The sequence below is a fragment of the Rutidosis leptorrhynchoides genome, chromosome 11 (assembly GCF_046630445.1).
Source record: "Rutidosis leptorrhynchoides isolate AG116_Rl617_1_P2 chromosome 11, CSIRO_AGI_Rlap_v1, whole genome shotgun sequence".
NCBI classification, from domain to species: Eukaryota; Viridiplantae; Streptophyta; class Magnoliopsida; order Asterales; family Asteraceae; genus Rutidosis; species Rutidosis leptorrhynchoides.
In genome coordinates this window covers 21,952,673-22,096,851 of record NC_092343.1, presented here as the reverse complement: position 1 = coordinate 22,096,851, position 144,179 = coordinate 21,952,673, and the positions used below count along the sequence as shown (strand labels likewise).

The following is a 144,179-nucleotide window of genomic DNA, read 5'->3' as shown; positions in this document are numbered from 1 at the left end:
CTTTGAATAAACAGACGAGCCTTGTAGTTGATCAAATAAGTCATCGATTCTCGGTAGTGGGTAGCGGTTCTTGATGGTAAGTTTGTTCAACTCTCGGTAGTCGATACACAACCTGAATGTACCATCTTTCTTTTTGACAAACAAAACAGGAGCTCCCCACGGTGATGTGCTTGGTCGAATGAAACCACGCTCTAAAAGTTCTTGTAATTGGCTTTGCTTTGCAGTTCTTTCATCTCGCTGGGTGCGAGTCTGTAAGGTGCACGAGCTATTGGTGCAGCTCCTGGTACAAGATCTATTTGAAATTCAACGGATCGATGTGGGGGTAATCCCGGTAATTCTTTCAGAAATACCTCGGGAAATTCTTTTGCAATGGGAACATCATTGATGCTCTTTTCTTCAGTTTGTACTTTCTCGACGTGTGCTAGAACAGCATAGCAACCTTTTCTTATTAGTTTTTGTGCCTTCAAATTACTAATAAGATGTAGCTTCGTGTTGCCCTTTTCTCCATACACCATTAAGGGTTTTCCTTTTTCTTGTATAATGCGAATTGCACTTTTGTAACAAACGATCTCTGCTTTCACTTCTTTCAACCAGTCCATACCGATTATCACATCAAAACTCCCTAACTCTACTGGTATCAAATCAATCTTAAATTTTTCACTAACCAGTTTAATTTCTCGATTCCGACATATATTATCTGCTGAAATTAATTTACCATTTGCTAATTCGAGTAAAAATTTACTATCCAAATGCGTCAATGGACAACTTAATTTAGCACAAAAATCTCTACTCATATAGCTTCTATCCGCACCGGAATCAAATAAAACGTAAGCAGATTTATTGTCAATAAGAAACGTACCCGTAACAAGCTCCAGGTCTTCCTGTGCCTCTGCCGCATTAATATTGAAAACTCTTCTGCGGCCTTGTCCATTCGTGTTCTCCTGGTTTGGGCAATTTCTAATAATGTGGCCCGGTTTTCCACATTTATAACAAACTACATTGGCATAACTTGCTCCGACACTACTTGCTCTGCCATTACTCGTTCCGACACCATTTGTTCCTTTCGTTCTATTAACCCCTGGTCCGTAGACCTCACACTTCGCCGCGCTATGACCATTTCTTTTACACTTGTTGCAAAATTTGGTGCAGAACCCCGAGTGATACTTTTCACACCTTTGGCATAGCTGCTTCTGATTGTTGTTGTTGTTGCGGTTATTATTGTTGTTGGGATGATTGTTGTAGTTGCTGTTGTTGTTGTTGTTGTTGTTGTTGTTGTTGTTGTTGTTGTTGTTGTTGTTGTTGTTGTTGTTGTTATTGTTGTTGTTTTTGTTGTTGTTGTTGTTGTTGTTGTTGTTGGGCCGTTTGTTGTAGTTGCGATTGATGTTGCGATTGTTGGAATAATTGTTGCGATTATTGTTGTAATTGCTGTTGTTGTTGTATTGGTGATTCTTATCACCGTTTTCCTCCCACTTTCTTTTGACTTGCTTCACATTGGCCTCTTCAGCAGTCTGTTCTTTAATTCTTTCTTCAATCTGGTTCACTAGTTTGTGAGCCATTCTACATGCATGTTGTATGGAGGCGGGCTCGTGTGAACTTATATCTTCTTGGATTCTTTCCGGTAATCCTTTCACAAACGCGTCGATCTTCTCTTCCTCATCTTCGAATGCTCCCGGACACAATAGGCACAATTCTGTGAATTGTCTTTCGTACGTGGTAATATCAAATCCTTGGGTTCGTAACCCTCTAAGTTCTGTCTTGAGCTTATTGACCTCGGTTCTGGGACGGTACTTCTCGTTCATCAAGTGCTTGAATGCTGACCACGGTAGTGCGTACGCATCGTCTTGTCCCACTTGCTCTAGATAGGTATTCCACCATGTTAACGCAGAACCTGTGAAGGTATGCGTAGCGTACTTCACTTTGTCCTCTTCAGTACACTTACTTATGGAAAACACCGATTCGACCTTCTCGGTCCACCGTTTCAATCTGATCGGTCCTTCGGTTCCATCAAATTCCAAAGGTTTGCAGGCAGTGAATTCTTTGTAGGTGCATCCTACACGATTTCCTGTACTGCTAGATCCAAGGTTATTGTTGGTATGTAGCGCAGCCTATACTGCGGCTATGTTTGGAGCTAGAAAAGTACGGAATTCCTCTTCATTCATATTCACGGTGTGTCGAGTGGTCGGTGCCATTTCCTTCAAAATAGTCAAATGGAACAAGTTAATCATATAGAATATTAAGAGTAGTTAATAGTATTTCGTAGCATAATATGAACTCATTTATAAAAGCTTTTTCTTCATATTAGCGTTTTATAAGTTTAAATTCGGGTAGTACCTACCCGTTAAGTTCATACTTAGTAGCTAATATACAATTCAACTACTACAATTCTATATGAAAAACTGATTATAATAATATTTCGCGTTCAAACTTTTACACAATATTTTACAAACTTACAATACCGCTTATTTTACATATAGCATGAAATATAGCACACAATAAATTTGATACAAGATGGTTGTGAAGATAATTCTAGCTAGTACACAAGTCGTTCAGCAAAGGCAATAAAGACACGTAATTCATACGTCCAGAAACAAGTCATGCATTCTGGTTTTACTAGGATTACTTCCCATCCTTGGTCTTATGGAACATAACCGTTATGGCCGTTAATAAGACAGCGTGTTGTAACGTCGTCAAAGGGACGAGGGTTACGTAATGTCCAACAGTCCTGTAACAATCTAAAAACCTCATTTCTTACCCCAATTACCGACTCCATCACTTGTGGGAACGTTTTGTTTAATAGTTGTAGCCCAATGTTCTTGTTCTCACTTTGGTGAGAAGCGAACATTAATAATCTGTAAGCATAACATGCTTTTTTATGTTGCATGTTAGCTGCTTTTTCTAAATCACGAAGTCCAATATTCGGATATATTGAGTCAAAATAATTTCTTAACCCATTGCGTAAAATAGCATTTGGGTTCCCCGCAATATATGCGTCAAAGTAAACACATCGTAACTTATGGATTTCCCAATGTGATATCCCCCATCTTTCGAATGAAAGCCTTTTATAAACCAAGGCATTCTTGGAACGTTCTTCGAATGTCTTACAAACTGATCTCGCCTTAAATAGTTGTGCCGAAGAATTCTGACCGACTCTAGACAAGATTTCATCAATCATGTCTCCGGGTAGGTCTCTTAAAATATTGGGTTGTCTATCCATTTTGTGTTTTTATACTGTAAAATAGACAAGAGTTAGATTCATAAAAAAAATACTTATTAATACAAGCAATTTTTTACATATATCATAAAGCATAAGCACACTATATTACATATATTACACCACACGAATACAACTATCTTATTCCGACTCGCTTGTTTCTTCTTCTTCAGTTTTGGTTCGTTTTGCCAAGTTTCTAGGGATATATGATGTTCCCCTAATACGAGCCGTCGTTTTCCACATTGGTTTAGAAAAACCTGGTGGTTTAGAGGTTCCCGGGTCATTGTTACAACTTAAGGACTTCGGGGGTTGACGATACATATAAAGTTCATCGGGTTTGGAATTAGATTTCTCTATTTTCATGCCCTTTCCCTTATTATTTTCTTTTGCCTTTTTAAATTCAGTTGGGGTAATTTCTATAACATCATCGGAATTCTCGTCGGAATTCGATTCATCGGAGAATTGGTAATCCTCCCAATATTTTACTTCCTTGGCGGAAACACCATTGACCATAATTAACCTTGGTCGGTTGGTTGAGGATTTTCTTTTACTTAACCGTTTTATTATTTCCCCCACCGGTTCTATTTCTTCATCCGGTTCTGATTCTTCTTCCGGTTCCGATTCTTCTTCCGGTTCCGACTCTTCTTCCGGTTCCTCTTCGGGAACTTGTGAATCAGTCCACGAATCATTCCAATTTACATTTGACTCTTCATTATTATTAGGTGAGTCAATGGGACTTGTTCTAGAGGTAGACATCTATCACATAATATCAAACGCATTAAGAGATTAATATATCACATAATATTCACATGTTAAAAATATATAGTTTCCAACAAAATTTGTTAAGCAATCATTTTTCAAGTAAACACGGTCGAAGTCCAGACTCACTAATGCATCCTAACAAACTCGATAAGACACACTAATGTAAAATTCTGGTTCTCTAAGACCAACGCTCGGATACCAACTGAAATGTCCCGTTCTTATTGATTAAAAACGTTCCATATTAATTGATTTTGTTGCGAGGTTTTGACCTCTATATGAGACGTTTTTCAAAGACTGCATTCATTTTAAAACAAACCATAACCTTTATTTCATCAATAAAGGTTTAAAAAACTTTACGTAGATTATCAAATAATGATAATCTAAAATATCCTGTTTATACACGACCATTACATAATGGTTTACAATACAAATATGTTACAACAAAATAAGTTTCTTGAATGCAGTTTTTACACAATATCATACAAGCATGGACTCCAAATCTTGTCCTTATTTAAGTATGCGACAGCGGAAGCTCTTAATAATCACCTGAGAATAAACATGCTTAAAACGTCAACAAAAATGTTGGTGAGTTATAGGTTTAACCTATATATATCAAATCATAATAATAGACCACAAGATTTCATATTTCAATACACATCCCATACATAGAGATAAAAATCATTCATATGGTGAACACCTGGTAACCGACATTAACAAGATGCTTATATAAGAATATCCCCATCCTTCCGGGACACCCTTTGGATATGATATAAATTTCGAAGTACTAAAGCATCCGGTACTTTGGATGGGGTTTGTTAGGCCCAATAGATCTATCTTTAGGATTCGAGTCAATTAGGGTGTCTGTTCCCTAATTCTTAGATTACCAGACTTAATAAAAAGGGGCATATTCTATTTCGATAATTCAACCATAGAATGTAGTTTCACGTACTTGTGTCTATTTTGTAAATCATTTATAAAACCTGCATGTATTCTCATTCCAAAAATATTAGATTTTAAAAGTGGGACTATAACTCACTTTCACAGATTTTTACTTCGTTGGGAAGTAAGACTTGGCCACTGGTTGATTCACGAACCTATAACAATATATACATATATATCAAAGTATGTTCAAAATATATTTACAACACTTTTAATATATTTTGATGTTTTAAGTTTATTAAGTCAGCTGTCCTCGTTAGTAACCTACAACTAGTTGTCCACAGTTAGATGTACAGAAATAAATCGATAAATATTATCTTGAATCAATCCACGACCCAGTGTATACGTATCTCAGTATTGATCACAACTCAAACTATATATATTTTGGAATCAACCTTAACCCTGTATAGCTAACTCCAACATTCACATATAGAGTGTCTATGGTTGTTCCGAAATATATATAGATGTGTCGACATGATAGGTCGAAACATTGTATACGTGTCTATCGTATCTCAAGATTACATAATATACAATACAAGTTGATTAAGTTATTGTTGGAATAGATTTGTTACCAATTTTCACGTAGCTAAAATGAGAAAAATTATCCAATCTTGTTTTACCCATAACTTCTTCATTTTAAATCCGTTTTGAGTGAATCAAATTGCTATGGTTTCATATTGAACTCTATTTTATGAATCTAAACAGAAAAAGTATAGGTTTATAGTCAGAAAAATAAGTTACAAGTCGTTTTTGTAAAGGTAGTCATTTCAGTCGAAAGAACGACGTCTAGATGACCATTTTAGAAAACATACTTCCACTTTGAGTTTAACCATAATTTTTGGATATAGTTTCATGTTCATAATAAAAATAATTTTCTCAGAATAACAACTTTTGAATCAAAGTTTATCATAGTTTTTAATTAACTAACCCAAAACAGCCCGCGGTGTTACTACGACGGCGTAAATCCGGTTTTACGGTGTTTTTCGTGTTTCCAGGTTTTAAATCATTAAGTTAGCATATCATATAGATATAGAACATGTGTTTAGTTGATTTTAAAAGTCAAGTTAGAAGGATTAACTTTTGTTTGCGAACAAGTTTAGAATTAACTAAACTATGTTCTAGTGATTACAAGTTTAAACCTTCGAATAAGATAGCTTTATATGTATGAATCGAATGATGTTATGAACATCATTACTACCTTAAGTTCCTTGGATAAACCTACTGGAAAAGAGAAAAATGGATCTAGCTTCAACGGATCCTTGGATGGCTCGAAGTTCTTGAAGCAGAATCATGACATGAAAACAAGTTCAAGTAAGATCATCACTTGAAATAAGATTGTTATAGTTATAGAAATTGAACCAAAGTTTGAATATGATTATTAACTTGTATTAGAATGATAACCTACTGTAAGAAACAAAGATTTCTTGAGGTTGGATGATCACCTTACAAGATTGGAAGTGAGCTAGCAAACTTGAAAGTATTCTTGATTTTATGTAACTAGAACTTGTAGAATTTATGAAGAACACTTAGAACTTGAAGATAGAACTTGAGAGAGATCAATTAGATGAAGAAAATTGAAGAATGAAAGTGTTTGTAGGTGTTTTTGGTCGTTGGTGTATGGATTAGATATAAAGGATATGTAATTTTGTTTTCATGTAAATAAGTCATGAATGATTACTCATATTTTTGTAATTTTATGAGATATTTCATGCTAGTTGCCAAATGATGGTTCCCACATGTGTTAGGTGACTCACATGGGCTGCTAAGAGCTAATCATTGGAGTGTATATACCAATAGTACATACATCTAAAAGTTTTGTATTGCACGAGTACGAATACGGGTGCATACGAGTAGAATTGTTGATGAAACTGAACGAGGATGTAATTATAAGCATTTTTGTTAAGTAGAAGTATTTTGATAAGTGTATTGAAGTCTTTCAAAAGTGTATAAATACATATTAAAACACTACATATATATACATTTTAACTGAGTCGTTAAGTCATCGTTAGTCGTAACATGTAAGTGTTGTTTTGAAACCTTTAGGTTAACGATCTTGTTAAATGTTGTTAACCCAATGTTTATAATATCAAATGAGATTTTAAATTATTATATTATCATGATATTATCATGTATGAATATCTCTTAATATGATATATATATACATTAAATGTCTTTACAACGATAATCGTTACATATATGTCTCGTTTAAAAATCATTAAGTTAGTAGTCTTGTTTTTACATATGTAGTTCATTGTTAATATACTTAATGATATGTTTACTTATCATAGTATCATGTTAACTATATATATATCCATATATATGTCATCATATAGTTTTTACAAGTTTTAACGTTCGTGAATCACCGGTCAACTTGGGTGGTCAATTGTCTATATGAAACATATTTCAATTAATCAAGTCTTAAAAAGTTTGATTGCTTAACATGTTGGAAACACTTAATCATGTAAATAACAAATTCATTTAATATATATATAAACATGGAAAAGTTCGGGTCACTACATAACTATATTCATTAAGTCATTGAGAAGAATGTTATTAGTATTCTTAAGGTTCAGACAGGTGATATCGTGGCTGAACCGTTCACGAAGCCCTTAATGCACAACTAGCATGATGATCATGCTAGTAATATTGGACTTCGTTAAGCTACTAATCTTTTTCATTTGTAATTTAGTATTTGGATATCTCTGGAACATTAAACAGTCTTATCTAAATGAATTGAGATACTCGGTATGGTCGTTTTCATTTATATCATTGTGTTCTATATTAGCATATTTAATCCATGAATAATTGTTGATTATTCTAAATCTCCATAATCGGTCATGTTATGGGAGTAACATGAATTAAGATTATTATGAAATTTGGTTTTATTCACTGATGGTGAATAGTTAACTAGCTGAGGCCAAAATTCATATATATTCATTGATGATGAATATTGGAATGATCCAATCATGAGATGTCACTACATGGATCGTCGTCAATAGTGAATCTCATAATGGTTATGTCTTTGTGTCCTTAGACCTGAGATGTATATGTTGGTTTTTGATTGTATGACATATTATACTTTGATATGGTTAAACGATATACTGAACAAGGTAGTTATAAAGGCCATCATTGGGTACACTACTACAAAAATCGCCATTAAAACGTGTTAAAAAATCTTTTTAGACGTGTTTTCCAACACGTCTAGATGTGACAGCACTAAATGGTCAAGATCAATAAAAGCGGTTCAAGGAACCGGTCTTAAAACTCTCAATTAGACGTGGTGAATTCTAGCCAGGGAGACGCCAAGTTTATTTGCAATTAGACGTGTTCCGTTAGCTCATTTAGACGTGTTCCGTTAATTGCAATTAGACGTGTTCCATATCTATTAGACGTGTTTTGATATCAAAAGTAGACGTGTTCAGTTAGTATCAATTAGACGTGTTCCATTAGTGATTAACCCTGGTTAAAATCTCAAATATTTCAAATAATAACCCCCAAATATTTTGCTTGTGCCAAATATATATACCAAAATCAATAAAACAAATCAAATTTATTATAAAACCAAACTATATATATGTATATCTTTAAAGTATTTACATTAAAAATCATAAATCTAATTTACATTTACATGCACATAACGGGAAACTCTAAACTAAAAAACTAATATAAGCTGGTTCTTGGGAGTACCTAAAGGAACAGCAGGTACACCAAAATCAGTAGGAACAGCAAGTACACCAAAATCAGTAGACACTTGGGAAGTCTGATCTCCTTGAAGATTATTACGATATCATAGAATATTTCTAACCACAGCCAGTCTAAAAGAGATAACCAGCATGCTGAGCATTTATTTGTACCTGATATGTAGATATATATTATTTCATAAGAAAATGAGTATTTAATCAGCATTCTTGTGATAAGATATATAATATTAGATTTGAGTAACATATAACAACAAATCCCTATATCAAGTGAAGGGAAAAATCTGACCTGTTCGATTTCAGAAAATGGTAAAAGAAATTGTCGTTCATCAGGCTTGCGGGTAAATAAAAACGCCATTTTAAAATACACAAAATAAAGTGCCTACAACTAAGAGAAGGACACAAAAGCATCAATGATAAACAGATCATCTCAGAGGCAACAATAAAAACTAAAAAAAAGCATGAAAAAAATAACGAATAAGAAACATACCATCACCAACCGAAAATGCATTCGTACACCAACATATATGCTACATGTGAAATCAAAATCGATGACACTACAAACATATGCGTCTAATTCGAACATCAAACTTAAAAGACAACATAAATAAAATAAAACGTTACTTGAAAATAAAAAAGACAACCAATTATGTTGACTTTCGCAAGTGTAGTAGCCAATGCCCGAAGCAAAGTGGAAATCTAACGTCCAGTTTTAAAATCTAACAAAAGACACCAGTCAGCATTCAACATAAGCTAAACCCAAACAAATAATAATGGTGTAACACCTGTACAAATAGGGTTGATGGTGGATCCAATAAAACCTGCAAATGATGAACATGAACCGTATTTACTACTGAAAGTACATGAGACACCTACCTATTGCTTATCTAAAAAATGAGTTTCGGTAAGGTATGTATCAGTTAACCCACTATTATTATCTACTCACAGCTAATCGATTTGATATCGATACGAAGTAGCAAACTTCTCCCTGATGTTGATATAAGCCGTTTGATAATCAAATCCTAAACACGTTTAATAGTTTAAGTGATAAATAACTAATCACCCATTTGTACAATAGATATTCAATCATAATACTTATAACTACTGTTGCAAACTTATCATAACATGTATTGATTATTGTCATAACAAAGACAACAGAAAGAACTTAAAATGATTAACATATAGTAAACACTAAAACCCAAATCAATGCCTTTAAATTCAACCAATTGACTAAAACCAAATGATAAACCACAAACCTTTTCGGATGACCACACCATTCTCAAAAAACTTTTCAACAGCTATCCATCTACTACTCTGCAGCCTGCCCGTATAAACAACATTTGGAGGTTATGCAAAACAGAATAAATCAATCTTTATGATCAACAATGTTCTCGGATTCCGACTACGTTTCGATAAATGTTAAATTAGCCATTTGAACCTTATATAAAAAAACATTCAATTTAAACCATGTAATGCTTTCTGAAACCCTAATTAAAATCTGAATATTCAATACATTAGCAGTAATGAATATTGATTAAATTGAAGCGGCGTACTTTTTTTTGCATATATTGATTTGAATTGAGACAATCAGGTGGTAGATGGGTATTGAAATCAGATCGATTTCTATACACGTTCTGAATCGATTAATTGTCATTGCCGGAACGATCCATTGATTCGCCGTTGGGAGATCCAAACATATTACAACGTAAAACAACCAAAATGGATTTAACCTAGAAACTTATATTTAGCTAGATTGATTTCCACGTGTTATGAATCGATTCGATTTCACTGCATAATCGATTACATATTTGCAGATGAGTTTTTTCAAATAAAAGGAAAGAATATGTTTGGATTTCAATTTTGGACGGTATGTAAAAAGGGGAATCGGGGACGTAAATTGAATTTGAAGTAAGTTAATATTGTTTAACTTTTATCTAAATTACTTATTCTGCTAATGAAAACTAAGTTGCTAATCACTCATGTTTATATAAAGATATAGAAGATAATTATCTTTTCAGACGGCGGTTAGTGTTAAAATTTAATTAGACGTGTTTGGTTAATTAGACGTGTTCACGGAAACTTATTAGACGTGTTTGGTTAATTAGACGTGTTCATGGTAACTTATTTAGACGTGTTCCAATTAGACATGTTACTCCAACTAATTGGACGTGTCTTGTAAATTTATTAGACGTGTTCTTGGTAACTTATTAGACGTGTTGTCAATTAGACGTATTCCTGGTAAAACTTATTAGACGTGGTTATCAATTAGAGGTGTTATACTGATTTAGACGTGTTGTAAATTTATAATTAGACGCGTTCCCATTATTATTTAGACGTGTTCCGGCTTTTTTTTATGAGAATTTTAATTAGACGTGTTCCTTTAGTATACTTAGACGTGTTATTTTATTAACACGCCTAAATGGGGGGCTCTAAATGAGCATAAATGTAGTAGTGGTATGATGTGAAGTACAACACGAACGCATATAATCAAAATGGAATTTATTCCTCTATGCGAGAGTATGATACCACTGGGCCCCTCGATGAAAATGAATGGATATTTACACGACCGTGTCCAAGCTATATTGATTGTTGTTCAATTCTAACTTGGTGATCACATTCAAATTTTCAAGATCGAGAAACAGAATTGGTTGACAAATGAGAATGACTATATCCATGTCTCATGTCAACTCGGTATTGGTAATAAAGGGACGATAGACACTCAATCATTAAATCATTTTAATAATAATGATAGTTCATTTAGCTGAAACAAACACTTGTATATTTTCGGGGGCATTGACGTGTTGCTAGACGCCAATATATGTCTGTATAGTTTTCTAGATGTTATGACATACACAAATGGGAGTTTGTTGGTTTAATGTGTACGTCATAACATAAATCTATACTACCGCTTATATACAAGCCTATGGGGTCACACACAATAAGCACTTAGACACCAATTATTATATATATTGTTGATATATAATTATAACATATGTTCGAAAAGTATAGTTTAATTAAATATGATTTGATTAAATATAAATTGCTCATGGACCATTTGATTACTAAATATTAAATGGGATCATTTTGTTTTTAAGTTAAATAAAATAAACATATATTTGCATATGTCGGCCATATGTAAATGATCAATTCTCGAAATAAAATGGGCCCGACTTCTTTTGTAATTTTCATGTTGGACACCAGGGTAAAAGAATAAAAGGGGTATTCATTTATTCGTAAGTAGAGACAGACAATACTATTCCCATGTGATCCTACTCACCCATTGCTTTATATCCCATCACCCTTTGTCTCTATCTCTATATGTTTGTTTTTCATTCTAAAACCAATATATATTATCTTCACCACTCAGTTTGAAATTCGACTCATTAAAAAGAAAAGAAAGAAAGGAGGTCAACTAATATAACACTAATTGGTGTTTGTAGAGTACGACTGTAAAAGAGGAGAAAAGGAATTTTTAGTCTTTAATTCTTTCTTCATTATATTTGAAGATTTAAAGATTTTCTTTGATTGTCAAATATAACTCGTCAGAATTATTGGGTCGAATTTGAGCATTCAACTTTGTTTAATTAATTAATCAAAGTGTTTGATTAATTATTACTTTGGGTTATACGGACTAGCATCCGATTGGTGTTGCTTGACGTGCTGTGTGGATCAACCATAGAGATATTCATACACTTTGAATATATGTTTCATCCTAGACATGGAGAGTTCTTTCTACCGTTCTTGCATCGCTCACTAAAGGTACATCTAAACTCATCTTTGTGAATTTATTAGTTGACAATTATTAGTGGTGTAATTGGATCTTGTTGGGGTCGTTAATCGTGTGAATTTTTAATTAAAAGTTTATAATAAAATAAATGATGTTTATTTTAATATTAATAAAAGATGTTTATTAATGAATGAAAATATATTTATTTTTCATGTTCCGTTGCGTTTATAAATTTAAAATGTTCACATGGTTATCCATCAAAATTAAGAAGCCATAGAGATTTAAGTTTATAAACCTTGTTCCATCAGCACTATATGTCATTGTAGTGGATGTTTGACCAGGGGCATCATAGTCAACTCTTGAACTCATATTGTCAAATAACCACACCTTAATTTTCCCATCAGTTGCGGTCAAGAAAATAAACTGGTACAACAATTATAAGAAAACCATTAGAAACTTCTATGTAGCGCAAATTTAGTACCATTTACTAAACACAATAGCATAGTAATTAAAACATCATAAAAAGGATTAAAATATACTATGATAACTTCATTGACCGTCACTTCTTATTATATCTGTATATTTTCCCATTGTCACACCTTAATAAACACAAAAGAAACAATGATTAAAGATGGTAACATAAAAGGTTCAAAACCAAAAGTTGTTAATATCTAAAACTGTAATAGTTGACAATACACTAAGTCGTTGACAATATACTGTAATAAGGTAATCACAATTTGGACCCTGATAAATTTGTCACTGATGAAAACCAAGTACAATAAAGATCTTTGATAAGTCGTTTCCACTATAAAGTCAGATAAGCAACAAATATGTTCCTTTGCACTAAGAAACGGTTTGTTCATTTAGTTATCATCAGTTGACAATACAAAAAGAAACAGAACACCAAAAGCCATCATATAAAATACAAAATTTGAATAACACAAAAAAAGTAGAACTTAAAGTACGTATCAGATATTATTATTATTATTATCAGAATCAGAATGAAAACACAAAGCCAGGCTGGTCTTTATACCTCAGTGTTGATATGCAAGGTAAGTCAGTGAAGGCAGGAGACTGATCTCGTAAACTTCGATTGTCGGCTTGAAACTTTCTACAATCCAAACACAAACAAACAGCCATACGAACAAAGGCAACATAAATTATTGAAAGAAAACATAAAGTAGAACAAATTGTAGCTAAATTGTTAAAACCTTCTAATTGTTCCTTTACACAATTTATAATCTTAAAATATTTGTAAATTACAAATAATGGAAACTGATGTTTTGTGAGGTTCAGGATGCCACAACCAATTCCCAAACTCGCCTGACCCGTCCATTTTACCACCCTTACTAAATATCGAACACATTGCAAGTATCAAGAAATTGGTAAATACCGAGTAAGCAGTAGTGTACCGGCAACTCCTGAAGATAAACGGATAATGTAACAAACATATGGTGAATCCGCTTAAGGTGTACGAGTATGTTAGCCAGAGGGGAACAAACAACATATATGCGTAAAAATTCTTCCTTCTCAAAACCGCAACTTCAATTAAAATCTAGGTGATTTCTACAAAAAACAAACTCGAAAAACAAAAAAAAATTCACCAATTTACTTGCTACCAGTTTTAGTTTGCCCCGCCAACATACAAAACTTTTTTTTTTCCATTGCTCGACCATGCTCAATCTTATTCATCATCACAGCCTCTTTATTAAACTTTTTTTTATGATGCTTACTCAAAAAATGTTGGGAGCTGTAAGTAGTATCAAATACAATCGTTACAAAAATACAAAGACTATTTGGTCAAAATGAACAAACCCATGTTTAGTTTTAGAATATATGTGTAATGTCAACCCAGCAGTATTGTTGGTAATCTTGGCAAGGTACTATCTATTTGCTTCAATCATTTAGCAACTAAGATGGATATCATGTTCAAGAACTGGACCTGAATCCGAAAAAAAAAAAAATTAAACAGGAACAACCATTAGTATGTTAGTATTACTATTAATATTAATATTAATATTAATATTAAATATTAATGTTCAAGTAAAAGTGTGAAACAATCAAGTTAAAACCACCGCCATCGATTTTCATGTTAACTTTGTTGGTTGATCGAAAAGAAACCATCGCCATCGCCAACCGTCAGGTTAAACATGGAAATGGTTAAAACCATCGAGATTCATGAATCATGATTAATACTCAATGTGATTCAGTAAGATGTGTATTATATGGAGTGTCAAGGAACTTTATAAAACCAAATATCAAGCAATGCCCACGAATTTGATTTGTATAACTATTAATATTAACAATATACATCTATCTATATTGATGTAACATATTAACATGTACAATTACATTAATCAATGATGATAACATACATAGTTTGTTCAAAACTGTTGCTGTCACTGAAGTGGTGAACAAATAGTCAATACAATTACAATAATCAATGATGGAAACATACATAATCTGTTTTTAAATGTCGCTGCATAATACTTAGTGGGTGAATTTGTACCATCACCAAGCTTTAACCTACCATTAATACATTCAAATGAACATGTTTAACCCTATAAAATTATGAATTAGCATCATTTTATCAAATTCCATCTTTTACATAATCAAAGTCACGAACCAATTTTACCCTTCTTGTACAAGTCGTTCCCTAAATCAAAATGATCGATTCTATCACAAGAACATAAATCATGATTTATTTGTCCAAATCCATTAACTGAATCCAAGATACTGAAAACCTTCATTTTTAGGAAAATATATCAGGAAGAAAGGATTACCTTAAGAATATGATAGCAGCGGCGATCCGGTGGTAACGGAAGCGAAAACGATGGCGTGCGATATAACAGGGGCGGCGTTGTGGGGTTCCTGGTAATTACTGACAGACCTTCCGATCGTCGGAGTTTTTAGTGGCGGCGACAGTTCCGGCCGTTTTTATTTAACCGGAGATATTATACAAAATCTATACCATTAGGTGCATAAAATGGTAACGGATAAGTTAGTTGTAGTGGCGTGCTCGATTACGGCAGTCGGCGGCCATAATTTCTGTCATAAAGGTTTTGGGTTTAAGAATTTAGGAGAGAGAGGGGCACTGTGATTACAAGAGAGAAGAAAGGGGGTGGGCAGTTAGACTGTTAGATTTGTTATTTTTGACCAAAAAGTGCATTTGCCTTTGACATGACAGTGTCAGATTTTGACCCTCAATAACCCTAAATGTCAAATAGAAGTGTCAAATTTAGTAGGGTCCATCAATTTTTTTTAAATGAATTAAAATGATAAATAAATACAACAAAATAAAATAAATTACATATTAAATAAAAAAAAGACATAAATTAATTTTTGATAAGAAATTAAAAATACATAAATTAACGATTACATAGATTTAATAAAAAAAACTAATTCGCATTGCGAAAAGTTGTTGGAAGGTTCCAGATATGCTCGAATCCATTTATAAAATAGTAAAGTTTTATAAAAAAAGATATGAAAAGAAAAAGAGTAAGAATGAAAGGTGTAAAAATGATATGATGTTTGGTGTTTATATAGGAGTAAAAAACAATTTAAAAAAAAATATAGAAAAAACACCGTTGGGTAATGGATACAATTCCCCAACCAGTCAAAGGCTGACACGCGTACCTTGAACCCCCGTTTTTTCAGTCAAATTACCAACTGACCCCCCCCCCCCCCCCTCGCGCCCCGCGCCCCGCGTCAGTTATTGACGCCGCGTTATAGGCTAGATGTGTCCAGCTCGTCTGACGCGTACCTTTCTGATGCCACGTTAAAAACAGTCTTATAATTAAGTCGTGTGTTTAATGTGGGTTAGTGCCAAGATGTGGTTTTATTGGTCCACATGTAATTTTCTAGTAATTAAGTTAATTAAGCATCGTTAATAAATGGATTTACATGTGGAATTAAATCCCTGATTTTAGTGGCAGCTTTACACGTCAGCATCGAACCCACATGCTTTGTTATATTCACTAGCTTTTAAGAGCATGTGCGTTGCACGACGACTCTTAATCAAAGAAACTGTAAATGTAAAAATGTTATGTCACTTCAAAGTCAAACACAAAATATGAAATTGTTCAAAAACATATATATATATATATATATATATATATATATATATATATATATATATATATATATATATATATATATATATATATATATATATATATATATATATAAATGGGTCAAAATTGACACCTCTAATCTAGACAATAAACAAATAGTCCTGAGGTTACTTGTTAAAGATGCTTTCTAGAGCGATCCTGAAAGCCACCATGCCAAGACGTTCAGAAGGAAATACAACCTGCATTAAACAGGTTCTAATTATTAACTCAGAAAATGAAAAAAAAAATGAAAAAAGAAGTTAAACCACATTAAATATAATAAATTTTAAGAGCCCGTACGTTGCACGACAACTTAAAAAAATAATTTTCTTAATCGTTTCTATTTGTACAACATTATTTGTTGTTGATACCAATTGAATGACGAAATACTTTAGTAGTCTAATAAGCATGTGTGTTGTACAAAGTAGGATATGGTTTACAACATAAGTGTTGGTGCAAAGCCCACTTCCAGTGAGCTTCAAAAGTAATATCAGCCTGCAATGTAAGAAATAAACACTTTTAAAATGCCACACAGCCGTTCATAAGTGATTCATAAATCCAAAAACATTCATTTAATCCATGTAATATATATATATATATATATATATATATATATATATATATATATATATATCAAATGAGAACCATTTTGAGAATGAGAACTCTGAGAACTAAGGTATTCGAGCAAAAAAAAAATGCGGCCGAACAAATGTAGGCTTGGTCGAACATTTTTACATTTTCATGCATTAGGCTTGGTTCTACATTTTTGTAGAAAAGGATGTAGAACAACATGTAGAACATGCTGTTCTACACTTGTTCTACATCAATTTTCATCAAATTAAGTTAGAGTTTAGAACGTGTAAAAATAAATAAAAAGTTGATTTTGATGTAGAACGTGTGAAATTCGAAAGCAATATTACTATCCAAAAGCACGCTCCAGGACAAGCATACATGAAACTAAGTATAGATTCATTGAAAACGAGCTTTTGGATAGTAATATTGCTTGTCCTACAGCGTGCTTTTGGATCTTTAGGATGGAACTAAGTATAGATTCATTGAAAACGCGCTAGGAATTAAAGTTGACTAATAACATGAGAGTGTAAAGAGTAGGGGTGTGCATTAAACGGTTTCGATCACAAAACCGACTAAACCAAATTGATTTAATTAAAGTGGGTTGACTTATTTGGTTTTGATTTAGTTTATTGGTTATACCCAAAAATATTTATGGTTTTCAGTTTGGATTTGGTTTGTAAAATTAACATTTGATTTCAAACCGAAAAACCGAAATATACTTTTATTTATGATACACACACACACACACACACACACAGATATATATATATATATATATATATATATATATATATATATATATATATATATATATATATCTGTGTGTGTGTGTGTGTGTGTGTATCATATATATATATATATATATATATATATATATATATATATATATATTAAATATTTGTTTTATTTTTTTTTGAATTTTAAGTATGAGTAATCTTTTATTTGTTCTTATTTGAGTTTAATGTTATTATTGGTTTAGTTCAACTTTATCAATTGAATTTGTTATCAATTATTCCGTATTATGAATTTTTTATACCTGAAAACTTAATTGCCGCTAGTTTCGTTTTTATTTTTGTGCTACTCAGTTCATTGATATAGTTTTAGATTGTATATATGGGTTGTATACTCATGGGTTGCTTCTCATATTGCATACTTAGAAGAAAATATTTTAATTGTATACTTATAGTTTAATCAATAAAATATGTTTGCTTTTTTTTAAAAAAATAATACACTTTTTATCTAAAAGCGTTAATTTGGTTTAACCAAAACCAATCCATGTAAACCGATTTCTTATTTGGTTGGATTGGTTTGGTTTTGTCAAATATGATTCGGTTATTGGTTCACAAAAATATTCAAGAAAACCGAAATAAACCACGTAAACCATAAACCGAACGAACCGAGGGCGGGGTAAAACGGGGTTTGCTTTTCTTGTTTTTGAATTACTATTGGCTATTGAAGGTATATTACTCTGTTTTTAAGTTACTCTCTACCCGCTTTAATAAATATGTAAAACTAAGGTCATGTATAACATTACAAACTGCTTGTTGCAGAACTATCATGCAAGGAGCATTGGATCTCATCTGGATTAAACCAAACTGACTAGCTAGCCGTTCTAACACTTCAGCAAACCAGTCAAGTTAACGATTTCACAAAGTATGACCCACCAAGTTGAACCATATTGAACCCGTCAAAAGCAATAAAATAACTTGAAAATAGGACCTTTCCAAATTGTGAAGCTGCAGAATTCAGTTTATGAACATTGTAAACCAAATCTCAATTCTTGCCAGTAATGGACTTTATCAAAGATTATTATATACGGAGAACTAGAAAATCAGAAAATGGAAAACGATCATCCAAATTTATATATTAATTGTTATATCCCACTTAATGCAAAACATGGGAAACGGTAACTAATAATATGCATATAATTAGAAACGATAAGTAAAATTATTAATGATTTGTGGTTACGGATCCAGGTAGACAAGTTCTGCTTTCGAGGAACCTCGTGGAAGCCGCATAACATCGCCCTCAGTGAAGTTGTACTTTTCATGAGCATCAGCAGTTACATGTGTTCGGATTGATACTTTTTCAAGATTGGGAGAATGATTAAGTAAAATCTTTATAAAGAGCAACAAGGTGTTAAGGCTAGACCTGCCTTTGATCAGAGTAACAACCCTAATTGATTAGCAATCACAAACAAGCAACCGAATAATAAACACAGAATAAAAGAACACGAGATTTATAGTGGTTCAGTTTCGATGTGAAACCTACATCCACTTTGGAACTAGAGAGTATATTATTAATTTGGAGGTGATACATTACAAGTACATATGAGAGAGTATTTATAGACAAGGATTAAGCATAACCCTAATCTATGTAAACCTTAAAATCGTCCCATTTAAATTAGGGTTGGCCGAACCCTAACTTAACCACCAAGTAATTCTCCTGCCATTTTACTTGGCTTAACTGCTAAGCATACCGAAGCCTACATACATTAACAATCTCCCACTTGGAGGCTTCGAATACCATCGATTTGCAGTCTTGTACTTCTGCAATGCAAGACTTAGCTCGTCTTCTCTCTCTAGTTCCTGCCTTCTTGATACTCCTCCTGTGATCTGGCCAAAACCGACTGTTTTTATTCGCGCGGTGTCGTCGGGCCGCGGCTCGCCAGGATCAGCCACTCGTGGGAGGAGGGTACTGTTTTAAATTTATATTTAGCGGGGCGTAAATCTTACTACTCCTTATAAGTAAGGGAAGTATGACCTAGGGTCGTATTTTTGAGATATCAGTAGAATCGAACCTATATTTTAGCCTATGATAGTTAGGGAGTAGTGAATATTTATTTTGGGATTTTCTGATTTATAAGACAGATAAAGTAAATGCGATAAAATTTGTAATTCAGATAAGGTTAAAGTAAGTGCATACTATGACTTTATCAGTTATTCTGCCGAGATTATGGAATGCTGGCTCATGAATAGGCAGAGGCCTTGTATTCATTACACTGTTCCTAAACGCCCCTGTCATAAGACATGTCACTGGGTACTGTGTTAGGCTTGAAGATTCTGAATAGACAGCAATGTCCCTTACCCCCGACGCCCGTGTAGTCTGACTACAGGCATACTCGTTCAGACGGCTCATCCAATTGAGCGACTCGGTTGGGTGACGTATTAACATTCCAAAATGGTCTAAACTTTCTTAGGCGTAATAGAATACATGGTTTACCATATCCGAGAGACGTGATGTGCTTCAATGCTTTCGTTAATGATTGGTAAAAGATAGTTAGGCCCTTAAAAAGAGTTCAACCATAAAGACCACCATGGCCAAGTCAAGCTGACTTCCATGAACACGTTCGGTTATCCTAACGGTCCAATCCTTTATGTGTCTAAACAAACAGTTCCTTAATTAACTAAGAATCCCTCAAGCGGGGTGTAATGCTTGAGACCGCGTTATGGTGCAGTGTACTGGTCAACACTAGCCGTGTTCCATGGCCTTACTTAGCAGAGGTACAGCTTACAACATAACCGCTGTGCTTCAGCGTGCACGTACGAAGTTTATATGCTTGGTGACTACACTAGAATGGTCTAGGACCGACAATGTACTAAGGGTCTAGTCAGATGTTTCACTACGAAAGAGTCCTCAGTCGGAATCCAAAGCTTGATAGACTTACTACAACTGGTGTGCCTCAGTCGATCTTACGTTGTATCCGATAGACTTCTCTTACCAAGGGGTGACACAGATAGTGTACTCTGAATCGGGGTTCGCGACTTCCCAATAACAGAGCCTATAACTACGTTCTATTAGTTGGAAAAGCGATTGAGTTTAAAGCATAATCGGAAAGCATTTCGACAGCATACACAAACCATAATATTATTTCAGCATTATAACTGCTTACATCATAGCATACACTAAAGATAACTACTCGCTAATCATGGCAACAATATCGTAAAACATTATATAAGATAAAGGATAGAAGTACCAGTAGATTAAATGAGTTCTGAATGCAAAAGTGACAACTTCAAGACTCCAGACCGCTCCTAATACAATCTTCAGCGTTCTTCTCCGGGTACTAGGTTTCCCGCACGGAGTCGCAGGCCTTGAGAGTATGACTAATATTGTACAAGAGAGAGAAAGAAGTGAATTGAAGTGTGTGTTGAAATGAATGACAAAGACCCTTTAAATAGACTTGGATTTTGCCAAAATACGGCCGGCAGGCCGTTTAGCAGGCCGGATGGTGGGCCGTATTTGGCAGCCTGTTTTGCTGGCAGGCCGTATCTCGAGAGCGTTTGTTGGGCCGTGTGGCAGGCCGTATCCCATACAGGCAGGCCGTATGGCAGCCTGTATGGCAGGCCGTATGGGGTGCTGGTCAGCCTTGATTCCCTGGATCGTAACTTGATTTCTTGTCTTTCACCGTTTTTGCTCTAGAATCTTCGTTTTAGCTCTGATTCTCTTGATTCTTTTTGCACCACATTCGTAATTACTTGTTCTTCAATTCTAACCGACTTAGTGGGTATTTTGCTAACAAAGTTCGAATCTTTCTTGTTTTTGGGCCTTAATACCGGGGTGAAAATGTGACTTTTTAGCCGATATCAAATATCCCACACTTAGACTTTGCTTGTCCTCAAGCAAACTCTCATTCTTTAAGAATCTTTTCGGTGTTTATTTTCTAATAGCCTAAGCGGTTTGCTTTTATTATAAGAGCAAAAGATAAGGTGAGTTATCTATGTTAAGATTGAAATTATCTCTGCAAGCATGCGAGGAGGTTACATGACATAGGCTAGCTTTCACGGGTCACTCAAATCACTCAAGTGTTTAGGGTTCCCTATAGATCTAAGAAATGAATACACTCATAGCCAGTCATGCTGCACCCATCGTCATAGGCTTGATAAAGACTCAAATCCTTGCTGCTAATGCGAGAACGGTAGTAATCTCAGCTTTATAGGTCATTTGTCAATGATGGAGAGGGAATTTTGAAGTGGTAGTGAAGTTTTTTTTAGGGGTGAGATAAAAGGGTAATGTAGTCTCTATACAGACTTTTATTCGGATAGATAGGAGTGCTGAAGTATTTTGAGAAGCACTTTTGAACTTTTCTTTATTTGATAATCATTTTCGGTCGAGTTCTCTTCAGCATTTCTCTTTTTTAGTTCTGCTCCTTTTCTCAGAACTTGAAAATCATATATTTTTTTTTTTTTTTTTTTTGGAGACTTCATCTCGAGAAACTTTTTGCCGGTAAACTTTTTCAAGACCTTTGCTATGATACTTGAGAGGTTTATAACATCGGGTTTTCGGAAGGAATCTCATTTTCTGGATTTTTCGAGAAATAGTAAAGGTGATATGGATGTGGTGGTGGAGTAGAAGTAGTGGAGGTGCAGAAGGTTTTTGTCTGACAAATGGCTAGCTATTTTGATTACAATCGAATCACGCTTCGCTGCTTGGAGATGTAGATCTAAAGCAAGTTCTGATTCTGAGCACAGACATCGGCACTCTCAAAGGAAAATAGTGAAGCATTAAAGATGAATGCTGGTCTTATTTGGGGTGCCTCACCATAATCAATTTAAGTCGATAATGCCTTAGTCATGCAATGCTCTATTAGAGATTTCAATCTAACAAGAATTCCACCTTACTTAAGCATTATTTTTATTGACAAACGTTTTAGGTTTTCAAAAATACTCTTTCGAAAAGGGTTTCTTTTGCAAAAATTTTGAAATTTGGCTTAAGGACTTGAAATCTTCGTAATGGTTTATTATAATACAGAATAAAAAGATACCAATATCCCACACTTAGACGAACATTGTCCTCAATGTTCCTAGTGTATCCTACACTTGGGAGTTTTAGTTAAAGATTTGGGAGTATTTGTCTAGTGTTTATATTGGGTGTTATCCCACACTTAGTGATAAGCTAGGATGTGGCATAGTTTGAATCTTGAGCTAGTAGCAAAAAGAAAGAAATACCCCTAGTAGATGTGGCTGGTTTCCTTGCTTCTTTATCGGCTCATTTGTCATCCTTTATTCTTCTACTCTACTTTACTGCACGGGTTGCCTCCCGAGAAGCGCTTTTGTTTAAGGTCGTTGGCTCGACCGTAGTGATGCTTCAAAAAGCAAACATTCCTCGCTGATGGTTGTGATCTTGGTCTTCTCGAGGGAATGTGAGTCTTGGTGGATAAATCCTGAGAAAGTGTCGGACCAATAGTGGTAACAGATCCGGTACTTCTCTTGAAGATCTTCTGAAAGATAAGTAGTGTGCAGTTTTGGCTCTTGATAAGTCTTGAAGTCCGATGAGAATATGATCCACAGCCCTGCTGGTTGACCCATGAATGTCAATCATAGAAGCAGTGCTTGTGTTGATTATTTCTTTGACGGGATGCTAATTTCGGAGGTCTTCAAATAATGTCAGAAACTGTATCGTTAGAATTTCGAAGTCTTCGGAGCGGTGATCTCCACAGTAGGAGTCTGTAGCTTTGCATAGATTAGTTAAGAGACGAAGCTGGAAAGAAGTGAACAGCAATCCTGATCCGAGTATTAATTTCACTTCTTTGAGTATATCTCCCGACATCCAGCTTTAAATGTGAAACTAGGATATATGGACTCGTGGAAGATACTGCTTTGTAACATAGGTGGCAATGTTGACTCGATCTGGTTCAAGATGAGAGAACGGATTGTTTTGCCTTGCTTCCTCCATAACAGCGTCTTGTAACTCTTTGATAATCAGATCAGCGTGGTGATCAATTGTTACGTAAATCACTAGTCTGTCTGGTGTGCTTTCGAAATTATCTCTATCCAAAAGAGCGAAAAAACTGTGAATATCCTCGATCATTTGTAAATCAGAGTGATAAGTCGGGCGTCCGGTGGAAAGATCCATATGCTTCCGGATGAGAGTCAGTAGTACTCGTTGGTTTCGTGAGAACGGAAGTGCAGATCCGACTAAGGCGTTATAAACCCTAGAGTAATTGATCTTATGATCTCGACATAATCTTGTTTCGAGAATAGTGCGAACCACTGAATTATGCTCTCGTTGCCTTTCTTCGTGATAGATATGATCGTGAAGAGAATTGATAAAGTCTTGAATGCGTTCTTCTAGGATTTCAACATCATTGTCTTCTCTTCGGAGATAGAGGTGGTGTTCTTCTCTGATAGCCATGATTCGTTCTGTTAAGCGTAGCGAAAAATCAATGGTTGATTTCCGGATGGCTTCGAGAATATCTTCAAAATCATCGGTATCATTGATGAAGGTTATCATGTCTGCATGTGTGGATATAACCGGAACTCGATCTGAAGAAGAGTCTGGCTCCCCTTGATCTGGTTCGGTTGGAGAGTGTGAGTTATTCAGAATATCTTCATGATGCTCTTTCTCGTCATCATCGGTATCTTGTTCCTCTGAGGATGCCTCTGATGAACGGGTTTCTTCAGTATTCTGATTCTCCACTTTGATACTTACAGGATCAATTTCTATATCCTTAACCTCAGCCTTGTCGGTCTTCTTCTTGAAGCGAATGATTAAACTGTGATCTCCCGTCTCAAGCCTCATTATTTCTTTGTGATGCTCAGTGCTTGGAACGGGTGCGGTCGCAGTTTCTTTTACGTCTTCCATTTCCTCTTCCTCTTCAGATTCCTCCTCTTCCTCTATTTCTTCACTGAGATCCTCTTCTTCCATTTCTGGATCGTCTACAGACTGTGATTCGACACCCATCTCGACATCATTGTCTGGTGGTGAAGACTCGTCATCGGAAGTGATCCGTCTGGTGGAAATAACAAACATCTCTGCCTGTCCAGAAAGATCGGTTGGTCGGTCAATTTTGAAGGTAACGCTCTCCCCATGTGATCGTAAGATCAAGGTTTGATTGTACACATCAATGACAGTCCTAGCCGTACTCATGAAAGGTCTCCCTAACACTACTGGGTGTGCAGGTCTTCCTTGATATCCATTACTACGAAATCTGTAGGGTACAAGAATTTGTCGACTTTCACCAAGACGTTCTCAACTTTGCCCTTAGGATATCGAATTATATGATCGGCAAGTTGGATTGTCATTTTGGTTGGTGACAAGTCACCTAACTCTAATCTCTTGTAAAGAGAATAGGGGATTAGGTTGATACTTACTCCTAAATCTGCTAGCGCATGAATGGTTCCAGATTGGTAGATTGAACACGGGAAAACGAATCGGCCCGTATCTCCTAGCTTTGGTGGTAGAGAGTTTCTGAGTAATGCAGAGCATTCTTCACTCAGTGGAATTTTGTTAGAGTCTGGTATCCACTCCTTTGTAGAAAGAAGCCTTCGGATGTATCTCTTCTGGTTGGGAACTTTAGACATGGTATCCAGGAATCTTCCATCAAGTTTGAAGGAATAAAGCTTTGATGGTTCTTCTTGTAGCCTTCCAGGGTAAGGTACGCGAACTGGAGTTTTAGGGGTCAGCTTCTGAGTATATGTTGATTTGTTGTTGAGCCTAGCTGATCTTTTCCGTGGTTCTTCCGCTGGGATTGCTGAATCCATTTGCTTTGCTTCTTCTATGTGGGGAATTTAGATAGTATTACTTGGCAATCTTCCCTGCGATCGGGTTTCAAGGCGTTGTGATAACTGTCCGAGCTGCATTTCCAAACTTTTAAGCAGAGCCAATTGATTTCACATTAGTATCTCCGTCTGATCTTGTCTGGCTGCAGTTCTCTAATTTAGCTGTTGTTGTCCTTGAATGAACTGAGTTAACTGATCGTCAGCTCCGAGAGTGGGGTTAGCTGCTTTTGTAATCTGGGTGGTAGGGGAATTCTCCTCAACTGGGGGACCAGTGAGTGGAAGTGGTTGATCGTAGGTCAATTGAGATTGTTGAGCTGGATAAGGTGGATAGCGATAGCAGAAAGGTTGATTGCTTCGCTGAAACTGATTAACCCTAGGTGGTTGATTGAATCCGGGATTTGGTGGACGAGCAGGGTATTGGACGTAACAGACTGAACCGTCAGGGTTTTCGTGCTCAACTTGGTATTCTTCAGTGGGTTGTGGGTTGGTACAATTAACACAATCCTGAGCTTGGTTAACCTGCTGCGGCTGCGTCTTCAATTCTCCTAGTTGTTTAGCAAGAGATTTCATCTTATCTTTGATGGATTTGATGGCCTCCGTTTGATTGTTAAGTGCAGAGAGTGGGGCAGATGATGAAGTTGTTTCACCACTGTTCCAGTCATGATGATGCATCGTCATGTTCTCGAGCAATTCCCATGCTTCGTCTGCAGTTTGGTTCATCAGATTCTCTTGAGCTGCTGCATCGATCGTCGTCCTATGATTTACCGTAAGACCATTGTATAAGGTACAAATTTGGGCTGACCGTTCTAGCTGGTGATTAGGGCATTTCTTCAGCAGGGTTTTGAATCGCTCCCATGCAGTGTAAAGAGATTCATCATAACTTTGTTTGAAGTTAATGATGTCATTCTTCAGTTTGGTTTGTTTAGAAGGAGGGAAATATTTGGTTAGGAATTTAGTAGCCATCTCCGTCCATGACGTGATGGAATCTTTTTCCAATCCTTCAAACCAGGTTTGAGTATGATGAGTGAGAGAATAGGGGAACAAGTATAGCCGGACTATATCTTGTCCTATCCCTGGCTATTTGTAGGAGTTCGAAAGAGATATGAATTTATCAAGGTGAGAATTAGGATCGTCATTCGGTAATCCATGAAACTGGCAGCTATTCTGGATGAGCTGGATGATGTGATGTTTTAACTCGAACGAGTGTCCTTGAATCTCTGGAAATCTGATTGGTCCTCCTCGACCTTCAATCAAGGGTTTGGTATTTTCTGCTAAAGTAACGCGTAACCCCATTTGACTTCTGATTCGTGCTTCCTTGCGTGCTTTAGAGATTATTGCGTCTGGATTAGGTACGAATAACAACGACCCTGGTCTAGATCGGGTTTGGGTCATACACTGGGTATGCTTTTTGTTTTTAATTTTTCGCAAATAAACTAAATTATAATAAGCTAAACTAAACTAATTTATTCTAGGATAATCGAATTCTAAGGTAATCTAATTTAATCTAATTGTAACCTAAGTTAATCTAAGGTAATCTAATCTAAGGTAGTCTAAGGTAATCTAAAGTAATCTAATTAACTAACTATCCTACGGTTGAATATGTTTTTGGTTCTGGCTACTGATTCCCTGGTATTTCGGTAACAGAGCCCCCCACGAACTATTCAACAAACCAAGTGGCCAGGCCGACTACGGAGAGGCAGGATCCTTTTGGTCCCAATATAATTGGCGACTGTTCGGAATATCCAATAACCAAGTCTGTGTATAATTGTCTTTCTTAGACATCACTAAATGCTTGTGAATAAGTTTGATAGAGAGCAGTATTGCCTGATACCAGTTCCCCGGCAGCGGCGCCAAAAACTTGATACTCCTCCCGTGATCTGGCCAAAATAGACGGTTTTTATTCGCGCGGTGTCGTCGGGCCACGGCTCGCCAGGATCAGCCACTCGTGGGAGGAGGGTACTATTTTAAATTTATATTTAGAGGGGCCTAAATCTTACTACTCCTTATAAGTAAGGGAAGTATGACCTAGGGTCGTATTTTTGAGATATCAGTAGAATCGAACCTATATTTTAGCCTAAGATAGTTAGGGAGTAGTGAATATTTATTTTGGGATTTTCTGATTTATAAGACAGATAAAGTAAATGCGATAAAATTTGTAATTCAGATAAGGTTAAAGTAAGTGCATACTATGACTTTATCAGTTATTCTGCCGAGATTATGGAATGCTGGCTCATGAATAGGCAGAGGCCTTGTATTCATTACACTGTTCCTAAACGCCCCTGTCATAAGACATGTCACTGGGTACTGTGTTAGGCTTGAAGATTCTGAATAGACAGCAATGTCCCTTACCCCCGACGCCCGTGCAGTCTGACTACAGGCATACTCGTTCAGACGGTTCATCCAATTGAGCGACTCGGTTGGGTGACGTATTAACATTCCAAAATGGTCTAAACTTTCTTAGGCGTAATAGAATACATGGTTTACCATATCCGAGAGACGTGATGTGCTTCAATGCTTTCGTTAATGATTGGTAAAAGATAGTTAGACCCTTAAAAAGAGTTCAACCATAAAGAACACCATGGCCAAGTCAAGCTGACTTCCATGAACACGTTCGGTTATCCTAACGGTCCAATCCTTTATGTGTCTAAACAAACAGTTCCTTAATTAACTAAGAATCCCTCAAGCGGGGTGTAATGCTTGAGACCGCGTTATGGTGCAGTGTACTGGTCAACACTAGCCGTGTTCCATGGCCTTACTTAGCAGAGGTACAGCTTACAACATAACCGCTGTGCTTCAGCGTGCACGTACGAAGTTTATATGCTTGGTGACTACACTAGAATGGTCTAGGACCGACAATGTACTAAGGGTCTAGTCAGATGTTTCACTACGAAAGAGTCCTCAGTCGGAATCCAAAGCTCGATAGACTTACTACAACTGGTGTGCCTCAGTCGATCTTACGTTGTATCCGATAGACTTCTCTTACCAAGGGGTGACACAGATAGTGTATTCTGAATTGGGGTTCGTGACTTCCCAATAACATATCCTATAACTACGTTCTATTAGTTGGAAAAGCGATTGAGTTTAAAGCATAATCGGAAAGCATTTCGACAGCATACACAAACCATAATATTATTTCGGCATTATAACTGCTTACATCATAGCATACACTAAAGATAACTACTCGCTAATCATGGCAACAATATCATAAAACATTATATAAGATAAAGTATAGAAGTACCAGTAGATTAAACGAGTTCTGAATACAAAAGTGACAACTTCAAGACTCCAGACCGCTCCTAATACAATCTTCAGCGTTCTTCTCTGGGTACTAGGTTTCTCGCACGGAGTCGAAGGCCTTGAGAGTATGACTAATATTGTACAATAGAGAGAAAGAAGTGAATTGAAGTGTGTGTTGAAATGAATGACAAAGACCCTTTAAATAGACTTGGATTTTGCCAAAATTCGGCCGGCAGGCCGTTTTGCAGGCCGGATGGTGGGCCGTATTTGGCAGCCCGTTTTGCTGGCAGGCCGTATCTCGAGGGCGTTTGTTGGGCCATGTGGCAGGCCGTATCCCATACAGGCAGGCCGTATGGCAGCCCGTATGACAGGCCGTATGGGGTGCTGGTCAGCCTTGATTCCCTGGATCGTAACTTGATTTCTTATCTTTCACCGTTTTTGCTCTAGAATCTTAGTTTTAGCTCCGATTCTCTTGATTCTTTTTGCACCGCCTTTGTAATTACTTGTTCTTCAATTCTAACCGACGAAGTGGGTATTTTGCCGACAAATTTCGAATCTTTCTTGTTTTTGGGCCTTAATACCAGGGTGAAAACGTGACTTTTTAGCCGATATCACTTCTCTTCAATGTTCCTGAAGGCCAGTTGAAGCTATGCACAGCTTCAACTTATCTAGCGTTACTGGTTTGGTGAACATATCCGCTGGATTCTTTGAACCTGGAATGCTCTCCAGATTGAATGTTCCATTGCTTATCCGTTCTCTGATAAAGTGATACTTCATGCCAATGTGCTTCGTCTTAGCATGATAGACTGGATTCTTCGCTAATTTAACTGCGCTCTCATTATCACAATATAAGACATATTCTATCTGTTTGCTACCAAGTTCTTTCATGAATGTCTTCAACCATACTAGTTCTTTACTGGCTTCAGTCAAGGCCATGTATTCTGCTTCAATAATAGATAGAGCTACGCTCTTTTGAAGCCTAGACATCCAACTCACTGCCGTTCCTCCTATAGTGAATACATACCCGGTGATGCTCTTAAAGGTATTATTTCATCTACCAGATCTGCATCAGAATAACCCCTGAAAGTAGTATCCATGACCTTGAAACATAACCCAACTTTGGAAGTACCCCTTATATACCGCAGTATCCACTTCACTGCTTCCCAATATTCTTTCCCCGGAGCTAACATAAAGCGACTAACCATCCCAACTGCATGTGCTATATCAGGTCTTGTACACACCATAGCGTACATTAAACTACCCACGACGGATGCATAAGGAACCTTAGCCATTTCTACTTTTTCTACTTCAGTTTTGGGAGATTGGTGTTTAGAAAGCTTTAGATGACTTCCCAACGGTGTGTTTCTTGGCTTTGTAGACTCACCATTCATTCTGAACTTTTCAAGAACCTTGCAAATATACTTTTCTTGAGATAAATAAACTGACCCATCTTTATTCCTGCATATACTCATACCAAGAATCTACTTAGCTGGCCCGAGATCCTTCATTTCAAATTCTTTGCGTATTTCAACCATATCAGAACCTGCAATTAACATATCATCGACATAAAGAAGCAATATAATATAGGAGCTCTTGAACTTCTTCAAATAACAACAATGATCTGTAGAACTTCTCACGAATCCCGTCTTCTCCATGAAATTATCAAATTTCAAGTACCACTGTCTGGGAGCTTGTTTCAAACCATACAAGCTTCTCTTTAGATTACACACAAGACTCTCCTTTCCTTTGACACAAAACACCTATGGTTGAAACATATAAATTTCTTCTTCAATGTCGCCATGCAGAAAGGCTGTTTTAACATCCAACTGTTCTAAGTGTAACTTCTCGGTTGCCACCATACTTAGAACTAATCTGATAGTCGTCATCTTCACTACTGGGGAAAAGATTTCAGCATAGTCGACTCCTTTCTTTTGTTGAAATCCTTTGACTACTAATCTTGCTTTGTATCTTTTAGAACCATCCGCTACATCTTTGACTCTGAAAACCCATTTATTCCGTGTGACCCTTTTTCCTGGGGGTAACTTGGTCAACTTCCAAGTTTGATTTTTCAATAAAGATTCCATCTCGCTTTTCATAGCCTGCTCCTACTGGAACGAATCTTTCACCTTCATTGCCTCAGAATAACTTTCTGGTTCCCCATTTTCTATCAAAAAAAGATAGTTAACTGTTGTACTAAACCTATCTGGCTGTCTTGTGACTCGTGTAGATCTCTTGACCTAATTAGACTGGTCAGGTTGTGGTGGGGGCTGCTCATCATCAGAATCTGAGCTCCCACTATCAGAAAACTGCTCGTGATCAAAATCCGAGCTTTAACTGTTAGGAACTCCCACTGGAACTTCAGTTTCATACTCTGGAGTTCCCCTTTCATCCTCTCTTGTTGTCTCCGTGTCAACCTCAAATTCAACTGATTCTTTTTCTTTTGGTGTTGAGTTAAAATCCTTGTACAATTCCGCTTCATTGAAGGTGGCATGTTTACTTCTGATAACATGTTTTCCCTTGTTATCCCATAACCTGTAACCCATGTCACTTCCCCCGTAACTAATGAACACGTACTTCTTTGCTTTTACATCAAGTTTGTCACCATCTTTATTAATATCATATGCACTGCACCCAAAGTTTTTTAGATGCTCGTAACTGATTGCTTTACCTCTCCATTCTTCTTCAGATATTTTGAAATCAAGTGGAGCTGATGGAGAACGGTTGATCAAATAAGCGACAGTGCTTACTGCATCAGCCCATAGAGTCTTTGGTAGCCCACAATTAAGTCTCATGCTACGTGCTCTCTCATTTAAAGTATGATTCATCCTTTTAGCAACTTCGTTTTACTGTGGAGTACCTGGAACCGTTTTGATCATCTGAATGCCATGATCAGCACAATAGTTAACGAATTCGGTGCTGATGTATTCTCCTCCATTATCCGACTTCAAGCATTTTACCTTCAAATTAGAAGATAATTCAATAGCATATTTTCATTTCTTAAAAGCTTCAAATACATCAGATTTATTATTAAGAAAGTAAACCCATACCTTGTTGAATCATCGATGAAAGTAACATAATAGCGTGCTCCTCCCAATGAAGAAGCAGGACTAGGCCCGAACACATCCGTGTGTACTAGCTCCAATTTTCGAGCCTTTAAAGTTCTATCTGCTTTTGCAAAGGTGACCTTCTTCTTCTTTCCTAGAACGCATGACTTGCAAAAGTCTGATTCAACTCTCTTCAGACCAGGAATTTTACCATTAGACACTAGCATTTTCATTCCTTTGTCACTCATGGGACCTAAACGTTGGTGCCACTGACTGGTTAAGCTTCGATCATTGAAAACTGCATTTACTTCATTAGCTGGAACTTCTACCATATAAAGAGTGCCTCTCTTCTTACCCTTGGCTATTACTAAGTTCCTCTTTATTACTTTCCACTGACCCTCACCAAATAGTACACTATATTTTTTATCATCAAGCTGTCCAACAGAGATTAGTTTCTTCTTTAGGCCAGGAATAACTCAGACATTTTCCAAGGTCCAATTAGTGCCCAAAGAGGTCTTCAGCTCTAAGTCTCCAATTCCTGTAATGTCAAGACAATGATCATTAGCCAAACAAACTTTACCAAGATTACCTGTTCGTAGATTCTTCATCAAGTGTGGACTTGGAGTAGCATGAAACGATGCTCCCGAGTCCATAACCCAAGCATCAATTGTATTCTCAATGCAACAAACAAGGACATTATCATAGTCATCTGTTGCAGCTACTACATTAACTTCCCTTCCCTTTGATGATGTTGATGGCTTAGTGCACTGGTTTCAGAAATGCCCAGTCTCCTAACAATTCTAACATTTAATATCATTCCTTGTTCTCGACACACTCCTTCTTCTTGACTTTGACCTGCCCCTAATGTTACTTCTGCCTTTTCTCCTACCCCTCTCTTCTGTGCTCAGCAAGTTTCCTGATGGTTCTCCTGAGCTCTTCCTCCTTATGTCCTCACCAAGAATAAAATCACGAATGCCCTCAAACTTGAGCTTTGAGGACTCTGTGGATCAACTGATAGTTGTGACTGATCCTGACTAGCTTTCAGGTAACGAGGATAATAACAAGAGAGCTTTAACTTCGTCATCGAACTTGATATCAACAGACAATAACCGAGAGATAATATTGTTGAAGTTATTGTTATGTTTGTTACCGAAGCACCTTCTTTCAACCTGGTGTTTACCAACTGTCTGATCAAAAACACCTTGTTAGAAGCAGACGGCTTCTCATACATATTTTATAAGGTCTTCATCAAACCATGTGTCGTGGTTTCATTCACAATATTGAAGACAACACTTTTTGTCAATGTGAACTGCTAGGGCTTTCCTGTCAAGTGTCTTCCACTCGTCAACTTTCAATCTTTCTGGTTTATTCTCATTCAAGGCATCGATCAAATCTTTCTGACATAACAGATCTTCAACCTGCATCTTCCACCACCCAAAATCTTGCCCATCAAACTTGTCAATTTTAATCCTTCCTTCTTCAGCCATTGAAAAAAATTTATATCAGATCTTAGTTGTAACAGTAGCAGGTTTACGATCAGCTGCAAAGGTTGATATGTTTGATAGCTAGGGTTAGAACCTGATGCTTGATGGCTAGGGTTAAGAACCTAATGCTAGACAACAGATGTAAACAATCAGAGAAGGGTGATGGCTGCACCTATGATTGAAAAACAGCTACGGATCTGTTCTGACTTCTTAAAAAAAACAGCAGCAGCAGTAAACGTGGTCTGTAAACTGCAGCAGCAGACCTCATCCATAACAGCAGCAACTATGATTGACGGCTAAGGTTTAGCTCCTGCAATCTGGAACAGCAGCTGCAATCTGATCTGATTTTTTTTTTTTTTTTTTTTTTTTGCAATCGACTGGTAGTTGTTAAGGCTAGACCTGCCTTTGATCAGAGTAACAACCCTAATTGATTAGCAATCACAGACAAGCAACCGAATAATAAGCACGGAATAAAAGAACACGAGAATTATAGTGGTTCAGTTTCGATGTGAAACCTACATCCACTTTGGAACTAGAGAGTATATTATTAATTTGGAGGTGATACATTACAAGTACATATGAGAGAGTATTTATAGACAAGGATTAAGCATAACCCTAATCTATGTAAACCCTAAAACCGGCCCATTTAAATTAGGGTTGGCCAAACCCTAACTTAACCACCAAGTAATTCTCCTGCCATTTTACTTAGCTTAACTGCTAAGCATACCGAAGCCTACATTCATTAACACAAGGGTCTTGATCTTTCTACATGCTTGATATTTATAGTCTTTAATCGGTTCAATGTTTGGTCCAAACAATCAGAAGCTTCCAAATAAGTTAATGCTGGTTTCACATCCAAATACATGTTCTCAAGAGCAGCCTACAAATACATTAAAAGTGAGACTGTGTATATTCAAAGAACCTAGAAATACATCCAAATACGTTAACTTACTATAAAAGCACACACAACAGGCAACACAAAAACACAAGAGAAAACGTTTATTACTCTTTACCTGATTACCAAAAAAATCGAGTTGTTCTAAGTTAGGCGAGTTCCGAAGAATGCATAAAACACCTTGGAGTTGAAAAACATCACCAAATTGGAAGTCATGTAAGGAGAGATACACTAAACAATTAGTTGGGTGTGGAAGCCACTAGGGAATCTTTTCTTCAATATAAAACTATGAGGGTGAAGAAACTAAGATTTTAAGTTACCAAAGAAGATATAGCATATGATACGAAAGCATATATGAGAACTAACTCAAAAGGCAAAATATGATTAAAATCAAAAATTAAATATTAGAATTTTAAATTCAAATCATACCTGGAGAAAATATCCGTCGATAGCTAGCTAAACGCACAAGACATGGCATATTAGTTAACAAGCTAGCCAAATTAACTCTTTCAACCCCTTGAATGGGTTTACCGAAAACTAAACCAACCAACTCAAGACATTTACTATGCTAATACTGAAGCAAAGTTGCATCAGGGCAATATAAGACCACTAACCGAAACAACTTTGTAGACCTGATCTTGAAATTGTAAACATTGGTGCATGAAACCAGTTTCAACGTCTTAAGTTGTGGTAAGTTGATGATAGTTCCATGCAAGTTAACCCCAAATTCAATGTTCCTGAGCGAGAGATTTTCGAGATATTGAAATCCTTGAAACTCAAGTGGTGGCTTAATGATACAGTTTTCAAGTACTAGCAATCTCAATTCTAGACAATGACAAAGATAACATGGAAGAAGATAACGTTGGTTTGAATTTATAAAAACGAGTTCCCTAATAACACCGTTTCTTTTCTTGACAAGGATAAAATCCACTGATCGACTTCTTGGAAACTATCAAGAGAAATGTTTGGTATGTGGAGATGTAACTTTAAGATAGGACCCTTGAGAAATTTAAAGATTTGGTTTGTGATCGTAATAAACCCATTATAACATAACTAAGTGGTGGAGCCAAGTAGTTAGTAATACAAGTGTACTTAAGAATATGATGGTCAAAATATAAGCAATGAAATATTGAAGAGAAAGATAGAGATATCAACAGACATCTCAAAGATAGAAAAGGTTGAGTAGTCAAGCAAGAAGGTTCAAAAGGTTGTTAAGGGTAAGAATGAGGTCTACGAAATCTTAAATGGTTGTAATAGTGTCTAGTCTAAAGCAATATTACCATTCAAAACCAAACTGTAGGTCAAGCATAAATTTGAAACTAGGTACATGGTAAAAATGGGGAGTTAAAGTTGACCAATAACAGGAAGATTTCATTTATACCTACACAGTTATAACTAGTGCCAACAATTAATTATCACTATTTTATCAGTTATTCATGTTTAAATAACTGGTTCTACATAGCTTTGTCTTTTATCAATTTTCAACACAGTTTAGCTTTCACCATGTCACATCTTTTAATCCTAGACCAGCTTAATTGATGTATATAATCAGTATAGACAAAAAAATTGTAAATAATGATACGCATACCCGATCAACTCGTGTAGCGCATCAAACAGAATCACCACTAGTTGCTGTTATGTCGCGCCAGGCCCAAGAAGCGCCATATTATCACCACCGCGCTGGACCTATATGCGCGCATAGACAGCGTTAACGTGACGTGTGATGCTGTAGCTGACAGAGGACACCTGGCAGACAAGAGTCAGGGCTGACAAGAACATTTTTTACTTTTGTCGGGTAAGCCTGCCTGAAGGCGTATGATAATGCTAAAAACGAACATATATTTCATAGCATTATTCCTCAAGAAAGACAAGCTTTTAGTTGCAATTGTTCTATTTACAAGTGATATTCGTTTAAATAATAAAAGGTGAAGACAAAAGACAGATTCGAAGAATTGAAGACGCAAACGACCAAAAAGCTCAAAAGTACAAAAGACAATAAAAAAGGTTCCAATTATTGATAAGAAACGTCTCGAAATTACAAGAGTACAAGATTCAAAACGCAAAGTACAAGATATTAAATTGTACGCAAGGACGTTCGAAAATCCGGAACCGGGACCAGAGTCAACTCTTAACGCTCGACGCAACGGACTAAAAATTACAAGTTAACTATGTATATAAATATAATATAATATATAATTAATTATATTAATTATATATATATTATATTTATAAATAAAAAAACGTCGGCAGAGAAAGACTCCAAGGGACTGAGCTGTAATTTCATTCTCCGCGACTCGCGGAGTTTGAAGGCAAAAATGCCGCGAGTCGCGGAGCCCCAAAAGTCGACTTTTCCTATAAAAGCAACCGAATTCTGATCATTTTCATCATCTTTTTCTTCTTCTTATCATACGTAAATTATATATATATATATATATATATATATATATATATATATTTATAATTTATATTTTAATTTTAATTATAATTCTAATAATAAGGGTATGTTAGCGAATATTGTAAGGGTGTAAGTCGAAATTCTGTCCGTGTAACGCTACGCTATTTTTAATCATTGTAAGTTATGTTCAACCTTTTTGCATTAATGTCTCATAGCTAAGTTATTATTATGCTTATTTAAAACGAAGTAATCATGATGTTGGGCTAATTACTAAAATTGGATAATTGAGCTTTGTACCATAATTGGGGTTTGGACAAAAGAACGACACTTGTGGAAATTAGACTATGGGCTATTAATGGGCTTTATATTTGTTTAACTAAATGATAGTTTGTTAATGTTAATATAAAGATTTACAATTGGGCGTCCCTATAAATTACCATATACACTCAATCGGACATGATGGGCGGGGTATTTATATGTACGAATAATCGTTCATTTAACCGGACACGGGAATGGATTAATAGCCACTAGAATAATTAAAACAGGGGTGAAATTACATTCAAGGGTAATTGGTGTAATTGTTAACAAAGTAGTAAAACCTTGGTTTACACGCAGTCGATAAACTGGTGTATTCATTAAACAAAGTATTAAAACCTTGTTACAATTCGAATCCCCAATTAGTTGGAATATTTAACTTCGGGTATAAGGATAATTTGACGAGGATACTCGCTCTTTATATTTATGACTGATGGACTGTTATGGACAAAAACCAGACGGACATATTAAATAATCCAGGACAAGGGACAATTAACCCATGGGCATAAAACTAAAATCAACACGTCGAACATCATGATTACGGAAGTTTAAATAAGCATAATTCTTTTATTTCATATTTAATTTCCTTTATTTTATATTTAATTGCACTTTTAATTATCGCACTTTTATTTATTGTTATTTAATTGCACTTTTAATTATCGTCCTTTTTAATTATCGCAAGTTTATTTTATCGCACTTTTATTATTCGCAATTTCATTATCGTTATTTACTTTACGCTTTAATTTAAGTCTTGTATTTATTTTATATTTTACATTAGGTTTTAACTGCGACTAAAGTCTTAAAATCGACAAACCGGTCATTAAACGGTAAAAACCCCCCTTTATAATAATAATATTACTTATATATATGTTTGTATTTTTATAAAAGTAAATTAATATAGCGTTTAGCTTTGTTTAAAAAAAGATTCCCTGTGGAACGAACCGGACTTACTAAAAACTACACTACTGTACGATTAGGTACACTGCCTATAAGTGTTGTAGCAAGGTTTAAGTATATCCATTCTATAAATAAATAAATATCTTGTGTAAAATTGTATCGTATTTAATAATGTTTCGTTGTAAACTTCAATAGTATTTTATATCTCTTAGCTTTGACATCAAGTATTTTTGGCGCCGCTGCCGGGGAACTATCTTAAAAGCCGGAAGCGCAACGCTAATATAAAAAATAAAGATTTTTTATTTACTTTTATTAAAATTCGCTTTTGTAAAAATACGTTTTAATTATTCAAAAATATAAAAAGAAAAACAAAAATATAAGTATTTTTAAGATTTTGTTAAATATTTAAGTTTTATAAGTTTCTTTATTTTTATTTTAGTTTATAAAAATATAAGTTTTATTTAAATATCTTTTATTTATATAAAAACAGAAAACAGAAAATAAAAAAAAATAAATAAAGAAAAACGCGTCGAATTTAATAAGCTGTCATCTGAATTTCTGAACCCCGCGACTCGCGGGGTTTTCTTTATAAATTACCGCAACTCGCGGAGTTTCTCTGACATCGACAGAAACCCTAAACTGCATTTATTACGGATTATTATTAATTATAATTATTATTAACCCTAATTATTATTAATATTATAATTAAGTTTTATTTTAATTAAAGTTTTATTTAATTTATATTTTAGTTTATTAAGTTTAATTAAATTGTAAAATTAATAGTTTAATAAAATAAATAATATAAAAATAATATTTTTATAAAAATTGTAATTTTTACAACTTTTTGTATATTTTTATAGTTTGTCCTTTTTTAATCGTTGTAGCGTAATATTTGTATTTTTCGCTCATATTTAATTTTAAACTTAGTTTTTGCCATAGTCATTTTTACTCCTAGATTTTTAGGCTTTGCCGTAGAATTCCTTAAGTGCTTTTTCTTTAGACTAAGATTTAGGTGCTTTAGAATTTTGCGACGCCTTTTTAAGTTTTAGTTTCTTTTTAAGTTATTTCCATTTGGGATTTAGTTTTTCCTGTAAGCTTTAATATTTTTAGACACTTTTTACTATGTATCAATTATCATTCCAATTAGTAATATCAATTTGCGATTATAATTTTAAGTTAGTTGTAGTAATAAGGTTAGGTTAGTCAAGTATTTTTAAGTTTTTATAAGTTTCTTTTATTTTTCCGTCACCTTTTATTTTTCAACCATTTTTTCTTTTTCGACCTTTTTCGACGAACTCTTTTTCTTTCTTATTTCTCGCTATTCTAGTTTTTAGGACATAGATTTTTATTCTACTTCTTATCTAAATTTCTTAAAATTACGAAAATTTATTTTAAGTGGTTAAATTGATAGACATCAAAATTTTCTGGTTCGTAGTAATAGTTGGATTTGTACGTGGACCGGGTTATTGGAGCCAAACAGTCCTCAATTATATTGAGACCAAACGAATCCTGCCCCTCTGCTGCATCTTTTGGCTATTCGAAACGTGGGCAAAATCAGAAAAGTCTATTGATTGGATAACTTATTATAATTTTTCTTCCTTTTTAAAACTAATAGGATATTCAGTAAATTCACCGAGCAAGACGTTCACCACCTTTTGTACGTTCACCACCTGTAACTCGATCAAGACATTTAGCAAATATAACCGCCGTTAATTTTTCTTTAGAATCGTCATCCAGTCGACCAAGTACTTCAGTTCAAATTTCCGATAATCCATTTTTTGAACCCGACCTCACAATTGAGAATCCGGAGAATATTCAGGAACGGTTCGTAGATCCTGAACCATTAAACTTTCCTCCGGAGCCACCAATTATTCAAACAGAGATTGTTGAGGAACGAACCATTAAATCAGAATCATCTAGTGATTCCGATTCAACAAATTCAATTATGGAGAATCTGGAACCTTTAAGTATGGAAGACCGAATGAGAGCTAAACGCACTGGCCAAGGTCACGCAATTACTCATCCAGACATTAATGCGCCAGATTATGAAATCAAAGGACAAATTCTACACATGGTGACTAATCAATGCCAATTTAGTGGTGCGCCGAAGGAAGATCCAAATGAACATCTACGTACCTTTAATAGGATCTGCACACTATTTAAAATCCGAGAAGTAGAGGATGAACAGATATATCTCATGTTATTTCCCTGGACTTTAAAGGGAGAAGCCAAAGATTGGTTGGAATCGTTACCTGAAGGGGCGATTGATACATGGGATGTTTTAGTTGACAAATTTCTTAAACAATTCTTTCCTGCATCTAAAGCCGTAAGACTCCAAGCAGAAATTGTTACGTTTACACAGAAGCCAAATGAAACTCTATATGAGGCATGGACAAGATATGGAAAGTTGTTAAGAGGATGTCCGCAACATGGTTTAGACACCTGTCAAATAGTACAAATATTCTACCAAGGATGCGACATCACTACAAGAAAAGACATAGATATAGCAGCTGGTGGTTCTATTATGAAGAAAACCGAAACTGATGCTTACAAAATTATTGATAACACTGCTTCCCACTCACATGAGTGGCACCAAGAAAAAGATATCATTAGATCATCTAAAGCAGCTAGAGCCGATTCTAGCCATGACTTAGATTCCATTTCCGCAAAGATAGATGCTGTGGAACGACGAATGGAAAAGATGACTAAAGATATTCACTCAATACGAATTAGTTGTGAGCAGTGTGGAGGACCACATTTGACAAAAGATTGTCTCAGTATTGAATTAACAATGGAACAAAGAGAGAATATTTCATACATAAACCAAAGGCCTGGAAATAATTATCAGAATAATTATCAACCGCCAAGACCGATTTACAATCAAAACCAGAATTATAACCGAAATATTCCATACAACAACCAACAAGGTCCTAGCAATCAACAAGTATCAAATAATACTTATAATCAGCAAAGACCTAATTTTCAAAACAAACCACCACAACAAACCGATGATAAAAAGCCGAATTTAGAAGATATGATGACGAAGCTAGTTGAAACTCAAACGCAGTTTTTCACATCTCAGAAACAAACCAATGAACAAAATGCTCAAGCATTTAGAAATCAACAAGCTTCTATTCAAAATCTGGAACAAGAAGTAAGTAACCTAGCAAGGTTAATAGGTGAAAGAAAACCGGGAAGTTTACCGAGCGATACAAATGCTAACCCCCGGAATGAAACAGCTAAAGCCATTACCACAAGAAGTGGTACAACACTTAAACCACCTGAAATACCTGTAACTTCTGATGAAACCATTCCTACTCCACAAGAACCACAACCTGATCAAGATAAGGAAAAAGAACCGGTAGTTGAGAAGGTTAATGAAGATAACACAGTTAAGGATAAACCTTATGTTAAACTATACCAACCACCACTTCCTTACCCAAGTAAAATGAAGAAAGAAAAACTTGAAGCCGAGCAATCCAAATTCTTGGATATGTTTAAACAGATAAATGTAAATCTTCCTTTCATTGATGTGATTTCAGGAATGCCTAGATATGCTAAATTCTTGAAAGATCTAATCTCAAATAGAAAGAAAATGGAAGAACTTTCGGCTGTTACTATGAATGCTAATTGTTCAGCAGTGCTGTTGAATAAGATACCAGAAAAATTATCTGATCCAGGAAGTTTCACAATTCCATGTTTTCTGGGTAGTCTTAGTTCAATAGAAGCATTGGCAGACTTAGGTGCTAGTATAAATCTAATGCCGTATTCACTATACACTAAACTAGACCTTGGAGAATTGAAACCAACAAGAATAAGCATACAACTAGCCGATAGATCAATAAAATATCCTAGAGGGATAATGGACAACATGCTAGTTAAAGTTGGTACTTTAGTATTTCCAGTAGATTTTGTTGTTCTGGACATGGAAGAAGATTCTCAAGTTCCTCTCATATTAGGAAGACCATTCTTAAACACGGCTAAAGCAATGATAGACGTGTTCGGTAAGAAACTGACCCTAAGTATAGAGGATGAGAGTGTTACCTTTTCAGTTGATAGAGCAATGCAACAACCACAATCTGCAGATGATACATGTTATTATATTCAAACTATAGATGCACATGCAGAATTATTAGAAGAATTTCCAGAATTACAAGGAACAGGAGAATGTTCTTTAGGAGAAGGTAATGAACCAATTGATGAAGCTGAAATGTTAGCTACACTTATAGCTAATGGATATGAACCAACAACAGAAGAAATTCAAATGCTAAAAGAAGAAGACAGATATCGATATAAATCATCGATAGAAGAACCTCCGAAATTAGAGTTAAAGCCACTTCCAAACCATTTGGAATACGCTTATTTACATGGTGAATCTGAATTACCTGTAATAATATCATCTTCTCTTACTGAAAATGAGAAATCACAACTCATTTCTGTGTTGAAAGCTCATAAACCCGCCATTGCATGGAAGATTCATGATATTAAAGGAATAAGTCCTTCGTATTGCACACATAAAATCCTTATGGAAGAAGGTCATAAAACGTATGTGCAACGCCAAAGAAGACTAAATCCTAATATGCAAGATGTAGTTAAGAAAGAGATTATTAAACTGCTAGATGCAGGTTTGATATATCCAATTTCTGATAGTCCATGGGTAAGCCCAGTTCAATGCGTGCCGAAGAAGGGTGGCATGACTGTCATCACAAATGAGAAAAATGAGCTTATTCCTACTAGGACTGTAACAGGATGGTGTGTATGTATTGATTACAGAAAATTAAATGACGCCACCAGAAAAGATCACTTTCCCTTACCTTTCATAGATCAAATGTTGGAAAGATTAGCCAGAAATAGTTACTATTGTTTTCTAGATGGATTTTCCGGATATTTTCAAATTCCAATAGCACCCGAGGACCAAGAGAAAACCACATTCACGTGCCCTTATGGTACTTTTGCTTACAAACGCATGCCATTTGGACTTTGCAACGCCCCTGCAACCTTTCAAAGGTGTATGATGGATTTTTCACGACATGATAGAAGAAAGCATGGAAGTATTCATGGATGACTTTTCAGTCTTCGGTGATACATTTAAATCATGTCTAGTTAATCTGGAACGAATGCTAATTAGATGCGAAAAATCAAATCTAGTACTTAATTGGGAGAAATGCCATTTCATGGTTAAAGAAGGCATCGTTCTTGGACATAAAATTTCAAAAGAAGGAATTGAAGTGGATAGAGCTAAAGTAGATGTAATTGCTAAACTTCCACATCCCACAAATGTTAGAGGAGTTAGGAGTTTTCTAGGGCATGCCGGTTTTTACCGACGTTTCATAAAAGATTTTTCTAAAATTGCCACTCCTATGAATAAACTCCTAGAAAAGGATGCTCCATTCATCTTTTCAGATGAGTGTATCAAATCTTTTAATATTCTTAAAGAGAAACTCACTAATGCGCCGATCATGATAACACCAAATTGGAATCTACCATTTGAACTAATGTGCGATGCAAGTGATTTTGCAATGGGAGCCGTTTTAGGACAAAGGATTGAAAAACGATTTCAACCTATTTATTACGCTAGTAAGACATTACAAGGAGCACAGACGAATTACACAACTACTGAAAAAGAACTCCTTGCTATTGTCTTTGCTTTTGACAAATTTCGTTCATATCTCGTTCTATCTAAAACGATAGTCTATACCGACCATTCTGCTCTTAGATACCTATTTTCAAAACAAGATGCTAAACCAAGATTAATCCGTTGGATCTTACTCTTACAAGAGTTTGATATTGAAATCCGAGATAAAAGAGGAGCAGAAAATCTCGCCGCTGATCATCTTTCTCGTCTTGAAAATCCCAAATTAGAAGTTCTAAATGAATCGGCCATACAAGACAACTTTCCTGATGAATATCCGTTGAAGATAGATTATAATGAAATCCCATGGTTTGCAGACTATGCAAACTACTTAGTTTGTGGATTCCTTGAAAAAGGATTATCGTACCAAAAATGAAAGAAATTCTTCAGTGATATAAAACACTATTTTTGGGAAGATCCACATCTGTTTAAAAGTTGTCCCGATGGAATAATACGCCGATGTGTATTTGGAGATGAAGCTAGTAAAATATTAAACCATTGTCACACAGGACCAACAGGAGGGCATTATGGGCCTCAACTAACAGCAAGAAAAGTTTATGAAGCTGGATTCTATTGGCCTACAATTTATAAAGACGCACACCTTCTTTGCAAATCCTGTGATGCATGTCAAAGGGCCGGAAAAATAAGTCAACGTGATGAAATGCCACAAAATGTCATCCAAGTATGTGAAGTATTTGACATTTGGGGTATTGACTTTATGGGTCCATTTCCAAAATCTCATAATAATCTATATATACTCGTAGCCATTGATTATGTATCTAAATGGGCGGAAGCACAAGCTCTCCCAACTAACGATGCACGAGTTGTAGTCAACTTTTTAAAACGTCTTTTTGCAAGGTTTGGAACACCGAAAGCTTTAATAAGTGATCGGGGTACTCATTTCTGTAATAATCAACTTGAGAAAGTTCTTAAAAGATATGGAGTAACTCATAAAATCTCCACCGCATATCATCCACAAACAAGTGGACAAGTTGAAAATACCAACCGAGCTTTAAAACGTATTCTAGAGAAAACCGTAAGATCAAATCCGAAGGAATGTTCCATTAAATTGGAGGATGCACTCTGGGCTTTTAGAACAGCCTACAAAACTCCAATTGGAACCACACCTTTTAGACTTGTTTATGGAAAAGCATGTCATCTTCCAGTAGAAATTGAACACAAAGCATTTTGGGCTTTGAAAACATGTAATCTTGATTTACATGAAGCTGGACGTCTACGATTAAGTCAACTAAACGAATTAGAAGAATTAAGACATGAAGCATACGAAAATTCGTTAATCTATAAAGAAAGAACGAAGAAATGGCATGATAAAAGAATCAGAAGTTCAAAAGAATTTAAAGAAGGAGACAGAGTTCTTCTTTTCAATTCACGATTCAAGCTATTTCCTGGAAAATTGAAATCAAGATGGTCTGGACCATTCATAGTCAAAAGAGTTTTCCCATACGGAACGATAGAATTGATAAATTCAAATAGGATGGAATTTAAAGTTAATGGTCACAGAGTTAAACATTACATACATGGTCCGATGGAAGTCGACAACGAAGTTAATCACAATTTCGACACCACAGCTAACTAAGTGTGGGGAGAATCAAGTCTTTAAAGGATAATATGTATTTCTGTTAGAGTTAGATTGTCTGTTTTCGTGTAGTTCTCGAAAATGGAACCCGAATGGTTTTTCCCTAGCAGACCCTAAAGAACTAGTCTTCTCCCCCCATTCTGAATTTTTATTTTTTTTAGGTTTTTACAAAATGAAGACTGCCTGTGAGCTAAACCATGGTCTAATGCTACACGCTTTGATCACTAAACGAAATAATGACATACTACCGAGTGAATTAGTATCAGTAATCAGAGAAAGAATGGACGGAGTTAGAAAAGAATCCAGATGCAAAGATAATAAGTTACAATTTGGTAAAGGAAAATCAAAATCCGCAGCGAAAAGAAGAGCACGACACCTAGAAAGATGTCACAAATGCGGAAAATGGTCACATGGAGGTAAATGTTCAAATAATCAAACCTATTCAAATACCGAATTTGTTACTTTATGCAGAGACGGACCGTTCATTTGTTTAGAAGAAAAGACACTGAATGCTCGAGGTTACGCCTATGTAGCCATGGAAAATCAATTAAACCGACTATCTTATGAATGGGATAGATCATATAACTAAGAAATCTATTTCACAGGTATGTCTGTACAGTTTTTATTTTTATTTTTATTTTTAACCTTTTGATAATAAACGCTAATTTGTTCGCTGAAAAGTATTAAATTGGTATTGAATAAAATTAGGTTTGGCGACCGAAATTATTGATATCATTCAAAAATTTATTACATCACTGCGAAATTTAACGTTTATTCTTAAGGTATAAATATCTTTAATCAATCAACCCAAAATATTTCAAAAATTCGTCATGAGTTAAATTAGGTCTTGGAACCGAAATTACTTTACCGAAAAGAGGGGCGCATATTTTTGATAATATTTGATTGATTAAAGTGGGATAAAAAGCCAAAAAGATTTTTAATTTTATTTTTATCATGTTTTTAAATTAATATTTAAATCTTAAATTAATATTGTAAACTTTGTAAAAACAATATTTTTAAAATTGTAAATATTTGAAAAATTAATATAAGTTTGGTGTGACTTTATAATATGAATTTTTAAATTAAGTTTGGTGTGAATTTTTAATTTTTAAAATATGAATTTTTAATTTTATGCATTTTAAATTGTAAGTTTGGTGTGAATTTTTAATAATAGTTTTGAATTTTATATTTAAGTTGTGTGAATTTAAAAACAAAAATTTACTTTATCTCATTAAGTTAAGAATATGATTTTTAAAATTCGTCGTAAGTTGAAGACTAGGTCTTTAAACCGAAATTGCTTTACCCGAGGGAGGGACGAGAACTTTTATTATCATTATTTTTAATCTTATTGAATTAAAGTATGCCAAAAACATTGAAAAAACCCAAAAATCTTAGCTTTTAAAACAATCGCTACAAAAAGACAAATTTTAAAATTTTGTCGAGGGACGGACTAGGACATCGATCCGAAACGACCTCGTCCTAAATAACAAGGGAAACAAAATTTTAAAATTAATTACTTAATTGTTTTAATAAGTTAAAGTTAAAAAAAAAAAAAAAAAATTACCAAACTCCGCGACTCGCGGAGTTTGGAGGGTTAATCCCCGCGACTCGCGGAGGGACCGAAAATCAGAAAAAAAAAATAAAAAGAGCTGAACGATCAGTTTCAGTCCACACAACCCAAAACTCAAAAACACAGCGAAATACTGCGTGAAAATACACCAAAAACACCCCCAAAATCACAATTTTTAACCGTTAATCACCAAATCTTTTGCTAAAATCATGTTGAGAAGGATGCTATCTAAGAATTACTCAAGAAAAACGGTAAATTTCTACACCTAAACACCATTTAATCCGAAATTTGGTGTTCTTGAGTCATTTTTTTTCCAATTTGATTTTGATGCTTTTTAGTGTAATTAGGCTTAAATTGTTTATGTATTATGCTTGTATAACCTAGATTGATGCTGTTTAACATGATTAGAAGCCTTAAACTTCAAATTTTGAATAATCTAGGGTTTGTGTTCTTGAGCAAATTTGGAGCTTTTTGATATAAACAGGTTATGGCCGATTTTTGTCATGAATTGTTGCTAAAATAAGTAATGTAACATGTTTAGGTAGTTAAATGATCCAAACTTTGAGCCTAAATATGATTTTTGAGAATTAAAGTGGACTTTTTCAAGTCTAAAATTCATGAACTTGATTTTTGAAAGATAATGCCATTTGAAACTTGTTTGATTGCTAGTAATGATTATTTTGACATGTTGTTTGAGTTGAATGCTTATGAACTTGGCAAACATTTTCGTATACGCTTATTTGAAAAAGTGTAGATTTGATGAAAATATGAAAATGAGCTTAAGTTTGATATAAATTGATAATGTCATTGTAATTATTTTGATTGATGATTTTGCTGACATTAATGCATATTTGTATGCACAAAATTTGTGTTTGATGTGTTTTACAGACTGAAAGGGGTGAATCTTCATCCCAAGCCCGCAATGCTCCTGCTGAGAATTTGGAACAACAGGAGGTGGATAACTACTACAAGCAGGATATACCTCATCCAGTCATGACCTTTTCTGATATGCACTTGGAAGAGTTGCACCCGAACTTGAGATTTGACAGACTTTGGATAGATTATCCAAAATATCAAATGGGTTTGCATACTCTTCATTCTAAGGTTGTTGAGGTACCGAGGGTCATAGAATGGGGACCCTTAGAAGCTGTAGAATTGGCCGGGCCAATTAGGGAATTACTTGTACAGAGGTATGGTAATTCTTCTTTTAATGACTGGGTACGTTTATTCACCATGCGTAGACCTGTATATAAAGTATGGTGTGAAGAATTGTTATGTAGTATAGAGTTGAATGATCGGGTAGCTAGTTTAACCGATCGTTCTTTTATTAGATTTTTGTTAGGCGGTTCGATGCGCCACATGTCTTTACTGGACATGGCTCAGGCTTTACGTATATATACGCCTGAGGAGTTAGCGTCTGCCGATTGTAGAGGATTGATACTAAACGGTAGAAAGATAGATGAAAATTTTGATACACACGGTGTGTGGAGTCAAATGACAAGCCATCACCGTTTCAAAGGGGGAAATTACTCTTATTTGGATATAGATAGAGCCGAATTAAGAGTGATACATAGGTTTTTAGCTAATTCGATTACACAAAGGGGTAAGAACAAGGAAAAAGTAAATGAACAGGATTTGTTTTACCATATGTGTATTCGAGACCCACAAAGCGCTGTAAGTATACCATATTGTGTGGGTTATTATTTATCAGCTATGGTTCGAGGTATGAGACCGCATAGCATAATAGGAGGTGGTATTTTTATTACTTTGATTGGTGAATATCTCGGTGTGGATATAAGTCGGGGGGATTATTAGTAGAAGAACCAGAACCCCGCGATACTATAGGTTTAAATGTATACCATGGTGCGAAAGTTTTGAAGAGGCGAAATAACGCCGCAGTACGATACCATGGTAGACATCCACAGGTGGAGAGAAACCAACAGCAAGGTAATGTAGGAGGGGGGAATGAAATGCAAGAAATGCAAAGGTTTATAGCTTCTCAGGAATACGAAAATGCTAGACAGAGAGCATTTGAAGATTGGCAAGTTCATCAGAACCAAATCATAGCTCATTACCAACATATAGGTAGAAACTATATTCCTACACCGAAACCCATCTTCCCTCCTTGGTCTATAGAGATGCAGCCACCATATCCTACGTATGACCCTGCCGAAGCATTCTATAGCACCTATGGTTATGCCTGGAACCCCTATTGGTACCAGTATCATCCCTAGTATATTTATTTATTTTGTAATTTGTAATTATTGATATGTTTAATACTTTTGTTAATATTGTAATCATTTTTATAATTATCTAACTTTTATTCTTAGATTTTAATAATTTTTGAATGTGGGGTAATATGCCAAACTTCAAAAATATGTATATATGGTTGCAGTTTATTTTATGTACACAACAGGGTAAAACAACGCATTTTCAAAGACTGGCATTAAGTTCAGCAAAAGCAACTAATTTTGACGACAAGATGCAAAATATATGTGAAATAACAACAAGACGGAATGAACAAATGATGTGCACCATTTATCATTCAGCAAACAAACGCCAATATATTTGGAAACTTTGGTAAAAATTTAATCATTTTCACACAAATCACCCTCAATAATTTAAATTGTTACTGATTTCTTGCAAATGAGGGCATTGCAAGATCTTAAGTGTGGGAAGGGGTTAAATTCTTTCGGATTTTAAAATTTTTATCTTAAACACTTGGTTACCATTAAAAATACTAGTAAAGCAGTAGTTGTATTAGAATCTAGTGCTCTCTGATAAAAAAGAACAGCCCTAGTCTTATATACTGACTACCCAATTCTAGTAAAATTTTTCAAAATTTTCAATTAAATGAATTCAAAATCATGTTTATACATATTTATGAACGATAAAACTAGGTTTTAACACCGAAATTATTGTTACCTCGGAAAGGACATAAATTGAGAAACAAACCAAAATGTTAAAATTCATTTAAAATGGAATAGAGGACGATAAAAAGGAAAATAAAAGCCAAGTGTGGGAAAATTTACCAAATTATCTTAAACATATGTCACATATATCTGTAACAAATAACTGAAAATACTTTTGCTTTGGACTAAACTAAACTGTTTTACCCGATGAAAGAAAAGAAGAGATGGATCTACACGATGAATCAATTCCATCATTAAAAGGAAGTAAAGTCTTCCGAAAAAGACACGCGCTTCTTGATTTAGGTCAAGAAGTTGTCGTCCAGACCAGCTGTAGGTTGACGAAAAATCTAGAAAAGTCATCACTAAAATCGGTTGGAAATCCACGGACCTCAGCATAAAACAGGGTCGCCAAGTGGTCAGATTTATCCTAACCATGAGAAGGATTTATCTCATACAATGGGGGGCACCATGCAAATTAGCTGGATAAGACTAATGAATCAGATCCCCGGAAAGGATAATCTCCTTAAAGATTAAAAATCAGCTTTTAAGACTGATATTACTCAATCCTAGAGATTGACCTTAAAGATTGAGAATTCAAACTCATGGAATTCAATGATATCTAAACTCGAGCTTGAACGAGAAAATATTTTGATCAAAATTATAAACCGATTTGTTTTCTGAAAACCCATTTTCAATGCGTTCATTACCATTGAACGTAAAATCCTAGGAATTCACCTGGAATTCATTAGGTCACCTGAACTAAATTGGGTGTCAACCGTAAGAACGGTGGTTGCATAGTGGTCAAAGACAGGACCTTGTGCCATACCGAAAAATTATAAGGGTGAGCTTTACTATTGCTCCTACCAAGGATAGTAATTGCGTCCGACACGTTATAGACCATAATTAAAAGCATGTCAGGGGACATTGCCTTAACAGTTGCTTGTTCAACGCTTTCCTTTCAACCGGACGGTAGTTTACCGAAAGGTAATATACGGGACAAGTAAACTGGACGTGTTGATTTCCAAATACAAGGTTAGCAAGTGGGTGACACAAAACCGCAAGTTTTGAGCTAAAATTTTCAAATCTGAAACCCACCAAACCCACAAAAATATTTTGCAAACACCGGTAAAGGGTTATCCCGGAAAACTTATCTAGGGTAAAAACTAGATTTAATTTTCAAAAGATCAAATGTTTTCATAAAGATCCAATTTCCTTAATGGATCTAAATTTTTATAGTCATGTGGGACTGTAAACCATATCGTTACTACCATTGTTTATACCGCCGTATAGAAATCACTGATGTACAAAGTGTGAAGAATAAAGAAGTGATTCTAGTATTTCAAGACGATATTGCTTGAGGACAAGCAACGCTCAAGTGTGGGAATATTTGATAATGCTAAAAACGAACATATATTTCATAGCATTATTCCTCAAGAAAGACAAGCTTTTAGTTGCAATTGTTCTATTTACAAGTGATATTCGTTTAAATAATAAAAGGTGAAGACAAAAGACAGATTCGAAGAATTGAAGACGCAAACGACCAAAAAGCTCAAAAGTACAAAAGACAATCAAAAAGGTTCCAATTATTGATAAGAAACGTCTCGAAATTACAAGAGTACAAGATTCAAAACGCAAAGTACAAGATATTAAATTGTACGCAAGGACGTTCGAAAATCCGGAACCGGGACCAGAGTCAACTCTTAACGCTCGACGCAACGGACTAAAAATTACAAGTTAACTATGTATATAAATATAATATAATATATAATTAATTATATTAATTATATATATATTATATTTATAAATAAAAAAACATCGGCAGAGAAAGACTCCAAGGGACTGAGCTGTAATTTCATTCTCCGCGACTCGCGGAGTTTGAAGGCAAAAATGCCGCGAGTCGCCGAGCCCCAAAAGTCGACTTTTCCTATAAAAGCAACCGAATTCTGATCATTTTCATCATCTTTTTCTTCTTCTTATCATACGTAAATTATATATATATATATTTATAATTTATATTTTAATTTTAATTATAATTCTAATAATAAGGGTATGTTAGCGAATATTGTAAGGGTGTAAGTCGAAATTCTGTCCGTGTAACGCTACGCTATTTTTAATCATTGTAAGTTATGTTCAACCTTTTTACATTAATGTCTCATAGCTAAGTTATTATTATGCTTATTTAAAACGAAGTAATCATGATGTTGGGCTAATTACTAAAATTGGGTAATTGAGCTTTGTACCATAATTGGGGTTTGGACAAAAGAACGACACTTGTGGAAATTAGACTATGGGCTATTAATGGGCTTTATATTTGTTTAACTAAATGATAGTTTGTTAATGTTAATATAAAGATTTACAATTGGGCGTCCCTATAAATTACCATATACACTCAATCGAACACGATGGGCGGGGTATTTATATGTACGAATAATCGTTCATTTAACCGGACACGGGAATGGATTAATAGCCACTAGAATAATTAAAACAGGGGTAAAATTACATTCAAGGGTAATTGGTGTAATTGTTAACAAAGTAGTAAAACCTTGGTTTACACGCAGTCGATAACCTGGTGTATTCATTAAACAAAGTATTAAAACCTTGTTACAATTCGAATCCCCAATTAGTTGGAATATTTAACTTCGGGTATAAGGATAATTTGACGAGGATACTCGCTCTTTATATTTATGACTGATGGACTGTTATGGACAAAAACCAGACGGACATATTAAATAATCCAGGACAAGGGACAATTAACCCATGGCCATAAAACTAAAATCAACACGTCGAACATCATGATTACGGAAGTTTAAATAAGCATAATTCTTTTATTTCATATTTAATTTCCTTTATTTTATATTTAATTGCACTTCTAATTATCGCACTTTTATTTATTGTTATTTAATTGCACTTTTAATTATCGTCCTTTTTAATTATCGCAAGTTTATTTTATCGCACTTTTATTATTCGCAATTTCATTATCGTTATTTACTTTACGCTTTAATTTAAGTCTTGTATTTATTTTATATTTTACATTAGGTTTTAACTGCGACTAAAGTCTTAAAATCGACAAACCGGTCATTAAACGGTAAAAACCCCCCTTTATAATAATAATATTACTTATATATATGTTTGTATTTTTATAAAAGTAAATTAATATAGCGTTGAGCTTTGTTTAAAAAAAGATTCCCTGTGGAACGAACCGGACTTACTAAAAACTACACTACTGTACGATTAGATACACTGCCTATAAGTGTTGTAGCAAGGTTTAAGTATATCCATTCTATAAATAAATAAATATCTTGTGTAAAATTGTATCGTATTTAATAATGTTTCGTTGTAAACTTCAATAGTATTTTATATCCCTTAGCTTTGACATCAGCGTACTATTTGCAGGCCACGATCTTTTAACCTCATTACGTGGCGGTAAAAGACAAGAAAGGCAATCCTATAAATATGAGGCTTCATCCTCAGAACAAAGGATCTGGAATCTCACTTCCACACACACACATATATTAAGGAGAACAATAGCGCATAGAGCAAGTAAACCCGCGCTACCGGACTTATAGCTTTTCACTAGATTCCTTGATATACAGGTAACGTTCCATAAACATAAATCCTACCCTACTTGGCAAGCCATCAATGACCGGACTACCCGCCGATGGTGGTCTAATGTCTAGCCACCCCTGTTGAGATCATCATCTCGTAAGGGTTTATTCACGGTACTCCGGACCGGAGTGTAAGACTCAATTGACCCTTAAATCCCCCCTTATTGATGTCAAGCATGGACCGAACCCGACCCGATTATTCTATGCTTGATCATTTGGCGCCATCCGTGGGACATCAAGTTAAAAGATTTTTATTTAATCTTTTTTCTATATGTCCACTAACATCGCGCTTGTTTTCCCTTGATATACAGTGACAGGTATTGAGATGGCAAGCAAGCAAGAAGTACCAAAGCCCGCTCAAGCACGAGCTACCGCGCCTACAGGACCTAAGCCTGCCGCCAAGGGGTCGACGGGAACCTCTGATAGCGCACCACAAAGGGGCACGCAGATGCCTCCTCCTGGCGCATCCGCATCGTCCTTTAAGACTCCAGAGGCAATTGGGCCGATACCATGGGCCTCGAACACCGCAAGCACGGGATTCGTTCCCATCTATCCAAGCACTGAATCCGCACGCAACAGTCCTAGCCACACGAGCAGCCCCGCTGGCCCTCAGGGCGCACGACCTTCACCATCGCCTCGCAGAGATGCCTCCCCAAACACACCAAGGGTCTAGCGCGACTACCTTCGCGCAGGGAGCCTCGTTTGCAGGAAGAAGGACGTCCACTGAATCACCGGCCAGGACACGCGAGCAACGCGCACAAAGCCAAGCTGACTTGATCAATGCTTTAATGAATGCTGCGCCAGATGATATGGCGCATGAGTTTGAGCAGCCAGGGAAGGCTGAGTTGATGATTAAAAACCTATACGTGGGAATGAAGGGAGTGTCTGTTAAACCCTCTTTTGAAACAGCGCCAACTGGAGAAAAATTCTCGGCGCACATCCTCAACTACGTTTCTACAGTACTGCCAGTAATACCGCTAACGTTAGGGTACTATGACGGATTCTCAGACCCACCCAGATGACTTCTTGCAAAAGTATGAAGGCATAGCGCGAAACCAGCGTTGGGCCGATGAGACGAAATGCATGGAGTTCCCGCCACTACTTGAAGGCGTGGCGCGACAGTGGTTCAACAATCTGCCAGCGCCAGCCATAAGCTGTTATGATGACCTCCGGACGCGCTTCTTGCTCAACTTCCATAACATGCGCGCGACTAGAAGGACGCATGTCGAGTGTCACGACATCAAGCATGAGAGAGGGGAGTCCTTGGGACAGTTTATCGACAGGTATTTCCAAGAGGTGGCTAGAATCCCCAACTGTGCGGAGTCATTAAAAGTGTCTGGCTTCATTCATGGGATCTGCCGGGAGCGCCACCTGACGTTGTGGCAAAGGTTGAGAAAGCATCCTCCAGAAACATTGGCAGAGGCGTTAAGAGAGGCACACGAACATATGCGCGCTGAAGAAGACACCACGAGGTACTCAAGCTATAGGAATTCTGGCAACGGTCAGCATGACGTCTATGACTCGCCCAGGGGTGGATGCCAGTCGGGCGGTTTCGGGAGAAATCAGCATGACTCTAGCCCCTACCGCCACCACAGTAGCAACCATCACAATGACAGGAAGCACCAGCGGAACCACCAAGGGAGCAACAGCAATCAACAACATCAGCGAAGCAGAGATAACGATACCAGAGACAACAAACAAGCACTGATCAGGAGCCTTACCAAAAGCCTGAAAGAGATCTACGTAACGGAGCCAATCTCCAAGACGTTTGAGAAGCCCGCGCGAATGTCCGAGTACGCGCGACGTGACAAGTCCAAATTTTGCGACTTCCACGATGACTTCGGACATGAAACCAATCGCTGCAAGGCGTTGGTTGACAAAGTGGTCGCGTGCCTCAAGCGCGGAGAATTGAAACACTTGAAGCCAAGTAAAGACGAATCGGGAGGATACAAGAAGGAGAATGAAGGGGTGGAGAAGGATAAGGTTATTTATGTTTTTACAAGGGAGAAGAGAGAGGTTAAGAAGGAGCCACTGCTGTCGTATGAGGAATTGAAGGCGCACCTCCCACGTGAACCCATTTTCGAAAGAAATTGCGCTCCTCTAGTGGTCGAGGGTTACCTGCCTGAATGCACCCAGCACATCGACAAGATCCTTATCGACACTGGCAACTGTGTTAATGTTTTATTTTACCATTGCTTTGAGAACCTGAAAGATCCCGTAAAACGCCACTTGAGGAGGGTGAAACAACAGTTCAGGGGAATTAGTAGAGATCCCACGTGGTCCAAGGGGATACTAGGGGCAGCGCTCACTTTGTGCGATGATGAGCGCAAGGACAGGGCGCATACTATAGTGGCGGATTTCAGGGTGATACACGTCGAGTCTGAGTACGATGCTATCCTTGGGCAACCGGCGCTCTCACAATTCGCCATAGCACCTGCCTCTACCGAGGGATCATCACGCTGCCTACCCCACGCGGAGAAGCCACCCTCAAGTCCAAAGTCACTGCAGAAGACTTTCGAATTTGACAGGTATGCGCTAACGCACTTAACCAATCATTTTTGAAATTAGACACAGGTGGCACACGGCCGCTTAAGGCAAAAATAACGCTTGCATACTTCGCTGGATATATTGCTATAAACGTGCAACCAGTCTGCACGCTTACCGCATTAAAATGAGCACAATCTTACACAATCCGAAACATAAGACGCATATTAGAGTGCGCTAGCACACATACTCGCGCTTTCGTCGATTTGTAACACTATTTGACTGGTATCTACAGATCCGAAGTTATCAAGCCGAAGCAAGGGGGAAGAAAGATGGGGCTAGCTCTTCTGGAGCTGGATTTGACGAGGGAGACGAGATTGCCGGCGTGGATTATGAGTTCGAAGAGTATCGGGATGAGCACTGGAGAGAGAGCAGAGCGTGTCACAACAATGACTTTTGGTTTGATGAGCCTTAAGATTTGTAAGCGCCTAATGTTTTGAGCGCATGATCGAATGTCTGTAATAACAATCTCTAAGCGCTTTACGCGCATATTTATGAATGTTTGTTTAAATTGCCCCCAAGTTATTGACTGCAATAATCTTTGTACCATTGTATGTAAAGTAGCTCAGTAACTTGAAAACGGTGCGCACAATACGGTTGGGCAGCGCACTCCTGCCTTTGAAGGGTCGCTTTCTCCGGCACCCGTACGGCAGAAGCTTGTTTGGCGACGAGCTAGTTTATTATAACCGGACGGTTAAGCGTCATTGGTTTGACCTAACCAACCCGCGCAGAACTCGAGATCTGCAAGTCATGACTATAAACGACGACGTTGGTCGCGCCTGACCTCAATCCTAAGTGTTGGCGCACTTAGAAGACTCCCGATGCGCACACACGGATACCTAACTTAAGCATATATTGTGTGCACAACAATATATGTGATAAGTTAAGTGTTGGCATGCCTCGAGTACAATTACGATTAAATAAACAAACACTTAGCCAAACAATTTTAATGAACGATCTAATGCGCATGATCATACGATAATCGTGAATATAAACCCAAGTACTTGGTCACACTGGCTTAACCATTATAACTCGGAAAAGTTTTAGCAAAGGACATATTCGTGCCTAGCGCGTATACGCATCATTTGGCTAACAATGCAACTTGCTGAAAGTACAAGTCGTTGGCACACATACATAAAGTATTAACTCATTATAACAAGCAGTTTACGCGCAACATGAACAAGTAAATAAAGTGAAATTTCATTATCATTCAAAAGGTGATTACATGATCAAAAGAAAATTACAAATTTACAAAGGATGTTTCAATATGCGATCAGCGTCAGCAGTAGGATCTTCAGATAGCGCCACTAGCGAAGGAACCTTGATACTGCTCAGCGTCGGCACCATGGCCCGACTCTTCTCCACCGCAAGGGGTCCACCTCTTTGGCAATAAGAGCCTCCAAGGCCTCAGAAGGCTGAGCATGGGGCTGAACCTTCCTCCAAAAGAGAAGCCTTTCCTCCGCTTTGAAAGCGAGAACGGCATTGCAGAAAAGGTCGCCAACATATTTTGAGTCGATGGCGTGACCAACAAGATCAGGAAGCCCCCTCTTTAGGATATCAAATTGACACTTAGCCGTGTCACGATCAACCTTAAAAGAAGTCACGCGGTCAACCAACTCCTCGCTCCTTCACCCACGCGCTTTTCTCCAACTCAAGAGACCTGACCTTCTCAGCCAACTCATCAACCTTAGACACCAAGGATGCCTTTTCCGAGGCTAGCGCCGATGAAGCAGTGATCGCCTCGTTGCGAACCTTCTCCGAGCGCTCAAGATCAGAACTCAATTGTACGATGCGGTGATGCATCTCATCAGCAGTCAGCGCACCCGTTGCTGAAGACCCGACACCATCTAAACGAGCCTTAGACTGCCTAAGACAGCTCTTAGCGCGCATTAAGTTCAGCATTGCCAGCTGAACATCGAAGCGCCATGCTGCCACTGGCGACAAGTGCCCAAAGTAGTTGGGAAGCTTGATCTCATCCAAGTACTCGTATTGGCAGGCCGCTGTACCCTCAGGAATGGACAACAGATCATTCATGCCATGGAACTGCAAGAGAGCTGTCACAAATAAGAAAGCAACCGGTTAGCGACAAGAACAAGACAGAGTATCCCAACACTTAAGGAAAGAAGGATTACCATTTCCTTTCCTCACACGCCTGCGCTTGCCCCCACTCCTAGGTGGTGGCTCATCGACTCTGCCCCCTTCGGCGCCAGTCTGTTGGGAGTCCTCGTCTGCTGGACTCCCGTGTTGAACGACGCTACCAGATCCACTGGTGCCAACATTGTTACCACCTTGTGCCTGTCCGTCAACATCCATCTCCTGGTGACCTTGATCCTCACCCTCAGGTGTCTCTGTGTGAACGCCCTCGATGTTGCGCGACTCGAGAAGCCTGTCTAGACGCATCTCTGCAAACAAAATGACAAGTTAGATACAAACGATGAAAAAGGAAAATAAAATACATAAATAACGCCTATCTGCCACCTACCGTTACCATCAGCGTCTAAGATAACCGGCATGGCAGGCGGATAGGAACACATGTTAGCAACTCGTAATATATGGGAGCTACACGAACGAATAGGGAGTTCACGATTATAAAAACGAACGAGTCTTTGTTGCTCAATTGGAGAAAGGGGAGGTCGAATGTTTAAATCCGCGCTAAAACCGGCAGTATTCCATGCACGTATATTTCTATATGCGAGCGGAATGAACGAATCATCGATGAAGAAAAAGGAATTCTTCCATTTCCTACGCACCCCGGCCTTTGTGCGCCCTATAAAATTAATCCTATCGTTGAAAGAGTACCAACTTTGTTGATTCTTGCGACAGGAAAATGCATTCTTAAACAAGTTAAGTGAGGGAGGAAACTGATAATGCTGGCAAAGCATCTCGAAAAGAATAAGGCAGCACACGCTATAAGGGTGCAATTGTCCTATGCCAATGCTGAAATGGCTAAGAACCTCCATAAAGAAAGAAGTGGGAGGGTAGCGCACATTTCCCTCCACCATAACCTGTCTATACACGGTTACTTTTCCATCTATGGCATCGTTAGCGCGCTGATCGGCCTGGGGCGCTACAGGATTCAAACTAGCCAACGGTGGATACCATTCCACTAATTGATCGATCTTGCGCCGAGTCATAGCAGATCTGATCACCTCGCAATTCGGAGGCTCGGAAGTAGAAGAAGAAGACGCCATCTATTAATAAACAAATCAAAAGAATCTTAAGAAGAAAGACTAAGTAGGCGCTAACCTGAAAAAGCTAAAGACGAGGTTGAAGTAATAAGCTGATAAAGATTGCACGAGAGTGAAGAGCACAGATGAAGTAAAAAATCGAGAGAGGTGATTATGAAGTATTTATAGGAGAGTAAAAACATGGAGGAAACCTTAAGGGAGGTTGAAAGTTGGCGGTTAAAATATCAACGGCGGAGATCGAGCCACGTGTCGGATGATGAAGAGAGAGAAGTACGAGGAAACCAAAGGCGGAGAATTCGGCGGAATGACAATTGTAGCGACTGACAAACCGTCACTTCGGTTCCCTGCATTAAATGCAACAGGACAAAATCTTTTTTTAATATAAAAAGGTGGAAAATGATGGTGCGCAATAAACAGCTGTTAAAACGATGGTTACGAATTCGAGTCTAGCGCCACGCGACCTGCGCGCACCATTGAACGATAGCTGAAGGTTCGAGTTTAGCGCCACTCGACATACCTGCGCGCACAATCAAACGATAGCTGAAGGTTTGGGTTCAATGCCACGCGACATACCTGCACGCACCATTGACCGATAGCTGAAGGTTCGAGTTTAGCGCCACGCGACATACCTGCGCGCACCATTGAACGATACCTGAAGGTTTGAGTTTAGCGCCACGCGACATACCTACGCGCACCATTGAACGATAGCTGAAGGTTCGAGTTCAACGCCACGCGACATACCTGCGCGCACCACTAAAAGATAGTTATAAGTTGAGTTCAACGCTATGCACCATATTGGCGCATACCATTAAACTGGGGGACTTAATGATACGCATACCCGATCAACTCGTGTAGCGCATCAAACAGCATCACCACTGGTTGCTGTTATGTCGCGCCAGGCCCAAGAAGCGCCATATTATCGCCATCGCGCTGGACCTATATGCGTGCATAGATAGCGTTAACGTGACGTGTGATGCTGTAGCTGACAGAGGACACCTGGCAGACAAGAGTCAGGGCCGACAAGAACACTTTTTACTTTTGTCGGGTAAGCCTGCCTGAAGGCGTACTATTTGCAGGCCACGATCTTTTAACCTCATTACGTGGTGGTAAAAGACAAGAAAGGCAATCCTATAAATATGAGGCTTCATCCACAGAACAAAGGATCTGGAATCTCACTTCCACACACACACATATATTAAGGAGAACAATAGCGCATAGCGCAAGTAAACCCGCGCTACCGAACTTATAGCTTTTCACTAGATTTCTTGATATACAGGTAACGTTCCATGAACATAAATCCTACCCTACTTGGCGAGCCATCAATGATCGGACTACCCGCCGATGGTGGGTCTAATGTCTAGCCACCCCTGTTGAGATCATCACCTCGCAAGGGGTTATTCACGGTACTCCGGACCGGAGTGTAAGACTCAATTGACCCTTAAATCCCCCCTTATTGATGTCAAGCATGGACCGAACCCGACCCGATTATTCTATGCTTGATCAGTAAACATTGTATAATAATTATAATAAAACCTAAAGCAAAACATTCATACTTGAAGCTTTATTGTTTAGGGCTTCTAATAATATCTAGGTTAAAAATTCGGTCTCTAGACTATGTTTTGAATAAACCGCTAACTAAGTTATGAAAATGATAATTATCGAATTATTAAACCAAAATCTACTAATTCAACTGGAAAAAAGAATGTATGTATTTTAGAATTATATTAAGGGTTAAAGCTAAAAATAGGCTACAAACTTACACCAATGTACCGATGTTGCCCACAAACTCATTTTCGTCCTGTCGCCTACCAACTTTCGAAAAATGTGCTAATATCAACATTTTATATTTTTGACCCGTTGAATACTAAATTTGACCTGATAAATTTAAAAAAAAAAAAAAATTGATCCAATTCACGAACGACACGTGTTGATTTGATATCATTTTTAACGGGTTTAGCCGGTAGCAAGTCATTTTTGTTTACATTGGTACACTTTTTGAAAGTTTTTGTTTACATCGGTACACTTTTTGAAAGTTTGTAGGCGACAGTAGGACAGAAATGAGTTTGTGGGCGACATCGGTACATTTTTGTAAGTTTGTAGCCTATTTTTCACTTTAACCCTTATATTAAAGAGAAATATAAGTCGAATAGAGATTACAACAGGAATCAAGTTTTTTCATATACATATACACAAGTACGTTATATGATCAGATCAGATTAAATCAAATTTTGAGGTAAAATTAACTTACCGATATTCAAAATTAAGGAAGAATCCATCGGATCGGAGTACCGATTAAAGTAAAGCGCCCAAATTACAATGCCTTTTTGTTCCAAGTTTTTCACAGTAAGGTTTTTATGCTTTGTTCCAGAGTTATGTTTTAGAGAGAAAAGAATAGAAGTGAAAGGTAAATAAAAATAATTGGTGTTATAGAGTTCTAATAGAGATGAAGGGAAAGGAAGCTGATAGATTATTATGGTCTATTTTCCTTTCAATCTTTCCTTTCAAATTGGAAAGATCCAACTCCCTCCTCTTTCATTCCCTTTCACTTCATTTCCTTTCCTTTATAGTTAAACTAGGGAACACAGCCTTAAGGTTTAGGTCAACGTAGTTTATAATAAATTACAGAACACACCCCTTACCTTTTATTTTGTGTGTATGTTCCAAAATCAAAACCTTTATTTACAAAATAGGTCCCTGCTAAACTATAGTTAACAAAGTACTCTTTATCTATAAATTGTGATCGGTTTTCTCATTGATAATGTTGGAAAATCGTGTGTACTTTTAACAATTCAGAATAATGCAGCGGATAGTTAAAATAATAATATTTTTATTATTTCATAAAACATTTACAAGATTAAATATTCGTATATTTAATGAAACATGCACACGATTAATCATTTCCAATGATCCAATTTCACCATAATAATTGTCATGAATATAAAACAAAAGAGGAGTTAACGATATACCTTTCTTGGAGAAATTGATGAGACGGAGAGAAACTTACAATCAAAAGTATGACCGTTTCTTTGGATAGTCCACACTACACTTCAAACGACTGTCAATGGATGCTAGTCCAAACCTAAGTTACTTATTAATATAATCAAATTATATTAATATTCAATGAAACAAATAATATGATAATACTCCGTATATGGCATTGTGTTTTTACAAAGTTGAAAAGAAACAGAATAATAGTTTTTCTTTATTTGTCTTCTATGACAAAAAACATGAGAGTAATTATTGTGTTTTCTTTTCTCTGCTCCCAGCACACTAATCCTTTCTTGAATATATATAGTATTTTTGAGAAAAAACCCGTGAACCTTTTTATTGAATTATATTCACTATATTAACCCGTGAATCTTTTACTTTTAGAAAGAATGAAAGATAGGATATTGTTTTCGATTTCTATGTCGGATGTAATATCATAAAGTCGTATTTCTTAAATACTTTGGGGTTATGTTATGTAACTTATGATTAATAATTTCTATCATATCGCTTTCATGTAAATAGTAAATTAATTAATTTCGTTTCATTTACTATTCATATGAATAGTAAATGAATTAATTCCGATTTACTATTTTGTTACTTGAGTAATATATATACATCATATACATATATTTTATTTGATGTCTCAGTGTATATGTGTGTGACCCCGAAGGCTCAAATGAAGTTGGCCATATAGTTATATGTTGTACCTTGCACATTAATCCTACAGACTCCCACTTATGCATGACACAACACCAAGTAACTATACAAACAATGGTAAGCGTCTAGCAACACGTCATTGTCCCTAAATTCATGTGAGGGTAGTTTTTCGAAACTGTTTATGGTAAGTTTTAAATGTCATTTGTCCTTTTGTTACAGATACTTTATTTAAACTTGAGATATGGATCATCGATCATTCTCATTTGTTTAACAATTTTGTTTCTCGATCTTAGAACTGAATTAGATCACCAAATTAATTAAGTATCATCTTAATTACATCTAGGTGCGGCCACACAAATATCTTATTCATTCATCGAGGAGCTTAATAAGTATCTAACTCCAAACTTTTTGGAGGAACAAATCCTATCTTGATTATAAGCGTTCATCACGTATTTCATATCATACCCAATGATGGCCTTTATAACTTCCTTATTCAGGAAAGCGTTTAACCATATCAAAATATAATATGTCATACAATCAACAACTAACATATAGATCTCAAGTCTAAGGACACAAAGACATAATCACTAAAAGATTCACTACTGACTACGATCCATGTAGTGACATCTCATGGTTGGGTCATTCCAATATTCATCATCAATGATACATATGAATTTTGGTCTCAACAAGTTAACTATTCATCATCAATGAATATAACCAAAATTTCACATTAATCTTAATTCATGTTATTCCCATAACATGAACGATTATGGATATTTTGAATAATCAACAATTATTCATGGATTAAACATGCTAATATAGAACACAGTGATATAAATGAAAATGATCATATCAACTATATATCAATTCATTAATATAAAACTGTTTAATGTTCCAAAAATATCCAAATACTAAATTACAAATGAAAAAGATCAGCAGCATAACGAAGTCCAGTATTACTAGAATGATCATCATGCTTGTTGTGCATCATGGGCTTCATGAACGGGTCAGCCACGTTATCATTTGTATGAACCTTTAAGAATACTAATATCATTCCTCTTAATGACTTAATGAATGTAGTCAAACTTTTGAATGTGCCAGATACTTTTATGTACATGTGATTCTTTCAAAAGTATATTAACACTCGAACTATCACAGTACATATTATAGAAGATTAAATGTTGTGTACTATTCTGAGTATTACAACATACTTCATTATCCAGACAGCTTTCTGAGCAGCTTCTCAGTCAACAATGTATTATGCTTTTGTTGTAGATTGTTCAATAGTGCTCTACCTAGAGCTCTTCCAATCAACTGTCTTGTCCATCATGACAAAGATAAAACCTGATTGGGATTGAGAATCATCTCGAACAGTTTGGAAAACAACATCTGTATTATATTTAATACTAAAAACTTCTTCCAAACCACCGTAAACCAAGAACGTATCATTAGTACTCTACAAATACTAAAGAATATTCTTAACAATAATCCAAGGTACTTCACCTGGATTAAGTTGACAATGACTCGTCAAACTCAAAACTAACAAAACATCGAGTATAGTACATATCATGGCATACATAATGGATCATATAGCCGAAGCATATGTGATACATTTCATTTGTCTCATCTCATCTGTTGTGATAGGACTTTTGAGATTTTCTCACGGTTATGCCCTTTTGCATTGGCAATACTCCGCGCTTGGAGTTTTGCATGTTAAATCTTCGTAAGATTTTGTCAATGTATGTACTTTGACTCAAACCAATAAGCCTTTTGGATCTATTTCTATAGATCCCGATTCCTAGAATATACTTAGCTTCTCCAAGATCTTTCATGGCAAAACATTTTCCAAGCCAAGATTTGACATCTTGCAAAGTTGGAATGTCATTTCCAATAAGTAGTATGTCATCAACATACAAGATCAAGAAGACAATTTTGCTCCCACTAACTCTAATGTAAATACAGGGATCATCTTGGTTTTGTGAAAAACCAAACTCTTTGATTTTCTGATCAAACTTAAGATTCCAGCTTTTGGATGCTTGCTTTAATCAATAAATGGATTTTAGAAGCTTGCAAACTTTAGTAGGATGTTTTGGATTTACAAACCCTTCTGGCTGAACTATATATACGTCCTCGCTTAGGTCGCCATTTAGGAAGGCGGTTTTGACATCCATTTGCCATATTTCATAATCATGAAAAGCAGCTATGGCAATAAGTATCCTAATTGATTTAATGCTAGCGACTGGTGAAAAACTTTCGTCATAACCTTTTGTCACCAATCGAGCTTTAAAAGTGTTTACATTACCGTCATTTTGCAAATTTGTTTGAAAAACGATGGGGACGACCAGTTGCTGCCTATCATGTCATTTTGTGCTTAGAATTGACGATAGCAAAGACGCTACCGTTGGTTGTGGTTTTAAGTGAATGTTTCGGGGCTGAATGTTGAACATTCAACATTCAGCGCGGTTGTTCTTTCCATAGATAATATACATATTAAAACATGATATTACAAACACTGTCATCTACATTTACAGCACATTATTTAATACATATATAAACAAAACAGATCGGAATCGATTAAACGACCTGTAAAGGCGTAAGAGCGGAAAAGAATCCACCAAAAGCAGAAGCCGAGGGCCAAACATCCGCCACAGCAATAAGAATTGTTATGACCTTCAACAAACAGCCGTTTATACGACTGTATATACAAAAATATAAGCAGATCATATACATTCACACCAACAGAATCAACCTCATCAGCTTTCCCAGCAACAAGCGGATCAGAATCTGACAGACGAAATCATATCAATCAGAAGGCGCGCGTGTTCAGGTGAAATTGTTAAGGTTTTGGTAAGGATAATGGAGTTAATTTGGTCACTTGGAGGATGTAATTGAAGTAATTTGTCACCAACTGAAGTTAGGATTTGTAAACCATTAGTAAAAATGAGTTAGTGTAAGGGAATTAGGCCGTATTCGAATGGTTCACGGTGAGGGTGTATGTATAGGTTTGGGGGTTGCGATGGTGTTGACAGTTCTTCCGGAGGTGGCTGTGTGTCAGTCATGGTGGTAAATTTGGGCAAATGATTGAATTGAATTGCTAGTAAAATTAGTGAATTTGGGGACGGAGTGGCGCGGCAAAATGGGAGATGGCTAAAAGGAAAACTTTTAATTATTTGTATTTTTTATCTTATGACTAGTTTTTTTTTTTTTCCGAAAAACATAAACTAAAATTGATAAACACTAATACAAAACACATACAACAAACCAACTATTCGTACAAGCCGGCGCAAACAAACAAAACAACCATTGAGGCCAAAAATTACGCGTTTATTGAATTTTTGTTTTTCTGTATGCTGAGAGGTTCTATCCTGCAATAGGTAGGCTCTCGTTCAGTATACATAAAGGTCCAAGTTAAGTAACATATCATAAAAATGACAGCTTATGTTAGGATATTAGGACCCAAACAACGCAAGTAATTCTACAAGATTACTTGCCGAGTAGTGATACTATCAAGATCACTCAACCCACTTAATGAATGAAAGAATATAAATGCGAAAATGTAAATCGACACAAGAGATAACGTGGTTATATACAATCGTTGTGATTTCTTTAGTCCACGGACCAACTATAGAATGTATTTCAGTAATTTTGTGGTGTGTTACAATATGATACAATGAGTTCAATTTATAGAAAAACAAGAACTCTTAAGAAACTAGCAAGGAATCTTCATTAGGCTATGTAATCATCATACTAACCAACTAGCCAAGCTTTACACCTACTAATGGCATGATCACAACCACAATTGGTGGTGTAAAGCAACCCACTAAGCACCTAAAGTGCTAATTGACTCAATCAAGTTCGGATCCCATGTGTGCAAGTTGACAACTTGCTGCCAGACAGGAGATGCGCCTCATCTCCTTTTGATGCGCCGCATCGGTTAGCTTTGATGCGCCGTATCCCTTTGAAACGCCGCATCCAAAACCTTCGAACTATTTTTGCTGCATGGATGTGCTGAATCCTTAGAGTGATGCGCCGCATTGCTCTGTTTCACGCTTACTGAAATCTGCAAAATCCGTGCAACACCTTAACTCACCTTTTGTGGCACTTTTTCCTACTTTGTTTAAATTTCTCCATACTCCAACAATCTCCCACTTGGAGACTTTGAACAAATTCCATTCATATCAATGATTTTAACCAAGAACATTAAACTACCTTCGATTACCACCAAATAACATTTGGAACACGCACGCTCAACACATACTTAGGATGAGTAGACTTTCGATAAAAGGTCTTCAATACTACTTGTTAAACTTGTAACACTTACAATCTCTAGTTGTGGTCTTCTCTCATCAAGTCATGAGAAGACCAATTGAGGTAATGCAAAACCTCAATTTCTCCGTCGTAACCACCTTAGTAAACATATGGGCAGGATTCTTCGTACCAAGGATTTTCTCCAAGAATAAAGTGGAATCATTTATATGTTGTCGAATAAAATGATACCTTATCTTGATGTGTTTCGTACGACTATGAAACACCGGATTCTTCCCAAGATGAACCGCACTTTGATTATCACAATACAAGACGCAATAGTCTTGTCTTTTACCCAACTCGCCTAAGAAGTTCTTCAACCACACTAGCTCTTTAGAAGCTTCTGTAATAGCCATGTATTCGGCTTCGGTGGTTGACAAAGCAACACTCTTTTGCAATCGAGATAACCAACTAATCGCCGTCTTCCCCATTGTGAAAACATAACCCGTAATGCTTTTCTCCCGAATCATCACATCCACCCAAATTAGGATCCGCATAATCTCTAAGTATGAGATTGTTTTTGGAGAAACACAATCCCATATTAGAAGTACGTTTCAAATAACGAAGCAACCATTTGGCCGCTTCCCAATGCTCTTTCCCCGGATTAGACATATAACGACTTACAACTCCCACTGCTTGAGCAATATCGGGTCTTGTACAAACCATGGCATACATAATACTACCTACGTCCAACGCATATGGAACCATTTCCATATCCATTTTGTCTTTTACTGTCTTTGGTGATTGACTTTTCGATAACTTAATCGTGCTACCCAAAGGCATAGAACGAGCCTTTGAATTCTCCATATTGAACCTCTCTACTACTTTCTCAATATATTTGGGTTGAGACAAGTATAGAGTACCCTTCACACGATCACGCACAATATTCATGCCAAGTATTTGCTTAGCACCACCAAGATCTTTCATCTCGAATTCACGGGAAAGTAATCCCTTCAACTTGTTAATTTCGGACATGTTGGAACCTGCAAGTAACATGTCATCAACATACAACAATAAGATTATATAATAAGACTTGAATTTCTTCAAGTAGCAACAGTGATCCGCTTCACATCTTAAGAAATCAATTTTCTTCATAAAATCATCAAACTTCAAGTACCATTGCCGAGGTGCTTACTTCAATCTATACAAACTTTTTTTAGCTTACAAACCCACTTCTCTTTACCCTTTACCTCAAAGCCCTCGGGTTGCCTCATGTAGATCTCATCAACAAGATCACCATGCAAGAATGCGGTCTTCACATCTAGTTGCTCTAGATGTAAGTCTTCGAATGCAACCATAGAAAGTACCAAATGGATAGTAGTCATTTTAACTACCGGTGAAAATATCTCTTTGTAGTCAACCCCTTCCTTTTGTTGAAAGCCTTTGACTACCAAAAGAGCCTTGTACCTTTTCTTGCCATCCAACTCATTCTTGATTCGATACACCCATTTGTTTTGCAACGCCCTTTTATCATGAGGTAACTTCACTAGTGTCCAAGTTTTATTCTTCTCAAGTGACCCCATCTCTTCTTTCATGTCAAGCTCCCATTGTATGGATTCTTTTGTTTTTCTTGCCTCAAAGTAACTTTCGGGTTCACTATTCTCGGTATAGAGCAAGTAGTTTGCTGATGGAGGATACCTAGGATTAGGTTTGGGCACTCTAGTCGAGCGTCTTAGTGTAGGAGCAACCGAAATGGTTGGACCGGTTTCATTTGTCTCCTCCTCATCACTAGAACTCGCACTATGTTCGGAATCATCACCGCTTTCCGAATCATCCCCATCATTAGCATTTTCCGATGCCTCACCGTTCATTGGCAATTCATTGTTCCCCGTACTCCCACTAGAACCTGCAAGATCATAAATAGAAATATCATCAAAAGTAACATGACCCGGTTTAGGACTCCCCGTTTCCGGTTTGCCATAGACCGAATCTTCATCAAAAGTAACATCTCGAGAACGAATCAATTTTCTAGCCTCGTTGTCCCAACAACGATAACCCATTTCATCGGACCCGTAACCTATGAAAATACACTTCTTTGACTTAGCTTCAAGCTCGTCTTTATCCGCATCTTTGGTCTTCACATATGCATTACACCCAAAGATCCTAAGGTGACCATAACTCACCTTCTTACCTTGCCATTCTTCTTCGGGAATTCGAAAACCCAACGGTGTTGAGGGTCCCCTGTTTATCAAATAAGCGATCGTGCTTACCACATCCACCCAAAACATCTTAGGCAAACCGGCATGTAGTCTCATACTCTTAGCCCTTCCATTTAATGTACGATTCATACGTTCGGTGACCCCATTGTGTTGCGGTGTTTTCGGTACCGCTTTCAACATTCTAATACCGAGCTTTGCACAATGGTCTTTAAACTTAAGACTACCATATTCCTCTCCATTATCCGACTTCAAGCACTTGACTTTCAGGTTAGTCTCATTTTCTACCATAGCTTTCCACTTCACAAAAGTATTAAATACATCGGATTTAGCTTTAAGAAAATAAACCCATACCTTTCAAGTGGAGTCGTCAATGAAGGTGACATAATAGCGAGAACCTCCATGTGATTCTATATTGGTTGGACCAAACACATCCGTATGAACGAGCTCCAATTTCTCCAACTTAGGTGCATTCCCCGATTTCTCAAAAGTCACCTTCTTTTTCTTCCCATATACACATGGTTCGCAAAACCCAAGTTCTACCTTTTTCAAATTCGGAATTCTCCCACTCGGAACAAGCATCTTCATACCCTTCTCACTCATATGCCTGAGTCTTCGGTGCCATAGAGTTGATTCGGACTCAACATTAGCCGTAGCAACCACCGTGTCTTCATCAAACACTTCAACCATATAAAGAGTTCCCCTTTTATGTCCACGAGCCACTACACAACTACCCTTAACCACCTTCCATTGGTGGTTTTCAAAAATAACCGCGTTACCTTCATAATCTAATTGACCAACCGAGATAAGCTTGATTTTTAACTTAGGAATGTACCTCACGTCCTTCAAAGTCTAATTAGAGCCAAGAGTAGTCTTCAATATAACATCTCCAATGCCCTCTATATTGAGTTGTTTGTTGTCAACCAATCTCACCTTGCCTTGATATGATCGAAAATTCTTCATCATGCTTTTGACATGAGTAGCATGAAACGAAGCTCCCGAATCCAAAATCCAAGACTCCATAGAATTTTCAACACTACATAAAAGTTCATCATCACTATCTTCCGCGGTCAAGTTCACACCTTTCACCGGACCATTTTTACAATTCCTTTGAAAGTGCCCTTTTTGATTGCAACCCCAATAAACGACTTCACTTCTATCCTTCGATGGATACCTCTTCTTAGACTTCTTTCTACCCTTCTTCTCACCGCGTTCAAATTTCCTACCACGGTTGTCGGTACTTAACAAAGAACCGGATGTCGATTCCCCCGAGTTTCTCCTACGAGTATCTTCACCAAGAATCAAGTCCCTTATTCCTTCAAACGCTAGCTTAGTAGTTCCCGTAGAGCTACTAACCGCGGTAACCGTACCCGACCAACTTTCCGATAATGATGAAAGCAAGATTAGTGCTTTTAGTTCATCATCAAACTTAATCTCTACCGATTCAAGCCTTGAAACGATATTATAATATTCATTGATATGATCCGTTGCACTCGTACCTTCCTTCATATATGTATTGAACAACTGACGCATGAGAAATACTTTATTAGAAGCGGTAGGTTTCTCATACATGTATGTTAGAGAGTGCTTTCAAGCAAGCAAATGTCGTCTTCTCATTCACAACGTTGTATGCAACGTTCTTAGCAAGTGAAAGACGAATAGCACCCAAATCTTGACGATCCAAAAGCGTCCAATCGGCATCGCTCATGCTTTCGGACTTGGTCTCTAACAAAGGTTGGTGTAGCTTCTTTTGATACAAGTAATCTTCAATTTGCATCTTCTAAAAGCCAAAGTCTCTCCCATCGAATCGGTCGATTCTAAACTTCCCGTCTTCTGCCATCGTTCCCTTAACGAAACCTTGTGCTCTAGATACCAGTTGTTAGGATATTAGGACCCAAACAACGCAAGTAATTCTACAAGATTACTTGCCGAGTAGTGATACTATCAAGATCACTCAACCCACTTAATGAACGAAAGAATATAAATGCGAAAATGTAAATCGACACAAGAGATAACGTAGTTATATGCAATCGTTGTGATTGCTTTAGTCCACGGACCAACTAGAGAATGTATTTCAGTAATTTTGTGGTGTGTTACAATATGATACAATGAGTTCAATTTATAGAGAAACAAAAACTCATAAGAAACTAGCAAGGAATCTTCATTAGGCTATGTAATCATCATACTAACCAACTAGCCAAGCTTTACACCTACTAATGGCATGATCACAGCCACAATTGGTGGTGTAAAGCAACCCACTAAGCACCTAAAGTGCTAATTGACTCAATCAAGTTCGGATCCCATGTGTGCAAGTTGACAACTTGCTGCCAGACAGGAGATGCGCCTCATCTCCTTTTGATGCGCCGCATCGGTTAGCTTTGATGCGCCGTATCCCTTTGAAACGCCGCATCTAAAACCTTCGAACTATTTTTGCTGCATGGATGCGCCGCATCCTTAGAGTGATGTGCCGCATTGCTCTGTTTCACGCTTACCGAAATCTGCAAAATTTAACTCACCTTTTGTGGCGCTTTTTCCTACTTTGTTTAAATTTCTCCATACTCCAACAGCTTAGTTATCAAAATTTGACGGCAAATACATGAAGCGAAAACTAGCTGGACGCTAAAAAATTATTAGTAGACTCGAGCACCATACGTATAAACCAAGAAAACAGCAGCAGCATATATATGACCTAATGAAACACAATAAACAACCACTAAAGACTATCCAACAGTACCTCAATAAACTGTGACAGGTGATCGCTATGAAGCATCTCGGTTTAAATGCAGGTCTATTGACATATAATGTAAATTGACAGTCAAACATATCAAATGAAACTGACATTTGCATAACATCTACGCTGATGGATGCCAGTTTCAGATTCAAAAGGACATTCATAAACCTTGATGGTGTAACTTACCAGTTTCAAATTCAAAGATATACTCCTATTTTCAGTAAACACATGTTCGGAGTTCACATTTGACACAATAACCTATATCCATTCACACCTGACAATGCAATCAACAAATTGTACATTTTAAAAGCTTGAATACAAGGTAGCACATGTAACCTTACAAAAGTACTTTTAATCATGAATACATCATTTGACTTTCAATCTTGCACTTTATTCGGAGTATTTGTTGCAGAAGAAGAAGCTCCATCACCCCTCGATATCTACATACAATTAAGTTAAATATATCAGTTTATTACATATATCTTTGCCCCCATTAAAAACGTTCAACTTATATAATAATCAGTTGCTGATATATTTTTGGTAAATTGATAGATGATTGAAAGTAGTGTAATCTGCTATTATAAATCTTAGCTTATGATAAAAAAAAATGCAGTTAGAGGCAGAGTTGTTCGGTAGAAAGGAACAAGAAAGTCAGAATTCTTGTTATGGTAAACTTACTTGTAATTCCATTGCTTTCTTAAGTTGCATCACAACTTGTTCCGCTGTTGGTCGATCTTCTCTTTTCTCATTTAGGCACTTGTAGGCAATGGTCTGAAATACACTTAGTGCTTCCGGCTTGATCTGTTCTTTTATTTCCCCAAATACAGCTTCATTTTGTGTTCCTTTTTCAAACATGTCTTTAATGAAAACTGGTAGATACACACCTTCTTGTTTGCGAATCACATATGTTGGTCTTCCGCACAAGATCTCAAATAAAACGACACCAAACGAATATATATCAGACTCTTTGGTTAAGAAACTCGATTGCACATAAAGTGGGTCCACGTAGCCCGGTGTGCCGCATGCACCATCGATCACGTAATCAGTTTCTTTATCTATTCCACTTATCAAGGAAAGCCCAAAATCAGCAAGTTTTGCATTCCATTCACTCATTAGCAGAATGTTCTCGGTTTTGATGTCCCTATGTATCACCGTTGCTTGTTTCCCGATTCCTCTATGAAGAAAATCCAATGCGGTTGCAACATCAATACATATGTTAAGTCGTTTCATCCAATCAAGACGAGTATCACTCAAATACCTATCAAGACTTCCTCTAGGAGCATACTCATAAACAATGATTTTTGCATCGTTTTCGGCACAGTATCCTACAAGACTGATGATATTACTATGCTTATAATCAGACAGAATTTGGAGCTCATTCTGAAATTGTTTTTCCCCTTGACCACCTCTTATATCCAATCGCTTTGCAACAGTTGTATGATCACACTGTGAAAGTTTTCCTTTATAAACCTTCCCAAACCCTCCATGGCCCACACAATGTTTCTCATGGAAGTTTTTAGTGGCTAATTGTACGTCTTCAAGTGAAATCCTCAGGGGGTCTTTATGGTTTTCCTGTCAACCATGACACCAATCAAATAGTTTATACATGCATTATGACAAGAGGACGATTAAAAGTTATCACAATTTTGTACACCTTTGTAGCTCTCGTTTGAATCTTTGACTATATATATGTATATATGTGTGTGCGTGTGTGCGTGCGTGCGTGAAGAAATATACTTACTTAAGAATAGAGTTAGAATAATTTTGGAGCGTATGTTATCTGACTTTAATAACTGAAAAATTATTAGCTTTGAATTTAAATCTTTATTACAAAAGGGTACAATCGTAAATTTAATACTCCTTTATACCATTTTATTGGTTAACAATATAAATATGAAGTGGTTAACAATATGAATATGAAGGTTCATATAAATTCTTACTGATATGAGAAAAAATGTGAGTTCACAAGGACTTAACTTACCTGATATGATAAAGCTTTCTCGAGCTCCTTTACAACAATTTTCATTGTTGGACGTTTATCTTGAGTGATATCCACACACGCAACAACAATTTTCAAAAATGCATCAAGAGAATTTTCGTTGGGACCCCTAGACAGGGTAAAACTGTTTTCAAGAGATTCTTCCTTTATTATAGGGTCTATCATTTCCTTCAGTGTTCCATTGTAGAAGCATTTTCGGGCTACATATGCCAGTCCTTCAACGTCAATCCTAGTGTAAATTTCATCACTGGCAAACTTCCCACATGCAATCTCAAACAAAATTACTCCAAAACTATACACATCTATTTTTCTATTACATTTACCCGTCGCCCAATCTGAACCACGGGTCTTATAGAAAGAGTACATATCGAAAGAAAACTCATCTCGATTCGGGTGAAGGAATCTAGAGTGCCTAAAATCACAAATCTTAGCCCCAAAATTCTCATCTACAATAATTGTAGTGCTGAACATACCACAATGTGATATCATCTTTTGGTCTTCCTTCTCATAATGTAGGTACTTCAATCCATACGCAACTTCAAGGCATATTCTCAAACGTTTTGACCATGTAAGCATAATAGCCTTCTCTTTGAAAAACAAATATTCAAAAAGTGTTTCATGAATAGGAATCTCAAACACGAGGATCATCTCGAGATCTTCATCAAAAAATCCAACAAGAGTGACTATGTTAGGATGCTTACAAGTTGTAAGCATTTCAATTTCATTATATAGTGACTCTATTCCATCTTTGTATTCTCCAAGGATGCGTTTAATATTTACAGTGGAGCGTTTCTTAGGTAATTCACTTCTATTCTTCTCTTTTACGAAGCCAAACTTTTGTTGATCAAAATGCTCAAGTTCTGCTCTGTAATAGTAACAATCATCGTCATCTCTAACGAGGTATCGCTCAGAAAAGTTATCGGTGGCCACCCTTGTATCACTGAGTCGAATACGAAGATGCTCAAAAGGATTTTCCTGCAACACGTAACATGGATATAAACAAAAATGAAAAGAAATTGTATACTTTTTTAAATTGTTGATTCCTATCGAGCTATTATACTGATAGTGCCCTATGTTAGGTCGAGAAATTGAAGAGATTTGTATGATGTAAAATCACCAAAATGCCCTTAGTATGAAATGTCACCCGATATGTAAATTTACCATTTTATCCTTTATATCCTCTAAATATAAGTGATGGCTATGGGATTGTAAATAGCCATCACATTCCCACTTCCTAGGGTTAGCCTTCATAATTCCCAAATTACCTACACTTTAGAAAACACACACTTAAGCTTTCTCTCTAAACCTTACACATTGTATCCTTCATCATTATTCATTGTTGACTATTAGTTGTGCTTGATTCTATGTTTACATACATATTACAGCATTTGCATCATCATTACACTCAGTTATCATGTATATACATATTGCATACATATACATACAGTACATACACGCATACATACACTATCCGTGATCATCAAATAAGCATGAATTGAGAGAATCTAAGTATATCAATATATAGTATTAAACACATTATAGGGATCCAAATTGAAAGACAAACATTATGTTTAGTATATTAAAATGAAGTGGTACCATTGAAATGGAACTGGGACGATGTTAATTTTGCTTTTAGGCATGGGGTTAAAGAAGATGCGGCCAAACTTCCATATTTTATTTAATCTAATTAATTTATTTTCTTGCTCCTTAAGTTTAGTGTTCGAGTTAAATTAGGATTGTTATTCCGTTCCCTTATTAAATTAGGTTACTTTTATTATAGATAGATAGATAGATAGATAGATGGTACTTGTAATTCAGCAGGAGAGCTATCAAATAATAATTTTTTTTTGAATTTTATCAGATTTTTGCGGTCGTGTTTTTTCCTACAGGTGTTTTCTGTTCATAATACATGGTCCGTATTAGATTAAACGGACGTTTTTCATTCTAATTAAGAGTGTTCAAATTATGGGTTGAGATATAATGAACCAACATTATGTTTAGTTTACCAAAGAATAAACGAAGTATTTCATTCTATTAAAAAGTGTGTGAATTATGGGTTATGATTTTAAAAAGGTCAAGGTTTAAAAAAAACGGAAACGCGCCTCGAGGCGTTTCCCCTCTGTGAGGCGAGGCGTATGCCTCAAGGCAAACCGAGGCGAAAGTTCGAGGCGGAGTTGACTTATATATATATATATATATATATATATATATATATATATATATATATATATATATATATATATATATATATATATATATATATATATATATATATATTCGGATAATATATAAATAATAGGGGTTGTTATTGTCATTTTATTAAAGTTTCAAGAGTGTATATTAAGTTTGTTCTTATTATTAAAATTTAGTAGTAGTTTAGGGGCTGTAACTGAAATTTGATAAAAGATAAAAGAAATTAAAATATTTTAAATATATAAGATATACTCCGTTGTTATTTAGTCGGCTTCTTGAAACCCTTAAAAAATAGAAGAGCGACCACCGCCACCATTTCAATAGCGACCACCGCCACCATCATAGCAATCTTAGCCGCCGTCATCACAGCCTCCGCCACCGCCACCGCCGCCACCGCCACCGTCTAAATCCGATTCAGGTAGGTTTCTTCTTCCTTCTCTTCCGATGAAACATCTAAATCCTTCCTCCCTCAATGTTTCTTCTTCCTTCTCTTCCAATTTTCCCGCTATTTTTTGCTAAACACAAAGAGGCGCATGCCTCATCAATCGAACCGCCTCTTCAAAGAATCGATCTGCCTCATCAAAAAAAGGCGTACGTTTAATTATAGCACATACGCGTACGTTCCAAAACGTATTTTTCCAAAACCGCACTGAGGCGCGCCTCGAGGCGTACGCCTCAACCGTTTTTTAAAACCATGAAAAAGGTAAACTGATAGAGAACAAGCCTCCATAGTTGAACAGTCCAGAGCAGCCCAACAACTCCAAGCCCAAGCCCATGAAGGAAAGCTCTTATAAATGGTATTGGTTAGGGTGAGAGAGGGGAGTCATGTATTTTGGTGTGTGTTTTGTGAACGGCCATTGTTGGCTTGGGCAGTAAGTTTGCACATATGTGCTTCTTGACTGATTAAGGCAGGAAGATACCATTGCAATTCTTCTCTCATTTGTAATTTCCATTTTCATATTAAATAAAAGTACAAAGTTTATCAATACAAGCTTCATTCTTACATTTATTTCTCACTACTATATTTGTTAGAATTCTTGTAGTTTTAGTTTAGATTAATTAGTAGTTGATTAATATTGATTTAGATTTATGAGGGGATGTTTAGTAAAAGGAATATGAAGACTTGGTTTTTAGAAAGTTTGAATCTTTATTGAGAATTGTTGATTTGTTTGTGTGTTGTGTTTGTGTACATTTGATTTGAAATACATCTTGGCCTATTTATAGGCTTCAAATGTCGGTGATCAACTCTCTCTAGTAAGTTCTACATATTCTCCTATCTTCTAGTTAATACTTCTTAAGTATCTAATATTTACTAGCTAATTCTAATTTCTTCTAATTAATAATCTACTAACTATATTTAATTAATTCTAGAATAAACTAGAAAAACATTACTATTTTAACACTCCTCCTTAATGTTTTTCGATGTTACTCCGAGCATGTTACGTAGGAACTCGAACTTTGATCTTGGTCCATTTAGAAAGGCAGATTTCACATCTAGTTGGTGAATCTTCCACCTTCGTTGAGCTGCTAGTGCCATAAGTGCTCTTATAGTATCCAGTCGTGCTACAGGTACGAAAGTTTCGGTGTAGTCGACTCCAGGCTGTTGCGAGTAGCCTTTAGCTACTAGCCTTGCTTTGTGTTTTTGTATAGAACCATCAGGGTTGAGCTTTGTTTTGTAAACCCACTTAACTCCAATGATTTCTTTATTTTCTGGAGGATCAACTAACTCCCATGTATTGTTTTTCTCGATCATTCTGATTTCTTCGTTCATAGCAGCCACCCACTTTTCATCTTTGGCTGCAACTTCATAGCTTTCGGGTTCTATAGTTGTAAAGTTGCAAGTCTCATATACCTCTGTTAACTTTTTGATTCTTCCAGGTGTTGACTCCGGACTTGACTCGTCTTGTGCCATAGGTATTGTTGCTGATGGAGAAGTTGGCGTAGTAGGGCTCGTTTCTCCAGTACTTTCATGACTAGGATGCTCCGTTTGTAGTGGTTGTTAAGCTGGAGTTTCTATAGATATCCTCGGCAAATATGTTTGTTTTTCGACTTTATCTTTCTCCCAATTCCAACAAGCGTCTTCGTCAAACTCCACGTCTCGGCTGATTACAATGTTATTGGTCTTCAAGTTGTAGACTCGATAACCTTTTGATTGTGTGCTATAGCCCAAGAATATTCCCTTCTCTGATTTTTCTTGGAGCTTGTGACGTTTCTCCTTTGGAATATGGATGTAGCAGATAGATCCAAATACTCGCATATGTTTCGCCGACAGTTTCCTTCCACTCCATGCCTCTATTGGAGTCTTGTATTCGACAGCTTTCGTGGGACATCGATTTAGTATATATATAGCTGTGTATACAGCTTCAGCCCAGAAACTGTTTGGAAGGCCTTTTTCATGTATCATTGTTTTGGCCATTTCCATTACAGTTCTATTTTTGCGTTCAGAGACACCATTTTGCTCAGGGGCATAACGAACAGTGAGTTGGTGTTTAACTCCTTCATCTTCGCAAAATTTATTGAATTGTGTAGAGGTATATTCCTTTCCTCTATCACTCCTTAGTGTTTTTATATGATGGCCACTACTCTTTTCTACGAAATTCTTGAACTTCTCGAATATAGTAAATACTTCAGATTTTTCATGCATGAAATACACCCACGCCATTCTAGAATAGTCATCGATAAACAGAATAAAGTACCTGTTTTGGTTAAGTGACGGCGTCCTCATTGGTCCACAAACGTCAGTGTGCACCAGCTCCAGTATACCTTTCGCTCTCCAAGCTTTGTCACAAGGGAAAGGTTTTCGATGTTGCTTGCCCATCACACAACTTTCACACGTGTCGGTGATCTCTTCTATGTTAGGCAAGTCTCTCATCATATTCTTCTGTTGGAGGATTTTTAGTGCGTGAAAGTTAAAGTGGCCAAATCTTCGATGCCATAGCCATGATTCTTCAACTTGAACTTTCATGGCTGTGTCTTTGATATACTGCCAACGAAGCGGAAAGTTGCGGTTCTCCATTGGCACTTCAGCTATTAATTTATAGTTATTTTTCTTGTCACGAATAACACATGATTTGTCTTCGAAGAGTAAAGAGTATCCGTGCTCCATCATTTGTCCAACACTTAGCAAGTTACTTGTAAGGCTTGGTACTGTCATTAACAGATCGAGTGACGTTATTAGTTTGAACAGTTATCGTACCTTTGCCTTTAGTGTCAACAAGCGCTCCATTCCCTAGTTTGACGCGGGACTTTACGGAGGTGTTGATACTATCAAATAACTTTTCATCTCATGTCATGTGGTTGCTGCACCCACTGTCGATCAACCAAGTATCGTCCCTCTGTTTATTTGCGACATGGCAGGCATAGAATAGCTGATTTTTGTTCTCCGGTATATCTTCACTTTCTTCCGTGAAGTTAGCTTGATGATTTTGTTTTAAACGGCAATCTTTTTCCAGATGCCCAAATCTTTTGCAGTTATAGCATTGTGGCTTCCCTTTGTGGAAACAATATTTCTTCAAGTGGTTTGTCCTTTTGCAAATACCACATGGAGGGTAGTTTTTTCTTCTCTGATCGGACCCAGTTCTGGGTTTATCTCCTCCTCTTGAATTTTCTTCAAGAATTCTTTTCCCCCCATTATTAGATTTTTGAGACCTTATTTTGAGTTTAGACTGAAAGGCACTTTCGAGTGAGTTTTCACTACGCCGACTCAGTCTAGCCTCATATGCTTCAAGAGAGCCAACTAATTCCGTTACTGACAGAGTCTCGATGTCTTTTGACTCTTCAATAGCGGTAATGACATGATCGTATTTTTCGGTCATACTGATAAGTATCTTTTCTACGATCCTTTTGTCAGTTATATTATCTCCATAGGCTCTCATTTGATTTACTATTTCTTTGATTCTATAGTAGTAGTCTTTAACGGTCTCGCTCTCTTTCATATTTAAATTTTCAAAATCCCGTCTTAGAGTTAGTAGTTTGACGGATCTTACCTTGACGTTTCCTTGAAATTCTTCTTGAAGGATCTTCCACGCCTCTTTGGCTGTCGTAGCTCCCATGATTCGTGGAAAGATAGACGGTTTCAAGGCTTGTTGAATGTACCCAAGAGCAGCAGCATTTCTTACAATATTTTTGTTGTATTTTTCTTGTTCTTCCGCGGACAAAGTTTCGACGTCTTTTGGAGTTGTAAACCTGACTTCGACAATATCCCACAAGCTTTGTGCTTGGAAATATGTCTTCATTCGGATACTCCAAAAATCATAGTTGTCACCATCAAAGATGGGGACGGGAATATTATATGCACCAACGGTAGTCATGGTGTATACGAACGAACGCCCAAACATGGCTCTGATACCACTTGTTAGAATTCTTGTAGTTTTAGTTTAGATTAATTAGTAGTTGATTAATATTGATTTAGATTTATGAGGGCATGTTTAGTAAAAGAAATATGAAGACTTGGTTTTTAGAAAGTTTGAATCTTTATTGAGAATTGCTGATTTGTTTGTGTGTTGTGTTTGTGTACATTTGATTTGAAATACATCTTGGCCTATTTATATGCTTCAAATGTCGGTGATCAACTCCCTCTAGTAAGTTCTACATATTCTCCTATCTTCTAGTTAATACTTCTTAAGTATCTAATATTTACTAGCTAATTCTAGTTTCTTCTAATTAATAATCTACTAACTATATTTAATTAATTCTAGAATAAACTAGAAAAATATTACTATTTTAACAATATTCTCTATCAGCATCTAATAAGGGCATAAACAAAACGAGCTTAAGCTTGGTTCATTTAGCTCTTGAGAGCTTGAGTTCGGCTAGTGAGTAGATTAAAAGTTTTCTAAGATTTTAATAAGGTGTTGATTTCATCAGCGTTTACATATTCGGATTACAAACTTGTTCAAGTAATTAACTGGCATACTATATAGAAAGGAAAGAAAAAAAAAAGTAGAAGAAGAGTGTTACCGAATTTTCATGTGTCAATTCAAATCCATCCACAACTTGGTCGGAATGTTCTTGGCATTGTGTTTGCTCCTTCATTAATCAATAACATTAACATAAAAAAAAACAAACATCAGTGAAGAAAACTTATATCAAATGTTGTATATTTTCATTTTGCTACAATGTTTGAAACTTCAGTGAAGAAAACTTTCTTTATTGGTTACCAACATTATGTTTAGTTTATTAAAGAATAAACGAAGTATTTCATTCTATTTAAAAGTGTTTGAATTATGGGTTAAGATTCTGATGGAGAACAAGCCTCTATACTTGAGCAGTCCAGAGCAGCCCAACAACTCCAAGCCCAAGCCCATGAAGGAAGGCTCTTATAAATGGTGTTGGTTAGGGTGAGAGAGGGAAGTCACGTATTTTGGTGTTTGTTTTGTGATCGGCCATTGTTGGCTTGGGCAGTAAGTTTGCACATATGTGCTTCTTTACTGATTGAGGCAGGAAGATACCATTGTGGTTCTTCTTTGATTAGTTATTTCCATTATCATATTGAATAAAAGTACAGAGTTTATCAATACAAGCTTCATTCTATCATTTATTTCTTACAATTACATTCTCTATCAGTATCTAACAAGGGCATAAGCAAAACGAGCTTAAGCTTGGTTCGTTTAGCTCTTGAGAGCTTGAGTTCGGCTAGTATGTAACTTTAAAGTTTTGTAGGATTTTAATATGGTGTTGATTTCATCTTGTTCTTCGAGTAGCGTATACATATTCGGATTACAAACTTGTTCAAGTAATTAACTGGCATACAATATAGATAAGGAAAGAAAAAAAAGTAGAAGAAGAGTGTTACCGAATTTTCATGTATCAATTCAAATCCATCCACAACTTGGTCGGAATTTTCTTGTTGCTCCTTCATTAATCAATAACATTAACATGAAAAAACAAACATCAGTGAAGAAAACTTATATCAAATGTTGTGTTTTTTTCATTTGCTACAATATTTGAAACTTCTGTCGTCATTCTTTATAGGTATTTTTCAAGATGTTTTCTAGACAATAATACAATATATACGTCAATTTGTAGACTGGATTGTACACTTTTTTATATGGCCCATGATATTTCCATCATAATTGTCATAATTTACTATAAAGTACAATGTAATATGAATACTTATTGCATAGGTTTGATGGATCTATCACTATAAATATTAAGGTGGAAAACTCATTTGGATCACTTATAAATGTGCTTTAATATTGGATTTTAATCATACATTTAATTTAATAGGAGTATTCCAGATCAATAACTAAAGTAACTGATATGACTTGTCGTTTTCTATATGCATACTTAGTTATCAGTTTACAAGAGTGATATCCAGCCTATTTCATTGTATAGGCAAGGTTGGTGCAATGTTTTGTTCTCATAATCAAATCTGGTCAGTGGAGCCAGAAACCTATCAAATTCCTTATCAAGATTTAACCAATTCCTAATACGATAATGAATTTCAGTAGTATATATCCATAAATTATTACTTTACTATATTATCTAATGGTCAAAAAAGGTGAACAGTAATTAGGGGCATTTTCGTCCTTTCACCTTTTTTTTCTTATTCTAATTAACTTTCACTACACCAACAAAGACCCCACACTTTTTCCAAATATTCAAATCGACCCCCCCAAACAGGAGGGTAAAGTGTCAAATAACCATTTTAATAAAAAATCTTAAATAAACTCCACCCAAATATTCAACAGGTCATATCTTCTCGCTCGCAACGAGTTAAATTTTTCTGACACCATCGTTAAACTCGAAATAATTTTAGGAACACAATGTCACTAACTATACGCAAAACGGACGCTTTTTAAAAAACGCTAAATATTTGTGGTACTTTTTATACACGTTGATTTTGCGTTAAATTTTTAAAAGTCGATAATTACATAGCTAAATGCGGAGGACATATATTGTTAATTTAAAATAACATTTAAATCTTTCACGGATTATACCTTTTAGTTCGACTCGAGTTGCGCTTCAACGACATCATTCTTCAGCCACGAAATAATTTTACAAACTAAACGCAATAAAATACATTGAAAACCGAACCCCCGGCGCGAAGTGAGAGTTCAACAACTAGTTGTAGACAAAAAAGAAATAATTCTTATAATATATTGACTTACTTGAAACAATAATGCTTTCTCAAGCTCTTTGACAACCACTTCCATTGTTGGACGTTGCTCTTGAGGTGCCACACACTGAAATGCAATACGTACAAATGTGTCGATAGAATCTTTGTTGGGACCTTTAGTTATAACTAAATTGTTGTCATCACTTGCTTCCTTAATTATAGGATCTATTATTTCCATGAGTGTTCCCTTAAGGTAGCAGCTCTGCGCCACATATACCAGCCCAGCTTTACTCTCCTGGTACATTTTATCGGAGGCCAACCTTCCACATAGAATTTCAAAAAGTGTTACACCGAGAGCATATACATCTGAATCTCTTGTTAACCTACTACTCTCAAGATATTCGGTATCAGTGTGAGATAAAGTGCCCCAAGTAGAATTTAATTGAAGAAAGTTTAGGTTCGGAGGAAGGAACATCGAGAGCTCAAAGTCAGCAATCTTTGCCCCCAAATTCTCATCTAAAGCAATTGACAATGTAGAGAAATCGCAGTTAATCACACTCTTTTGGTCTTCCATCTCATGATGTAGGTACTTTAATCCATATGCAACATCAAGGCATATCTTCAAACGTTTTTCCCATGTAAGAAGAGATTTATCTTTTTGGTTTCTCAAATACTCAATAAGGTATCCATTGGAAGCATCCTCAACAATAAGGATCTTCTCGGAATTTTCATCACAAAATCCAAGTAGATTGACTATGTTGCGATGCTTACAAGTTGTAAGCATTTCAATTTCTGTACCGAATGCTTTTTCTCCTAATGTGTCTTCTCTAGGGCGTAGGCGTTTTATAAAGACACGTTTACTTTTACTCCTCTCTTCTACACAGGCAGAATTCTTTTTAAAACAGTCTTCAAGTTCTGCCCTATACACATCATAGGACCCGGTTCTTAGATAGATCTGAGAAAAGTTGTCGGTGGCTAAACATATATCCGAGAGTCTAATCTTCATGTGACTGAGTTCAGATGTCAAGCGTTCCGAGTTGGGTCTCTGCAACAAGGAGGGGAAAAAAGGCTATTATTTGAAAAGAAATTGTAGTTTAGACTCTTTTTCCAGTTACGAGTAATAAAAATAACCTAACCCACCCCATGACCTGTTAATCCCGTTTACTAAAATGATGGCAAATGATAATTAAGACTTCTAAGTTAACCACATATCTTGACAATCCGTTAACATGATCTACTAAAATAATGGCAAATGATCAATTAAGAGGCAAAATGTGATAGCAAAAGAAATGGAGAAGTAGGAGGCTCTTACATAAAGCCCTTCATACTGCAGCTGATGCTCCAACGCTACCTCAAGTTTATTGACGATATACTTCATATCTGGGCGTTGTGCTCGCACATCATTTGTGCAATCATATGCTGCAGCGGTCAAAGTTCTGACTGATTGTATGCCGCTTTGATCATCAGGAATAAATGCTGCCAGCGTTTCTTTTTCATGATAAAATCTGGCCAGTGGAACTAGAAACCTATCAAATTCATCCGGAATAAATGCTTTTCTCCCGTATAATACTTCCCATAAAACAACGCCAAATGAGTAGATGTCTGACTTGTAGGTCACACCTCCACTCTTTTCTATTGTTGGCTCCACATAACCTTTTGTACCAATAGCTTTCGTGATGAGAACATTATCCATCTCATGTACTGAACGGTGGATGGAATATTCAAAGCCAGATAACTTTGGCTCAAACTTATTATTTAATAAGATAGTAGAGCTATTAATGTTACGATGTATCACAGAGTAACTACGTCCATCCTCGTAATGGATGTAACTTAATGCACGCGCAACACTAATACATATCTTCAATCTTTGAACCCATGTCAGGGTTGGCTTGCTTAGATACATCTCGAGGCTTCTATTGGCCTCGAGCTTGTTTATGATCACCTTCTCGCCCTTTTCATCACAAAACCCAATAATAGAGACAATATTTTCATGCTTGAGACTAGAAAGCGCAGAAATCTCTGTCAAGAACTCAATACCTTGTTTATGCTTACTGTCCAATCGCCGTGCAGCTATATTCACCCGCTTCCCGGACCGCAAGAGCTTTCCTTTATACACCTTCCCCAACTCACCCCGGCCAATGACGTTTTTCTCATCAAAGTTTTTGGTGGCTTCTAGGACTTCTTCAAGCGGGATTTGTAAGTGACTAAACTTTGTGATTGTAGATTCCATGTTTTCTGTTGATCAAACGAAAGAAACGACTCAAACAGTGGATTACAAATGAATTTGAAGGTGAGATATGTTAGGACACAGGTCCCTTATTAACAACTCAACAATAACACAAAATTAAAAAGACTGCAAAAATAAATAAACAGTATAAAACAGAGGGTTAAAATTCAAAAAAAAAAAAAAAAAAAAAAAAAATTTGAATTTTTTTTTCACAAACATTAAGATCAAGTGTAGAAGACACTTTGTGATTAATGTATATATGAAAACAATTTAGATCCCTTTGTATATGACTTTATCTTTAAGTTGTAACTTCGATTTTTGTTTAGCTAGGATGTTAAAGTAGTCATGGGCTATACGAAACTGTTATTTTATACTATTAACTGGTGGCTTATACTGTAGTTATTAGAGCATCCCAACAAAGGTTTTCAAAAACGTATTTTAAAGCTTTTCTGTTACTCTGTTTAGTTTTTAAGCATTCGAGAAACAGGTCATATTGGATTTTAACTTCTATTTTTATTTATATTGTCAATTGTCAATGTCAATGTCAATGTCAACTTGCTATAGATAGCTGATCATAAAAAAATTGAATTGAAGCTGGGAGCATTCTACATGTGGGCTTTGATCTATAAACTACTATTAGATATATCAGTAACAATATTTTAACTGCAACTTTACTATTATAAAAAGCACAAACAAACAACAATAATACATGATCTGGCTTATGCAAAAAATTAATGTACATATATAGCAGACGACCAAGAACTAGGAAACAGAAAAGTATTACTCCAAGATTCATATCATTAGCAAACCATTGAAAACAATTGCAATTAACAGTCAACATGTAAAACCGTAAATTTACCTGCGAGTACTGGTTCCGGTTGCGATCCGTGTTCTATTACTGGGATTACTGAACAATCCCCAGATACAGATCCAGACCTTGAAGATGAGATTAAAATTATGGTTGGGTTCGCTTAAGTCATACGATGAGGTCCCCAACTTTAAGGATGAGTCAAATGCCTAAAAAGTGATCAGACTGTAGTTTGCGCTGTTGTTTCCTAGATATTTTTACTTACCAGAGCCGGCCGGGTGGCATCTTTAATTCACTGTCTCAAAAGTCACAGTTCCTTTTTCATTTTCACAACACATCACTAGTGAGAAAATATGAAATTATTTGGAAATTTCTAAACAGTCAAGACTATATAACTAAATAAATTAACTAGACTAATTTATGAACACATTAAAACATGCTTTATATATTTGTATCTTCTTGATAACCATTTCTAACAAAACTTACTAATTTTAATGTACCATCATTTAAGTTTCATATAATTTCTTAAGCATAACATGTTTTGAATATATTTGTATTAATATTTATATTTAACTTAATTTATATATATTACTCCCTCGTCCCTAATTTATTGTCCACTATTTTATTTTGGAATATCCCAAATTAATTGTTAACTTCAATTGTGCCCTTATTTATTATATGTGGATATTATTAAAGGATAAAATATAAGGATAAACCTGAAAAATAAATAGAGGTATTTTTATGACATTCCCTTAAACCGTGTGTTTTTTGTCTGGAGATAATTAATATGAGACGGAGAGAGTATTTTATAATATTTATAATACTCCATCTGTCCTATTACAAGTATCCACATACTTTTTGCATATAGTTTTAAAAAATCTCACTAACTCCATTCTTTATCAATAAAAAATCTCTGTTCGGAATTGATTGAAGTATAAAGTAAACACTTGAAATCAGATATCCTAAAATAGAAATGTAGACATGAGACGATGGAGTATAATATTAGCGCAAGCTCAGTTGCTGTCACAATTTATGTTGTCGTTTGATGGATTTGCCATAGTCAAAATAGGTAGGCGGGTGTTTGCCAACAACTGGCCCAGCAGCGCGGCGGGCCCAGTTACTAGTTATATATAATTTCCAAAAAGAAATGGACTAATAAAGAACTAATCACAGTTGGACAACTCATCTTCCAACCAAAATTATTTCAACACATATGCTCGTTTTCTTTCTCTTTCACTCCCAACCAAAAGTATAGCACCGACGATTATGTATTACTCTGTACTGTAGTATGTAATTATGTTAATTATGTAGTGTAATTATGAGTATTACTGTACCAATATTATGATAATGAGCAGATGAGCAGCCTGACATTACAACGGCTCACACAAAATTAGAAGTTGAATCTTCACCTCACCTGCTAAGAGACTTCAGGTTCCTATTATCTATTTTCCAAATCATATCTTCAACGACGCGCATGAACAACTCCGTCGATTGAAGGTTCAAGGCCTAATCGGAAATTTTTATTTTCTCATAAACCTTAATTAATTCTCTAGTGTCACTGAAAACATTCATCTCCGGCGATTAAAGGAGATAAACATGAATCGCTAGATCCGGCGTATCCGGCGGCCAGAGGCGGCGGCGGCATAAAAATTCCGGTGGTTGTACTTACGACGGCGGTGGAGGTTTTGCACAGTGACGAATACTCCATGTTGTACTTGTGACGGCGTTAATTTCTGGAAGAACAGCAGATCGTCGTTGACGGTGCTAACGGCGGGGAGGTAACCGAAGGTTACTGATCTTATCATATCATAATCGTTTGTAATTCAAAGGGTGTGTAAGTTGTAAAATGACTATTATATCCTTATCCCTGTAAACAAAATAAAAATGCAGACCATGATAAATAACAGAAATTTGCAATCCAATTTTATTTATTTATTTTGACAAAAAGCAGTAACTTATATTCCTTCGTTTTTGTACTCTCTTTACAGATAGATGGATCTAAAAAGAGAAATGAAATCTCCAATCACGAAGTTTAATCCCTTACAAATCCCACTTGAAGACGTACTAGAAGCAACCAACAACTTCGATGATAAAAATGTCATCGGTCATGGCGGATTGGGCAAAGTTTATCAAGGACGAATGTTTCGGTCCGAGAAGTGGGTGAAGATTGCTGCTCCGAGATTTGACCGTAAGCATAAGCACGCCATCGAGTTCTTAAGAGAGATTTCTGCACTTTCTAGTCTCAAGCATGAAAACATCGTCTCTCTTATCGGATTTTGTGATGAAAAAGATGAGAAAGTCATCATAATCAAGCGTGAGTCCAAAGGAAGCCTTGAGATGCATCTAAGCAAACCAAACCTTACATGGAATCAAAGGTTGAGGATAAGCATTGGTGTTGCGCATGCTTTAAGTTACATCCATAATGAGGGAAGTCTCATACATCTTAATATCAACAGCTCTACAATGTTATTAGATAATAAGTTTGAGCCAAAATTATCTGGATTTGAATATTCCATCAACCATTCAGTACATCGAATGGATGAGGTTTTGTATACCGAAGCTTTTGGAACAAAAGGGTATATGGACCCAGAAATTGGAAAGACGGGTGGTGTAACTCATAAGTCCGACATCTATTCATTTGGTGTCATTTTATTGGAAATTATAATTGGGAGGAAATCGTTTATACCAAATGCCGATGATAAGTTTCTAGTTACCTTGGCCAAATTTAAAAATGAAAAAGAAGAGTTGTTGAAATTAATCGAACCTAGCTTATATAGTCAAATGGGTCAGAAATCATGCAAAACGTACTTATTAACAGCGTTATTTTGCTTAAAGGATGAGCGAGTTCAACGCCCAGATATGAAGTATATTGTCAACGAACTTGAGAATGCATTGGAACTTCAGATGCCATATGAGCCGCCACATCCAAGTTTAATTGTAAGACCCTCCTCTTTATTGTTTTTATCAGCGATCATCATTTTTTCTATTAACTAATTTATAAGCTTGCAAATGGAAATCATGATTGTTTATATAATAAGCCCAAATATCACCTAAATCAAAATCATGATTAGTGTGATAGAGTATTGCAAATTTAATTAACAAAGTAAGGTTTAATCAAGCAAACACCTTTTTTTTAATTAATATAAGTTGGAAAAAAAGGATTGTTCGAGAACAAAATATAGATCCTTTTAATTAAAACTTGAAGTTACAGCTCTTCCTTTTACCCTTCTCAAAAACCTTTTTAAACTCTGTTCAAGAACAGGGTATACGGTTTATATGATGAACACCAAAAATGATTTTCGATCTAAACATCAAACTGAACAAAAAGAAATGTACGTTTTCATTTCAGTTTATAACATAAATCTATTCAGTCCTTAATCTAGCCTTATCTTCTAAAACATACAGTAAATCACATAAGCTTCTTCTAAGAACATTATGAACTTAAAATGGTATTGTTGACTTAAGCTTAGGTCTAAACAAAACCAATACTGCGAATTGATTTTATATCTTAAAGTGCAGCTATCCAAACCTCAAAATCCATTAAAACAACATCAAATCTCAAGATCAAGCTTTGCTTAACAAAAGTCAAAGTTTATGATAAATTTCTGAATTAAGTCATGTTAAGCACAAACATGATAAAATAAAAAATAGCTCCAGGTTCGTTTAATGGATTATCTTAAAACTAATGAAAATCTTAATCTGATCTATAAACATTTGAAACATTCAATGGCTTAAAACAGCTGACTTTTTGGGAAAAAGTCAACTCTTACGATTTTGGATTTAAAATCGAGATTTTAAGCACGAATTGAGAAAATACTAAGAAAGGGAGATTATAACACTCTTGTCTTGGAAAACGAATCTTGTTTCCTTTATTTGTTATTGACAAGCACATTAGTTAACTCTCATTGAATTTCAGGAGTTAATGCGGAATTCACCCGGTACTAGGTCTCGCGCTCAGGGGGCTTGATTACCCGAGGTTTTACCTTATATGGGAGAGACAATGTGCTCGTTCATAGGAGGGTTTCCTCGCTTACCCAAAAAATAATAATAATAAAAAAGAAAGAATAAAAAAAAAGGCAAAGCACATTAGTTAACTGTCATTGAATTTCAGGAGTTGTTTCTTTCTTATGAGAAAGTTTCTTTTCAAGTAAAGCCTTTGTTTTCCCTCATTGCAGAGAACAAAGTTAGAAGACCCGACATCTCAACTCAGTCATTTAAAGATTAGTCTTGCTGATATAACTTTGGCCACCAATAACTTTTCTGATGAATACAGCATCTTTAAAACCACACAATATCACTTATACAGAGCAGAAATTGAAGTTTGGGATAAAGAAAATTTTGCTTCTATAGAAGAGAAAAATATAAGTGAATGGTCCAAGAAACACACCAATGTCATTATAAAACGCCTGCTTCCTACAGAAGACAAACAAGGAGAAGATGTATTTTTCACAGACATTATAATGCTTACAACTTGTAAGCATCGCAACATAGCCACTTTACTTGGAATTTGCGATGAAGGTCCAGAGAAGATCCTTATTGTTGAAGATGCTTTTAATGGATACCTTGTTAGTTATTTGAATAACAAAAAAGACAAATCTATTCTAACTTGGGAAAAACGGTTGAAAATATGCCTTGATGTTGCATATGGATTGAAGTACCTACAACACGAGATGGAAGACCAAAACACGGTGATAAACCGTTATATCTCCCCATTCTCAATTGCCTTAGATGAGAATTTTAGGGCAAAGATTGTTGACTTTGGGAGTTCGGTCTTCTTTCCTCCGAACCTAGATGCTCTTTATTTTTGTTTTTCTAGTAACAATCCATTATACGTTGATCCGGAGTATAAAAAAAGTGGTAAGTTAAAAAGAGCATCGGATGTATACTCTTTCGGATTAGTTTTGTTCGAAATGTTTTGTGGAAGGTTAGCCCGGGATGAAATGTACATGACGGAGAATAAAGATGGGTTGGCATATGTGGCACGACAATGCTTCCTTAAGGGAACATTCATGCAAATCATAGATCCTTTATTTAAAACGAAAGGACCTAACAAAGATTCTATAGACACGTTTACAAAAATTGCAATTTGGTGTTTGGCTGAAAATCAAGATCATCGTCCATCAATGAAAGTCGTCAATGAAAGTCGTCGTGGAAGAGCTTGAGAAAGCATTAACATTTCAAGTAAGTCAAGAAAATCTATTTTTATTATCAATTTATTGTTAATCATTAATTATTTTGTTATGGAATATCACCTCCTTTTTGCCATACACCACTAAAATATTTTTTTACCATTTTACCCCTAATAACTTTTTTTTTTAAAGTTTTCATTTCAGTCTTTTATTTATTTTGGTGATGTGTGCCAAAAAGAAGGTGGTGTAAAAATCAACTCGCTTTGCATAAATCACAAACTCGTGAAAATTATATGTGTGAGTAGAATATAAAAGTACATTCAGAAAATCAACCATGAGTCCTATCAGTTAGTTTGATTATTGATCTTAAAAGAAATAAGAGTACATAATTTAATATTTTAGTACATTTAAGTACAAGAGACTTATTTGATTATTACAAGCTTTTATGAAGCGTACAGTTCTTATATGATGCCTGCAAAGGATCTTGAATAGCTCCTAGTAATAAACTACAGTTGAATTGAAAGACAACAGATTGAAGTTCAATATCAAGTACATGCCTTGCAACTGTGAAAAACATAACCTTGACATTTTTATTACACTAATCTTTATTTTATTTTTTCTCATGTTATTTATAAATGGAGAAGCAAGCTCAATGCCAGGATTCTGACCAAGTTGTCGATGGATCTGATAATTCATTGGGACCGAAATTGACACATGAAAAACCTGTAAGACCTCTTCTATATTTGTTATCTTTTTTCCTCTTCTTATCACTCGTCAGTATCAGTATAATCAATCCAATAGATGACTTATTTCTTCTTGTTGTATTTGGTGTTAAAGCAACATTCTGCAGTTCAAAGTACTACATGGGTGAACCTCAAGGTAATCGTTTCATATACCTTTTCTTATATTAATTTACTTTATATTTATATGTTTATAACATAATAGGTATGGGTTCTAAATAAAAAATTTGATGAAATAAAATGGAAATTGGTGAAACACCCATAGGAGGTGAAACGACCCGCCTCTGTATCCGATGTGGGACGAGTTGTTACATGAGGTGTAGAATTTCCATGTATGATGTAGGTCATAGGAGGAACGACACTTGATCGGTTGACATTTTTCTTCTTGTGACTTTTGTTGACTTCCATCAACTCTAGTCAACTCTTGATACTCATCCACTGTCATACTAACTTTTCATGTAGATATAAAATCGTCTTTGTCTTCTGTAAAAGTATTTATATTTACCCCTTGTCTTAATGTTGCAGGATAATGTCTTGAAGCACCTAAAAATCCGACTCAGTGATATAATCTTGGCTACCGATAACTTTTCTGAGGCATACCTGTGTAGGTCTGAGTCTGGATATTTGTTTTACCGAGCAGAACTTGAGCATTTTGATCAAGAAAGTTCCGCCTCCATAGAGGAGAACAATAAAAGCCAACTACCCAAGAAACGCAACACTGTATATATAAAACGCTTCACAATCAGACAAAAGAGACAAAAAGAATTATTATTCGTTAGGGAAATCGAAAAGCTGACCACTTGTAAGCATCGTAACATAGTCAATCTACTTGGATTTTGTGATGAAGATCCTGAGATGATCATGGTTTTTCAGAATACTATTGAGACATATCTTGATACTTATTTACTTGACAAACTCAAGCCTATTCTTACTTGGTCACAACGTTTGAGAATATGTCTTGATGTTGCGTATGGATTGGAGTACTTACACTATGGGATGAAAGACCAAAAGGTGATGATACATCGTAATATTAGAAGCACCACAATTGCTTTAGATGTGAATTTGGGGGCACGAATTGACTTTCTTGCTTTTTCCATACTCATTCCTCCGCATCTAAGTGACAGTGCTCTCTATATACCAAAGTGATTATTGGTTTGGAAGGTTACTTGGATCCTGAATATGAGAAGACGGGTATGTTAAAAAGAGAATCGGATGTATATAGTTTTGGAGTACTTTTGTGTGAACTTTTATGTGGTAGAGTAGCCCATAAAAATTACTTTAAGGAGAATGAAAAAGGGTTGGCGTATGTGGTACGAAGAGGATTCCATGAGGGAACCTTGAAGGACATTGTGGATCCTAGAATTATGCAACAAAGTGGTGATGAGTTTACTCTAATTAGGGGTCCCAATAAAAATTCTTTTGATACGTTCATGAAAATTGCAGTTGCGTGTTTGGAAGAAACTCAAGACAAACGTCCAACAATAAAAGTTGCTATTGAGGAGCTCAAAAAAGCCTTAATGTTTCAAGTAAGTCACTCTTTTAAAAACTGAACCTTTTTTTCTTTTCATGATTTTTTATAATCACTAATAACAATCTTTTAGAACTAAATTCTCCCCAAATTCACTACTATACGTATAGTTGTAACTAAGTAAGAGGTCTTGGGTTAAAACATTATTGTCAGAGAGAGAGGAGAGTATCAGAAACGGTCATGGGGATAATATTAGACCGCATAAAACTTAGTATAATTATGGATACAAGTGGTGGTCAAGGGGATAAGCAATTTCGGAATGAGCTCCAAATTCTTTTTGAGTATGGTCACGATAATATCATTGGTCTTGTAGGCTTTTGTGATGAAAAAGATGCAAAAGTCATTGTATATGAGTATGCTCCTAGAGGGAGTCTTGATAGGTACTTGAGTGATGCTCGTCTTACTTGGATAAAACGACTTAACATATGTATTGGCGTTGCAACCGCATTAGATTTCCTTCATAGAGGAGTTGGAACACTAGCAACGGTTATACATAGGGACATCAAATCTGAAAACATTTTGCTAACCAGCGACTGGAATGCAAAACTTGGTGATTTTGGACTTTCCTTGATATATGCAATAAATCAGAAAACTGACTATGTCATTGATCATGCGTGCGGCACCGAAGGCTACGTGGACCTAGTTTACTTGAAATCGCGTTTCTTAACCAAAGAATCCGATATATATTCGTTTGGGTTTAGGGTTTAGGTTTAGGGTTTAGGGTTTGATGTTTTGGGTTTATGGAATAAACCCAAAACATCAAACCCTAAAATCAAACTCTAAATCGGGCTAAATTTTACTTCACAAAACATGAAAAAAAAAAGTTCATATTCTTCACGAACAATATTATCTTGAATGTTATTTTTGTCGATCGTTTTCCCGCCTAAATAATAACATTCATCACGAAGTGTCTCTTCTAAATGTTCATATTTTCGTGTGATCTTGATGCCGGAAAAAAAATTCCAAAAAAAAACGAAAAAAAATTTTTTTGTTTCCCCCCGATTGGTTACTTCCCCATTGATCATGCCCATATATATATATATATATATATATATATATATATATATAGTGGTAGGATCAAGAGGGAAGTAACCATTAGGGGGGAAGCGGGGGGAAGCAAAAACTTTTTTTTTCTTCGTTTTTTGAAAAAACTTTGTTCACGAACATTATAGATGAGTTGAAAATATGAACATTTAGGAGAGACACTTTGTGATAAATGTTTTTACTTTGGCGGGAAAACGCTCGAAGAAGTAATATATAACAATTATCGTGTTTTTCGAGCGTATTTTGAGGTTTTAGCTATTGGGGTTTAGATATTAGGGTTTAGATATTAGGGTTTATAGGGTTTAGATATTAGGGTTTAGAAATTTAGGGTTTAGGGTTTAGATTTAGGGTTTAGATTTAGAATTTAGATTAAGTTTTTAACACGAACGGTTTAGAGTTTAGGGTTTAGGGTTTGGTGTTTTGGGTTTATGGAATAAATTTTAAATCGGCCAAAACACCAAACCCTAAACCCTAAACCCTAAACTCTAAATCGGGCTAAATTTTACTTCACAAAACATGAAGAAAAAAAACGTTCATATTCTTCACGAACAATATTATCTTGAATGTTATTTTTGTCGATCGTTTTCCCGCCTAAATAATAACATTCATCACGAAGTGTCTCTTCTAAATGTTCATATTTTCGTGTGATCTTGATGCCTGGAAAAAAAAAAAAAAAAAAAAAAAAAATTTTGCTTCCCCCGCTTCCCCCGATTGGTTACTTCCCCATTGATCCTGCCCCTATATATATATATATATATATATATATATATATATATATATATATATATATATATATATATATATATATATATATATATGAACCATCAACTAGTTATAGTACTTTATGATAATGATTATATCACAATTGCATCCCCTGTAATTGATTATCTTGTTCTTCAGCTGAAGCTTTAATAATAACATAAGAGCTCTGTTTTTTCTTATGTTTGTTGACAAATCTGCCTCCAACTGTACTAGTTAAGCCATGATTTACAATATCAAGTCACATTATGTTCAAATTTAAATAGCCTATCAAATTATCATAAGACATGTCAGTATACAGTTGAGAAAAGTTTTACGTCTTTGATGTGACTAACATCGAATGACATATTTGATTATCGAGAGGTGATGGAGATTCTGGCAGTACGTCATATCAATTGCAAGACTGAAAGAAAACATCTGGGTCCCAGATGCTGCATGTCGTTTTGTGTTACACGGAATTCAAACTTTCAGAAACGTGTCGTGGATTGCATTATGATCAGGTGAATGAGCGGAAGTTGTTCTGTGTATTTATTTGAATTTTTTATGTGTATATCCTTGAATTTGAAACTGATAATTGTAGTCGTTGATTTTAATAATAATTTTTGGTGTCTCACGAATTTTCCCTTCATGTATTCACAATTATAATTTGGAGATTAATTAAGCTGTCGATTTTCTCAAATATGTTAATTTGGAACATTTATACTGAATCAGAGGTACGGCTCTAGTTATTGGGTCGACAACAAGCGTCGATTTATTGGCGACTTACTGACTCTTAGAGTCTAAAGTAAATTTCAGGCAGGATTTAAAACCCATGGAAATTTAATTTTTTACCATTTTCATGGCGTCTCAATTTATTTTTAATTTCATTTAATTTTTTTTTTTAAATTTTCCTTATTGGCCGGAGGTTCACTTGAAAGCAATCTCTTTGTCCGTCGAATAGAGGGATGACTTTCTCTACTTTTGATAGTGTTTTCACTCTGGGTGGAAAAATGACTTGTCTTTATTCTCGGATAGGGAAAGGATTGTCTACATCTCACATCCTCCATACACCACTTATGTGGTATTGGGTTTTGTTGTTGTTGTATACTGAATCAGAGCTGTTTTCTACAAAACAAAACCCTCATCATAGTCGATACTAATATAGTATATGTGGGTTATGTTATATAGTTGATACAACACCTAAAATCTCGCAAAAGATCTAAACTGGCAGTAGTGACCAGTGTGTTGAGGTTCGAATGTAAATTTACAATGGCATAATAGTTATAAATGATGAAAGTGCCATTTGCATATCGTGACCGTTAAACAACATCAACACTGATCCCATTTTAGTTTCACAAAAGAATATTGAAAACACAAGAAAACTAGAGATTAATGATGGAATCCTTCTTGGATTGGCCGAAACTCACGGCCTTCAATGATAGTCATTTCAAAGAAATACACTCACTTTTAAGCTTACAATTAGTGACATACTTTGAAAGCTTGAATATAGTGCAACACAAACGATCTGCAGTATCCGGTGACAACATACTTTCAGTCTTGCAATAGATATGAAGTACCCGTAGAAGCTCCATCACCTCCTGACATCTGCATGTAACTCAAATACTACATATCATTTGATTACATATTTCTTAGCCACATTAAAGATACACCATTAAAAATGAAAATAATGTGACTTGATCTCATATTCTAAATTGTCGCTTATCTAATTGGAGGCAGAGTTGGCAACAGACAACGAGAGAAAAAAACAGAGCTCTTATATATGTTATGGTTAAAGCTCTAGGTGAGGAACAATATAATTAATTATTGGGAATGCAATTATATATAAGTACTCTTATTAGTTGGTGTTGTGCTTATAAACCTGTACCTATGATTGAAACTACATAACAGTTTAGTTTTATATCTTATAAAATAGATATAGATATATGTATATATAAGCATTTAATATATGAAACCCTGCCTAGCTAGGTAAAAGTGAAATAACTTACTTGCAATTCTAATGCCTTCTCAAGTTGTTCCACAACTTCCTTTGCCGTTGGTCGTTCTTCTCTCTTCTCATTGAGGCAACGGTAGGCAATCGTCTGAAATACACTCAATGCTTCTGGCACGATCTGTTCTTTTATTTTCTCAAATACCAATGCATCACGTTTTTCTTTTCCTTTTTTAAATCTATCTTTAATGAAGACAGGTAGGTGCACACCTTCCTGTCCCTCGAGCGCGAACGTTGATCTTCCACACAAGATCTCAAATAAAACCACACCAAACGAATATATGTCAGACTCTTTGGTTAAGAAACCCGATTTCAAGTAAACTGGATCCACGTAGCCCTCTGTACCGCATGCACGATCAATGACGAAGTCAGTTTCATTATATATTGCACTTATCAAAGAAAGTCCAAAATCACCAAGTTTTACACTCCAGTCACCGGTTAGCAAAATGTTTTCGGGTTTGATGTCCCTGTGTATAACCATTTCTAGTGTTCCGACTCCTCTATGAAGGAAATTCAGTGCGGTTGCAACGCCAATACATATGTTAAGTCGTTTCATCCAAGTAAGACGAGAATCACTCAAGTACCTATCAAGACTCCCTCTAGACGCATACTCATAAACAATGATTTTTGCATCTTCGTTGTCGCAATAGCCAACAAGGCTAATGATATTATCGTGCTTATACTCGAAAAGAATTTGAAGCTCATTCCGAAATTGCTTATCTCCTTGACCACCCCGTGTATCCAACCGTTTTGCAACAATGATGCTATCACTTTGTGGAAGTTCTCCTTTATAAACTTTCCCAAACCCTCCTCCTCCAATACAATTTTTACCATCGAAGTTTTCTGTAGCTAATTGTATGTCTTCAAGTGAAATCCTGAGGTTGTCTTTGTTGTTTTCCTGTCAACCACGGGACACCAAAATAAAGGTTTGGATACGTAAATATTATTAAATTTTCCCTCTGTAGCAAACAAGATAAATTTTGAAAAGAATAGGACTCCCTAAGTACATGTACCAAATTCATGTTCCCAAAAAAAAAAAAAAAAAAAAAAAATATATATATATATATATATATATATATATATATATATATATATATATATATATATATATATATAAGGGTAAGATCAAGAGGGAAGTAACCAATCGGGGGGAAGCAAAAAGTTTTTTTTTTCGTTTTTTGAAAAAACTTTGTTCACGAACATTATAGATGAGATGAAAATATGAACATTTAGTAGAGACACTTTGTGATAAATGTTTTTATTTTGGCGGGAAAACGCTCGAAGAAGTAATATATAACAATTATCGTGTTTTTCGAGCGTATTTTGAGGTTTTAGCTATTGGGGTTTAGATATTAGGGTTTATAGGGTTTAGATATTAGGGTATAGAAATTTAGGGTTTAGGGTTTAGATTTAGGATTTAGATTGAGTTTTTAACACGAACGGTTTAGAGTTTAGGGTTTAGGGTTTGGTGTTTTGGGTTTATGGAATAAACCCAAACCCTAAACCCTAAACTCTAAATCGGGCTAAATTTTACTTCACAAAACTTGGAAAAAAAAAATGTTCATATTCTTCACGAACAATATTATCTTGAATGTTATTTTTGTCGATCGTTTTCCCGCCTAAATAATAACATTCATCACGAAGTGTCTCTTCTAAATGTTCATATTTTCGTGTGATCTTGATGCCGGAAAAAAAAAATTCAAAAAAAAGGAAAAAAAAATAAATTTGCTTCCCCCCGATTGGTTACTTCCCCATTGATCCTGCCCCTAATATATATATATATATATATATATATATATATATATATATATATATATATATATATATATATATATATATAGCTTTACAAAGTTCCCTAGTGCTTTTTAAGTTAAAAGCATAGTGATTTTTTTAATTTCAAATGATTGAAATTCTAAGAACATATTTTGCAAAGAAGAAGGCCAGGTTTCATCAACGTAAAAAGGTTTAGTTTTTAAAGCAGAAACTTACTTGAAACAATAAGGCTTTCTTGAGCTCCTCGATAACAACTTTAATTGTTGGACGTTTGTCTTGAGTTTCTACCAAACACGCAACTGTGATTTCCAAAAACGTATCCAAGGAGGTCGTGTTGGGTCCTTTATTTAAGGTAAAGACGTCACCGCTTTCCTCCTTAACTTTAGGATCTACCATATCATTTAGGGTTCCCTCATGAAAGCATCTTCGTACCGCATCTGCCAACCTTTCTTCACTCTCCTTAAAGTATGATAGCTCAGTTTTACCACATAAGATTTCACACAAAAGTACTCCGAAACTATATACATCCGACTCTCTTTTTAACTTACCCGTTTTTTCATATTCTGGATCCATGTAACCAACCTCACCAGTAGTAACATCCGGATAGAAAGTATCATCATCTAGATATGGAGGAAGGAAGATGGGCCTATCAAAGTTGGCAATTCGTGCCCCCAAATTCTCATCTAAGACAATTGTGCCGCTTCTTATATCACAATGTATTATCACCTTTTGGCCATCCATCTCGTAATGTAGGTACTTCAATCCATATGCAACATCAAGGCATATTCTCAAACGTTGTGACCATGTAAGAATAGGCTTGTGGATGTCTTTCAAATAACCTCTAAGATTTATTTTATCAGTATTCTCAAAAACGAGGATCTTCTCGAAATCTTCATCACAAAATCCAAGTAGTTTGACTATGTTAGGATGTTTACAAGCCCTAAACATTTCAATATCCTTAAAGAATACTCCTTCTACTTGGTGCTCTTCTCTGATGAAACGTTTTATCAATACAGTGGTGCGTCTCTTGGGTGGTATACTTTTATTGTTCTCTTCTAAAGAGGAAAAACTTTGTTGATCAGAAAGCTCAAGTTCTGCTTTGTATGCCTGATAGTAACCTTCATTCCAAATCCAGTATCCCTCGTTAAAGCTATCTGTGGCCAACATTATATCACTGAGTGGAATTCTAAGGTACTTCAATATATTTTCCTGCAAGATTGTGATAAGGGGTAAAGAGTCTTGTAATAATCGTATCAGTGCTAGATCCCGTAGTTACTACAGCAACCAAAAATAATGTAAGAACAAGGAATGATGTAAAACACGAGAACAAATCAACTTACTTGAAACGATAATGCTTTCTCAAGCTCTTTGACGACGCCTTTCATTGTTGGACGTTGGTTTTGAGTTTCAGCCAAACACCTATATGCAATTTCGACAAATGTGTCGACAGAATCTTTGTTGACTCCTTTAGATGTAAACATAGGATCTATCATTTCCATTAATGTTCCCTTATGGAAGCATTGGCGTGCCACATACGCCAGCCCATCTTTACTCTCCTTCGTGTACATTTCATCGTCGGCCAGCCTTCCACAAAAAAGTTCAAACAAAACGAGTCCGAAACAATATACATCTGATTCTCTTTTCAACGTAAAATCTTCTTCTTGGTTAGGAGGAATGAAGACCGCATGCTTGAAGTCAACAATCTTAGCCACAAAGTTCTCATCTAAAGCAATTGAGAATGTAGAGAAATCACCGATTATCACCGACTTGTGGTCTTCCATCTCATGGTGTAGGTACTTTAATCCATATGCAACATCAAGGCATATTTTCAAACGTTTTTCCCAACTAAGAATATATTTGTTTTCGTAGATTAGCAGATATCTAAACAAGTATCCATTATAAGCACCCTCAACGACAAGGATCTTTTCATTATCCTCCTCACAAAATCCAAGTAGAGTGACTATGTTGTGATGCTTACATGTTGCAAGCATTTCGAGGTCCGTACGGAATACTCCTTTTCTCTGTAGAAATCGTTTTATAAAGACACGGGTGCATTTCTTGGGATGTTCACTTTTATTCGTCTCTTCTACAGAGACAAAATTTTCTTCATCCCAAACTTCAAGTTCTGCACTGTATACCTCACATATCTTACCTCTCTTCATCATGTATGCCTCGGAAAAGTTATTGGTGGCCGAAGTTATATCATGGAGCCTAATCTTCAAGTGACTGATTTGAGATGTCAAGTCTTCTAACCTGGGTCTCTGCAACAAGTAGTGAAAAACTAAAGGCTTTTACGTGAAACAAACTTGTGTCAAACTCCTAAAATGACTGTTAATTAACATCATATCATATGCAACAAGAAATATGTTATTTATTTACTGGAAGATTAAATTAAATACTGCTACTGATAAATGATAATAATAATTAATGATAATAAGAGGAAAAAGAAAATAAAATAGAAGAAGAGTCTTACAGGATTTTCATGTGTCGATTTCAGTTCTAATAATAAATTATCAGATCCATCTACAACTTGGTCGGAATCTTGGCATTGTACTTGCTTCTCCATTAAGCAATATAACATGAAAATGTAAAGATTAGTGGTAAACAAAATCTCAAGTTTATGCTTTCTACGTAATATATATGTCGTAAATTCTGTAGGATTTGGATATTCATGATACATATCCTTTAGGCATCAGATATGAACTACACGTTTTTTTTTTTTTTTTTTTTTTTGTTTTTTTTTTTTTTTTGAAGTGTGTAAAACTCAAATGATTAAGCTAAATATTGAAGTCCTTACTCTCTCTCTATTTTCGAGATCGATAATAATTAAACTAAGTGAAGTTTACACGTTTTTCTAAATTTACCAGTTCTCAGTTTACACGAGTTGGTAATTTATATGCATATCAAAATAATATTAATTAGCATTTAGCATTCCTAAGATGATAGGAATCGGTAATAGTGATCAATAAATTGAAGAGAATATAGTTGACTTACTTGAAACGATAATGCTTTCTCAAGCTCCTTAACGACGTCTTTCATTGTTGGACGTTGGTCTTGAGTTTCAGACAAACACCAATAAGCAATTTTTACAAATGTCTCTATAGAATCTTTGTTGGGTACTTTAGTTGTAAGAAAGTTGTTGTCATCATTCTCTTCCTTAATAATAGGATCTACAATTTCCATCATTGTTCCCTTACGGACGCATTGGCGTGCCACATATGCCAGCCCATCTTTACTCTCCTTCTTGTACATTCGATCGCTGGCAAGCCTTCCACATATAATTTCAAACAAAACAACTCCGAAACTATATACATCTGATTTTCGTTTCAACAGACCACTCTCACCATATTCTGGGTCAATGTGAAATTGCGACCCGACAATGTAATCATGACAAAGAGAATCTTGGTTCGGATGAAGAAATTCCGATAGCCCAAAATGAGCAATCTTAGCCCCAAAATTCTCATCTAAGGCAATTGAGTAAGTACAGAAATTACTATGTATCACCGTCATCTGGTCTTCCATCTCATGGTGTAGGTACTTCAGTCCATATGCAATATCAAGGCATATTTTCAAACGTTTTTCCCAAGTAAGGATAGATTTGTCTTTGTAGTTTCTCAGATATTTAACAAGGTGTCCATTAGAAGCATCCTCAATGATAAGGATCTTCTCATGATCTGCAATACAAAATCCAAGTAGAGTGACTATGTTGTGATGCTTACAGGTTGCAAACATATCAATGTCAGTACGAAATACTTCTTCTCCTAATTTTTTCTTGACAGGGAGCAGGCGTTTTATAAGGACAGCAGAGCGTTTCTTGGGGCATTCACTTTTATTATTCTCTTCTCCGGAGACAAAATTTTCGTTATCCAAATATTCAATTTCTGCTCTGTATACGTCATAGAAGTCATCTCTCAAAATGCGGTATGCGCGAGAAAAGCTATTGGTTGCCAAAGTAATATCATGGAGCCTAATTTTCAAGTGATTGAGTTGAGATGTCAAGTCTTCCAAGCTGGGTCTCTGCAACAAGTAGTGAAAAAAAAAAAATTTGTGTCATAACAAAGTAACAACTTCCAAATGACTGTTTGAAATAAGATGTTGTGTTAGTGTAATCTAAAATGAAACACAATTTAACCATGGGGTGGTGGTGGATAGGTGAGGGCCTACCCTTCCAAAGTGGAGAACATGAGTTCGAATCTCACGTGGCTAAATATTATAATCTCCTAGCGGCCGCAAAGGTTCACCCGACGACTCTAGGCTGCCCGCAAAGCGCGTAGTCGCCTTACGATTAGTCGGCTTGCAAAGCGTGTCGGAAACTCAGGTATACCCAAAAAAAAATATGAAACATAATTGAAAAAACTCGTGTTATTATATTTTCTATATTTTGGCTATTGTTTGGTTATTCAAGGGCTGTGGAAGAATTTTGACAAATGTTTCTTCAGGGACTTTTTTCTACGTATAGACTAGCATAGGCGGATCTAATGCATTAAGAGGGGGGGCGCCCGCCCCCGGTGGATTTCGAAATTTTAGTGCAGATTTTTTCGGTTTTTCGATTTTGCCCCCGGTGGGAAAAAAAATTTGCCCCAAACCCTTCGTATTTTGCTCCAAAACCTCCATATTTTGCCCCAAAATCTTTGTATTTGCCCAAAAACCTTCAAATTTTGCTAAAAAAAACTCTATATTTTGCCCCAAAACCTCTATATTTTGCAAAAAAAAAATTCGCCCCCGGTGAAAAATTTTCCTGAATCCGCCACTGTAGACTAGGGTAACTGTATTTCTAGGAGTATGATGTTGGGTTGCATATTCTAAGTAAAGGTTATTCAAGGTTGGTTGTGTTTTAGTATAGACTAGGTTATTCAAGGTAGGTTGTTTTTTAACGTATAGACAAGCTTATATTTCAAGGTAGGCTGTTTATTTTTTATGAACGTTATGTGTTTGAGTTGCATATTCTATGTGTAGACTAGGGTAAATGTATTTCTAGAGTACGATGTTAGTTATAATGTTGGGTAATTTTGATAATTAATGAAATTGTTAGTTTAATAAACTATTAGGTATAAATATTCATTTGAATCCTTAATTTAAGTTGAGATCTTACAATCACATGTGATTGAATCTTAAAATCACATGTGATTGTCATGAGAATCACATGTGATTGTCATGAGAATCACATGTGATTCTCGCCAATCACATTTGATTTTAATCTCACCCATTGTTTATATTAATTCAAGGGCTTGGATCTCAACTTAAAATAAGTATTCAAATGAATATTACCCTAAAGTATTAATAAATATGTTAGTTTTAGCATATTGCTTAAATTTTTTTGGCTAAAATAACGATTACTATTAAAATTAGGAAACCTTCATCAATAAATGGGCGAAACCGATACATCCAAACCGACCAAAACGGCTCGCTAAAAGTAAACTTGCTAGAACATCCAACAACTAGACCTAGCTAACTCTAACTGAGGTACATCAGAACCACAACACCTAAACCAAAGAGGCAAACAAAACGATCATACCATGACATGAAAGGGACGCGAACATAAAAAGCACAAACAAACACTAAAATTCTACAAGCAACAATCGTAATCAAACAAGGAAACTAATGATACGCACTAAAATCCGTATCAAATCATCCTTATTTTTGTATAAGAATTATGCAATTTATAGAATGACCGGTACCGGCAAGCATCAAAATCAAGGCCGGCACTGGCTAAAGATATGTGTTTTAGAAGAACTGGCATCGTAACCAAATGTCGCATAGAAGAATGCAGCGTAAAAAGGACTTGGACGGAGATTACCGTGAAGAAACACTTAAGGAATAATCTAGGTTGTGCTTATACGTAAGCCCTTTAACTTGGGAAAATGTGTAGGTTACCCGGTAGCCTGCACACGTGCACCAAAATATCTGGCACACGCGCGGAGCGTCTGTGCCACGTCAGCCCGTAAAACTAGGAAAGCTTGTTACACCAGTTCGTTAAAATCACAAATGGCACGTGTGCCACGTCAGCCATTCATGTAACAAACTTTCATTGGTTAATTCATTTAGGACATCTTAGTCACTGTAAACTTACTATGTCAAAATAATACCTCACTACACAGTTTACACACATACCGATTGGATTCCGATCATCACCGGAGTTCATTCGCCTAAGATATCAATCTACTCAATCTTGATGAGTAGATTAATCCGATAGATTCTTTTACGCCCTCGAGAATCCAGATTCCGATCGGGTTTGCATGATTTCTAGAGTTAAAATAATCGATCAAACCTATTTTTCCCAAATTTAGCACTCAAACTTTCGATAATTTTTTATTGTCAGTTGATTGTTCATTAGCTTTGTCCTGCAAACTTTGGTTATCTTGTTGAAGAAGGCATACTTTCTCACGTTCTTCCTTCAAAGACAACTCTGATACGACCAACAGCTCTTTCGCAGACAAAAGATCCTTTTCTAAACGGTGGTTTTCACTTTATAAACCAACCATACATTTTTTTCCGTTACTCTCGCTATGGTCATGAATACGAGCAGCAGTGATTTCATCCCGCCTAACAAGATGGGAATGAAAACAGCGAATTGTGCCCGGACACGGCGAGCTTCGGCGTCGGGAAGGAGGGCCAAAGAATCTAAAATAGGAGACGAGATAACATCCAAATACTCTTTGTAAGCAGGATAGTTACTAAATGGACATTTCATCAACGAATGAAGAGATTCCGCCTTCAAAAGTGGAAAAGAATAAATTTCATGATTTGAAGAAGCGGTAGCATCTGTGTCCGGTGTAGGATTGCCAACAACCATTTCTTTTATTGGACGAGTGGTCACGGAAGAGCTTGACGGCTCAGTCATGGAAAGCATCATGTGTTGCTTCATAAGGTAACCTATTGGTAGTCCAATATATGGGGCCAATATCAGGAGGGCTCGACGAAACATCCGTAAGAGAAAGCTCTGAAAAGAACAAGATATGAAAAACGTATACGGGACATTCATTTAGAAGCAAGGTTTAGAAAAACGGAAACGCGCCTCGAGGCGTTTCCCCTCTGTAAACCGAGGCATACGCCTCGAGGCGAACCGAGGCATACGTTCGAGGCGGAGTTAAAAAACTAATTTTTTTGATATATATGTGTATCTATATTTACTAAATACACCAAATATCAATTAAAAAATGTATAATTATAAAATAAGTTTTAATTAGACTTGTATCTAATCTAAATAAATATATATATCTTAGAGCATCGCTTATCCAAATACATAAAAAAGAGAGAAATAGGTAATAGGTATCAAAGTAGTAGGTAATAGAGTTAACTTTATAGTACAATTGTCATAGGACAAGAAAATTGAATTGAATACGATTGTTTTTCACGTCCTCAACAACCACTCTCTCTCTCTCCATACACACTCCCAACTCAAAACCCAACATCTTCTTCTCCTTCTCTAACAAATCAGCGCTGCAAGTATCACCTTAAAAATTCCGGCCATATACAAGTACGGTCTTTAGTACCGTCGATTCCGGTATGTCTTCTTGACTGAGGCGCACGCCTCAGAAAAAAACGCCTCAGCAAAAAAAAAACGACCCTCCTCGGCATATGAGGCGTACGTTTTTTACAGACCATCGAGGCGTACTTTTCGAAACGAGATTCTTCAAAAACGTTCCGAGGCGCGCCTCGAGGCGTACGCCTCAACCGTTTTTTTAAACCATGTTTAGAAGGTCACGAACATACCTTTACCACCACAACGGACAACAGGAACACGGTCGGGATGATCTTAGTCGTTATTAACACACCCTAATACGAGCACATGCTCCCCGTACGTTCGCTGGGGAATTTTAAATTCTTATATGATTGAAAGAGGGATTCATCCAGCTTTGACAAAGGACAACCATGATCAATTCTAAATTTTCTCCACAAAAAAAGACTCATCGTATTTAAGAGGCATGTCGCCACGCTTTACTAATACTAATGTTTTCGGCCAATTATTTGCAAGATCCACCATTTGGCCCACAAAGCCAATTTGATCGGTAGAAGTATATCAACCATTATGATATATGATATTCATTCAAACAAAAGATGTTCCTAAAGATCTTTACACTAGGAAGAAGGGCCACCCCAACAGAATACATCTCGAATAAAGAAATGCAGCGAACAACATAAGGATGAAGACGACCAAGATGAATACCGTAAAAATCCAAAATCGAGGTACAAAACTGCGTTAAAGGAAAACGAATGTTGGATTTTTCAAAAGATCTGAGATATATAACAAACATGTTATTGTAAGGATGAGCGTTAGCCCGTTGATTGGGAGTAGGAATTCAGGTTTAAAATTTGACAATTGAGGGCACAAGTTATAAACCCTACTAAGGTAACTTTAATCTACTTTACTTTACTAACAATACATGTCACATCATGAGTTTGGGGAACATGAGGTTGCTTGTTTGGAGCCATTATATGAAGAAAAGATGAAAAGAAAGTAAAACAAAGATGATCGTAAAAAGTCAATCACCAGAATATTCAATATTGTCGAAAAAGTAGTTAGATTCATCAGAAAAGTAAATGCCGAGTATATATAGTGGTGGGCCAGTGTTATGGGCTTGATGGGCCATATGACACGTGTACATACGATTATAGGGTTATAGTTTGTAGTCATGAGAATACAGAACTACGATTATAGGGTTATAGTTTGTAATCATGAGAATACAGAACGACTATATGAGGTGAAAAGTTTTAACAGACAAATTGACAGTGCATTTGATACCCTGTCCACTCAGCAAAAGGGCAAAGAAGATTTGAATTATTTTGAAAGTTTGGCAAAGTACCTGTGACTCGCTAGCATTACCAAACTGGGGACTTAATGATACGTCTAGAATCCGTATCAAATAATCCTTATTTTTGTATATGAATTATTCAATTTATAGAAGGACCGGTACCGGCAATGATCATAATCAAAGCCAGCACCGCCTAAAGATATGTGTTTTAGAAGAAGCGGTGATCAAAAACATATTCCTGCAGCTAGAGCAAATGTGATACATCTGAGTACGAAAAAAGGGTTTTAGATATCAGTGCCGTTAACTCTCCTGTCAGGTTACTTTGATGAACCCTGATCGAGATGATGATCTCGAGAGGGTGGTTATGGCAGACGCCGCCGGAGTCTGATCGTCGGCGAGGGAAAAACCTACACAGAGTGTAGGTAAAATCCTAGATGATGGCGTTGAGAGGCTAGAGATCTCATATTTCGTAGAAGATGTATAAGATCATTATGGGATATCCTGTTAGTAAGGAGGTACCCCTCTATTTATAGAGAGGGAATTAGGGTTTAGGAGGAAAGGCGGTGGGCGGCCCATAAACCAACCCCAAGTGCGAGCCCGTGGAAATACACACATCATCAAACGGCATCATAACCAAACGCCGGATAGAAGAATGTCGGGTAAGGACCTGGATGGAGATTACTGTGAAGAAACACTTAAGGAATAATCTAGCATGTGTTTACACGTAAGCCCTTTAACTTGGGCAAATGTGTGGGCTACTCGATAGCCTGCACACGTGCCCCAAAAATATCTAGGCAGTGGCACACGAGTGCAACATCTATGCCACGTCAGCTTGTAAAACCAGGAAAGTTTGTTACGCCAGTTTGTTACAATCACAAATGGCATGTGTGCCACGTCACCCATCCATGTAACAAACTTTCCCCTATAAATAGACCCATTGGGTCATTCATTTGGAACATCTCAGTCATTGTAAACTTACTCTGTCAAATAATATCTCACTACACAGTTTACTCACATTCCGATTGGATTCCGATCATCACCGGAGTTCATTCGCTTAAGAAATTAATCTGCTCAATCTTATTGAGTAGATTAATCCGATTGATTGTTTTAAGCCCTCGAGAATCCAGATTCCCATTGGGTTTGCACGGTAGCCGGAGTTAAAACAATCGATCAATCCTATTTTTCCCAAATTAAGCACTGAAACTTGTAACTATAAATTTTAGGTTTGATCAAAAACCAAGTTAACCAACTTTAGAGGCCCCTTTGCGATTCCTTTCATCCTGCCGTGACGTCATCCCATCTATCTTATCAATACGAACATCTTTTCCACCTCGGTATTGAAACGAATACGTCAAGACTTGGAAAATTTATCTCTAATAAGCGTACCCGAAGATGGGGGGATAAATCCCCGATCCGCCAAACCTTGAAAGAAGCCTTTATGATTTGAATCTGAAGAAACCGCCACTTGCTCATCTCGCACCTCGGGAACAACCTTTGAAAACTTCACCTTATTCTTTCCTTTATTTTGGAATGGTCAACATGTTGACCAAATATTATGCAATTGTAGTTGAGAAATCGTATGAGGGAGAGTGGTTGAGTGTACCTTTTTTTTAAGAAGACATGAGTAAAATGGGTCGTAGTGGTGTACTGAATCTTTAGGTGAGGTAGTACTAATAGCTATTTTCATGTATTCAGTAAAAGCCTATAAATAGCCCCTTTTCTCTTTTGTAGCTCAGCTGGTAGTGGGCTGCCTCTCTTAGCGAGAGGTCAGGAGTTCGACTCCGTTGGACTGCAACACTGCACTAAATGTTATCTCTGACCTGAAGTATCCACCCAGGTCGCCTTTCGCTTAGTGAGGGGGCAGTGGGGAGGGGGTTTTACCGGCTATGCCCTCGGATTGGTCTGGATTTCCTCCAGGGCACTAGTTGGGGGCGGATTATGCAACTACGGTAGATGAACGTGTGGGTGATTAAGTCCCTCCTGGGTGATCCCAAACTGATGTCCAATAAAAATAAAAAGATGCAGAGAAAATCACAATGTAATACCAACATGTTTTGGTTTCTTTTTTTATTTAAATGCAGTTTATTTGTAAGTAATAAAGGTTTAATCCAACACTAAACCATTACACCTTTAGTCTAAAAAACTAACGGAGACTAACGAATAGTCTTCCTTTGAGGAATATTTTTTGTTTTTCCGAGAATGTCCTTTGGAACCAAGATTATGGGGATGCCATTACAATGAGAACCGATCACAAGCCACCCCCTTTATTTCAAAGTTACTATTAGAGATAAGATTGTATAAAGATTATCTCTTCCTATAAAATAGGAATTGGTATTTTCTTTATTGTATAGGAAGAGATGATCAAGAATTAGAGGCAGAGCTGCTGACAACATATTAGCCTCATGTTCTTCTCTTTCCTCTAATAATGATCGATGGGTCTGGAAATTAAACAGTAAAGGTATTTCAAGGTGAGTACTTTATCGAACTTGATCGACAAAGAAACTCTTGGTGGTGATTGCCCATTGACCACTTCCAGGTGGACTTCATTGGTGCCAAAAAAGGTTAACATATGCGTTTGGAAGTTATCGTTAAGTAAGTTGGCGACCCGCTCCAATTTGGCAAAACGTAACATTGATGTCGGATCATTGTGTTGTCCATTTTGCGAAGTTGAAGAAGAGGATGATGACCATCTCTTTGTGAATTGTAGATTCATTAAACTGTTGTGGCGAAATCTTTTGGTTTGGTGGAATTTGAGTAGCCACTTCTCTACTCCAGTTGATGTCTAAAATGCTCTCTGTTCAGCAAACTTTCAGGTGGGATCATCTAATGCAAACAAGGCTTTTTTGGCGACAAGATTTATTCTCCTTTGGTTGATTTGGAAGTGGAGAAATAAATTGATTCACTCTCAACCTGTTTCAAGACAATCGATTATAGAGGAGGACCTCATGGCTAATCTTAAAGTATTGTCTCACTTATGGATTTCATGTTGATCAAAGGTGTTGCGTGGCTCGTTTGAAGATTGGAGATCAAATCCGCTGGGCTCGATTGGTTAATTGTGTGTTGTTGTAAGGCTTTGGCCTCTTGGTGTTGTTATCTTGGTGTAATTCAGGTGTTATTGTTTTCCTGGTGTAGCTTTGTGCTCGCGCCTTGCGGGTTTCGTTAATATATTTTCGCTTTCCAAAAAAAAAAGGAAGAGATGATCGTTATACAATCTTATCTCTAATACCCATGTCCATTAGTACGACATAGCTAACAATGGAGAACACGTCCACAACCACGGCCACGGCCACGACCGCGGCCACGGCCATTAAAGTTACCACGACCTCGTGTGGATTGAGAATTAGACCGAGGGGTGTTTGAATGCACATTAAAGGCCAGGCAATTGTGTTTGAACCGTGCTGAGAAAATTCTCATGACTTTCTGCTTGCACAACTAGATCATGGAAGGCGGAAAGAGGCTTTATTGCTCGCTGAGTTGTTGAGAATGTCTCAAACGATGCACCCAAACCACATAGGAACCAGTGGTGTTTATTGATGCCGTCTACAGGATGTCCGATGGCAGCAAGATGATCACAAATAGACTTAAATTTTCAGCCATATTCAACAACAGTAGAAGTACCTTTTTGAAGATTACGAAGGGAGTCCCGAAGAGTGTGCATTCGATCAGTTGAATCGTGACTATAGTGCTTTCTAAAGCATGCCAGACTTCATGCGAAGTATTTAGACCAAGAACAAGAGACATGGCCTCTTCAGAAAGGGAAGACTGCAAAATAATAGTGGCACGTTGATCAGCTTCTGTCCATGCGATAAAGGCTGGATTAGGTTCAATGGTGTCACCGTTTTTGATTTCGGGTGAAGGTTTAACGGAATTGCCATCAATATACTTGAGTTTTTGATAAGAGATGAGTGGTAGGATTTGATGACACCGTAACAGATAATTGATTGACGATAATTTGATACTTAACATGTGAAGGATCGTATTAAAAGAGAGAGATCCATCACTTGTTGAAGATGAAGAAGCAATCGTCATTGGGCATGAAAAAAATTGCACGGCGTGTTTTAGGGTTTAGGAACGAGAGATGGCTGATACCATATAAGAAATAATTCTCCACACTTTTGTGGGTTGTATATTATTCAATATATATAGATACAATATACAAGTTATAAATACAATAAGGGAAATATCATTTCCTGTTCTATAGGAAGAGATAATCTTTATACAATCTTATCTATAATAGTTACCCATTATATTGCAACCATTGATTATAAGGATCAAAACTTTCAGTTTTGTGGTATAACACCAAAGAACTGGATTACACACACACTTGCAATACCAATCCTTTTACCCTGAGATAACACACGATGCACACAAGCTACAACTCCTCTACTCTAACCCCTCACCCAAAGCTGCCCCCTTATACCACCACAGCCACCATTGTCGATCACCATTGTCACTTGTTTTATTATTATCATTCACTACATTTATATTTATAGGAGCCCTATAAGGAACCTACTTTCCGAGGAGAGTAATAAAACCGGTTCTTAAAGAGAATAGAGACCGGTTTTTTATATTTCGCGAAAACTGAACCGGTTTTTCTAAAAAAAACAAATCTGCAAGTTACACAATAGAAACCTATTTGTAAAGGAAAACCGGTCCCGTAGATCAGAAACATCTTTTGTCATCCAACCGGTCTAAATATAAATCAACAGAAACTTGTTTCTTGATGTAACCGCTCAATGCAAATAGAACTTCTTTCTCATATTCTTTAAAAAGACTTGCAACAACCAAAAATCAATAACCATTTCCTTTAAGTTGCTTGAAAAACTAAAAAACCCTCCCAATTGACTTCACCGTCTCTTTCCACCTCTCACTCATTAACCATTAACTATAAAAGCTTAAAACACAGGTCAAAGTTCATTCTAAACTCGAGCCAAAACCTCCCCTTTTATTATGTTAATTTTTTCCATTTAGTTAGAATTAGTTACCCAATAAGTATGTTCATGTTGTTACAGTTTGAGTTCTTCATATAAAAAATTGATACTGATAAGTATTGATACTGAAAAGAGCAAGAAAGAAGTCATTTACACTAGTAAATATAAATAAAATAAAAAATTTTGATTGGTACTGATAAGAAAAAGAAAATATATCAAAAGTAAAAGAAGAGTCTTACACGATTTTCATGTGTCAATTGCGGGTCTAATGATTTATCAGAGCCATGGACAACTTGGTCGGCATCTTGGCAGTGCACTTTCTTTTCCATTAAGCAATTACATTTACATGAAAAAAAATAAAATATTAGTCACTTGTACTTAAATGTTCTAAATGTACTACTGAAGACATATAAGATTCACGAGTTTCTGAGTTACACATATCAAAATAACATTTACAAAAATTTTAAAATTCCTATAATAATAAGAATCAGTATCAGTATTATTGAATAATAAATTAATAACAAAAACGAATATATATGACTTACTTGAAAGGATAATGCTTTCTCAAGCTCTTTGACGACGTGTTTCATTGTTGGACGTTTGTATTGACGTTCAGCTAAACACTTGTACGCAATTTTTACAAATGTGTCTATAGAATCTTTGTTGGCTCCTTTAGTTGGAATAAAACTGTTGTAATCAAGTTCTTCCTTAATTACAGGATCTATCATTTCCATTATTGTTCCCTTACGGAAGCATAGGCGTGCTACATGTGCCAGCCCATTTTTACTCTCCATCGTGTACATTTCGTCGTCGGCTAGCCTTCCACATAAAATTTCGAACATAACTACTCCGAATTTGTATACATCTGATTCTCTTTTTAAGCTACCGCCCTCATCACAATCTGGGTCAGCGAAAACTCGACCCCCTATCATGTAATTCCCCTGATGAGCATCTTGGTTAGGAGGAAGGAAGGCAGAGTCCTGAAAATCAACGATCGTTGACCCAAAATTCTCATCTAAGGCAATTGTATACGTAGATAAATAAAGGTGCAACACCGTGTATTGGTCTTCCATGTCATGGTGTAGGTACTTCAATCCATATGCAACATCAAGACATATTTTCAAACGTTTTTCCCACGTAAGAATATATTTGTATTCGTCGTTTATCAAATTTTTAGCAACTGATCCATTAGAAGCATCCTCAATGATAAGGATCTTCTCGGGATCTTCATTACAAAATCCAAGTAGAGAGACTATGTTGCGATGCTTACAAGTTGCAAGTATTTCAAATTCTGTACGGAATCGTTCTTCTCCTAATTTTTTCTTTCTATGGAGCAGGCGGTTTATTAAGACAGTGGTGCGTTTCTTGGGACGTTCACTTTTATTCTTCTCTTCTGTAGAGACAAAATTTTCTTTATCCAAATGTTCAATTTCTGCTCTATATACGTCATAGAACCCGTTTCTCATGACGCGGTATGCGCGCGAAAAGTTATTGGTGGCCAAAGTTATATCATGGAGCCTAATCTTCAAGTGACTGTGTTGAGATGTCAAGTCTTCCAAGCTGGGTCTCTGCAACAAAGAGTGAAAAACTAAAGGCTTTACTTGAAAGAAAATTGTGCCATAAAAAAATAAACAACTTCTAAATGACTGTTGAAAATAACATGTTGTGTTAATGTAATCTAAATGAAAAATAACTGAAAGAACTTGCCATGTTATTATATTTTGTATGTTGTGGCTACTGTTTGATTGCAGGTTATTCAAGGGAGGGCTGTGGAAGAATTTTTACAATTGTTTCATCAGGGACTTATTTGTAATTAATTAACTTTCTTTTAAAATAGACAAAATTACGCGGTTGGTCCCTCCATATTGCAAATTGGTGTTCGTCTCCATCATATGAAAAATTAATTTGGTTAATAAGAAGAGGACACCACATCAATGGAGAGACACACGGCAATTAAGCAATCACAAGGGTTTAACTCATACTTTGTAAGTTTGACACCTGTACATCATATTTGATAATGATACTTTTGTTTTGCAATTGAGGATTAGCGAACGGAGACACAAGCAGGACGTGGGGCATTTTTGCAAGATTTAATTTACACTTCGAATCATTCAAAAAGATAGACAAAATACCTTGTTGGTGGCATTTCTAAATTGATTATTGTACGTATGTATATGTAATAAGTACCGCCGTCGGTTTCACCACCACTGCCCCCGTCGGATTCTCCATCACCGTAAACTGATTATTGATTTGCAGGTTCATTCAATTTGGAGAATTAGGGTTTGTTAAAGACGAATTGAGCGTAAATGGTGCTGGGAGAAGTGACGGGCTTTTGTAAGTGGGGGGCTACAGACTTACCGGGTTAAATGTGAATGACGAAATAGCCCATCATATACAAATCACGTGTATCAGTTTAACTACTGACCTTATATATTAGTATTATTAATGATTGTTATATTCAGGGACCAACTGGGTAATAATCGTAAACTTTGGTACCAACACGGTTCAAAATAAACTTTCCTCCCATCCATGCAATATGGAGCAAAGTTTGGGGAGCAATCTCGTAATTTTGTTTTTAAAATAACATAAATAAATAGTTTATACTTATATTTTATTGAGATTTATTATTATTATAATAATAATCAGTTTTCTTGGACGATTCAATACATAACACTAATCATCTCCTCGACGATTCACACCAATCACATGTATTTAGGTTTAGTAAATGTTTCACATCAATATGAAATTTTTCACCGTGAATATTTATCAACTCCAAGGCACTAATCATAATTTTGATTAAGGTGAATTTGATAGTCAGGGTTTATGACTTATTAAGTGATATTTAGATTTTGTTAAATAAACAATCAAGACTTCGATCTGCAAGCTTATAAAATCTTAATTTGAATCTTAATTAAGTGATATTTAGATTTTGTTACATAATTTTGTTAAGTGAATTTGAATGTTCTTTAGTGATGAGAATATAAACTGACAAAAATGAAATGCACAAATTTCTTTAAGACTCTTTTTTTAAATTAATATATAGAGAACACATCTTAACCCAGAATATGTTTAATTCATTCTCTCTGACGCGTCTTGTTATATGTGATATGTGTGTAATAGATTTAAACAAGAAGCAAGACGCAAAAAGAGATGTCTTCCAGCATAGGTAAGATAGGCAACCGCTTAGGGCCCAAAAATTTAGAAGGGCTCAAAATTTTGAATATGTAAATATTTTTTCATTATATTTAATCAAATCAAATAAAATATTGTCAATTAAAGTTGAAATATCTTGTTTTTAATAGTTAAATACAATAGTAAATAAATAGATAAATTGGACTATTATTTTTGTATGTGTAGTAAAAAATTTCAATGTATATGTAGGCCCATTTTTATATTTGTCTAGGTCCTTTAAATTGTTGAGACGGCCCTGTACGCGACAATAAGTGATCGAGCATATTGGAGGTTTTTGATTAGAGAAGGCTCGCGACCGCGAGAAGCAACTCTCGATCGCGAAGTGGAGTCGGAAGCTTGAATTCGTGTGTGATTTGGAGTCCTTATTTGCATTGGTTTTCTTGTTAGGTTTGCATTATAAATAATTCCCTATTGTAACCTGTACTTGTGTGCACGAAAATTATAGTAGAAAATCTGTGGTTTGGGCATGTGGACTAAACCCTTCTACATGTTTGGAGTTGGGATATAAACACGTTAAATCCTTGTGTCATCTATCTTTATCTTATCGTTTTTATGCTTTAATTAATTCGTTATCGTTCGTGGTTTAGTGATTGGTATAAATCACTTATCTTGCTGGGTTCTCCATTCCTAACAAGTGGTATCAGAGATTCAAGGTTTGAACATCTGGCACGATGGCGATTTAAAAGTATGGTGAAAGAACGACGGGTCTAGGGTGGTGCAACATGTATCGAGATCAAATGACTTAATTAGGAGATGGCGAAGAACTCGTGGGTATGCCTATCTACTCGTGAGATAATTTATTAGAATTGGTCTATGATTTCTAGTAGATTATTGTGGTAGTTCGCGGTGGTAGCAGAGTCGGTGGTTAGGTCGATAGTTTTGTTGCGGAAGAAATTTTCTATATTCGGAGGGCGCAGAAAACGCTCGAAGAAGTAATATATAACAATTATCGTGTTTTTCGAGCGTATGTTAAGGTTTTAGCTATTGGAGTTTAGATATTAGGGTTTATAGGGTTTAGATATTAGGGTTTAGAAATTTAGGGTTTAGGGTTTAGATTTAAGGTTTAGATTTAGGATTTAGATTGAGTTTTTAACACAAACGGTTTAGAGTTTAGGGTTTAGGGTTTAGGGGCAGGATCAATGGGGAAGTAACCAATTGGGGGGAAGCGGAGGGAAGCAATTTTTTTTTTTTCGTTTTATTTGAATTTTTTTTTCTCCTGGCATCAAGATCACACGAAAATATGAACATTTAGAAGAGACACTTCGTGATGAATGTTATTATTTAGGCGGGAAAACGATAGACAAAAATAACATTCAAGATAATATTGTTCGTGAAGAATATGAACGTTTTTTTTTTCTTCATGTTTTGTGAAGTAAAATTTAGCCCGATTTAGAGTTTAGGGTTTAGAGTTTAGGGTTTAGTGTTTTGGGTTTATTCCATAAACCCAAAACATCAAACTCTAAACCCTAAACCCTAAACTCTAAACCGTTCGTGTTAAAAACTCAATCTAAATACTAAATCTAAACCCTAAATCTAAACCCTAAATCTAAACCCTAAACCCTAAATTTCTAAACCCTAATATCTAAACCCTATAAACCCTAATATCTAAACCCTAATATCTAAACCCCAATAGCTAAAACCTTAAAATACGCTCGAAAAACACGATAATTGTTATATATTACTTCTTCGAGCGTTTTTCCGCCAAAATAAAAACATTTATCACAAAGTGTCTCTACTAAATGTTCATATTTTCATCTCATCTATAATGTTCGTGAACAAAGTTTTTTCAAAAAATGAAAAAAAAAAGTTTTTGCTTCCCCCCGCTTCTCCCCGAATGGTTACTTCCCTCTTGATCCTACCACTATATATATATATATATATATATATATATATATATATATATATATATATATATATATATATATATATATATATATATATATATATATATATATATATATATATATATATATATATATATATTCAAAGTTACTGCAGAGTTTGAAGAACTTTTCGGATTTGATGAGGCGGTTTTTGTCTTGGAAACTTCGAGCGATAAGCTCTAGATTTTCAGAAATATATGTTAGTTACGAGAGCTCACAATATTGGTTTCTCTCGGGTTTGGACTGTGTGGTAATGAACGAAAAGTCATGGGTTTAGAAATTGACAGTGGGAGTTATCCAGGAAGTTTGGTACTTACGGGTCTTGGAACGGGTCAACCAGCATGATTGGTTGGATATTCCAGGGTATGTGGAATATGCGGACGGGTTAGAGTTCCATGTTACTAAGGAAGTTGGTTTTCGAAAGGTGTCGGATATAACGTGTTCGATTGTTGCTGGGATTTAGTTGATGGTTCAGAAAAGTGAGCGGTTTCTTCAAGGGTGATCAATTAGAAGTCATTAGGGGATGGATGGGGTGGATAATGTAATTCCTGGAACTTGAGCTTTCTAGAATCGTTAAGAGTGTCGGGAACTCAGTGTGAGTTTAGTAGCTGACGGAAGTTATCGAGCTAGTGGAGTTGGACGACCAGTGGAGTTGTGGAGATGGTGTGCGACGTTTTCTCCAAATGTTCTCAGGTTTAGTGCGTTGATTACGTATAATATTGGGGCTTCGAATACTTGTTTTACTCTCTGATGGCAAAGTAATTTGTGACTGACCGGTGGTAAGAATCAAGTGTTTTCTCGAGTAGCTGCGGTTTAATTCTTACTCGTACAGTGGGAGCATGCTTGGGATGAGAATATGTGGCTTGTGAAATTCATAGTGGTATGAAAAGGTCAGTGTACAAGTATGGAAACGAAAAGTTGAAAATGTAGTAGACTTCGAAGTGCTGATTGTGTTCTCACCAGGTGCCTTGATGAATAGTCTACAAAGGCGTGTGTTGGAATTTTCTGATTGTTGGTACGAAAAATCATAGTTAGAGGGGTTAATCTGTACGGGTGGTCGTTGACATGTCAGTGGCAGGGTTGGATGTGTCTAGAACGATGAGTGAGGTGGTACAACTTTAAATCTTGCAAATGAAGTCTCGCACGCTTCAATGTATCTTCTAGTGTAAGAGATGATTTTCTGGTTTAAGAAGATGGTGGCGAAGAAATCGAGATGGCACAAGCTAGTAACTAAGAGATTGGATTATCTCTCAACGGTATCTTTTGATGTCGAATGAATTCCTTCCCTCGTAGGATAGAAATGGAAGTGCGGTGTGATTCGGATGTCTCATACGGCGGTATCAAAAAGAGTTGTGAATCAGCCAATCTAGGTTGTTGTGTGTTGTATAAACATAATTGATGGGTTGACAAGATTGGGTTGTTTAAAGCAAGGTTGGAGAAATCCGAACTCGAGGAGATCTCGGTCTGACATTTTTGGGGAGATTTAGGCATCTCAGGGAGATCTCGGATGTTGACTTACATTGAATTTTAAATATATAAATAATAAATTCTAAAATATATGTAATAAAATTAATTTTTTAATTATCTTTATTCAATTTTACATAAATAAAATGAGTGTTTATAATAGTTAAAGATTTATCAAATATTTTAGTACTCCCTCCGTTCTAGTTGAATTGTCCTGTTTTTCCCAGAGATGTCTTTTCTTTCCCACTTTGACCCTAAATAGTTTTGTTTGTATTATATATTATTCAATAAATTTATATCAAGGGATTGGATTTAAAGTATATTTATAACGGTATAATGTTCATCAAGAACTTGGCATTTTTTTCTTGGCGGGCAAAAATGAATCGATTACCAGTTCTCGTGAAATTAGATAAACATGGAGTGGATTTGAATTCGGTTCTTTGCCCAAACTGCAATAATGATGTTGAGACAATCGAACACATTTTGTTTAGATGTCAGTTTGTCATCGATGTTTGGTCACGTGTCTTTCGTTGGTGGAACTCAGCAAATACCCTGTCTATAAATTTTGATGACAGGTTTTCGGGTCACACTAACTCTTCCAGGTCGAATACAATATCCAAGTGATGGCAAGCTATTGAGTGGGTCATCGAATATTTATTATGGCGGAACAGAAACAATGTGGTTTTTAGAAAGAAAAAAGGCAACAGTCCCATGATGCTTAACAGAATTCAAGTGAAAGCCTTCGAATGTATCTCAAATCGCTCGAGAAAATACCCATTGGTTTGGACGTAATGGCTACTAAATCCAAGTTTTCTCGATGATCCTGGTTGATTGAGGATATAATTTTAGTTTTATCTTCGTTTTGTTCGTCCTTGGCGCTATATAATTTTATCTGTCTTCTATGTATTTCGTTTGTTGAAGGCATTCTCTCATACGTCAAGCTGTAAAAATTCTTCATAATAATAAAATCTTTTTGGTCTTTAAAAAAAAAAAAACAAAAGATTCTTAAAGTCAAAATGAGACAATTGAACTGGGACGGCGAATAGTAATAATAGAACTATAAGGGTGTATTTGTTGATACTAGTCTACTAGGTTATTAAATTATTAGGCCACTGTCATCGGTACCGCCCTCTAGCCGCCCTCCTTCAAGTTTTCGAGGGCACCGATATCACAGATCCCGCCCTCTCGCCGCCCTCCCCCTCTCGCCCTCTTCCTTTGATTCAAATAGCAAGTTTGAGGGCGCTGATTTATTACGTCTAAAATAAATAAATAAATAAATAAATAATAATAATAATAATAATAATAATAATAATAATAATAATAATCTCTTTATCTCTTTATATTATAATAACAAAACCAATAATAGATCATCTAAAATTTAAAACACTAATCTTAGCCATCCATTATCATTAACTTCTTTAATCTACACCATCCAAAAATTCTAATCAACATTATGACATCATAATCACCTTTAGTAGTTATTAAATGACAAAATTATCGTTATAATTTTGGGCGGAATAATACTAACAAATTAGGGATCCGCCACCTATTTCCTACCCATTTGAAAACAGAACCAAATTAAGACACACACGATCATTCATATTCATATTCATATTCATATTCATATTCATATGGTATAGGATAGGATTTTACAAATAGTATATAGAATCCATTCACGTTCTGCAAAAAAAAAAAAAAAAAAAAAAAAAACTAGCTTCCTCTAAAAAACACACACGACAACTATCAAGATCTAGAATCAATTCTTCATTCACCTTCATCGGATTCGCATATGGTAATACTCCACTGGCTGATTTCAACATCATTCTCGCGTTCGATTGGTAAAAAAAACCTAAATTTCTCTCTAACCAACACCAAACATCCAGTCTTTGATGATCCTAAACCTAGATGCAATCACACGACAAACATCGAGATCGAAAATCAATTCATCATTCCTACATCTAAATCGCATACCGTAATAGCCCAATAAGGTTTGTTTTGATTTTTAAGCAGTACTCTTAATCGAGAATCTGTAATAGCGCAATTCAATAACTTCAATTGGTGAACGCATACTTTTATGCGATATAAGCACTACACTTGTGTCTATGGTATTAGGTAATCTATTTAATCGAGTTTTAAATTACTCTTAATAATTTGCGCTTATCAGTTTATTGTTAATAATTATTATGATTAATAATTTGCGCTCATAAGTTGATTACAAATTATTTTGAATGTGCTTGATTCTTCTGTATCATGATTCAGATGGGTATGGAACCGATCCCCTCAATGATGGATCAGCTTTCTAGGCTATATAACGCGTGTTCTTACCTATTATTGTAGTCTTCAAAATCAACTATAAGTTGCTTACTGTTTTTTGTGTTTCTTCAATTGGATTGCAGCCAAACAAGCATTGACAAGAGGAACCAATTATGATTCAATCCCCAATTGGTTTATTGAGGTACCTTAAATATAACTTTTGGAACTAATATGATTTTCATTTTAATTTTAATGGAAATCAATAATGTCATGAAATGTCGATTAGAGTTGTAACTTTTAACCCGTTTTTTAAAAGTTGTGATATAATCTATCGTTAATGCACATCAGAGTATTTGATTAGTTGTGCACTAATAAAACGAATTCATAAAACTGAAGTGATTATTAAAAGAATAAATGCATAAATGATATCACTTTTTACATTATTAGCTGGCGTTAGATTGAAGGTGAAATGAATTACATATTTGTATTTTTCAATATATTAGTATTTTATAGAACCATAACCCATAGCTAAAGATGAATATATAGCCAAAATTGGAGCACTTTAGAAGTTATGTTTCTGAAATGCAATTTTAACTGGGTCAGATAACTACCCGTATTATTTAAAATGAAAGACCATGTTCATTTCAATTTGCAGTTCAATGATGTGTCAGTTTGCTCATTATATGTTAACAGGGCCTCCGGAGCATTTAGACTATTATGTTTTAAAAACGCGAGAGCAAATAACATATAATCATTTATATGTTTGTTAGAAATTTGTAAATGAATCAGGGTAATTCACCTTCACTTTTTCTTTTTATTATCATTGTTTCCATCTTAAGTTCTGTTATATATTATTTTTAGTAAACCAGTGAATTCTGATTTTTGGCTTCCTGGTATTAGACGTTTTATACATATGATCATGGTAAGTTAATCTTAAATGTCTGTCTTAATAGTGTTAAAATCTTATGAAGTTTTTATTTTTTTCAATTATGTTATAAGTATGTTTCATTCTAAGTGATTTTGGATCTCAATGTGTTATTATTTTTTCAATTATGTTGCAAGTGTGTTTCAGATATAGATACCAGGTATTGTTGGGATAGGCACGGGCAGATACCCTCTCCCATTGTAGCATGTCAAAATGAGTAATACTTCTCTATTCGAAACGGGTGGCTCGAGTACGGGACAAAATTACCATGTTTTTTGAAAGCCAACTTCCTTCTCAGCCGCAACTTTTAGCTCTTGAACAAGGACACCATCACATTATTGAACCTTCATTGGTGATATTTTTAGAGGCCCCGCTGAAGTCTCTCTGAATGCGGTATCAAGTAAGACAATTTCTTAAAGTTATTTGATTATTATTGTTGAAATAAGCTAACTTTTACAACTTTAGATTGACATCATACTAAAGGATCTTTTTCGAAATGCAATTAGTGGGTTCGAAATGCGTTCAGTGAGACCAAGGTGTGGTTTTTTCCTTAATTTTATTGTGTTTTCGAATGGTCACTGTTAGTAAAAATGTGGCAAGATTAATGTTGGGTAAATTTGCTCTTTAAATAAGAGCTCATAATTAGAGTGTCAAAATGGGCAAATTGGTTAGAGTGAGTAATTGTTAGTTTGAGTCAACGATGATTGGGTTAGCTTGAAATACTTTTGTTTGAATTTATATTTATTAATATTATAATAATAATTAACTGTACGATGTAAGTATATGTTTTAGATGGCTACAATTTTATTGTTGAAGGTTTAATGGAAACATAAGAGTTCAAAATTTGATTTTCCTCAAACCCAGATCTGAGTTGCAGGTTCCTGATCGAGGAAGATGACCTCTTGTGGCTCATGTAATTTTTTTTCTTTTGATCCCTCTATCTTTGCCAAGTAACAGCTTAAGCTCATAATATTTCTATTAAAACCTCATTTTATCATGAAAATAATATAAAGTAAAGAATAAAAATAATATAAAGAATAAAAATAATTAAAGGTGAGTTCATGTTTTGGGAGAGAGGATGTCATGGATATTAGTGTTTATATCTTGGGGACGGAGCGGAGAAAACATGATTATGTCATCGATATTAGTGTTTTTTATTATTAATGATTTATTATTTATTTATTCTCTTTGATTCTTTTTTGTGAGCAGTGGCGAAACTAGGATTTTTTTCACCGGAGGCAAAAAAATATTTTTAAACCGTAGCAATTTTTTTGGACAAAATTTGAATATTTTGGGACAATAGTTGGAGATTTTGGGGTAAAATTTGGAAATTTTGGGGCAAAAGTTGGAGAATTTGAGGCAAAATTTGAAGATTTTGGGGCAAAATATGTAGATTTGAGGGCAAACAAAAAATTTACTGGGGTCAAAGTCGAAAAACTCAAAATTTTTACACTGAAAAAAAAAATCCACTGGGGGCGGCCGCCCCTGCCCCGTTAACACTTTCGCCCCTGCTTGTGAGTATTCCCGATACATTTTCGCCCCTGCTTGTGAGTATTCCCGATACATCATTGCATGTCCATCACACTTCCTACTTTCTCACCTACCTGTTCATCTCCATCATAGTAACCTTTCTTTCTTCCAAGCACATAAGAATATCAATAACCAAATCATACCAAATAAAAAATTATAAAAAAATAATTAATTAAAATATCCGCATATTTTGATCCAAAAATATAGAAAGTTTGTAGCCAAAAGTGAACAAATTTAAACCAACTTAACTTTTTCAATTTGTAGCCAAAAAAGAAAAAAAGAAAAAAATAAATAAATAATGTAACTACAATTTTGACGTCCTGCATCCAAAAAAGTTGTTGTATATAACAACAATAACAACAACAAAACCCAATAACACATGAGTGCTGTATGTGGGAGGTAAAATATAGACAATCTTTCTCCTATCCAAGAATAAAAACAAGTCATTTCTACACCATGAGTGCAAAACACTCACAAAAGTAGAGAAACTCCTCACTCTCTCTATTCGACGGATAAACACTCCGGCCAAAAGTAGAATTTTTTTTAAGTTAAAAAAAATAAAATAAAAATAAAATTGAGACGTCATGAAAATGGTAGAATCAAATTTCCATGGGTTTTAAAAACCTTGCAGTATATAATTTGCTCAAAACTTAATAGAAAATGAGTCACGGATATACCTCTAATAACTTCTACGATATTACATCAACCGTGTTAATATATATATATATATATATATATATATATATATATATATATATATATATATATATATATATATATATATATATATATTATATTTATTTATATATTGACTCAAAACAATGGAGTAAAAAAGAATATCCTTGAAATTTCAGAAACAAAGCGGTTACAGGGTTCATAATTTTATAGGGGGTTTATGTTTAATGCTATTTGAGAAATTAAAACAATATTACGTACCTCGAAGTTTATAATTGATTTGTGAGAAATAGATAGCCTTATTAGATGAAACATCAATTAAGGGGGAAGCAATAATGAAGTGGGAATGGAAAGAGACTTTAGATTAGGAATCAGGAATGAATTGAAGAAAGCTAAAAAAAAAAAAAGGAATTAAAGAAAACTTATTTAAACAATAATATAATATAAGGGTATTTAGGAAATCACACAAAATTTGAGTGGATTTATAAAAAAGAATAGTGGAAATATCATTTCCCAATCAATGAAGATCTCGCAACATAACCCCTCCTAGATCTAGTTTCTCATCGCCATTGTCAACAAAACCCCAAATTGAAGATCAATTCAAGATCGACATCAAAATCAAAGAGGTGCCAGAGAAGAAAATCAAATAAAACTGCTAATTGAAGAAAACCCTAATGGTTGACCAACGTTGATCGAGATATTAGCGAGTTTGGGGCCGATTTCTCGTTTAGGTGATTCTATCGATTTATCGCCGAGATCTCACCCAAGATGGCCGAGATCAAGTATATTAGAGGTTTTTTATTAGAGGAGGCTCGCGATCGCGAGAAGAAACTCGTAATCGCGAAGTGGGGTCAGAAGCTGAAATTCATGTTTGATTAGGAGTCTTATTCGTATTGGTTTAATATTGGTTTACTTGTTAGGGTTGCACTATTATAACCTATACTTGTGCAAATTTATAATAGAAAATCTATAATTTGCGCCCATGGACTAAACCATTTTCCGTGTTTGGAGTTGGGCCATAACCACGTTAAATTCAAATTCTTGGGTCGTTTATCTTTATTTTATCGTTTTTATGTTTTAGTTAATTTGTTTATCGTTTGTGGGATTAGTGATTGGTGTAAATCACTTTTCTTATTGGGTCCTCCCTTCCTAACACGTCTTAACAATTCCTTATGATCAGCAAAAACAATTGTAAAAAATCATTAATTAATATACAATATGATGATAGCAAAGGAGAATAGTAAAGAGTAGGGTCTTACATTTAAACTTTCATATGGCAACTGAAGTTCCAACGCCTTCTCAAGTTGTTGGACAATATACTTCATATCTGGGCGCTGTACTCGCTCATCCTTTACACATAATATTGCTGTTGATGTGAAGGTTTGGCCTGATTCATTATATATCTGATGATATAGGCTAGGTAGGACTATATCTTTAAAAAAAAATACATCATCGTTTTCGAATTTTGCCAGTGAAACTAGAAACCTATCATATATGCTAGGTAGGTCTAACGCTTTCATCCCACTAAAGATTTCCCATAAAACAATACCAAATGAGTAGATGTCGGACTTGTGGGTCACACCACCGGTCTTTAAAATTTCTGGGTCCATATACCCTTTTGTTCCGATAGCTTCTGAAAAGAGAACATCATCCATTCGATGTAGTGAATGGGTGATGGAATACTCAAATCCAGATAACTTGGGCTCAAACTTATTATCTAATAATATCGTGGAGGTGCTAATGTTACGATGTATGACAGAGTAATTGCGACCTTCCTCATTATGGGTGTAACTTAAAGCACGCGCAACACCAACGCTTATCCTCAGCCTTTGAATCCACGTGAGGTTCGGGTTGCTTAGATGCATCTCGAGACTTCCCTTGGCCTCGCGCTTGTTTATGATGACCTTCTCGTGATTTTCATCACAAAACCCAATAAGAGAGACTATGTTTTCATGCTTGAGACTAGAAAGCGCCGAGATTTCTGTCCAGAATTCGATGCCTTTCTTATGCTTATTGTTGAATCTCCTGGCTGCAATCTTCAGCCACTTCCCGGACCGAAAGATGCGTCCTTTATAAACCTTGCCCAATCCACCATGCCCGATGACATTTTTATCATCGAAGTTATTGGTGGCTTCTAGTACGTTTTCAAGTGGGATTTGTAAGTGACTGAACTTCGTGCTCGGAGATTCCATATTTCTATTTGTCAAATACAAGAGAGTACGAAAACTAAGGAATACAAGTTTCTGCTTTTCCAAAAGAAACTAAAATTGGATTAGAATTGAATGTGAAGTTTAGAGAAGACCCACCACACTCATATATATATATCAATCTCCTAATTACTTGACTTTTTATTATTTTGTATTTAAAATAATCTACAAATTTTACTAATTACGGAGTAATTAATAATTTAAGTTGTAATGTCGAGTTTAACCCTTGGATGTATAGCAATCACGGCCTTCTGCATAACATCCTAAAAAGCTTTTGAATTCATTTGGGTCAAATAGGTCACTTCACAAAATATCTCATACTAAACCAAAAAATGATAATCTTTTTGTGTTATCAAGTGGATATGTGAACATAGAAATACTGAAATTGAAGCTGGAACACGTTACATACTTACATGTGAGGCTATGAATTATAAAATGTTATAGTAGATCTAATCACGTATGCAATGAGCTGGAGACATTAGGATGCTTTAGCTGCTAAGCTGACTATTACATTTTTTAATCAAGGTCTACTATGAGGACAATAAACTAAAATATTGAAATATTCAAGATGCAATTATAGATTATAATAATATTATAATTCGCAATCCATATTTAGGCAATAATCTTACCAGATTCAAAAGAAATCATCCTTAACAAATTACTGTATTAAATTACTTCCAAAATATTTACAAGTAAAACGGAAAGTTAAACTAAAAAATTTAATTACCTTCTGGTGGTTCCATGGCGTACTGTCAACTGCATTTCCCACTGTCAATTAAACGACAATAAAATATAAATTTCGTCGCTGGTCCTTTAACTTTGTATCAAACGACATAGGTGACCTTAAACTATTTTTGCGACTTCGTTGAACTCGAACTATTAAAATATCTCACGAATGACCTTGGAGTTAACGATCGTTAGTATTTTTCAGTTAAGTGAGATCATGAGCGTGGCATGTGAGGGTATTTTTATCAATTCACATTTCCTTAACTCTTCTCTTTCATCTCCATCTTCCATCATTCCTCAACCCCCAATTTAAAATACCGATTATTTTCATCAAATTAAAAATGCCATCAAGTTTACATTAGAACATGGATGTGTGTATTTTTATGGTGATATGTGGCGGACATTGATAGAAATTAACAATGATATGTTGGTGATCGGAATAGGTACATGAACTTATTACACGACGAGAATAGAATTTATAATACTTGCCATCATAATGTGTATCAGCAAGGACATATATGATGCAACACAACAAATATCTGAGAATCCCATGTACAAGATTCTAAAGATTCTGACAATTTGTTAGTAATGAGTATAATTTGAAGCACACATTGCATGGTTTCAAACGCATTTAATGACTAATACGTATACTACTTATATTTCCACAAACCTCGGGTAATATTGTCGGGTATTTCAAATTAATTTTGAATCGGGTATTTTAAATTGGGGGTTGAGGATGAAGTTAGGGTTTTTAATTGAATGAACGAGAAGTGAAAAGGAAATGTGAATTGACGAAAATACCCTCACATGCCACGTGTTAGGAATAAGATGCGTGAGCCCTAACAAGACTTGATAACCCTAGGTTATCAAACCCACTTACAATAAACGAAAATAGTTGATGTATACGAAGAAACTAGCAAAAACTATCAAGACAAGAGAATTTAACGAGGTTATATGTAATCAAAGATGATTACTTTAATCTTCGGCCACCAAAGAGAGTTCTTTTATTGATAAAATTAGTGGATACATGTTATGTTTACAATAGGATGCTTAAATAGGCAAAACAATAGCTTTGGGAGCAAGAAAATGCGTTTTCTAGATTTTTCTCCTGTCCCGCTCCGACTCGCGATCACGAGACCCTTTCTTCACAAATTCTCGCGTTCGCGAGATACAGGTCGAGGCCTATCTCTAGTCGCGAGTCACAATTTCCCACACGCGAGCTTGTTGAACCACCCTTCGCGATCGCGACATCCAGAGTGTAAATCACTAGCGATCGCGAGATAAGCAACAACGGCAGCTCCTCATTTCATTTGTGACTCCTTGTTTAACTCGATTCGCACTCCCAACAATCTCCCACTCGAAGAGACGTTAAACGACACCCAACTTTAACCTAGCATCATCAACATCAATATCAACCCACAATAACAACTTGACCCGCTAATTATACATCCTTTTGATACCGCCGGATTTACACCTGAATCACGCCACACTTCACCAGATAACCTTCGAGTAAGTGAAGTCTTTCGACACCAAAAATACCGCTGAGCTATAATTCGATCTTTTGTTACTAGCTTGGGAAAACAAGAACCACTCTTTGGCTATGGCACCTACCTCCTTAGTTTAGGAGATAACGGGTCGTTTGAGTTTGAGCCGACCCAATTAACCCCATCGCCCAAGCGATCCACCCGTATACAATATCATCCACCCGATTTAACTTTTCAATAAAGAATAAATCCGTCGGTAGAACGAACACATGGACATTACCGATTAAGATCTTGCACGAGAGCACTTTCACACACTTAACCGTCCACTTTAACACCTTTGCTTTCACCATTGAAACACCGACCACATACGTGCGCACGTCTTTTGACAAACCCGATTTTTCATACCGAGCCAAGTCACATTGTACGTATGTATCTTTAACAATGACTCTTAAGAAAACCTCTTGTTCATCTTCCTCGGTCAGCCACAACAAAGTTGTCATTGGAGAAGATCTACCTTAAGTGACGATAGCTCTAGTGTACCTAATTCGACCCGAATTTCCACTAGCTTCGACTTCCCTTGAGCTCCCACTCAAACAAGACCTCTCAACAATACCAGAAAGCATTAGCATGCTAGGACCTTTAACATCCATAAAATCACCTAGCCATTCCTCCTTACGGACATCAACAATATACATGGTTCCCCTTTTGTACCCGCGAGCAATCACATAATCTCCCTTAAACACTACCCACTTTTGATCCCCAAATAGAACATGACAATTATCGTCATCCAATTGCCCAACCGAGATCAACCGACTCTTGAGCTTTGGGACGAACCTCACATTCCTCAAGATCCAAGCGTAATTCAAGTGTCTAACTACGAGATCACCAATACCCAGGGGCGAAAGTGTGTGGGGGCAGGGGGCGGTCGCCCCCAGTGGATTTTTTTTAGTGTAAAAATTTTAGGTTTTTCGACTTTGCCCCCGGTAGATTTTTTTTTGCCCCCAAACCTACATATTTTGCCCCAAAACCTTCAAATTTTGCCCTAAATTCTCCAACTTTTGTCCAAAATCTTCAAATTTTGCCCCCAAATCTCCAACTTTTGTCCCAAAATCTTCAAATTTTGTCCAAAAAAATTGCTACGGTTTAAATTTTTTTTTTGCCCCCGGTGAAAAAAATCCTAGTTTCGCATCTGCCAATACCCGAAATTTCAAGTGTACTCCCATTCGCAACTCGAACTCTACCAGAGTATTCCTTGAAGTTCACCATCTCGTTCATGTATGGGGTAACATGATACGAGGCACCCGAATCTAATACCCAAGATTCGTCAAGAACCTCTTCTTGGCATATCAATGCATCTTCGATCACCGTAGTCACCATTCTCCCACCCATCTTAAGACTCGGGCACTTTGACTTATAGTGACCAACTTGTTGACAATTCCAACACACCACGTTCTTGCTCCTTGATGGACTTCTTGACCTACCTCTTCCCCGACTAACACTTAGAACCGAACCCGAACTTCCATTCGAATCTTTCCTACGAATGCCTTCGCTAAGAATCAAATCACGGATTCCTTCAAAAGTTAACTTAGTAGTTCTGGATGAACCACTAACCGCCGTCACCAAACCGGATCAACTATCGGGCAATGTAGATAGCAAAAACAATGCCTTTAGCTCATCATCGGATTTAATATCAACCGATTTTAACCGGGTTAAAATCAAATTAAATTCGTTCACATGATCCGCCGCCGAGGAACCCTCTATCATCCTAGAATTCAGCAATTGCCGAATTAAGCAAACCTTGTTCAAAGCAGATGGATTTTCATACATGTTCGATAACGCCGCAATCAATCCCGCGGTTGTGGTTTGACCCACAATGTTGTAAGAAACGTTCTTGGCTAGAGAAAGTCGAACAACCTCTAGGGCTTGCCTATACAACAACTCCCACTTGCCTTGATCCATTCCTTCCGGCTTAATACTGTAAGACCCAAATATTTATGTACATAATGTATTTATGGTGTACGATGCGTGTATGAAGTGTACGTGTTGCTTGCTCGAACGCCGAAGAAAACTGGACGTTGTCTGAAGTGGCAAGGTGTGTACGTATCTTTTCAACCCCAAATAAAGTTTGTGTTGATGTTTCAAAGCCTTACCATTGGAAATAAAATCTTATTACGTTTCCAACGATATTTGATTCATCGAAAACGGAGCTACGGTCAAAAAGTTATGGCCAAAACAAGTTTCTGAAAACTGACCTGTAGGTTGGAGCGGCGCTCCACCTTTCGGAGCGGCGCGCCGAACCCGTCTGATGCAATTTTCAGCCTTTTTTAAAGGTTTAAATGAAGGGTACTTTGGTCTTTTCACTTGGGGACGGTTTGGGGTCATCAAAGCTGATCTAGAACTCCATTGGAGCTCATTTCTCACCCACACAAACACTCTCATCCACATATGGAGAGAGAGGAAGAGTTCTAGAGTGAGAGAGCTTGAATTGGAGAAGAAGAAGCTTGAATTGATCAAAGTCTCGGGTTTTAAAGTTGTTCATCTCGCTCCTAGCTACGTTTTGGTAGTATTGGTAAGTTCTAACTCCGAATTACATTTGTTAGATTTGATATTCAAGTTAGGGTTTGAGTTTGATTTGTAGTGAAACCCTCTTAGATGATGAAATGGGTTTATGGTGACTAGTTATTCTTGTCACTTGGCGGGTTTTGGGTTGGTTGACGATTTGGCCTTGATTAGGCTTTAATCTTGAGTTTAATCACTAGGTTTAGTGATTATGGAAGTGTTGGAATCACTTTAGGTGAATTTAGGTTGACTAATTTTGACTTGAGTCAAAATTAGGGTTTGGTGATGATTATGACCCAATTGTCGATTTAATAAGGTTTATAAACTTAAAATGGATTAAGTTGAAGTATAAAACCGAGTTAAATATGTTTTGTTGTTAAAACTTGATAATGGCGCGATATTGACTTCTTATGGGTCAAATTAGGGTTTAAGTGCCATTTTGGGCAAGATAGGTGTTTAACACCTATGATTGGGTCTAATTGGCGTATTAGGACCATTCTCACTTGTGTTAGTGATTATTGGTTAGTTTGGGCACGGTTTGCGCTTGGAAGTGCATTTGGGTCGAAATTGCACTAGTTGTCAATTTAGGTTGATTTGTAAATCCACCCTAATTGTGTTGTTGAGTTTGTGATAATGGAATAGGTACATTCCATCGGTGTGTTGCGGATTATTCGGTGGCATTTCTTCAAGGCGAAAAGGTGAGTGGAATATTTATACATGTATGTATGTGGTTTATTTACTCGTACGCGATGTGGGCCTTTGGTGCCACATCGTGAGTATTGGGCGTTATGTCACAAGATGGTGACTTATTGAGGTTATGGGTGAAGAGAACTACGGGTCGGTAGCGTCTCGTTAGGTGCCTCACAAGTCGGTGACACCTTGATGATGTAGCGTGAGGGTACGAAATAGTATTATTTTTAATACAAAATACTACAAAATATGACACAAGTTTTATTAATTTACGGATGGGATATACCTAAACCTTGCTACAACACTATAGGCAGTGTACCTAATCGTAGAGTAGTGTAGTTTTTAGTAAGTCCGGTTCGTTCCACAGGGAGCTGGTGATACTTACTATATTTTTAACTATATTTATACAAAATATATATAATTATATAAGTAGTAATATTATTATAAAAGGGGGGTTTTACCGTTTAATGACCGGTTTGTCGATTCTATATTTTAAGCGTAAAGATAAATGACGATAATTAAAGTGCGTAAAATAATGACAATAAATAAAATGACAGTAAATAAAATTGCGAGTAATAAAATGACAGTAAATAAAGATACGATGAGAAATATAATAAAAGAATTATGCTTATTTAAACTTCCGTAATCATGATGTTTGACGTGTTGATTTTAATTTATTACCATGGGTTAATTGTCCTTTGTCCTGGTTTATTTGATACGTCTATCTGGTTTTTGTCCATAATAGTCCATCGGTCATAAAAATAAAGTGCGAGTATCCTCGTCAAATTACCCTTATACCCGAAGTCAAATATTCCAACTGATTAAGGATTTAAACTGTGACGCAGTTATCACTTCTGTCAACAATTACACCAGTTATCACTGTATGTAATCCACCCCTGTTTTAATTAGTTTATGAATATTAATTCATCCACTTGATCAGAATGAATAATCAATTACCCAACCCAATTGATTAATTAAATGATTATAACAGATTCCATATGAACATCACTAAATAGGACAACCATAATCATTATTAATTATTAGGTTAATTAATTTGAAGATAGGTTCGACAGACTCCAATGAGTTGTCACTCAATTAGACAATACCCCCCATCTATTAATAGTCAATAGTTCAATTTCCACAAGTGTCGGTCTTTTGCCCAAACCTTAATTATGGTCCAAAGTTCAATAACCCCTTCTTAATATTTTAGCCCAACATCACGATTACTTCGGCTCAAATAAGCATAATAATAACTTAGTTACGATACATTAATGTAAAAAGGTTGAACATAACTTACAATGATTAAAAATAGCGTAGCGTTACACGGACAGAATTTCGACTTACACACTCAAACGATCTCTATCATAAATCTTATTATTATCATAATTTAAAATTAAAATTAAGATTATTGTTATATCTTATTAAGTTAACATTATGATAGAGATATAGAATATAGATATTGATAATTGATATTGATAAATAAGAAAAAGATAGAAAAAGGTGTGTTTTTACATTACGATTACAAAGCCTTTTATAGGCGAATTTAGAAATTGAATTTTCACTTATGACCCCTGAACTATGCTCAATTAACAACTTTTTATTATTTAATATTATTCTTATTATGAATTATTTAAAAATTATATTTTATTCTTGTGCATAGTTGACTCGTAATTTTTACACCGTTGCGTCGAGCGTTGAGAGTTGACTCTGGTCCCGGTTCCGGATTTTCGAACGTCCTTTCGTATAATTTAATATCTTGTACTTTGCGTTTTGTAACTTGTACTCTTGTCATTTTTAGACGTTTCTCATCAATAAATTGAACCTTTTGAATTGTATCTTGTACATTTGAGCTTTTTGGACGTTTTGGTCTTTCAAATCTTTGTTTTTGTCTTTAAATCTTCATTTTCGAGCGATATGCGTCTTTCGTCTTCGCACTTATTTATTTAACTATTACAACTAAAAATAAGGAAATTACATTTAAAAACTTTACATATTGGAACGATATTGCTACTAAATATATGTTCATTTGGAGCACTATCACACCGCATGGTGGTTCACGAGGCGGTGACCCCTTTAGTAGTTGGTTGGTGGTTCACAAGTCGGTGATACCATAAGTTGGGGAAGTGATTCACAAGTCGGTGACACTTCATAGTGTTCACGAGTCGGTGACACTAGATGGTGATTCACAAGTCGGTGATACCATAATTCGGAGAAGTGATCCACAAGTCAGTGACATTTCTTAGTGCTCACAAGTCGGTGACACTTAGTGGTGCTTCACAAGTCGGTGATGCCACATGGCGTTCACAAGTCGGTGACCCATAAGTATTAGTGGTGATTCACAAGTCGGTGACACCTTACGATGAGTCACAAGTCGGTGACATCATACGAGTGAGACTTGACGTTATTGGTCGTCTACAAGTCGGTAGTGCCATAGCGGGGAACGGATTGTTATATTTATGCATTATTGTGATTTAGTATATTATTGTGGCGATTTATATACTAACGTTGTTGCTAGTCGTATGTTTGGTGTTGCTAGCTCGTTTATGCATTTTGTTTGCATGGTATTTTAAGTGGATGCATGTAGGTAAATTACATATGTATATGTATAAGTATTGCATTCACTAAGCGTTAGCTTACCCTCTCGTTGTTGACTTTTTTATAGATTGCATGGATGCGGAGGCTCGGGTAAGCGGGGACTAGTGGACTTGCGTAGTTGCTTTAGAAGGCTTGCTTTTGGATTGATTAGGATTGGGTAGCGTATCCCCAATCGCCATGCTCGGCCTTTATTTTGTATTACAAATCATGTGGTTGAAAACTTGTATTTTCGTACGAAAGTCGTAAAACGGCCGATGTGGGCCCGGTATTCGTAAGACTAATTTTATTAATGGAACGTGTTAGTTCTACATATATTAATGTATGGTTAAAAGCGTTTTGTCTAAATACGTCGGGAAGTGGTCAAACATTTTCACATTTCATGACTTTTTGGACAGGCCACTTTGGCGCGCCGCGCGGCCATATGGCGCGTCGCGCCATATGCTGTTCCAGCAAATTTTTTTTATCCGCGTTATTGGTTGGTTAACGGGTTGGGTTGTTACAAGTGGTATCAGAGCATGGTCTAAGGGATTTAGGTGACTTGAGATAGGTGCCTAGACTTAGACTTTTGTGTGTGCTAAATTTGTTGCGGGACTTGTAGGATTACGGGTCGGAATGGGTTTAGTTAGTGCCTTGTTTATAGGTTGACTAACATTTATATTAGTATGCGGATATTATTAATATGCTATTGTGCTGTGATAATGATTCTTGTGCTATGTTTTGTTTGTGTTTGCGGTTGCATATATCATCAAGAGAGGCGGTAGTTGTACTAACGAGTCGATACGACGTGTATGCGTAATAAGGACTTGCAAACCTTATTACGGGTGCAAATCGTGTCTAGCAAGTGATGTACGACGAGTGTTTAGCAAGATGGGGTGGTATTGTGTGTGTGCTTTATACGTTCGTGATCTAATCGCTTTGCATTCCTTAGAATGGCGACGGGAAATGGGATCGAGACGAACGACGCTGAGTTTAATGCTAGAGTTACACGTATGTTAGGCGATTGTAGTAGTATTCGGATGTTAGAGCGTGTTCGCTTTCGTGTTGAAGTTGATGATCCATGAGGTTCGTCGGGTGGATGAAACCCCTGAGATCAAGTGTTTGATCTAGATGAATGTTGGTAATGGAGTCTATGGGACACAATGTTAGGTGCCTCTTTCATACCTACTAGCGTGGTATTCGACTCCGATGGTGTTACGGTTACATTGAGCATAGGGTACCGGCAAGAAAACCCTTAGGTGTTTGAGTGGCGGTGTGGAAGTTACAAGCGATAGCAACTCGATGATTGCTAGAGTAATACCCGTACGGTTCGGTAAGTGCTTCAGTTGAAGTAGCAAAGGATAATCCGAAATCCTTCGTATGCTGAAGGTTGGAGCAAGGTTTGTTGACGTGCGTATTAAGAGATGCAATACGGGTGAACCTCGTCTTCTTTTAGGAGTTATGATAATGCGATTGGCGCATTAGTTGTCGGATTAGTGGTCACTCTTTCCGTGAGAGTGAGCATGTGTTTATCGTCGGGAGCTATTGTTGGAGTCGAATTCGTGAGAATTCGAGGACTATGACCAATGAAGATATTGGTTGTGTATGTTGGTGAGTGGCCATTCCATGGGATGCTATTATTTCGACGATGGGTTTACGAAACGGAGTTCTAGGTGGGGGAGTTTATACTCTCGCACGAAGGTATTCTAGTGTGATGTAGTGACTAGCTAGGTCGAGTTAGTCCATTGCAGTTTGACTAACCGAGTCGGGTTAATTAATTAGATGTTAGGTGTTGACCGAGGCGGGTTAACCAAGCGAGTTTGACTAACCAAGTCGGGTTAATCAATTAGATGTTAGGTGTTGACCGAGGCGGGTTAACCAAGTGAGTTTGACTAACCGGGTCAGGTTAATCAATTAGATGATAGGCATTGACCGAGTCGGGTTGACCTAGGGTATTTGACTAACCGAGTCGGGTTAATCAATTTGATGTTAGGTATTGACCGAATGCGTTTGACTAACCAAGTTGGGTTAATCATTTGTCGTTAGAGGTTTGACCGAGGCGGGTTAACCAAGCGAGTTTGACTAACCGAGTCGGGTTAATCAATTAGATCTTAGGTGTTGACCGAGGCGGGTTAACCAAGTGAGTTTGACTAACCGGGTCGGGTTAATCAATTAGATGTTAGGTGTTGATCGAGTCGGGTTGACCAAGTAAGTTTGACTTAACCAAGTCGGGTTAATCAATTAGGTGATAGGTGTTGATCGAGGCGGGTTGACCAAGTGTGTTTGACTAACGAGTTCGGGTTAATTGTTTTGGTGTGGAGGCTTAACCAAGTCGGGTGTAACCATGAGGTGATTAGAGGGTTACTTGTATTGTTCTCCATAATGGTTAGCGTAGAAATGGTATGCCGTTCGAGAGGCGTTTACGTTTACCAAGTATGTGTGCAAGAAGAGTCACGGATGTTGACTATCTTTGATGTGTGTAGTTTTCGGCCAGTCATATTGTTGGATGTGTGATCTATTGGTGGGTTTATATGAAATGTCCCGTTCTTATTGATTAAAAACGTTCCATATTAATTGATTTCGTTGCGAGGTTTTGACCTCTATATGAGACGTTTTTCAAAGACTGCATTCATTTTTAAAACAAACCATAACCTTTATTTCATAAATAAAGGTTTAAAAAGCTTTACGTAGATTATCAAATAATGATAATCTAAAATATCCTGTTTACACACAACCATTACATAATGGTTTACAATACAAATATGTTACATCGAAATCAGTTTCTTGAATGTAGTTTTTACACAATATCATACAAACATGGACTCCAAATCTTGTCCTTATTTTAGTATGCAACATCGGAAGCTCTTAGTATTCACCTGAGAATAAACATGCTTTAAACGTCAACAAAAATGTTGGTGAGTTATAGGTTTAACCTATATATATCAAATCGTAACAATAGACCACAAGATTTCATATTTCAATACACATCCCATACATAGAGATAAAAATCATTCATATGGTGAACACCTGGTAACCGACATTAACAAGATGCATATATAAGAATATCCCCATCATTCCGGGACACCCTTCGGATATGATATAAATTTCGAAGTACTAAAGCATCCGGTACTTTGGATGGGGTTTGTTAGGCCCAATAGATCTATCTTTAGGATTCGCGTCAATTAGGGTGTCTGTTCCCTAATTCTTAGATTACCAGACTTAATAAAAAGGGGCATATTCAATTTCGATAATTCAACCATAGAATGTAGTTTCACGTACTTGTGTCTATTTTGTAAATCATTTATAAAACCTGCATGTATTCTCATCCCAAAAATATTAGATTTTAAAAGTGGGACTATAACTCACTTTCACAGATTTTTACTTCGTCGGGAAGTAAGACTTGGCCACTGGTTGATTCACGAACCTATAACAATATATACATATATATCAAAGTATGTTCAAAATATATTTACAACACTTTTAATATATTTTGATGTTTTAAGTTTATTAAGTCAGCTGTCCTCGTTAGTAACCTACAACTAGTTGTCCACAGTTAGATGTACAGAAATAAATTGATAAATATTATCTTGAATCAATCCACGACCCAGTGTATACGTATCTCAGTATTGATCACAACTCAAACTATATATATTTTGGAATCAACCTCAACCCTGTATAGCTAACTCCAACATTCACATATAGAGTGTCTATGGTTGTTCCGAAATATATATAGATGTGTCGACATGATAGGTCGAAACATTGTATACGTGTCTATGGTATCTCAAGATTACATAATATACAATACAAGTTGATTAAGTTATGGTTGGAATAGATTTGTTACCAATTTTCACGTAGCTAAAATGAGAAAAATTATCCAATCTTGTTTTACCCATAACTTCCTCATTTTAAATACGTTTTGAGTGAATCAAATTGCTATAGTTTCATATTGAACTCTATTTTATAAATCTAAACAGAAAAATTATAGGTTTATAGTCAGAAAAATAAGTTACAAGTCGTTTTTGTAAAGGTAGTCATTTTAGTCGAAAGAACGACGTCTAGATGACCATTTTAGAAAACATACTTCCACTTTGAGTTTAACCATAATTTTTGGATATAGTTTCATGTTCATAAAAAAATCATTTTCTCAGAATAACAACTTTTAAATCAAAGTTTATCATAGTTTTTAATTAACTAACCCAAAACAGCCCGCGGTGTTACTACGACGGCGTAAATCCGATTTTACGGTGTTTTTCGTGTTTCCAGGTTTTAAATCATTAAGTTAGAATATCATATAGATATAGAACATGTGTTTAGTTGATTTTAAAAGTCAAGTTAGAAGGATTAACTTTTATTTGCGAACAAGTTTAGAATTAACTAAACTATGTTCTAGTGATTACAAGTTTAAACCTTCGAATAAGATAGCTTTATATGTATGAATCGAATGATGTTATGAACATCATTACTACCTCAAGTTCCTTGGATAAACCTACTGGAAATGAGAAAAATAGATTTAGCTTCAAAGGATCCTTGGATGGCTTGAAAGTTCTTGAAGCAGAATCATGACACGAAAACAATTTCAAGTAAGATTTCCACTCGAAATAAGATTGTTATAGTTATAGAAATTGAATTAAAGTTTGAATATGATTATTACCTTGTATTAGAAAGATAACCTACTGTAAGTAACTAAGGTTTCTTGATCTTGGATGATTACTTGGAATGAATTTAGAAAACTTGGAAGTAAACTTGCAATCTTGGAAGTATTCTTGATTTTATGAAACTAGAACTTTTGGAATTTATGAAGAACACTTAGAACTTGAAGATAGAACTTGAGAGAGATCAATTAGATGAAGAAAATTGAAGAATGAAAGTGTTTGTAGGTGTTTTTGGTCGTTGGTGTATGGATTAGATATAAAGGATATGTAATTTTGTTTTCATGTAAATAAGTCATGAATGATTACTCATATTTTTGTAATTTTATGAGATATTTCATGCTAGTTGCCAAATGATGGTTCCCACATGTGTTAGGTGACTCACATGGGCTGCTAAGAGCTAATCATTGGAGTGTATATACCAATAGTACATACATCTAAAAGCTGTGTATTGTACGAGTACGAATACGGGTGCATACGAGTAGAATTGTTGATGAAACTGAACGAGGATGTAATTGTAAGCATTTTTGTTAAGTAGAAGTATTTTGATAAGTGTCTTGAAGTCTTTCAAAAGTGTATGAATACATATTAAAACACTACATGTATATACATTTTAACTGAGTCGTTAAGTCATCGTTAGTCGTTACATGTAAATGTTGTTTTGAAACCTTTAGGTTAACGATCTTGTTGAATGTTGTTAACCCATTGTTTATTATAACAAATGAGATGTTAAATTGTTATATTATCATGATATTATGATATATAATATATCTTAGTATGATGTATATACAGTTAAATGTCGTTACAACGATAATCGTTACATATATGTCTCGTTTCGAAATCATTAAGTTAGTAGTCTTATTTTTACATATGTATTTCATTGTTAATACACTTAATAATATATTTACTTATCATTTAACATAATTAACCAAGTGTATCAATATCTTAATATGATTCATATGTACCTAGTAAGACGTTGTTATAACGATAATCGTTATATATATCGTTTTTGAGTTTCTTAAATTAATAGTCTCATTTTTATGTATATAGCTCATTGTTAAAATACCTAATGAGATACATACTTATAATAAAATCATGTTAACTATATATATAACCATATATATGTCATCGTATAGTTTTTACAAGTTTTAACGTTCGTGAATCACCGGTCAACTTGGGTGGTCAATTGTCTATATGAAACCTATTTCAATTAATCAAGTCTTAATAAGTTTGATTGCTTAACATGTTGGAAACATTTAATCATGTAAATATCAATCTCAATTAATATATATGAACATGGAAAAGTTCAGGTCACTACAGTACCTACCCGTTAAATAAATTTTGTCCCGAAATTTTAAGCTGTTGAAGGTGTTGACGAATCTTCTGGAAATAGATGCGGGTATTTCTTCTTCATCTGATCTTCACGCTCCCAGGTGAACTCGGGTCCTCTACGAGTATTCCATCGAACCTTAACAATTGGTATCTTGTTTTGCTTAAGTCTTTTAACCTCACGATCCATTATTTCGACGGGTTCTTCGATGAATTGAAGTTTTTCGTTGATTTGGATTTCATCTAACGGAATAGTGAGATCTTCTTTAGCAAAACATTTCTTCAAATTCGAGACGTGGAAAGTGTTATGTACAGCCGCGAGTTGTTGAGGTAACTCAAGTCGGTAAGCTACTGGTCCGACACGATCAATAATCTTGAATGGTCCAATATACCTTGGATTTAATTTCCCTCGTTTACCAAATCGAACAACGCCTTTCCAAGGTGCAACTTTAAGCATGACCATCTCTCCAATTTCAAATTCTATATCTTTTCTTTTAATGTCAGCGTAGCTCTTTTGTCGACTTTGGGCGGTTTTCAACCGTTGTTGAATTTGGATGATCTTCTCGGTAGTTTCTTGTATAATCTCCGGACCCGTAATCTGTCTATCCCCCACTTCACTCCAACAAATCGGAGACCTGCACTTTCTACCATAAAGTGCTTCAAACAGCTCCATCTCAATGCTTGAATGGTAGCTGTTGTTGTAGGAAAATTCTGCTAACGGTAGATGTCGATCCCAACTGTTTCCGAAATCAATAACACATGCTCATAGCATGTCTTCAAGCATTTGTATCGTCCTTTCGCTCTACCCATCAGTTTGTGGATGATAGGCAGTACTCATGTCTAGACGAGTTCCTAATGCTTGCTGTAATGTCAGCCAGAATCTTGAAATAAATCTACCATCCTATCAGAGATAATAGAGATTGGTATTCCATGTCTGGAGACGACTTCCTTCAAATACAGTCGTGCTAACTTCTCCATCTTGTCATCTTCTCTTATTGGCAGGAAGTGTGCTGATTTGGTGAGACGATCAACTATTACCCAAATAGTATCAAAACCACTTGCAGTCCTTGGCAATTTAGTGATGAAATCCATGGTAATGTTTTCCCATTTCCATTCCGGGATTTTGGGTTGTTGAAGTAGACCTGATGGTTTCTGATGCTCAGTTTTAACCTTAGAACACGTCAAACATTCTCCTACGTATTTAGCAACATCGTCTTTCATACCCGGCCACCAAAAATGTTTCTTGAGATCCTTGTACATCTTCCCCGTTCCAGGATGTATTGAGTATCTGGTTTTATGAGCTTCTCTAAGTACCATTTCTCTCATATCTCCAAATTTTGGTACCCAAATCCTTTCAGCCCTATACCGGGTTCCGTGTTCCCGAATATTAAGATGCTTCTCCTTTGGGTATTTCATCCTTTAAATTTCCCTTTTTTAAAACTCCTTGTTGCGCCTCCTTTATTTGAGTAGTAAGGTTATTATGAATCATTATATTCAAAGATTTTACTCGAATGAGTTCTCTGTCCTTCCTGCTCAAGGCATCGGCTACCACATTTGCCTTTCCCGGGTGGTAACGAATCTCAAAGTCGTAATCATTCAATAATTCAATCCACCTACGCTGCCTCATATTCAGTTGTTTCTGATTAAATATGTGTTAAAGACTTTTGTGGTCGGTATATATAATACTTTTGACCCCATATAAGTAGTGCCTCCAAGTCTTTAATGCAAAAACAACTGCGCCTAATTCCAAATCATGCGTCGTATAATTTTGTTCGTGAATATTCAATTGTCTAGACGCATAAGCAATCACCTTCGTTCGTTACATTAATACACAACCGAGACCTTGCTTTGATGCGTCACAATAAATCACAAAATCATCATTCCCTTCAGGCAATGACAATATAGGTGCCGTAGTTAGCTTTTTCTTCAATAACTGAAACGCTTTCTCTTGTTCATCATTCCATTCAAATTTCTTCCCTTTATGCGTTAATGCAGTCAAGGGTTTTGCTATTCTGGAAAAGTCTTGGATGAACCTTCTGTAGTAACCAGCTAATCCTAAAAACTGGCGTATGTGTTTCGGAGTTTTTGCGGTTTCCCACTTTTCAACAGTTTCTATCTTTGCCGGATCCACCTTAATACCTTCTTTGTTCACTATGTGACCGAGGAATTGAACTTCTTCCAACCAAAATGCACACTTTGAAAACTTAGCGTACAATTCTTCCTTCCTCAATACTTCTAACACCTTTCTCAAATGTTCACCGTGTTCTTGGTCATTCTTTGAGTAAATAAGTATGTCATCAATGAAAACAATGACAAACTTTTCAAGGTATGGTCCACACACTCGGTTCATAAGGTCCATGAACACAGCTGGTGCATTAGTTAAACCAAATGACATGACCATAAACTCGTAATGATCGTAACGTGTTCTGAAAGCAGTCTTTGGAATATCATCTTCTTTCACCCGCATTTGATGATACCTGGAACGTAAGTCAATCTTTGAATAAACAGACGAGCCTTGTAGTTGATCAAATAAGTCATCGATTCTCGGTAGTGGGTAGCGGTTCTTGATGGTAAGTTTGTTCAACTCTCGGTAGTCGATACACAACTTGAATGTACCATCTTTCTTCTTGACAAACAAAACAGGAGCTCCCCACGGTGATGTGCTTGGTCGAATGAAACCACGCTCTAAAAGTTCTTGTAATTGGCTTTGCAGTTCTTTCATCTCGCTGGGTGCGAGTCTGTAAGGAGCACGAGCTATTGGTGCAGCTCCTGGTACAAGATCTATTTGAAATTCAACGGATCGATGTGGGGGTAATCCCGGTAATTCTTTCGAAAATACATCGGGAAATTCTTTTGCAATGGGAACATCATTGATGCTCTTTTCTTCAGTTTGTACTTTCTCGACGTGTGCTAGAACAGCATAGCAACCTTTTCTTATTAGTTTTTGTGCCTTCAAATTACTAATAAGATGTAGCTTCGTGTTGCCCTTTTCTCCGTACACCATTAAGGGTTTTCCTTTTTCTCGTATAATGCGAATTGCATTTTTGTAACAAACGATCTCTGCTTTCACTTCTTTCAACCATTCCATACCGATTATCACATCAAAACTCCCTAACTCTACTGGTATCAAATCAATCTTAAATGTTTCGCTAACCAGTTTAATTTCTCGATTCCGACATATATTATTTGCTGAAATTAATTTACCATTTGCTAATTCGAGTAAAAATTTACTATCCAAAGGCGTCAATGGACAACTTAATTTAGCACAAAAATCTCTACTCATATAGCTTCTATCCGCACCCGAATCAAATAAAACGTAAGCAGATTTATTGTCAATAAGAAACGTACCCGTAACAAGCTCCGGGTCTTCCTGTGCCTCTGCCGCATTAATATTGAAAACTCTTTCGCGGCCTTGTCCATTCGTGTTCTCCTGGTT

At 36.1% G+C, this 144,179-nt stretch overlaps 4 protein-coding genes and 2 long non-coding RNA genes across 12 annotated transcripts; 2 read left to right on the top strand and 4 right to left on the bottom strand.

Annotated features, from left to right (window-relative positions):
• Nucleotides 1-8,491: 8,491 nt before the first annotated feature.
• LOC139877514 (uncharacterized) lies at nt 8,492-10,423 on the bottom strand. Of its 2 annotated transcripts, none has more exons than XR_011768637.1 (3): nt 9,101-10,423; nt 8,900-8,998; nt 8,492-8,766 (listed from the first exon to the last, which is right to left on the bottom strand). It is a non-coding gene; the product is annotated as an uncharacterized lncRNA (long non-coding RNA). The 2 variants fall into 2 exon arrangements; XR_011768638.1 differs by having other exon boundaries at nt 8,900-9,632; nt 9,867-10,423.
• Nucleotides 10,424-12,001: 1,578 nt separating this feature from the next.
• LOC139876853 (uncharacterized) lies at nt 12,002-15,302 on the top strand. The gene is made up of 2 exons (XR_011768332.1): nt 12,002-12,369; nt 15,094-15,302. It is a non-coding gene; the product is annotated as an uncharacterized lncRNA (long non-coding RNA).
• LOC139876852 (uncharacterized) lies at nt 12,603-15,453 on the bottom strand. 3 transcript variants are annotated; one of them, XM_071864234.1, is made up of 6 exons: nt 15,121-15,453; nt 13,957-14,279; nt 13,750-13,879; nt 13,371-13,448; nt 12,877-12,936; nt 12,603-12,760 (listed from the first exon to the last, which is right to left on the bottom strand). In XM_071864234.1, the coding sequence occupies exons 2-5, from the start codon at nt 14,030-14,032 to the stop codon at nt 12,897-12,899; spliced, it is 324 nt and encodes a 107-aa protein (XP_071720335.1). In that variant the 5' UTR covers nt 14,033-14,279; nt 15,121-15,453; the 3' UTR covers nt 12,603-12,760; nt 12,877-12,896. The 3 variants fall into 3 exon arrangements, 2 of the variants coding, with proteins under 2 accessions (XP_071720335.1, XP_071720336.1); XR_011768331.1 differs by having other exon boundaries at nt 13,731-14,279; XM_071864235.1 differs by lacking the exon at nt 12,877-12,936.
• A 56,267-nt stretch (nt 15,454-71,720) lies between these two features.
• LOC139876249 (uncharacterized) lies at nt 71,721-114,849 on the bottom strand. 4 transcript variants are annotated; one of them, XM_071863544.1, is made up of 10 exons: nt 114,739-114,849; nt 113,152-114,174; nt 112,846-112,926; nt 101,917-102,939; nt 101,396-101,482; nt 100,263-101,183; nt 80,827-80,895; nt 73,657-74,649; nt 72,354-73,247; nt 71,721-72,115 (listed from the first exon to the last, which is right to left on the bottom strand). In XM_071863544.1, the coding sequence occupies exons 2-10, from the start codon at nt 114,070-114,072 to the stop codon at nt 72,053-72,055; spliced, it is 5,052 nt and encodes a 1,683-aa protein (XP_071719645.1). In that variant the 5' UTR covers nt 114,073-114,174; nt 114,739-114,849; the 3' UTR covers nt 71,721-72,052. The 4 variants fall into 4 exon arrangements, with proteins under 4 accessions (XP_071719645.1, XP_071719646.1, XP_071719648.1 ...); XM_071863545.1 differs by having other exon boundaries at nt 101,396-101,479; XM_071863546.1 differs by lacking the exons at nt 71,721-72,115; nt 72,354-73,247; nt 73,657-74,649; nt 80,827-80,895 and adding exons at nt 96,445-96,746; nt 97,148-98,047; nt 99,139-100,131.
• LOC139877168 (receptor like protein kinase S.2-like) lies at nt 87,719-91,124 on the top strand. The gene is made up of 3 exons (XM_071864581.1): nt 87,719-87,740; nt 87,955-88,899; nt 90,138-91,124. Exons 2-3 carry the CDS (start codon nt 87,955-87,957, stop codon nt 91,122-91,124), a joined length of 1,932 nt encoding a protein of 643 aa, XP_071720682.1. The 5' UTR covers nt 87,719-87,740.
• A 10,881-nt stretch (nt 114,850-125,730) lies between the features above and the next one.
• On the bottom strand, nt 125,731-126,720 carry LOC139874364 (receptor-like protein kinase HERK 1). The gene has a single exon (XM_071861805.1). It carries the CDS (start codon nt 126,718-126,720, stop codon nt 125,731-125,733), a length of 990 nt encoding a protein of 329 aa, XP_071717906.1.
• Nucleotides 126,721-144,179: the final 17,459 nt, after the last annotated feature.

What these genes read in the sequence shown, in the direction of transcription:
- LOC139876852 (XM_071864234.1), bottom strand. Translation starts at nt 14,032, where the DNA reads ATGATGAATAAGATTGAGCATGGTCGAGCAATGGAAAAAAAAAAGTTT. An exon ending in TTTATCTTCAGGAGTTGCCG is followed by an intron (nt 13,449 to 13,749) that starts GTACACTACTGC and finishes TTTGGATTGTAG; the next exon opens with AAAGTTTCAAGCCGACAATC. An exon ending in CCTTGCATATCAACACTGAG is followed by an intron (nt 12,937 to 13,370) that starts GTATAAAGACCA and finishes GTGTTTATTAAG; the next exon opens with GTGTGACAATGGGAAAATAT.
- LOC139877168 (XM_071864581.1), top strand. Translation starts at nt 87,955, where the DNA reads ATGGATCTAAAAAGAGAAATGAAATCTCCAATCACGAAGTTTAATCCC. An exon ending in CGCCACATCCAAGTTTAATT is followed by an intron (nt 88,900 to 90,137) that starts GTAAGACCCTCC and finishes CCCTCATTGCAG; the next exon opens with AGAACAAAGTTAGAAGACCC.
- LOC139876249 (XM_071863544.1), bottom strand. Translation starts at nt 114,072, where the DNA reads ATGAGAAACGGGTTCTATGACGTATATAGAGCAGAAATTGAACATTTG. An exon ending in AGAAAGCATTATCGTTTCAA is followed by an intron (nt 80,896 to 100,262) that starts GTAAGTTGATTT and finishes TGATTAATGAAG; the next exon opens with GAGCAAACACAATGCCAAGA. An exon ending in AGAAAGCAATGGAATTACAA is followed by an intron (nt 72,116 to 72,353) that starts GTAAGTTTACCA and finishes AATTGTATGTAG; the next exon opens with ATATCGAGGGGTGATGGAGC.
- LOC139874364 (XM_071861805.1), bottom strand. Translation starts at nt 126,720, where the DNA reads ATGGAATCTCCGAGCACGAAGTTCAGTCACTTACAAATCCCACTTGAA.